The sequence below is a fragment of the Schistocerca cancellata genome, chromosome 8, assembly GCF_023864275.1.
Source record: "Schistocerca cancellata isolate TAMUIC-IGC-003103 chromosome 8, iqSchCanc2.1, whole genome shotgun sequence".
NCBI lineage: Eukaryota > Metazoa > Arthropoda > Insecta > Orthoptera > Acrididae > Schistocerca > Schistocerca cancellata.
In genome coordinates this window covers 331,016,029-331,134,448 of record NC_064633.1, presented here as the reverse complement: position 1 = coordinate 331,134,448, position 118,420 = coordinate 331,016,029, and the positions used below count along the sequence as shown (strand labels likewise).

At 41.9% G+C, this 118,420-nt stretch overlaps 1 protein-coding gene across 1 annotated transcript; it reads right to left on the bottom strand.

Moving 5' to 3' along the window:
* Positions 1–13,869: 13,869 nt before the first annotated feature.
* LOC126095550 (juvenile hormone esterase-like) lies at positions 13,870–113,434 on the bottom strand. Its single transcript, XM_049910329.1, has 10 exons — positions 113,351–113,434; positions 105,530–105,664; positions 76,261–76,525; positions 57,920–58,105; positions 54,384–54,604; positions 36,024–36,189; positions 32,210–32,376; positions 28,481–28,604; positions 26,423–26,555; positions 13,870–14,097 (listed from the first exon to the last, which is right to left on the bottom strand). Exons 1-10 carry the CDS (start codon positions 113,432–113,434, stop codon positions 13,950–13,952), a joined length of 1,629 nt encoding a protein of 542 aa, XP_049766286.1. The 3' UTR covers positions 13,870–13,949.
* Positions 113,435–118,420: the final 4,986 nt, after the last annotated feature.

The window sequence follows — 118,420 nt, the reverse complement described above, 5'->3', positions numbered from 1 at the left end:
GCTATAGGCTTACAGCCATTGAAGGAATTAATAAACAATAGAACCACAAAATCATTGCCGCGCGGGATTAGCCGAGCGGTCTAGGGCGCTGCAGTCATGGACCGTGCGGCTGGTCCCGGCGGAGGTTCGGGTCCTCCCTCGGGCATGATTGTGTGTGTTTGTCCTCAGGATAATTAAGGTTAAGTAGTGTGTAAGCTTAGGGACTAATGACCTTAGTAGTTAAGTCCCATAAGATTTCACACACATTTTTGAACAGAAAATCATTACATGTGTGAATCCTCCCAACCAGCTAAGCACAATCCAATTGAAGAATACAAAGAGGCGACGAAAATCATGGGATACCACTTAAAGTCGCGTCGAACCGCCTTTTACCTAACGTACTGCAGCAGGTTGACGTGATATGGACTCAACAACTCGTTGAAAGTCCCTTGCAGAAATACTGAGCCAAGCTGCCTCTGTAGTCGCCCAAAATTGCGAAAATGTTGCCGGTGTAGGATTTCATGCATGAAATCACCTCTTAATTATGTCCCATAATGTAGGGCGATCTGGGAGGCCAAACCATTCTCTCGAATTGCCCACAATATTCTTCAAACCAATCGCGAACAACCGTATCCCGGTGACACGGCTCAATGTCACCCATAAAAATTTCATCGTTGTTTGGGAACATGAAGTCCATGAATGGCTGCAAAAGGTCTCCAAATATCAGAACGTAACCATTTCCAGTTCATCTCGGTTGAGTTGGACCAGAGCACTCAGTCCATTTCATGTAAACACAAACCACACCATTATGGGAGTCACCACAATCTTGCACAGTATCTCTTTGACAACTTGGATCCATGGCTTCGTGTAGTCTGCGCAACACCCGAACACTACCGTCAGCTCTTACCAACTGAAATCGGGACTCATCTGACCAGGCCATGGTTCTCCAGTCGCCTAGTGGCCAACCGATACGGTCACGAGCCCACAAGAGGCACTGCAGGCGATGCCGTGCTGTTAACAAAGGCACTCGCATCAGTCGTCTGCTGCCATAGCCCATTAACGCCAAATTTCGCCGCACTGTCCTAACGGATACGTTCGTCGTACGTCTCACACTGATTTCACTCAGTGTAGCTTGTCTGTTAGCTCTGACTGTTTTACGCAAACGCCGCTGCTGTCGGTAGTTACGTGAAGGCCGTCGGTCACTGTGTTATCCGTGGTGAGAGCTAATGCCTGAAATTTGGTATTCTCGCCACAATGTTGACGATGTGGATCGCAGAATTTTGAATTCCCTGACTATTTTCGAAGTGAAAGATCCCATGGGTCTAGCTACAACTACCATTCCGCGTTTCAAAGTCTATTGCGGTCGTTCGGCCATAATCACCTCGGAAACCTTTCCACACGACTCACCTGAGAACAAATGACAGCTCCGCCAATGCACTGCCATTTTATACCTTCTGTACGTGATACTACCGCCATCTGCTTATGTGAAAATCGCTTTTGTCACCTCATTGTATTACTGACGTGTTCTAAATTCCATGAGAATAGTGTGAGCTAAAAAGTGAGTAGGAACGTTAGTATACACGATCAAAACTACGCTGTCGAGAAATGGGACGCCATTTACTCTTTATCCATGGTTTATGGTTAGTGCCGTTAGCCGTGGTACTCAATGCTCTCTGCGTTTGAAGTGAAACTTCAAGTTGTGCCCTCAGTGCGAGTTTGATTACAGCCACATTTTCCATGTTGCTGCGTGGTGGGGGTCGCGAAGAAAAGACTGCAGGTCCTTGAATGAATCTGTTTTAGAATACTAATGAATAATTCATACATAGACAAATGGACAACTTTTGAATAAGACTGCAGAATAAACTATTGCACGGCTTTAAGGCTGTGGACAGAATAAATTTATAAACATTCTTTTTTATAAAAAATATTATATAAAAGTAATTGATACTGAGTGTGAGAGGAACTCTAACACTTCAGTGTACATCTAAAATTGGTAAAACGTTCCGCATTGAAGAGATTTGTGGACTCCTGTGATAAATAGAGGACTGAAACTGTTATCGACCAATCTGGATTTTGAGAAATAAAGAAAACCCAAAAGAAAAAATCCTAGGCAGCCATGATATTTGGGAACTGTCTAAACTCCAAACGCACTTTCGCACACATTACGCAATATCCTATAAAAGTAATTAAGAAAGTGCATTTATAAACCAGTCTCAGTAGTTGCGTTTAATTTAGTTATTTGAAAATTCCATTAATCATATTTACATATAATGTATCGTAATGAGGTGGAACTTTTCAGTTAGCTTACAAATACACAATTTTTTTTTCATTAGGATCTGGTCACACATGATTGGGTTACATATTTCTCTCGAAGTACACTTAAATTGATTAACAGCGTCTTCCAGGAACAGATCTGTAGACTAGAAGGTGAGTCAAAGGAATATTTGAGCTTTTTGGCGTAATTTGCTACCTTCTCTTTAAAAGAGACAGAATGAGATAGCCTAATAGTGAGTGCATGGGAGACGACGCTTCAAATCCTGTTCAGCCATCAAGATTTAGGTTTCCTACAGTTTTCCTAAATTGCTCCAGCTCAATGTCAGGATGGTTCCGTTGAAAGGACACGACCGATCATCATCCTTACAAATTTTCCTTCCTTTCTTCTTTTCTTTAAGAGGCTGGTAACGGAGCGAATCTTCGTCGCAATTATTATGTTTGTAGCTGGTACTATTACTTTCAAATTATGGTCAATGATTTTCCTCACGACGTATATTTGTGCAAAGTGCTAATACAGAATTACTTGTTTCTGAGTTATGTACTGCCCCAAAATATTGTTCAATATGCCATTAATGATTTGTGGCACTTAATTTACAAGAACCTTTTGTTTTTTCTGTAGTAAAATCGACATCCACTCACATTTTAAATGTTATTGAACTACCGGAATTCTGTGTCATAACCGTAATATGGGACTTCTGATTCCGATTCTTATCTATTTAATTTCACGTTTTTTCTTTCTGTCATACTCTGTTATGATTCATGATGTTACGTCACGTTTTTCTTCAAAATTAAGGGGCATCTGGTCTCTACAATAAATTCAAACAACCGTTGCCCCAGCTTAAAAAAAGTCTCTATTACAGTCGAAACTTCTCCAATCAGCTCATAAAAGAAAGAGCTTTATTGTTTGAATTAACAATCTTCTGACTGGTTTGATGCAGCCCACCACCAATTCCTCTCCTGTGTCAACCTCTTCATCTCTCAGAATAACACTTGCAACATATGTATCCAATTATTTGCTGGATGTGTTCAAATCTCTGCCTTCCTCTACAGTTTTTACCCTCTTCAATCTGTTACTGCGGAGATTATTCCCTGATGTCTTCTCACATGTGCCATCAACCTCTCCTTTTCCTCCCTCGTTTTCCAAAACGAGGTGTAATCCAAAATTTTCGGGACTGGTGCTGCCATCTGGAATGTACGAATAGTAGATCTTTGCACTGCTAGGTGGCGAGAGATGCATATCTGATGAGTCAGTGTGCAGAGTGGCATTCAGCTGGGAGGACGTGTTGCGTGTCCACAATGATTTCCGTAATACTCTGTGTTTGATGTGTGGCGATTTTACGATGGACCCGTAAACAGAACAGTGCGTCTGTATCAAATTCTGTGCGAATCTCGGGAAAAGTGCTACAGAGATCCTTGCAATGATTCAAAAAGTGTTTGGGGGACAGGGCATGAGCGGTATGCATGTGTTTGAGTCGCGTGCTCGGTTCAGGGCCGGCTGCACAGACGTCGAAGACGATGCTCACACTGGAAGGCCCATTAGCCTCACAACGCCAGACATTGTTGCTAAACTTCAACAACTGGTTCGTGTGGATCGACGTCGAACCACTCAAGACCTTGCGGATGAAGTGGGTATTGGTTATGGAACAGGTCAACGAATGTTGACTGATGAATTGGGTATGCATCGCGTCGCCGCAAAATTTATGCCAAGGATCTTGACTGCCGATCAGAAGGCAAAGCGTGTTGAAGTGTGCACGGACCTTCGTCACACCGCATCTGATGATCCAACCTTCTTGTCACGGGTTATCACCGGCGACGAGAGCTGGATTTACGGTTATGACCCAGAGACAAAGTAACAATCATCCCAGTGGAAGAGTTCGGGGTCTCCAAGATGTAGACTCAAAAAAGCGAGTAGGTGAAGAGCAAAGTGAAGAGCATGATCATCGTTTTCTTTGATACCAAGGAAATGGTGCACAAAGAATTCGTCCCATCCAACCAAACAATGAATTCCGTGTACTACTGTGACGTTTTGCGGCTCCGCATTAACTTTGGCGTCAAGGAACTGGCTGCTGCATCACGACAACGCGCCATCGATTCGACACTCTAGAGAGGATTCGAGAAGCATCGCTGGCGGTGATAAACACCCTCAAATAACAGGACTTCCAGAAAACGTTTGACCAGTGGCAGAAGCGCTGGGACCGCTGTGTAAGTGCGGATGGGAACAACTTCGAGGGTGATGGTGACCATTAGTCCAAAGGTAAGGTTTTCAACAGATGGCAGCTCCAGTCCCGAAAATTTTGGATAGCACCTCGTATGCCTTTCCTCGCTGATTTTATGGAGGCCCTCCTCATTCCTTACCTTATTAGTCCACCTAACATTCAACATTCTTCCATAGCGCTGCATCTCAAATGTTTAGTTTCTTTTCTCTGCCAGTTTTACCACAATCCAATGCTGTGCTCCAAACATACAGCCTCAGAAATTTCTTCCTCAAATTAGATAGATTCTATCACAACAAAAAGACTTCTTGTTAGGCATCAGAATCAGAAAGAACTCACAATGGTAACAGCGCTGGATTCCATATATATATATATATATAACAATTCTGCATTAAAACATTCACTCAAGTCGCTGTACATGTGCAGAGATACAGAAATCCTTGCTCATAAATACAGTAAGCTACTATCGTAAGGCTTCATTAAAGGGTGGAGGGTTTATATATATCAGAAAAGGAACACAGGTTAAAACCAGGCGTGACCTTACAACACTTAGTGACGTGAGACAATTTGAAATATCAAGTATTGAAGTAAGAGATATTAGAATTCACAAATAATAATAATTTTAATAATCGTTATTGTGTGTACAGATAGTCGTGCTATAGACAAGTTTTTCAATAAATTAAATGAAGTGCTGTACAAAGTTTTAATGTACAAGAACTAGATAATTTATCTGGAGACATCAACACAAATACCACAGATGAAACTAGTAGCAATCTTATAAACATTCTTCACATTTCTGGCACGCTGTAGTTGGTTAACAGTGCAACAAGAGTAACAAAAGCATCCATATCAGTAATCTATTGTATTATTACAAATGTAGACAGAAAACACTGCGTTGTGCATGTAAGAGGTCTTGGGCTCTCTTATCAGATGTGACAATAACAGTAAAAGCTGTGGTGGATAAGGTCACCAGGTAGCAGGACTACAAAAGACCTATGCGAAACAAAAATTCAAGATTTGGGAGGGTGTAGTTAAACCAAAGCCGGGAGTGTATACAGAAACCAGTGTACATACAGAATTCTCTAAGTTGTGTAGGATATTTTAACTAAAGTTAAGTGTTCTTTCCCAAAATTATTCACGTCAGTAGCAATGCCAAGTGAAAACAAATAAATAACAGTATGTGTAAGAAAGTCCTCCCAGAACACTGAATATCTAGTTTCATAAGAAAATCGAGTAGATAGTGACACAGTTCCTAAGCTGTTATTAAAAATATAAAAAAATATTTACTGGAAGATGTTTGCCTCAAAAAAGTCAGCAAGTAACAAAACAATAATTAATGATGAAAATAAAAGCAAAGCCTTCCTGGTAAGTTGTAAAACAAGAAACATGTGACAGGAAAAGAATCACAAAAAATTACAGATAAAAGAAGGGGAAAGACGTTAAATGATGCATAGAATCTAGAAAATTTTGTGAATGATTGTTTTCAGGTATAACAGAGAAAGCACAACAAAAATTACCCGAATAAAATAGTGTTCCAGTAAAAAACTGTGCTGCAAGTATACTGTTGTCTTTCCCACCGCAGAGTACGAAGCCACGAAAAGTGTTCAAGAATGTTAGAAATAAGAAGGCAGCAGGCATAGACAAAGTGCCAGTGTACATAAAGAATGTGTGGACAGAATACAAGCTTCAGTAACTGACGTAACAAATGAAATTTTCAGCCCTGATAACTCTAGTATATGAAACCGGCTTGAGTAGTGACTCAACTAAAGGAAGATGATGTAGAATATATGGAAAAGAACATTCCAATTACTTTTTGTCACCGCTCTAAAAATAGCGGAATCCGTTGTGAAAGACGGTCTAGAACAGGGGCGGGCAGGAATTCTGCACGTGTGCGGTGCACATGCACGTGTGCAGTTAACAGGTGTTCTGCGTGCACACAGGGGCAAGCTGGCCACCCGCTTCTCACCCCTCCCCACCATATCGTCTCTCCGCTTCTTCCCCTGTAATGCGTTTTGTTTCCTGGCCTGTTTTATTAAATGAAGGAATAAGGTTAGTAGGAGTGTTTGAAAGTAATCATGGTTTGAAAGAGTACCTATTACCTACGATACGTTTTGTTTAATTATCACAGGTGGAGTTTACAATACGTTTAATGTCTGGAACAAAATTTCTACATACAAACGCAAACAGTTACGTAAATTTTCATTACTGATGTTTGCTCTTAACCGAAACTTATTAATTTTCATAACAGGAAAAAATCTCTCACAAAAGTATGTCGAGCCCAACATTGACTATCTGCATGGCTTCACGATGGAGACGAGGAAACTCTTGCTGTGGAAAGTCGTGATAAAGATCTATTATACGCCTTGCCAAAAGGAACTTGTCTCTCAGATGAGAATTACACTGTAGATCTATTAATTCCATTTGCAAACTGAGATGAATATCATCTACAGAAACCAGATTCTCTCGAGAACTATTCAAAACCTTGGGATACGTAAGATATATCCCCAAATCGCATGAGAAATTCCTTTTTTATTGCACTAAGAACGGTAACATACTGAAATTTATTATAATGGCGTTCAATATTAAACTACCGCTCACCAGCGAGAATACTGTCACATATTATACATTTCCAATTTTCACGTTTTTCCACAGAGAACAAATGATTCTCCCATTCCTTTTCAAAAGATAGCAAATCTCCAATTCTACGTTTCCTCGATTCACTCTGCATTTTCCGGTTATTGAAATACAACGTTCACTACGTAGTGGTCGCTTCGCTTCAACGTCCGCAGCTTAGCCTGGTACTACACTGCCGCAACCTGCAGGCTGTCGGCACTGTCCCGTTCGACGATTGCACGCGAGCAGCACACGTGCAGCGCTGTGTGCTCATGAGCCGCGTGCAACGTTTGCCAGCCCCTGGTCTAGAGGATTACTTGAATAAATTTAACATCCTCAGTGAAGCACAGTTCGGTTTCTAGAGCAGAAGAAGTACTGAATCAGTCATAGTACGATTTACAATGAGGTAGACAAAGATGAATGTGTTGCAGATATATTTTAAATCTTTGAAGAGCCCTTAATAATTTTGACCATAAAATTCTGCTATAAACTAGAATAAACTGGGAATAAGAGGAATTTCCAAGGACTGATTTCGATCACATGTGAAAAACAGTGTATAAATGGCGGAGGTAAAACTGCTTCAAATGAAACAAATTTTTTAGTGAAACATTTATCAGATCCCACCGATACTAATATACGAGTCCCTCGGAACAGTACCGTTACACCAACACTGTTTTTGATATATATCAATGACTTTCAAGACAGTGTTAGATAGGAGGGAAAATTCTCTTTGCTGCTGACAGTGACGTTGTAATCACAGATAAAACACCAAAACTGCAGATAGAGAAAGCATCGGAAACCACAATGGCTGTATATAATTGGTCATCAACCAATAACTGTATCTTAAGAAGAACAGCATTAATTTCAGCTTAAAAAGCTGGGGATTCTAATTACGCTAAGTGAGTAAGTGTATCAACTGGTTATGCTCACCAAAAAGCAGATAATTCTATTGTAAACAGCAACATTTACAATCATGGTGCAAGAAGCAGACTGTACTTATATTTAGCGAAAGTAAATAAACAGAAGACACAAAACAGCAGTTTTAATAGGGAATAAAGCTGTAGAATGAACTGCGTAACGACGTTAAGGAGACATGTAAATCTAAATATCTAAAGAATCATTTACAGCACAGAACGAAGTCCAAGCTTATTTATATAAGGCAGAGTAGAGAATGGTAAAAATTAACGTTGTTTAGTAGCAAAGAACTAACTGTCATTCCGCAGTATTCAGTCATAGTTAAATGGATCTCGCTGTGAGATCCTGTGCCCAAGATCTGTGATAGATAATTCTAACCTCTTTCCATTTTTTGAGCTTAGCATCTCGGTAGTTGTTGTGATGTACTTACTCACCTTTTTCGGATGCATTAAGGAAACACCCCGAAGAAATCGATAAAATGGCAGAGATATCGTAAAGATCTTATATATTTCTCCTCGTTGCAACATGGAATGTTTATATCTAGAAAGAATATATCTGACTTGAACAATAGAATTCGATGATTCAAACGTCTTACGATTAATTAAGTCACTGTGAAGGTTATTTACATGATGTGAGAGAAATATAGAAGATGATTCTTTACTTCTGTCGCTATGTAGCAAATTAATCTGGGAACATACATTTCTGAATGGATTAGTTCACACATATAAATAACGGAAGAAGAATTTCTTTACCTTTTTGGTTTACTATTGCTTCGAGCATATAAATTAACAAAGCTCCAAGCACACAATATATATTACAGTTTGAAATATATTTGACATTAGTAGCTTTTTCCCTAATAATATTAAAATGCTTCTGCCTCTTGCAATGACGGTTAATTTTATGTGGCGGAGGAGCTCATTACAAAATCAAGTAATTCAACTAGCTAATGAATGCAAACTGATCTTCTTTTCCGTAAGGAGGAAGGCAGTTGAATATCTAAACAACAAGATCAAACTGTTGCCTCACTGCAAGTCGTAGGGGATCATATCTCTACATTATACGGGAAAAGCTTGAAATTTACTATGCTGGAGGCTTAAAAATGAAACTGTGGTACCACATAGCTCCCAACATAGGTTGAAATTATATAGTTCGGATCATTTCAGCCTACTTTCAAATCATAGAGATAGAGCTATTCTCTTATCCTTTTTTCTCTGGCTCGATCGCAGTGCTCTCAGATATTGCCGAAATTTAATCTCTACATTTGATTGATATCGACAGTGTCGAGTTTGAAGTTATTTGCATTTATCTTCAACATCCTTTTTTAATTAGGCTTATTTGCCTTAGGGAGCTCCATCTTTGTTTTAAACCAAATAGCTGTTTCCTTGCGTCCGGATTAATCTGTCACTGCGTGCAAAAAAGAAGACAGTACGATGCCTGCCTTTAAGAACAATAACTTGAAATGAGGTAAACTCAAAATTAAATCATTTCGACTCACAAATGGCCGACTTCTTACACATCCATCACCGAATACGAAAACAGGCTAAAGTGCTGTGCCAGCGGAAGTACCCAGAGACAAGCGGTAACAAAACAGCCGAAGCAACCACAGTTTGCACTGTTCGGTATCAGGGAAAAAAAGAAAAACAATATATCTGGTGACAAGGCGACTTCTGAAATTAAGTGCGAGGGAATGAAGCAAATTTCGGGGTTAACATTTAGAAATTTTTAATATATTCACGTATTACAAACCTGAAGTGTCATATTGTATTGTATTTGGTTGTATAAATTTTATTTTTAAAGAGTCATAACTATTTTGGCAGTTGTAAGAGCTAAGGGAGAAATGTCATCTTGCGTTCGGACTGGGACAAGATGACTTGAACCACTGGGCATGATAACAGTACTGATAAAAGTAGAATAAACATTTATTCTTATAATATATAGGGCCGAACACTGATTAACTAAACACTGATGCGTTCCTTATTGAATAGAATTTAACGAAAAGATTACTGCGCTGAAAATTAACTCTGGATGAAAGTTTTTATCATCAAAAAACCGGACAATTGGGAGTAGGAATCGATCTATGATTTTACGTACAAACTTAATTATGTTTGTAGGTAATAATTATAGACATCATTTCTTGCGCCTCCATGAGCTGGTGCAAGTCTTTCTGTTGGACGCCACTTCACCGACTTGCGTGTTTCTAATCTAGCATAGTTATCCTACAGGGGATAGGGTACCTACAGTTTAACGTGGAATCCGTAACACGTATTGTTTTTGGCGACTCATCACATTGTTTAGAGACGAAGGCTACAGTAAAATGAAGACCGAAAAATCTGTGGTCCGACCCAGATTCGAAACAGCGACGTTTCGGTTTCCAGGTACGGGATTTATTGATATACTTCCCAGCCATCTATAAGTTTTTATAATGGGACTAAGTAGAATAAAATATTTATTGACTGTGAAACACATTGTCTGTTTAGCAATTTATAATAAAAAATGATCGAATGTCTGACCAGTTTTTCTACAAGAGTTTATTTGAAAGTCTTGAATATTAATAACGCATCAAGCAGTGAGCACATAAAGTGTATATGGCAGTTGTTTTACGCACACTGAAGATAGTGGTTTCACTGTGCAAGTTTTTAGTGTCTCGCCGTGTGACACGTTAGGGGCATCCAATTGAGTATGCTCCTTACATGTTAGACGTATGAACTTTCAATACGTGGTTAGTCATCTTACCCCGCTCGTTTACCTTACAACGCTCGTTACCTTCATTTGATCACGAGAGAAGCGAACTCTTTTTGTGTAAAACGATTTTTATTTCGTTTAGAAAGAAAAAATGCATCAGGTGTCCTAGTATTTTGTTGGATCGCGGTATTACAGTGTATTTCTTTCCAGATTAATATGTCAAATCTCCTCAACAAATAACAACTTCCATAAAACGAAAGAATTTGCTTTCCTGTGATTATTCTCACTGTTATGTATGACTGTATTTTACTGTTACATACACGTTGATGTCTTCAGATATACGAGGTTTTTTCGACACTTTATTGATACCATATTTGCAATTTTAAATGGGAAACCTCTGTCGGAGATAAAGAGAAACTTATTCGGAATGAACTACATTTAGACTTTCCGTCGCTTCCTTTGTATACTTCATTTCGGCTGATATTCTGAAGGTCTCTTCTGAAGCTGTTTATTGTGACATCATTGAATGTTTTGTGTTTCTATTGTAGACTGCACTTTTGAACTATCACATCGTCTATTGTGTGTAGCTGACCGTCAGTATCTGAGACTGCTTTTTAAACTGAACAAACGTAAACTTAGTATTCACATACAAAAGTGTGACGAAAAGGTTCAACCACCCTGAACACTTCTTCCCCAGGTATATTGCTGACGCTACATTGAAAATATTAAGTAGTTTTCCTGTATGTTATTTCTGTCCAGACTCCTTAAAAGTTGACAACGAAAACGCCACTCTATGTTGAACACTATCACATTAACTTCTAATCTCTCTAAAACTCCTGAAAATATTCCGTAGGGAGTGTGCGAAGTGTGATAACTGTAGGTGTGTTGCTAGCTACGGTCCCTTCTCAATCGGATCGTGTGTATAAATTTGAATATGGTTATTTTGTACATAAAAAGTAATGAATGATCTTTCTTCAGCCAAGATATTTTTATACAAATAGCCGATTTAGATATTTTTATGTTCCATTCTGAAATGTTTAGCTGATTATTTTATTTATTACCAAAAATTAACACAAGGTCTTGTGCTTGCATCTTTCGTGAAATGTCTGACTGACCCATTAAAACGGTTACTTTTTTTTCACAGACATAAAAATGGTTAATTTTTTTTTAGGTTCTGATAAAAGAGATTTTTATGTATACGGCGACAGCCTGCTAAAGTATTTATCGTGCTGCTACCTGTTTTGACCGTAAGTAATCATCTTGCAGACTTTAGTAATTTAAGTCTGCCGGAAGAGACGTATGGTCGAAACAGATAGCACCACAATACATATTTTAGCAGATTGTCGTCTTATACATATAAGTGTCTTTGAAAGCTGTTTATAACCCCATTGTGCTTTTGGAGTAGTAAGATGCTAATTTATAGTTTTTAATAGCCTACATCAGCCATAGAATGTTAACAGTATTCAATTTCCTAATTAATTTAAACAAACAATAAAACTGACTTCTTTCCGCACCATATATCTGGTGTACCTAGACTGGAGATCGAACTTCCATGTCTATGTAGGTACGAGAATTTAGAGACGATATGACATCATGAGTGTTTGCTCGAGTACCATAAAGTATGTGCTCTTATCGTCTAGCGATATTTGCATGCGTACAAAATGAAGGACCAAGTGTGGGAGTTTACAAATTAAAGCTATCGAGCTCTGATACTTGACAAGCGTGTTACGGAAAGAGAGGACAATTTATACAAATTGAATGTGATATGTACAATTTTACTTGTTGTCAAAGTTTCATCAGAGAATATACCTGGTAAACGTGACACTGAAAATCGAAGCTATTCTTTCATTTCACATATCAAAGACATTCAAGGTGTTTCTTAAAGATTTATCTGATTTCTAAGACTATATCCTATGCCATTTTCGCTGACCAATTGGAATATAAAGTTTTTGTTTTTCAATGGATTTCAGTTTTCATTTATATTTCACAGAAGTTTCATGTCTCATCCAAGTGACTTAAGGCACATATGTAGATGACAGTAAACTTCGTTGCATACTTTTCCAAGCATGTCCGTAGTTACTGCATTCACGTTTGCTGTCACACAGCGTTACAGTTGACATAAACTGAATTTCACGGGACTTTTTTCCCCCTCCCGTCCTGTCTGTCGTGACAGTAATGCTCTAGTGCTGTCAGTTACCGGATATTTTGTTATGGAGATTCGAGTTTAAGCTTTAATTAAAAACGAATGAATACGCCTGTTGCAAAATGACTTATACTTGTTGTAACAAGTGACAGTTGTACTGCACATGCTGGATTCTGCCGAAGTTTCAATATTACAGCGTATACGCATACATATCCTGTAAAAGAGAGTGATGTGATGCCAACTGTCAATCGCAATGGATGTAGACAGATGGATACAGTTGCAAGCCAGCACCCAGCATTATACTTTGAAATAGCTATGTAGCCTCCTGTACATCGTCTGAAGATGAGACTGAAAAAAATTCGAAAACAGCTTCATGGAAGAAATAACTGCTTCAGGAAATTGACTGGTTGCAGTTTTCTGTATTTGCTAATCTTGTTGTAATGCCAGGAGTGCTGAATATACTGTTGGTGTCTCACGACTTACTAAAGAAACAAACATAAGCGTGAAATAATGAGCAGTGAATGTCAACAAGAAAACTGCCTACAATACTGAGGACTGACCCTTCTCGACACAAATTTTAAAATGGTACATATCTCAACAACTATTTTCTTTCCGAACACGCGTTGTTACAGGACGTGTTTTTTACACGCGTCGCTCTGTTTGAGTGTTCCAGAATTTCTCGAAATTTGTTTCAATCACTTGCTCTGGAACTTAAAGGTGCATCCTTCTCTGAAGTCTTCGAGTAGATTCAGGTGACAAGTAACTGTGTAACTTCATATTTTTTGCAAGGAAACTATATTAATTACTACAAATAATTTTCATAAAAAATACTTGAATAGTTGGAGTGTGACCTTTCTATGAGAGAACGCAAATGTAGGACTGGGAATATGAAAAAAAACTGGGCACTTCATTTAGCACGGAAACATACTTACTATATCATGCTGGACTACAAACAACAAATCACCACTGGAACATGCACATCTAAAAACTTTAAATAAGAAACTGTGGGTCAGAACTTGAAATGAAACTCAGACTGGCATTGTGATTAAATGTTGTTTTCAAACTAAACGCATTAAAATGTATTTTGCAGTGAGCAGAACATAACAAAGAATATCACAGCATTCAGCTCTTTAAGAAGCTAGTATATCTCTCCAGAAATCCATCCGTTCCTTGAGGACGTCCTGACGTGTTGTAAACTCCAGTTGCATATCCAGATAGTTGGAAGCATTCGCCGTCAACGTTTCCCACACCACTGGACTTCCGGATGGCGCCGGATCACTGGAATACGAAAAACAGCAATGTGATAAATTGTACATACCTGTGGGAGGTAAGACGAACAATGACGCTGCTCTCCTTGAACTTCGACATATGCACTTAATTCTTACGTGTGCCGAAACGCAAACGAATTTTTTTAAGGTACGGCATAATGCAATGATTAACAGTATCATCCTTACCGCGAAAGAGGCAGAAACATTATCTGAGAGTACACTGGATGCTGTGGGATTAAAGGAAGACACCTCGCATTATGAAGTCGTATTCTTGCCACAAGCAGCAATGGAAGTTCAATATCAGTTGCATAGAGTAAGAATCGCTAGGTGTTCGTGGCAACAATTTTTGACCACAGGTTCAACGTTCAGGAGATTCAGGAAGGGACCGTTATTTTTTGTTATGATCTATGGTACTAAGAATGCGATACCATCAAATCACGATGAGCTCTTATGAATACATTGACATAATAGTGTTATTGACAACTATTCGCATAAGACTTCGGGAAGGCGGCATGCAATTTAGCAGTAACACTTTCATCCAGTCACAACAGAAATATTTTTCAAATGGCTCTTAACATGTACACGGGACAGAGGTCGATGACAAACGTTATCCTCTTGGGTGAGTCTGTTTCATTAGCAAGCGCTAACGTGTTTTTATTTAGTGAGAAGTTTGTCAAACATTGTGAAAAGAATGTGTCGACCAGACAGTGAACCTATGTTGCTGATTTGGTTCATGCTGAGAATGTAGAAGACGGCATCCTTGTACAAAAGACAGGCATCACGGAAACATCTCTCGCTTTAGACAACGTTTTATTTCCAGGGAACTAGTCATGGTTTAACAGTGCAGCAAGTATAAGGAAGGTTTCTAGGGGGCAAATGCATGATGCCTTTTACTTTCAGAATCTGTCATATACACATGTGCCCATTATACATTTTCCAGCGGTCATCTAGTGCAAAATCGAGAGCCTATTACAGTGTTAAGTGTACTGTCTATACGAAATCGTACGATTAACTTGGTAACTTTATTGTACAGACGTTTGCACTTGGTGGCTGCTGGATTGCGTGTAATACAATAGAAGAACGTATATGGAACAGACTTTGACACCAAAGAACCTCCCTTAAAGGCGATGTAGTATTAAGCCATGACTTGCAGGTTTCTGCTTACCAGAGATTAGTTATCTGGAAATAAGTATTCAGTACAGTAGCCCTTCTTTAAACAGACTCAAGCTGTGCAAAACTGTCTGCAGAAAACGTTTCTGTATGTCGACAAAACTTCGACAACACAGCGTTCGTCTAGCAGGTGAATAAATTCAGCAACAAACACTTCAGCGGTAGAAATTATCAGCATGATCCTCGACATTAATATCGTAGGGCACGTTTGGAATGATCCCATGGGACATGTTGTTCTCACAGTCTTTCTCCAAACGCCCTTGCGGAGAGTAGTTTTGTATGACGTTGCCCATTCACATCTTATGGAAGTTGCTGGTACCATCATTGCATCATTGCAGTATTGGTTCTCCCGTTAATCACACAACATATTAGAACTATTTGTGCTGTAGTAGACTGGGATGCTCTTTTTATACTTTTTAAAGCTTTTATGTACAAACACGTGGTCTTTGACTGAACTGGGCTTTGATACTGGATTCATAATGCGTCTTGACATAGTCCATCTATATCGAAATCGATAAATAAATCTTAAGTTTGTCATTGTTATTCAGAGTTGTTCCTTTTTTCATATAAAGCTGTACCGGTACACATTGTTTGAAAGAAATCAACAAATACAGTCTCACTATGCATCCACTGGACGTTTCTGGAGTTCCTATGATGAAATCATTCCACTCTTCAGAGTATACTTGTAGGTTTCACTCAATCACAACGCTCTCAAGTTTACACTTTTAATTTATGAATCAATTGATAATGACCACGTACTGAAATTAGCTAATAGTGTAGGATAAAATATTGGTAATAGGAGTCATTGATTTTCAACGTTCTGAGTAGTCCAATATGGTGAAAAGGCTATAACCATAAAAAAGGCAAAGCTTCAGGACTTGTAGAACAGCCTCCAGTTAAATGTCGACGCTTGACTTCCAAATCTTAATGCTTGTAATACATCCAGATTATAAACTTTCCATTTTTCAGATATAGTAAATCAGAATATAGATTATTCTACTGTGTGGACACGAGGCCATATCAACTCTTTCGATAATTTCTTTCTGTATCCATCGAGTGATTCGTTGTCTTCAGCTGCCCCAAGCAAAAAACATACAGCAACAGTAGTACAATTTCATTGTTCATCTGAAGCATTTTATTTTCCATGTTTTGGTCATAGATAATTTTCGTATTACTGTAATAGATTTTTAGGTCAACACTCATAGATGCCCTTCTAGTGTTTCACATTGGTTGTGGAATTTTATTTGCACGAAAAGCAAACACCAAAATGTTGTCACCTAAGCAAAGGTGGTATAAGTGTATTTCAGTAGCACAGTTTCCGCAGTTCAAAGACCTGAAAACTTCCACTTGGACTGGTAAGAATGATTTGGGTCATAAAATTATGTTATTCCCTATCCTGGTTCCTCATCTATTTCTGAGTTTTCCACTGCCATGACGATGTTAAATGGAAGCATTTTACTGACGTATATATTCTTCAGTGTACAAATGTTTCTCAAGGGCATTGTCCTTTTTGGAGAGTTGGTTGATAGGTACAAAAGTTTTTGCCTCGCGAAGTACCATAATTACACCATTTTTCCAGTTTTCTAGAACTGTATTCCTTAAGTAATTCAACAAGTTCTTCACGTAGTATTTAACTTTCTGCATTTCTATTGCACCACCAGCATCTAATTATCACATCGTAATTGCTCTTGTTGCAGATTCATCTCTTAGACAACACAATGTTGCTAGCTACGTCATCTTAAGAAATGGAATGTGACGTTTAGCCAGCACTAGGTTCTGCATGTTTTCTCCATACCATTTCACTATTTTCAATTGTTTCTTTTATGCAAATTGACGTTGTTTTCTCACATACTCTCGAATCTATTTACGCATAATTTAGATTAACCCAACACATTCTGTAACATTCCCTCTATCATTTGTTGGAAATCTTGTCTCTTTCACTGCTGCCTTGTTCCACTTGAGATTTTCGTTTCTTTAACTTTCTTCATATCTGAAATATCTTTCTTATTTGCATAATAATCTTTGTTAAATAATATCCTCTTTCATCTACGTATACCTAAATTTACTATGAAGCTTCATGTAATAAAATTCCCTTGTTATATAAATTATCATAGTATACATTTCTGATTTGCTGCTTGATGAGTGTTCGTTACAAGATTTTTTCATTTATTTTTGCTCCAGTTCCTACGTGACTAAGATCATTTAAAATTGTAAAATGGTTTAGGGTCATCACATACTATACAATTTCTTTGTTGTTTGCTACAATATAGTCACTTTTATTTTAATTCCATTTGATTCTTATCATGGACATTTACTACTTGTTTCCTTGTGGAAGAATGTATTAACGGGAAATACGCAAAATTTTGTAATACTTATCATCGTCATTTGTAACATATCCAGAGTTCCCCACTGAAGAGTCCTTATTTTGTGTCCTAATTTCTCATTAAAATCTCATTTTTATTCATAATGGAATTTACTGCTCTGTCTCCTACATCCTGATAAGAAATTGGTGAATTGCAACAGTAATGAACTATACCGTCTGAATGTGTCGAACATCCCCTTCGAGCAAATGTTATGCCACGTATACGATGTTATCTTGCGCAAATCCGGTAAGTATACTTCCAGAATGCGAGCATCTCGGTAAATGACTTGAATGATTTCCATAAAATCTCTATTGTTTACTTTTAAAAATATCTCGTTATTCTTTCCGAAATCCGTTCAATATCTGTAACTTTTTTATACTTTGTGTTGTAAATCTAGCCTGCACCGTAATTTCCTCCCTACTGTGTGTCTCTGTAATGAAACATGTTCTAATTTTAATATATTTGGTCTGTATTTTTACTAGGATTTTTTATCACTCCATTGCCATTCAATTTTAATTATTCCTCTTCCAACTCTATTAACACATGTTTGAATCTCGCAGCCCTGCAAATTATTGTCCCTAAATAAAATGTGATTGCAACACTATTATTTCTAAGGTACATGTTTTAATAGTGTTGGCTGCATACGTAACGGATTGTGCACCTCGGTCTAAATTCCTTCATCCACTGCTATCAATATCGCGTCACCCAGACTGACATGATGACGACCCAGGAACTTGCACATGTTACCATGGCCTCCGATGACCTAACCTAAACTCCACGAGCCTGCCAGGACGCGCAGTGTTTTGCACAGACTCATACTAGACGTCGGCGGAACTGTGCTCATTGCAGTTTCAACCCAGACGTGCGTGCTTCTAAATTACAAACCACTTTATCACAGTGCCGAATTCGCATCGCAATCACTTTTTATGCCATTAATGATATGTTTAGATCAGATATGAACATTTATCTGGAGTTTGATAAAGAATAAACTCTTATTCTTTTCCACCCCATTATTCAGCCGTCCTCACAGCTTCAATTCCAACCGTATCTCGTCTCGTACCTTCCAAACTTCACAGAAGCTCTACTGAGACCTTGAAGAACTAACGCTCCTAGAAGAAAGGATATTGCGGAGACATGGCTTAGCGACAGCCTGGGGGATGTTTCCACAGTCAAATTTTCGATCTGCAGTGGAATGCTTTGCCATTCATGGGCATGTGCTGTACCATCTGAGCTACTCAGGGACGGCTCACGACCCTTCTCACAGCTTTAATTCCGCCAGTACTTCGTCTTCTACCTTCCCAACTTCACAGAAGCCCTCCTGCAGACCTTTTAGAACTAGCCCTCCTCGAAAGAAGGATATTGCGGAGACATGGCATAGATGGTAGACCACTAGACCGCGAAAGACAAAGATCCTGAGTTCGAGTCTCGGTCCGGCACATAGTTTTAATCTGCCAGGAAGTTTCACATTAGCGTACACTCCGCTGCAGTGTGGAAATTTCATTTTGGATAGCAACTGTGGTCCCCAAGTTTCGGCCAGTTAGATTTGTTTGCAGATCGCAGTCTAATAGTCTGCAATCTCTCTCTTTCTGAAAAAGGGGAAATTTGAAAAACATATGATTAGCGGAAGCTTCCTGTCCACGTTCACAGATTGGTGTGTTACTACACTCCTGGAAATTGATATAAGAACACCGTGAATTCATTGTCCCAGGAAGGGGAAACTTTATTGACACATTCCTGGGGTCAGATACATCACATGATCACACTGACAGAACCACAGGCACATAGACACAGGCAACAGAGCATGCACAATGTCGGCACTAGTACAGTGTATATCCACCTTTCGCAGCAATGCAGGCTGCTATTCTCCCATGCAGACGATCGTAGAGATGCTGGATGTAGTCCTGTGGAACGGCTTGCCATGCCATTTCCACCTGGCGCCTCAGTTGGACCAGCGTTCGTGCTGGACGTGCAGACCGCGTGAGACGACGCTTCATCCAGTCCCAAACATGCTCAATGGGGGACAGATCCGGAGATCTTGCTGGCCAGGGTAGTTGACTTACACCTTCTAGAGCACGTTGGGTGGCACGGGATACATGCGGACGTGCATTGTCCTGTTGGAACAGCAAGTTCCGTTGCCGGTCTAGGAATGGTAGAACGATGGGTTCGATGACGGTTTGGATGTACCGTGCACTATTCAGTGTCCCCTCGACGATCACCAGTGGTGTACGGCCAGTGTAGGAGATCGCTCCCCACACCATGATGCCGGGAGTTGGCCCTGTGTGCCTCGGTCGTATGCAGTCCTGATTGTGGCGCTCACCTGCACGGCGCCAAACACGCATACGACCATCATTGGCACCAAGGCAGAAGCGACTCTCATCGCTGAAGACGACACGTCTCCATTCGTCCCTCCATTCACGCCTGTCGCGACACCACTGGAGGCGGGCTGCACGATGTTGGGGCGTGAGCGGAAGACGGCCTAACGGTGTGCGGGACCGTAGCCCAGCTTCATGGAGACGGTTGCGAATGGTCCTCGCCGATACCCCAGGAGCAACAGTGTCCCTAATTTGCTGGGAAGTGGCGGTGCGGTCCCCTACGGCACTGCGTAGGATCCTACGGTCTTGGCGTGCATCCGTGCGTCGCTGCGGTCCGGTCCCAGGTCGACGGGCACGTGCACCTTCCGCCGACCACTGGCGACAACATCGATGTACTGTGGAGACCTCACGCCCCACGTGTTGAGCAATTCGGCGGTACGTCCACCCGGCCTCCCGCATGCCCACTATACGCCCTCGCTCAAAGTCCGTCAACTGCACATACGGTTCACGTCCACGCTGTCGCGGCATGCTACCAGTGTTAAAGACTGCGATGGAGCTCCGTATGCCACGGCAAACTGGCTGACACTGACGGCGGCGGTGCACAAATGCTGCGCAGCTAGCGCCATTCGACGGCCAACACCGCGGTTCCTGGTGTGTCCGCTGTGCCGTGCGTGTGATCATTGCTTGTACAGCCCTCTCGCAGTGTCCGGAGCAAGTATGGTGGGTCTGACACACCGGTGTCAATGTGTTCTTTTTTTCCATTTCCAGGAGTATACATGCCACTCGATGCATATGTTTGGGATATGGATCGTGACCTGTCAATAGGTGCACCATACCTCGACTAAGAGCAGTGTTGCGCAGTTTGGAGCTGTTCTCGATAACTGGCAACATGCTGTGCTTCTAGTGTTCCAGTCAGACTGCCATTCATCTAACTTGCAGGCTTGTAAACGTCTTTTATCAGTAATATGAGTGATGTGATCTCGTACGCACGATCACATTGCCCACGCCCCAATGAATACACCACTGCCCTGTAACGTACAACGATATCCATCGGACATATCCCTTGAGTCACCAGCAAGTCCTCGGCCAGTACAGTGCGCAAGACGCCGGTGAGCCTCAGAAGTACGCTTCACTGAATTGGGCACAGTATTGTTTCGCAGCTTCCTTGTCGAAGGCGATGCCTCCAGACCCTGGTAGGGACGCCCGCAACGGTGTAGAACAGGCTGTTCCAGCTGGTCGGCTCCGGTGTGAGCCGCGGAGCGCTCCCTGCTCCAGGGAGCCGCGTCGCTCGCTGTGGCCACTCGAGTGGGCCGGCACGCCGGCGCGTGGCACGGCTGCCTGAGGCAGGCGGCAAGGCAAGCGTTTTGATGTGCCAGCTGCGTCTTACAAGATCGACAACCTCATACTCTTAGCTGATAAGACGTGATGACATGCTACACCAGGAAATACGATATTCGGGAAATAAATAAGAAACAACTGTTTTATAAGAAATTGCATACTAAATTTATTGGGCCTCTGTAGCTTGATACTTTCTTTTCATTACAAGATCGGAAATATCAGGCGTCAAAGTGTTCGCAGCGTTAATGCGGAGGATGAGCTTCATTCTTACATCCTGAAGAAACGATCGTTCCTTACTATTTACTATTTTCATTGCTGAGTAAAGCTGCTCACAACAATACGTGCCAACATGCACATGATCTGAGTGGCATTGTTGTGAAGCTTGGGAAATGTTTTTTGCTGTAATGAACGATACCATCGTGACAGATCCGACGTGTTGTAGCACCTCTCTTTCAACAAAGTTGAACTTTGCAAATCAGTAATCTCTAATTAAAGTGACAATGACAAGCATCGGGGGAAACTGAAAAACGAGTGCTGAACACCTTAAGTTCCATTTCCAAACTAGTGAGGTCTCGGAATCGTGTTTCAAACGACGTGGTGAGCTGCTTTAACTTTGCTTGGTAATCGCCGGAAGTAGTACCTTCTGGTATTTTTAAAGAAGCAAGACGATTGAAGAACGTTAAATGTTCATTACTCATCTGCCTCTCAAATAAACGTAACTTTTCCATGAACGCTTTGATCTCGTCGTGCATGTCAACGATTAGCTGCCCTTTGCCCTGCAATGACAGATTTAATTTATTCAGATGCATAGTTATGTCAGATAGGAACGCCAGGTCAGATATCCATTTTATATCTTTCAGACAACGCATTTCTTCCCCTTTCATTTCGAGAAAATGGGATATTTCCTCACGAATGGCAAAGAAAACATGAAGAACTTTTCCCCGACTTAGCCAACGAACTGCACTGTGGTAAGGTATATCCCCATACTCCGCTTCCATATCTTTCAGGAATCATTTGAATTGGTGATGATTCATACCGTGACGCCGCACAAAATTCACGCATTTCACGACATCTTTCATTACGCCACCTAGCTCTACTGTTGCAGCACACAGTGCCTCTTGGTGAATAAAACAATGAAGAGTCAAAATGTCTTTCCCGAATTCATCCCTGAGTTTATTTTTCAAACGAGAAGCAAATCCTTGGTGACGCCCAATCATTTGTGGTGCACCGTATGTCGCTACAGAATGGAGCTTATCCCACGGCAAATTCATATTGTCCACTGATTCACAAACAGCTTCAAAAATGTCACGTCCTGTTGCGGTGTCATCGAGTGGTACCACATCCAAGAGTTCTTCAGTTACTTTCAGCTCCATGTCGACACCACGCACAAAGACTGCAAGCTGAGTACAGTCCGATATGTCGGTGCTTTCGTCAAGCGCTAGCGAAAATTCAACAAAGCTCTCCGCCTTTTTCCTGATCTGTGTTTCATAATCCGCTGCCATGTCCAGGATTCGACGAGACATTGTCTGCTTCGACAGGCAAACCCCATCGATTGCCTGCACCTCCCTTGGAAACAAACATTCTGCAACTGCTACCATGCACGATTTTACGAGTTGTCCCACCGAAAACGGCTTGCCGCTCGTCGCAATGATATGAGCGACCCTGCATCTTGCTCGAACTGCAGATTCAGTAGTGTTTTCTCCGCTCTCATTCACCTGAAAATTATACACGCATTAAGAACAAGAACTATGTTGCATATTTTGATACTTTCTGTATTACGAAACCGTTTTTAAACTTACGTCTCCTGGTATGTCGTTATTAAGCCTGGCTACAAGTTCTCTGCGTGAAACGCCTTCTACCTGATCGTAGTGCGCTGCGTGAAGATGCGTATAATGTCGTATATTGTACCTCTTCGCAGAATTAAATACTTTATGACATACAAGACACTGCTGACGACCATCCCTCTCAATGAATAGAAAGGTATCCTCCAATAGAAGTACAGGGCTCCCGCGGCTAGTCATAGCTGTCATTGAACACGGATTATTGCGTCAGTTGCGGCTGTATGCGGCCAGGGGGCAGTGAGTTCGCTTTCCCCCTCCACGCGGGCTCCGAGCTGCCGCAGTGAGCGCTCCGGAGCGCTCCGGCTCCCTGGAGCTCGGTTGGAACAGCCTGGTGTAGAAGATAGCTTCGTGATATAACCGCACCACAAGCAACGGCAATTTATAATTAGCAGTGTCAGTACGGGCAGCCGTATTCATAATATTAGCCGATTTCTGAGTACCAGCTTTTATATTTTCTAGGAAGTTTCTTTTCTCGTCTAGAAGAACACTTAAATACCTACAAATAGTGCTGCGTTTTGCAGGGTTTCCGTGAAGCCTCAAAAAAGGATTTCTGGCAAGAGAAAGTCTTCCCTTCAGACGTATGTGTGTGGTTTTATGAATACCAATAATCAGTTTGTTGTACTTGCACCAATGCAGCAGCTGAGCGAGGCACATCATTCGTCATTGCCTCAAGTCTCGCCTGGAGTCTGCATACACAACTACGACAACGTCATCTGCTTGTGCAACAACACGTTCAGTAGCATCTGCTCGTCTAACAGATATAGGAGGGTTCAATTCTAAGATCCCAAAACAACGGACCACTTTGGAGCCTTGAGGACAGACCTTGCAAATCTTTTTGTTTATAGTGCTCTGCCCCGCAAGTCACTGGATGTGACGTCCGTTACAATAATCTACAAAGCTCTTTATAGACGTTAGAGGCACGGGTGAAGGGATTCCCATCGCCATTTTCTGCCGGATTGGGTGAAAAGTAATGGTGTATGTGTCTTCATCACCAAATTTCACGTCGATGTTCTGGGCTAAGTTCCAAAATTCACTGGAGTATCTTATGGAGAGAAGGCATAAGGGACTTGATGATGATCTGCTTTCGATAACTCCTCCAATGAAAGTGTTACTTTCGGCGACCCTCCAAGTGCTGTCTGAGACGATTAAGTTATGTGCCGACATGACTTTTCAATCTCTCCCGTCTTTTTCACGACAATCAACAACGCAAACTTCATACATACAGCCGACCGCTGTGGCCGAGTGATTCTAGGCGCTCCAGTCCGGAACTGCCCTGCTGCTGCGGTCGCAGGTTCGAATCCTGACTTCGGCATGGTTGTCCTTAGGTCAGTTAGGTTTAAGTAGTTCTAAGTTTAGGGGACTGATGATCTCGGATGTAAAGTCCATAGTGCTTAGAGCCATTTGAACCATACCATACACACACTCATACCAAACGCAAATCGGGACCATTACCTTCAAAATACCTTACACATAAGCCTTCCAAGTAGTCAAATGAGGAAAAACACAGGCTTGGACTAGGCCCTGAGATACAAGGGTAAATAAAATTCCTTTTTGTATGTCAGCTTATCTCTCTAGAATGTGTCATACACATAGCTGAGATCAACAGAGAGAACCAAAGATTTAAAATCAATAAAAGTTGTTAGTGAAGGCATTTGTTCAGAACATGGCTGCCAGAAAGTCTTCTAAACTATCTGATCATTTCACTTGTTACTACAACATACGTTCGTTTCCAGTGACTAAGCAACATTATTATTGATTATTATGTGGTTACTGGTATACAATTTATGATATATTCGGGATAATACACTATTGGCCATTAAAATTACTACACCAAGAAGTAATGCAGATGATAAACTGGTATTCATTGGACAAATATATTATATTAGAATTGACATGTGATTACATTTCCATTCAATTTGGGTGCATAGATCCTGATAAATCAGTACTCAGAACAACCACCCCTGGCCGTAATAACGACATCGATACGCCCAGGCATTGAGTCAAACAGAGCTTGGATGGCGTGTACAGGTACAGCTGCCCATGCAGCTTCAACACGATACCACAGTTCATCAAGAGTAGTGACTGGCGTATTGTGACGAGCCAGTTGCTCGGCCACCATTGACCAGACGTTTTCAATTGATGAGAGATCTGGAGAACGTGCTGGCCAGGGCAGCATTCGAACATTTTCTGTATCCAGAAAGGCCCGTACAGAAATCGCAACATGCGGTCGTGCATTATCCTGCTGAAATGTAGGGTTTCACAGGCATCGAATGAAGGGTAGAGCTACGGGTCGTAACACATCTGAAATGTAACGTCCACTGTTCAAAGTGCCTTCAATGCGAACAAGAGGTGACCGAGACGTGTAACCAATGGCACCCCATACCATCACGCCGGATGATACGCTAGTATGGCGATGACGAATACACGCTTCCAATGTGCGTTCACCGCGATGTCACCAAACACGGATGCGGCCATCATGATGCTGTAAACAGAACCTGGATTCATCCGAAAAATGACGTTTTGCCATTCGTGCATCCAGGTTCGTCGTTGAGTACACCATCGCAGGCGCTCCTGTCTGAGATGTAGCGTCAAGGGTAACCGCAGCCATGGTCTCCGAGCTGATAGTCCATGTTGCTGCAAACGTCGTTGAACTGTTCGTGCAGATGGTTGTTGTCTTGCAAACGTCCCCATCTGGTGACTCAGGGATCGAGACGTGGCTGCACGATCAGTTACAGCCATGCGGATAAAATGCCTGTCATCTCGACTGCTAGTGATTCGAGGCCGTTGGGATCCAGCACGGCGTTCCGTATTGCCCTCCTGAACCCACCGATTCCATATTCTGCTAACAGTCATTGGATCTCGACCAACGCGAGCAACAGTGTCGCGATACGATAAACCGCAATCGCGATAGGCTACAATCCAACCTTTATCAAAGTCGGAAACGCGATGGTACCCATTTCTCCTCATTACACGAGGCATCACAACGTTTCACCAGGCAACACCAGTCAACTGCTATTTGTGTATAAGAAATCGGTTGGAAACTTTCCTCGTGTCAGCACGTTGTAGGTGTCGCCACCGGCGCCAATCTTGTGTGAATACTCTGAAAAGGTAATCATTTGCATATCACAGCATCTTCTTCCTGTCGGCCAAATTTCGCGTCTGTAGCACGTCATCTTCGTGGTGTAGCAATTTTAATGGCCAGTAGTGAATTTGGAATACCACTAGTTAACAAACTTTTCAAGTCATTATTGATTTAGGAAGCTATTACTCGGTAAAATTAAATAAGTAGAATTCTTATTGTCATGCCTTACCCGTATTTGGGGAAATTGGTCCACAGAGTTGTCAACAGGTCTGCCACCTGCCCATCATTGGAATTGGGGTCCGTGTCTGGTCCCGATGAGTTGCTCGGAAACAGATACGGAGTTTCCCCTGCATGCTTCATACCTACAAAACATTTTTACAACAAACATAGTTGGGAATATAATAGGCATGTTTCCGTGGCCAGAGCCAGTTGACATGAAAGTTTTCTGGTGTTGCGGTAGGAAGCGTGTGCATGACAGTGTGGAACATGCTTGTGGTTTTACCGTACAAAATATCAATTCTTCATTTACTAATGAACATTACACTTCATTGTAAGAGGAATTTAACTACAGCTGGCCACAACACAGTTCAACCTCAAATTATGTTTAATCAAATCTGGCAATAAGAAAACAAATATTTCGTCTTACAACTGACAGTAGAAAATATTTTTCTGTTATCTTCCACGCACATTATAAAAAAAAAACCAAGACTCAACCCTATATATACTACTAGTTGACAAACACAGTATTGCCCAAGTATTCATTTTGCCAATTTTCTATTAGAAAAGAAAGCAAAAGATGAACTGTGTTAGTAGTGTTCATTTTAATTCCCTTTTTGTGTTACATGTAAGATTTTCATTGCGTTCTGGAAGGAATCGGAATCTTTATACACTCACATACAGACCCTGATAAAATATTAAACGAACAAACGGACCTAAAACATAAAAATTTTCTAGATAACTTAATTGAAATCTTACAGCTCGATTCGGGTTAGTTGTAATAAAACAAAAACAGAGATATATACACACTACAAAAACGCATCAAAGGTTATAATACCACGCCATAGATAATTCCAAATGAATAAACAAATTGTAACAATACAGCATCGCTGGATTAGTTGCAAATCACAATAGTATATAAAGGCGTAGCTTACATCTGCGAACAACGGAAATTAACAGACATTAAGACAGATATTTAAAAACTTGGCTGTAGTTGGAAACGACCTACGCAACAGTAAGATTATAAGACAACGACTGCGCCACATTGCAATGTAGAAGTAAGTACTAGCACACAGTAAAATAAAATTGTTATTAGTTATAATGTTACAATTTTAACAAAGCGTATTTAGTTGCAGATAACCTGAAGATGACGATTATGCCGAAACAGGCCTATTGCTAATCTAAAACGTCTAGCAACAATTATATCAGCATTATGGAACATTACCACATTTTATTTTATTTATATTGAAATGTTTCAGCGTCATATTCGTTGCTTCGGAGGTTTTGAAACGATAGAAAGAATCATCCTTTATATGCGTGTGTGTAGCATAGGCTAAAGTAACTGGCTGACAGTTGTTTAGGTTGAGTCTTTGTTACATTGCTTTATGAAATTCGAAGAAACAAAACTGACAACTACGTACTGAGCAATGCGTCACACTGAAAAGAAAATGCTATAGATTTAGACAACTAGCAGTTGTTGTTGTTGTTGTTGTTGTTGTGGTCTTCAGTCCAGAGACTGGTTTGATGAAGCTCTCCATGCTACTCTATCCTGTACAAGTTTCTTCATCTTCCAGTGCCTACTGTAACCTACATCCTTCTTAATCTGTTTAGTGTATTCATCTCTTGGTCTCCCTCTACGATTTTTACCCTCCACGCTGCCCTCCAATACTAAATTAGTGATCCCCTGATGCCTCAGAATATGTCCTACCAACCGATTCCTTCTTCTAGTCAAGTTGTTCCACAAATTTCTCTTCTCTCCAATTCTATTCAATACCTCCTCATTAGTTATGTGATCTACCCATCTAATCTTCAGCATTCTTCTATAGCACTACATTTCGAAAGCTTCTATTACCCAGTAATTAAAGTTATTCTGGATTAACATTATTGTCACACGTTGTAAAACTAAGACTGCATAAAAGGAAGTACACCTTGCAATAAGGGGTTTGTTAGAACTACGAAATTTTTGGTAATACTGTGGATGTCATTAATACTAGACTAAATGTAATCATTACGCTTCTCAAGAACATATTATATTTACATGCAACAGTAACGTCTCAAGATAAACACATACCGTAATCTGTAGAGCCAGTTCCATTGTACTCGAAGAAATAGAAGTGAACAGGTAGGCTGTTGGAGTTGGCCACGGTCCTAGCGAAGGAGTCCGCTGATTGTATGAAGTACAAGTCTGAAAACAGCTGGAAATAAACAGTTACATTGTAGAAATACTTGGGAGACGGCAGATAATTGCATCAACACATACAAAGTAGCACTTGAGATGTCTATCCTGATAGAGTTTCGCAACAAGCGTATAAAATTTTTTTCTATTTGAACCGTCTTACAGTACCACTATAGGGGAAACAAAGCTTATTCGGAGTGCTTAAGCCACTTAATTGGCATTAGGGAGAAGAAGCGCCTCCTTTGAAAAGAGCGCGATCGATTTCCTCACAGATCTCTACAGAATTCTTCCATATGTCCAGCTCCTGACGGACCGCAAAAGATTTATCTTCGTCTCTTCCAACGAGACGGTTATAGTAACCCCAGATGAATGAAATGCAGAGCTCTCAGAATCAGTCACTGGGAAAGCGATGGACAACATACTCTGACGTAAACATGAAAGACAAAAAAATAAGGGCATTTTCGACATATGAAACACAGTTTACCCTAACAGTCTTTATAGTATGTTTTCTTTACTAGGAATAGGAAACATAATGCTTTGTCTGTCTTTCGCGGTACCTCTCACTATTTTCAGATGGCAAATATGAGTCGAAATTGATTCTGTGGTCGTCCGTCGCCATCTGAGCTCGCTGAGAATGTTGCCCTCACTTTCCGGTTCCTAGATTTGTGCGTCAGCGTTGTTAATAAAACCCTTGATAGTTATAAACTCATGTTCTTCCAGTAAGAGAAATGAAAATTTTATTACTGTAAAAGAATACGTGATTGTAAGGTGGGTCGTATCGTGCTTTCTCCATGCCATTTTAACTTAATATTCTGTTTTGACGAAAAGAGTATTCGTACTAGCCTTACCGCATTTATTTGTAGCAAGTTGATCATTTCTCACTTTGTTAATGATTTGACAACTCTGCAGGCATCTATCGCAATATACATTTACTACTACTGTTCACAGCATATATCTCTCTACTACAAACTATCCCACTAATATACAGGCACAAAAACATACATAAAAATTTTTAATTTTGGTCTTTAGTATGTAGGTAATCTTTTGGATTGAACCCACTGTATTATCTTGACGCTCTCAGCAGTCTTTAAGTTTTATAGTAGCAAACCCAGGCATGGCCTACCGAGGACATAGTGACCGTTGTAAATAGTACTCAGATAAAACAGCCACTGGTGTTTGACTGTGTTACCGATCCGTACATTTAATCCCGTTGTGTCCAGGGTAATCTGACGGTGCTCGCGGCAGAGAATCGAAACCAGTTATGGCAAATGAAACAGTTTGCGACCTGTGGCTGTTTTATCTGTATGTTAGACGGTAGTATGAAAATCCTGACTTCCGCAGTAGATAAAATCAAATCCTTAAAGGAGAAAAGGTGATGAGAGGTGGAACACTGCTGAAGAATCTATTCAGGTACAGGAGGCAGTAAGGCAGTGAGGACACAAATGTAGGAAATATAAACTCGCCTTAATGTGTTAGTGATGTTAAAGCCCTGGTAAGGAGATAACTATATTTAAATGTCTTTATGTAATTTTATGGTTTCATGGCTTTTTAGTGGCACTGTTTCATTGCTCTCACTATCATATCTTCAACACATGCCGATGCTTAGGAAAGTATTATGCTATGATTCGTTTTGTTTTACTTTCTGTTGAGATGAGCAGCCTCTTCCTTTTCCATTACGGGGTCCTGATTTCTTTATCTGCATGATGTGGAAGCATGGGTGTGTGTTTTCGAATGTGCTGAGTACATCAGAGAAGTTTCCCTCCCACAATAGTGTCCATACCAACCTTCCGGTTTATGTTCCTTTCCGCTCAGTTTGAGCTCCAATAAACTAACGTGTAGCGAATCCTGAGCGTTACTCGTCTTTCTGTTTTTCCAGTAAACAAAAAAACAAAAACAAAAAAAGAACACACCGCGGATTGTTAGCTCTCTCGTTTTTCTACTTTACTTGATTGTCTATCCTTGGGGCCCCATATCCGTCCCTTGAGAAAAAAGCGACGCCGCTTTCTCAACGGACGAGAGGAACCTAGTTTTTTTGCGGACTCTCTTCCTGCAGACTCCGACGTGTAAGTGTGGTGATTCGTTTGGAAAATGGGCTTGGTATAAGCCGGATTCAGTTGTGTGAGTTAGATTTGAAAGTATATAGATTTGAAAGTATCAGCGCTTTCATTTTCAGTTTCTGATCAATAGTATTCTGCTGAATACCAATAGATTCGTGTGCAGATTAAGGCCTTGTGTTCATATTTTGTTCCTCGTCCTATCTGTCGATGTCTTCCATATCTTGCCTCAGTTAGCCATTGCTCTTAGTTTAGCGGAGTAATGATTGGACGAAATGCTTAACGGCAACGAAATTCTAGTAGTGGAGTGGACTTTGTATCTTTTATGAATGAGCGCTCCACGTACGTCCATCCTTTGTGTGGTGCTGGAGAACACTTTGGGACAAAGCTGTGTTTTACGGTTAATAATTCCTAAGTGTGTAATGACTCCCAATACAATCGTTCGTCATCGTATGTAATCACGTGCGTTTCTATTGTGTGCTTTTATCATGCAGATCAAACATATTAGGGATTAATCTCTTACCCTACTACGATTCAGTAGGACCCTTTTACGTACGATACTGGACGTTCCTACTTAAATGAGAATAGAGAGAAGCCAGAAAACTTGTTACTATTGTCAGGACTGTCGCGGCAATCGATCTCAAATCCATTTTCTGTGGTGAAAGAGGGGATTCGTTAGAAGATGACTGACGAACGCTACAGTAAAGCCTAACATTGAATGATTTCGTGGTTAATTATAAAAAGGCAATAGCAGATAAGGATAATTTTATTGCTTCACAACTGTTGATTGGGAGAACTTGGAATTTTAAACAAGACTGTACCATTTTTAACCTAATTCTATCAACGATTATTCGAGATTTTAACAGTATCAACGGTTAGCAATATGCTTTTCCAAGTTAAAAAGTGATATACGAGATTAAATATTATACAAGAAAGGTCATTCCTGTTTACAATCGTTTGTGTTGGATGTAGCAGTGAGTTTGATGGTTATTGTCTACAAATAACACGGGACCAATAAACTTCGATGGATTATTGTCATTGTAATGACAAATGATGGTTGCCCCTTTTTAAAATACTAACTCGGATAATGTTTTACTCATTCTGTAATAAGAACTCTTGAAACGTTTTAAAAGTTGTGGGTTACACAGCAATTTTTGTCGTGGTTTCCTTACGGAGAGTCAGAATGATGAGGGTCCGTCATGTATTACTCGTATTATTATATTACATACAAGATAGCAGAATTAAGGAAGCACAAGCTTTTTATTTTGTATTTTCTATGACACTATCAATAAACCCCATTTTATGATTATCGATTTAATGAGTACCTCTCATGTTAGAATCCAAACCATTCCAAATAAGTTGGTCCTCAGGTAGAGATACGCACGCAACTATTTTGAAACATTTCTTTTGTTTTCAGAAACCTAGAACCTCAACTTGTTGTTGAGGATGTGGTTCATCCAAGTGGGCAATCCAAGTTTGCCTCTCAAATCGACTCTGTGACTGACGTCACCTCAGCACTACCTTAGAAGATTTCTCTGCTACAGTAGAGTGGCGAATGGCATATACTTACATCAATAACGGCTTGCATGTCGTCCGTGGAGAAGCCCTCGTCCCCAAAGTAGAATTGCTCCAGCTGCTCCGCAGCACGAATCCGCTGTTCCTCCGTGGGCAGTGGCAGCTGGGAGCCGATCAGCATTGTGAAGTTCTCCTTCAAGTCCGCGATCTTTGCTTCGGTCACTAGAACAAACAAACAGTTCTGCAGAAGCAGCCGGATTCTGCGCGCTACAAGTCTATAAAATTTGAGTCCAGCAGCTTCTACAGGACTATGGGTGAACAGTTTCTGATTCCTGTGGCGTGCACTTACATGTTTCTTTAAATTCCCGAACCATCAATGTCAGATTGACACGTTAGTCTGGTGGTCTATTGGGAGTTTGTTGAGATCTAGTGTGGTCTATTGGGAGTTTGTTGAGATCTAGTCTGTACTGGCATCTAATTATTTTCGTTCATCTTTTTCCTTGCCTTGTCAATACTACACGAAGATTCATCACAGACAACGTAAACAAACATCAACAAGATAATAAATGAAAAGTACTATGATCTGCCCTACGAAGGTCATTAAAGGCTTTAGAACTTTCCATGCTCCACTCTCGATATTGGCAACTGAAGCAGCTGTGACGACCAATATCCACATGGCTCAGAGTATAGCTTTATTTAGGAGTGTGCAGCAATCGAACGTTATTGTGAACCGACTGCTTTATCAACTACAGTTAGATACATACTCCTCAAGCCACTGTGCGGTGCAGGGCGGAGGGTACCACGTACCATTACTAGCCATTTCCGTTCCTGTTCCACTCGCAAATAGAGCGAGGGAATAACGGCAGTCTATAAGCCTCGTTTTGACTCCTAATTTCTCTCGTCTTATCTTCGTGGTCCTTACGCGAAAAGCACGTTGATAGTGGTAGAATCGATCTGAAGTCGGCCTCAAATGCTGGTTCTCTTATTTACGCAGTAGTCCCTCACGAAAAGAGCGTTGTTTCCGAAGCACCTCCATGATTCTCGAGTGCTGATCGAACCTGCGTGTCAGAGATCTGACAGCACTCCTCTAAATTACTTCGATATCTTCTTTTAATCCGACCTTGTGGAGATCTCAAAAACTCGCTCAGTAGTCAAGGATGGGTTGCACTAGCATTCTACGCACCGTTTCCTTTATAGATGCGCTACACTTTCTCAAAATTCTCTCAATAAAACGAAGTCGAGCATTCGTCCTCCCTACTAGCAACATCATGTGCTCATTTCATTCCGCATCGCTTTGCAACGTTACACCTAGATATATAGTCGATATGATTGTTAAGCAGCACACTGCTAATGCTGTGTTAGAACATAATAGGATTTATTTTCGTACTCATCGGTATTAGCTTACATTTTTCTGTATTTAGGGCAAATTGACATTCATCACAGCAACTGGAAATTCTGTGTAAGTCAGCTTATGCTCCTACAGTCACTCAACAACAAACCCTTCCTGTAGACTGCCGTGCCATCAGCAAACAACTGTAAATTGCTGCTCACCCTGTCCGTCAGATCATTATGTATGTAGAGGTTAAGAGCAGTCCTGTTACACTTCCGTGGGGCACTGGTGAACACGCGTCATCGCGGACAACGCAGTGGGTTGTATTAGGGTAATCCCAAAAGTAAGGTCTCCTATTTTTTTATAAGTACAGAACTCTGTTTGTGTGGCGATTGGTCACACTGTTATGAAGAGTGCTTCACGCGCTGTGCGTAAACATGTGCACGCCGCACTGAGGCGCTCAGTCTTGTCTTGGCAGCCGTTGACACAGGGGCTCCCGTTGGATGTTACCGTCAAGTGCGAATTGCTCGCATTTCTTCGGTTTTTGAACGCAAAGGGCACTGCGCCAATTGATATCCATCGCCAATTGACGAACGTGTATGGTGAGTCGTGCATGGATGTCAAAAATGTTCGTAAGTGGTGGGGAGAGTTTGCAGCTGGTCGGACCGAAATTCACGACGAACAAAGGAGCGGGAGACCGTCAGTTTTTGAGAAGACAGTGTTGGTTGACCAAAACATGCTTGAAGATCGGCGGATCACCGTGGGTGATCTCTGCACGTTGGTTCCTGAGGTTTCCCGAAGCACAGCTCACAGAATTTCAACGAAAACATTTGAGCTACCGGAACGTGTGCGCAAAATGGGTACCACGCATGCTGACTGAGGACCACATGCGGCAACGAGCTGATGCTTCCCGCGCATTTCTTCACCGCCTTGCAGCCGAACAGGACAACTTTCTGAACTCAATTGTCACGGGTGACGAAACCTGGGCATACCACTTTACACCTGAGACCAAGCAACAATCACGCCAGTGGCGGCATCCTTCTTCGCCAAAGCCGCGGAAATTCAAACAAACACAGTATGTCGGTAAAGTCATGACAACCGTTTTTTGGGATCGGAAAGGGGTATTGTTGGTCGACTTTGTGCCCGCTGGGACCACAATTTACGCTGACAGGTACTGTGAGACTCTGAAAAAACTCAAACGGGCAATTCAGAACCGGAGAAGAGGAATGTTGAGCAAGGGCGTACATATTCTCCATGACAACACTCGGCGCCGCCCGGTGTGGCCGTGCGGTTCTAGGCGGTTCAGTCTGGCACGGCGTGAACGCTACGGTCGCAGGTTCGAATCCTGCCTCAGGCATGGATGTGTGTGATGTCCTTAGGTTACTTAGGTTTAATTAGTTCTGAGTTCTAGGCGACTAATGACCTCAGAAGTTAAGTCGCATAGTGCTCAGAGCCATTTGAACTATTTTGAACAACACTCGGCCACACATCGCTCGGCAAACCGTTGTTCTCCTGCAACAGTTTCAGTGGAACATAATCATTCACCCACCCTACAGTCCTGACTTGGCGCCCAGTGACTATCACCAGTTCCTTAGGTTAAAGGAACATTTGACCAGAAAGCGATTCAGCTCCGACGACGAGGTGAAAGAAGAGGCTCATAACTTTCTGAACAGCATAGCGGCGAGCTGGTATGACATGGGCATACAAAAATTGCCACAGCGTCTACAAAAATGCATCGACAGAAATGGTGATTATGTCGAAAAATAGCTACATGTTCAAGTTGTAAACTGATGTAAACCACTGTAGATATTCGCAGGTCTATGTACTTATAAAAAATATGAAACCTTACTTTTTTGGATTACCCTCGTATTACTTAAAGAGGCTTCGAGCCACTCACGTATCTAGGAACCTATTCCATATGCTCGGACCTTCGGCAGTGTCTACAGTGAGGCACCGCATCAAACGCTTTCCGGAAATCTGGGAACATGGAATCTGCCTGTTGCTCTCCATCCTCGGTTTGTAGGAAATCATGTGAGAAAACTGGCAAGCTGCATTTCACACGAGCGTTGCTTTCTGAATCAGTGCTCATTTGTGGACAGGAGCTTTTATGTCCCAAGGACATTTATTGTATTCTAGCTCACAAAGCGTTCAAGGATTCTGCAGCAAACCAAAGGACATTAGCCCGTGATTATGCGAGTGCGTTGTCTTACCTTTGTTATATACATACCTTTTTTGCCGTCGCTCGGGAGTTTTTGTGGGCGAGAGATTAACGATAAAGGCAAGCTAAGTAAGGAGCCAACGCCGCAGAATATTTTCTGTGAAATTGAATTGGGGTTCCATCAGGACCTGAATCAAAACATGGTGACTTTCGCAGAACTCGTAATCAGAATACTGAAGAGGACAATCGCACTCTTTTCCCCCACAGTATACTGTATAGATATAGATTCGTATTGTAACTATTACAAAAGTGGCATGTGAATCACATTTGATCCAAGTAGACGATGCATAGCAGGGAATGCGCACAGATCGTGTTACTTACAGGTGGGTACGACGGTGCCTTCTGCGGAAGTGACGCCCACAATTATGGGCACCTGGTTGTAACTGCCGGTCCTGAGAATGTCTGCTGGAGGCTCGACGATCACCGCCGAGTCCGATGGCGGTTCCACGGCGGGTACGAACGCCAGCGATAGTGGACAGCGGTTCTCCTGTAAATTTTAGTAGTACCAAAGTCATCAGCTACTCGTTGGTATAAACGAGAAACGTTCGTCATAACTGACACGAGATATCACCTGAAGTACAAACTTCCTAAAATAATGTGTATGGAAACAGTCTACCTAGGGTAGTGTGTAACTACAAGACACTAGGTTACAGCTATAAGAATATCTCGTTTCAGAATGACTAGTATTCTTTGGATAGTATTTCCATGATTCTGCTCTCCGATTTCAAAGGATTTTCCTCATTAGATCAAGAGGTCTGGACCACTTGCTTATATTTTGATTCGTTGTTGCTTGTGATGTACATCAGTGACCAAATGGTTCAAATGGCTCTGAGCACAATGGGTCTTAACATCTGAGGTCATCAGTCCCCTAGAACTTAGAACTACTTTAACCTTACTAACCTGAGGACATCACACACATCCATGCCCGAGGCAGGACATGAAACTGCGACCGTAGCGGTCGCAGAGTGAAGCGCCTAGAACCACTCGGCCACTCCGGCCAGCAGTGACTTTCCATTAGAATTGTTAAGAGATGATGATTTTATACTTTTTACAGACGATAGAAGTGTATTACTATTTTTACTTTATATTCAAAAACAACGAGAGTTAAGCAAGAAAAACAGTAAATATCTTTAGATTCTGAGAATACCTTTGACAATGTTGTAAGAAAAACTGTAAAAAGTTATAAAGTAGTAGTAGATAATAAATCAAATAATTGCATTTCAAGCATGGACGAAAAAATTATTTGTGTGAGATCTAGATGTGGAACTGTCAGTTTCATTCGTCGAACAAAGGAATGAGAATGTATGTGATTCACTTGAATGATGGTTGTTGTAATCCAGCGTCTTTTACTCAAAATGTGTTATCAGTTTCGACGCCGAAAAGTATCGAAACTGGTACCATGTTTTGAATAAATAATGTTGGATTACAATGCAAGTCTCGGTTTCAGTTATCATTGTACAAGTACTTCATGTCCGGCTGTTGTCCCACTGTCCTCGATGGATTACCGGTGAATGTGATATATCCCCTATCCTGTTTGATATTTACATCGATGACGCTGTTGGCAGATGAAGTTTTAAATTAAACACTGGGATACACCTAAACGACGCCATGTTAGAAGACCTTCTTTACACTGACTGCCTTACACTGCATTCAAGAAAAGAAAATGCCTTGAAGATAAATTTTCATGAATTGAACAAAATATATTACCAATATGATTGTTAAATTTCAGCACAGAAACCAAAACAATGGCTTTTATTGGAAAATCACTGTGAGGAACCTGCACCCTCACATAGGACATTATTTATAAATGCAGTGTTTGCTTCCTATTTCTTTCATGTCATGGCTAGTCGGTATCAGCCTGAAATCCAGAGGAAGAATAGATAACTATCTCTGACACACGATTATAGATACGTTATTGCAGCTTTTAAATTACGAGTAGTTTGCAGTTGGTGTGTAAGGGTTGTCATTGGCAGTCCTTTGTAGAGCGTGGAAGTGTTCTGTACACCATAGTCTTCGAGGATAGTGCTAATTAGCATTTTCCTGAGACTTATGGAGGCAAAAGTGCGTTAAAGATTAACTACGTTGATAGAATGGAAAGAAATGCATTTGTTTACCGTAATTAAATATAGGTTTGAGAGCAGGTACACCTCTCTCTCACTTTAACGAAACTGTCAGTCAGATTAAGATTCATATTTTAGGCCATGATCTCGATGTTCCCCAGTACTACGTTTGGTTTATGAGTTTTATACATGAGTAAATTGTGAGCATAAAGTTCTTATAACAGTACCTGCAACGTGTAGAGAACCTGTACCCGAGGGTCCATCATGGAGGTAACAGAGAACAGGGAGGGAGAGATGGAATGGGGCCTTAAATTCTGAGAGCAGCGACAAGGCTATGTGAGTGATTCTAGGAGGCAGCACTCAGTGGATCGTACCTTCAGAGGGACTTCCGGACACAGCACACTCGTCCATCTGCTTGGGGCTGGAGAGGAGGGTGTTGGTTTGCAAAACACTTTACTTGCGCCAGGCGGCAGTCCGTCGCGAAGGCGGCCAGTTGGTGGAAAGTGGATGAAAGAAGCCATTTAAGAGAGACTGCTACAAACTGAGCCTTTGTGCAAATGGTGCGAAAGTCATTCAACTATAGGGATTTTCATGTTAGATGCTGGGACGATACAGACAGAGTGCCTGGCGTACGTGTTTAGTGAAGGCAAGACTGCATCTCCTCTGGCGCCAGGAAGCGGAAAAAAAACATATATTTCATGGGCATGACTGTCTGGGAAGCTTAACAGCCTTTTTTCAGAAATCGGAAATGATCGCCTGGAAAGATTAGATCTCTCCATAAATTAGGGACTGTGAACCCATCTAGATAGTTTTCTTTTACCCAAACCTGGTCGTGCTTAATGTGAGAACGATGCCTTCCTAGCCCAAAATCTCCTTTTTTCAGACAAGAGAGATTTGGGGTGGCTGATTGGCTCCTCCCAGGATATGAAAAGTGAAGGTTTGCTCCACTAGCATGGGAATCCTGGTGCTGTGTCTGGATTGCCTACCAGGCCAACACAACAGTCAACAGGGGAGATTCGATGAGTCGAGGATACTTTGACTGGTTTGGACAATATGGTTCAAAAATGGCTCTGAGCACTATGGGACTTAACTTCTGAGGTCATCAGTCCCCTAGAACTTGTTGTTGTTGTGGTCTTCAGTCCTGAGACTGGTTTGATGCAGCTCTCCATGCTACTCTATCCTGTGCGAGCTTCTTCATCTTCCAGTACTTACTGCAATCCACATCCTCCTGAATCTGCTTAGTGTATTCATCTCTCAGTCTCCCTCCACGATTTTTACCCTCCATGCTGCCCTCCAAAGCTAAATTTGTGATCAATTGATGTCTCAGAACATGTCCTACCAACCGGTTCCTTCTTCTAGTCAAGTTGTGCCACAAACTCCTCTTCTCCCCAATTCTATTCAATACCTCCTCATTAGTTATGTGATCTACCCATCTTATCTTAAACATTCCTTTGCCGTCTGTTACAGAACTGCAATGTCATCGGCAAACCTCAAAGTTTTTATTTCTTCTCCATGGATTTTAATACCTACTCCGAATTTTTCTTTTGTTTCCTTTACTGCTTGCTCAATATACAGATTGAATAACATCGGGGATAGGCTACAACCCTGTCTCACTCCCTTCCCAACCACTGCTTCCCTTTCATGCCCCTCGACTCTTATAACTGCCATCTGGTTTCTGTACAAACTGTAAATAGCCTTTCTCTCCCTGTATTTTACTCCTGCCACCTTAAGAATTTGAAAGAGAGTACTCCTGATAACGATGTCCTCTTGAGTAGTCCCCGCCCGGAGATCCGAATGAGGGACTATTTTACCTCCGGAATATTTTACCCAAGAGGACGCCATCATCATTTAACCATACAGTAAAGCTGCATGCCCTCGGGAAAAATTACAGTTGTAGTTTCCCCTTGCTTTCAGCCGTTCGCAGTACCAGCACAGCAAGGCCGTTTTGGTTAGTGTTACAAGGCCAGATCAGTCAATCTTCAGGAACCACACGTTTGTCTGGCCTCTCAACAGATACCCCTCCGTTGTGGTTGCACCTACGGTACGGCCATCTGTATCGCTGAGGCACGCAAGCGTCCCCACCAACGGCAGGCCGGCCTGAGTGGCCGTGCGGTTCTAGGCGCTACAGTCTGGAACCGAGCGACCGCTACGGTCGCAGGTTCGAATCCTGCCTCGGGCATGGATGTGTGTGATGTCCTTAGGTTAGTTAGGTTTAATTAGTTCTATGTTCTAGGTGACTGATGACCTCAGAAGTTAAGTCGCATAGTGCTCAGAGCCATTTGAACCAACGGCAAGGTCCATGGTTCATGTCCTACCAACCGTTCCCTTCTTCTAGTCAAGTTGAACTTAGAACTACTTAAACCTAACTAACCTAAGGACATCACACACATCCATGCCCGAGCCAGGATTCGAACCTGCGACCAGACTGTGGCGCCTAGAACCGCTCGGCCACTTAGGCCGGCGGACATTCTGGGGACGGTCTCATTTTTGCTAATTAAGCCCCAGTACTGAGACTTGGTGGCCAGTGGTTGTGGTTCTTTGCATTTTTGGTCTTCTGGTCCTCCCCTGGTGGGGAACTCCAGGTCTTTCCCTAGAAGGTAAGACTTGCGGTTTGCATCTTGTGGTGCACTAAGGACCAGTGACAGTTTCCAACTGTGCTGACAGTGGAACTGTGTATCATCTTGGACATATCATGAGTCACGAGGGTGAACTTATTCCTCTTGAGTCAGCCATCTGACGTTTGACAATTCCAGCATGCACCATTGCGCTTGTGAGTCTAACTTATTTGTAAAATTTGTGGTAAGATCTTACGGGACCAAACTGCTTAGGTCATCGGTCCCTAAGCTTACACTCTACTTAATCTAACGTAAACTAACTTACGCTATGCACAACACACACATCCATTTCCGAGGGAGGGAGGACTCGAACCTCCGACGGGGGTGTGGGGGGGGAACCGCACGGACTGTGACAAGACGCTAACTGGTTTGGCCAGACCAGTGCACGGGTGCACCTCACACTCAAATCTGCCGGGATTTCAGGGCTCTGATAGGAAAGTTCCCCGCGTTCTGATAACCAGAACGGCAGACGGCGTGGTTTGCAAATTTTCGTGGACGCGTCGGAACAATGCAGCTGCCACAGTGGGCCGTTCCTCGCCCACAGTGCACCGTTTTCTGCTGCCGCCTGAATCAAGGTGAAAGAGTAAGGCTGTTAAATGATATTCACAGCTCTCTGTTCTCCAGTGAACCATAGTTTATGGTGTACTTGGTCGTACTTGATTCCATCTGAATAGAGTTGGGCCCCACAGTAGAGTCATGTAAACAAAGCCAGATTGCGTTGTAAAAGGAATTACTTCAGGAAAGAATTTGTAAAGCTTACACCCCAAAGTATGCTTTGTCAGTCACACACAATTCCTTTTATGATGTGTGTTTTTCATTTTTGTGTAAGAGATATCAACTAGTTGTAGTTACAAAAGGATTAGTGAAACTTGTCATTACTTTGTAAACTTAAACGCACCACTGTAATCACTCACACTCCCCCAACTACTCACGGTTTTTATTTTATTGTGGTGGTACGTGGGTACACCAGCAGCTTAAGGTCAATGTTATTAAATTAATTAATTTTATTATTAATTAGAGTTCTGAAAGTAACCTCAGGCATAGACAACAAAAGTGGTATGAATGAATTCACTAATTTCATATATAAAAATTATTGGTGTAGCTCACGATTTGAATGTTCCTGAGAAGATAATACCTTTCTTTACGTTAAGATGATAACATTTGGTATTACTCAGACGCGAATTTATGATTAAAGTAAGTGACGGCCTGCAAGATTCATTGTGAAAATACAGACAATACCTTTAGCGCTTAATAAAAAGTTGCATATGGTACTTTTAGTGTAACCTATCTTAGAGCAATAAACAATCACTATTTTTACTTTAAGTGTGGTCATCATTATCATTATCAAATAGAACCTTTTGTGAATCACTTTCCTGTTTAACCATCCAGAAGGAAACAAATGCGACTAAATCTGAATGCCAACTGTGCCTCATACTGTGTTATATTATTACTGTGTGAACTTCCAAAGATATAAATATTAACTCTTCTCAGAAAAATAACAAAGAGTCTGTAATCAATTAATACGATCTGCGAATGTAATTGCGATCTCTGTATTTTTGCAAAAAGATTCCTTCTCTCCCCTTTTCTTTATTTTTCGGAGTATAAGAAGCCATTTTGTGACGACGTACGAAAACGTGTAAGTTTCATGTAATATTTCGCCTAAATATAATCAAATATAACTTAAAAGTGTTGTCAATTTTTATATCCAACAGCTCCTACATTCATGAAGAGTTAAAATTAATTTCTTTACCCAAATGTTATAGGGTAACATTGGTGCAGAGGTCAGCGCCATTGTTTTAAGTGATAGCGGAGCAGAATCGTAATAAATATCTTAATATTCCCTAAGTTTGACAATTAAAAATAAATGTAAATGTAGGAGATTTCTCTTGATTAGTGGTTCTTCCTTTGCAACAATAAAAGTAATCGATATTTTCAATATTGAATCATATTTGAGTAAACTGAGTTCAGTAAATTTTTTCGATTCTCGCTTAACAAAATCGTGAGAACCTCCTTAGCCTTGCATTTTCACAAAAGTAAAAATAACAAAAATCAGTTTTAATAACAAATACAGTCATATATCTGGAATTTTGTTTTTCATATTGGATCAGAAGTTTAAAGCCATGAGATACAAAAAAAGTAGTGCTCTTAAGCCATCCGCATTATACAGATTTCCCTGCTGATACAGAGTTAGCAGCTCGTACGACTGTTGTTGTTGTAGTCTTCAGTCCTCAGACTGGTTTGATGCAGCTCTCCATGCTACTCTATCCTGTGCAAGCTTCTTCATCTCCCAGTACCTACTGCAACCTACATCCTTCTAAATCTGTTTAGTATATTCACCTCTTGGTCTCCCTCTACGATTTTTATCCTCCTATACAAAATTGATGATCCCTTGATGCCTCAGAACCAACCGATCCCTTCTTCTAGTCAAGTTGTGCTAAAAACCTCTCTTCTCCCCAATCCTATTCAATACCTCCTCTTTAGTTATGTGATCTACCCATCTAATCTTCAGCATTCTTCTGTAGCACCACATTTCAAAGGCTTCTATTCTCTTCTTGTCAAACTATTTATCGTCCATGTTTCACTTCCATACATGGCTACACTCCATACAAGTACTTTCAGAAACGACTTCCTGAAACTGAAATCTATATCGATGTCAACAAATTTCTCTTCTGCAGAAACGCTTTCCTTGCCATTGCCAGTCTACGTTTTATATTCTCTCTACTTCGACCATCATCAGTTATTTTGCTCGCCAAATAGCAAAACTCCTTTACTACTTTAAGTGTCTCATTTCCTAATCTAATTCCCTCTGCATCACCTGACTGAATTCGACTGCATTCCATTATCCTCATTTTTCTTTTGTTGATGTTCATCTTATATCCTCCTTTCAAGACACTATCCATTCCCTACGACTATACAAAGAGAAAGCCATGACTGACCTGATTTCACTATTTCTTTCGATTTGTTATTTAGTATTACAATGTACGCCTTAAGGTGAATAATGCACTAGCTTATATTTGAGATGGCGTCTTTTAAAATAAAAGTACCAAGTCGGGCAAATTAACTGCGAAAAGCACCACAACTGAGTCAGACAGTGTACCATGAGCGAGAGTGCTCTCTCTGCCTGCGCTCCTACCTAGCGCTTCGAGCGCAGCGGCGAGTGACGCTGAGGAACGAGGAGGGAAGGGAAAGTAAAGGCTGCAGCGGAGGCCGCTGGTGCAAAGTATTGGCCTTGTCAGACACCAAGCGGTCGCCTGACAATACAGAGTGCGATAAATTAGATTTTCGTTCTGCATTAGGAATACTGTGGCGTCTACACCGTTGTCAAAAAAAGAAAAAGTGGAGAAGCCACATCGTTCAATGCCGAAACGGAATTGCCTTACTTTTCATATCGTTTGAAGGCCATGTAAAGCGCTGAATAAGCCATCGCACTATTACCAGCTGGAAAAACACTCATTGGAACGTCATTATAAAACCAGCCAGAAAGACGGTACGATGGACTTATCTTCCAATGAGCGACAGTGAATGCTGAAGGTGGCCTTTAGGGAAAAACTCAGTTAATGGTAAGTGGAGTGGTGACAAGATCTTATACAGGCAACATTACCGATTATCTGAATTTTATTAAGTGTCTTAATGCGAGGAGAGAATCATCTGATAGGAGATGTGGCAAAAAAATTGATCCTGTGCAAAAATCAGCTTCGAGTTCATGACATGAGGCGTTTCCCGTAGCTCAAGGCAGTCAATTGTGGACGAGACATGACGGACTACGTTTTAGCAATTGAAACAGTTCATCATTAGTTCTCCAAGAGGTTCCAAGACATTGCACGAATGAAGAAAGATTTCGATTTATTTGTTAGATCATTCTCATTTTTGGCAGGTAATGTACCTCATTATCTCCAGCTTGAGCTAATAGATGTACTCATCTCAAAGAACTGTTTGTTCCATGCAAGAACTTACAAGACTTTTATAAAATGTTATCCAAAGAGCAATATCCTCGACCGCACAGGCAGTCCGCTAAACTTATATCAGAATTGTATTCGCCACATGGGCCGCGAATATTTCTTTTTATGTTATGAAATTGACAAAGTTCCACCAACGTTCAAGTTTAACAGATTTAAATCTGCGTAACTCCATGTTTTTGACTGTATCACGAACCTTAGACCCAGATATATTACATATTCTGAATTTTAAACGTGTGTAAAAGTATAAACATTACAACCTAATGTTAAATGCTTGTGTGGAAAGATTTTTGTAATTCTGCTCACAGTATTCGCACATTCTAAAATACTTCTTTACTAAAGCAATAAAAGCTATTACTTTCTCAAAAATTAAACGTTAAAACATTCTGCTTATACAAGTACGCTGCAATTATCGCCTCTTAGGTGTAGTTTCAGTAAGTTGCAAACACCTGTTCCTAAGTTTTCCGTGTGTGTAGCCTCTGACACATAACCGTTTCACTCACACACCCACTCGGAACACCGCAATTATAGGACAACTATGCTCGCGAAGTGCGAGCGCGCACGAGGGGCGCGGATCTTAGATTAGATTAGAGTAGTACTTGTTCCATAGATCATGAATACGACACTTCGTAATGATGTGGAACGTGTCAGCTTAATAAAAGGTCTCCAAACAAGATATTACATTATACAAAATATTACATGACACTTAATTTACTTTGGGTGGGGGAGTGCGGAAATTACCCACTTACTATATCCAAAAATTCATCTAATGAGTAGAAGGAGTTGCCATTCAGAAATTCTTTTAATTTCCTTTTAAATGCTATATGGCTATTAGGTAAGTGACCAAACACTTTTGTGGCAGCATAATTTACCCCCTTCTGAGCCAAAGTTAGATTTAATCTTGAGTAGTGAAGATCATCCTTTCTCCTAGTGTTGTAACCATGTACACTGCTATTATATTTGAATTCGTTCGGATTGTTAATAACAAATTTCATAAGTGAATATATGTATTGTGAGGCTACAGTGAAGATCTCTAGCTCTTTAAATAAGTGTCTGCAGGATGATCTTGGATGAGTTCCAGCAATTATTCTGATTACACCCTTTTGTGCAATGAACACTCTTTTACTCAGTGATGAGTTACCTCAGAATATGACGCCATACGAAAGCAGAGAATGAAAATAGGCGTGGTAAGCTAATTTACTGAGATGTATATCGCCTAAATTCGCAATGACCCTAATAGCATAAGTAGCTGAACTCAAACGTTTCAGCAGATCTGCAGTGTGTTTTTTCCAGTTCAATCTCTCATCAGTGCTTACACTTAGAAATTTTGAATATTCTACCTTAGCTACCGATTTCTGATCCAAGTCTATATTTATCAATGGTGTCATTCCATTTACTGTGTGGAAGTGTATAACCGTGTTTCGTCAAAGTTTAATGAGAGGGCATTTGCAGAGAACAACTTAATGATTTTCTGAAAAACATCGTTTACAAAATCATCAGGTAATTCTTGTCTGTTGGGTGTGATAGCTATACTTGTATCATCGGCAAAAAGTACCAGCTTTGCATCTTTGTGAAAATAGAATGGCAAGTCATTAATATATATTAAGAACAGCAGAGGACCCAAGACCGAACCTTGCGGCACTCCATTCTAGATTGTTCCCCAGTTTGAGAAATCACCAGTTTTTTTACATATTATGTGAACTGCTTATTTCAACTTTCTGCACGCTTCCAGATAGGTATGATTTAAACCATTTGTGCGCTGTCCCATTTATACCACAGTAGCTGAGCTTAGCCAGGCCCGACGTATGGTGAGAGAACTTCAAACTTTCAGCGGCACCTAGGTTTTTCAAGCAACGTTGAACAGGAAAAACTATAGATAGTGAACTTTTATTTCGGTTATGGAAATTGCATGTGCGGTGTGCGTGTTTCATTTACTATGGTTGGCAAAATTTAGAGGAGTGACGTAATTAATCAGGAGAAGCAAGGAAGGAAGATCTGTGTTTTACATGCCGTTGGTAGAGAGGTAATTAGAGACGGAGCACAAGCTCGTATTGGAAAACAGGGTGTTGGGAATGGGGAACGCCCTTGTAAAGGAATCATTCTGGCATTTGCATGAAGTCTAGGAAAATCACTGTAAACCTAAATCTCGATGGCCAGACGCAGGTATGATCAGGGTACTATTAACAGGAATGTCATTAATGAATCTGAGCTAGTTACCAGAAGTCAAACTGTGGAAGAAATCGAACGTGTAAATTTGAATTTGAACATAGACACCGAATCACGAGATGCGGGAACAGCCAACACTCGTATTCATAACCTAGCCAATGATAATGTGATAGTGCAATTGGTACAAGAAATAAGGATAGATATTCAAAAGTTAAATAATAATAATCAAGAGCTGAGACCAGATGTGAACAGAAATCAGATAATAATAATCAAGAAGTGAACGCAGAAATAACAGTTTTCAAGCACGACATTCATAAAATGTTGGACCAAAAAGTGATAGATAATCGTAATGATATGCAAATCAGTTCAACAAATTTAAAAAAAGAATGTAACAAATTGCACAGTGCACCACGATCTGAGTTCATGTGCAAGATAAAGATGCATTGTTACAGACAGAAGTGGATGTTACCAAAGATTAGGATCTCATAAATTTTGAAACAAACTCTAGTCGACAACGCAGGAATGAATAACGAAATAGCTAGTGCGCGAGATCTCTGTGAACAAAATTAAAATTCCGTTTTAATCTAACAAGAAGTACAAAACATAATGAAAGAAAACCATATTGCGAGCTGTTGCACGAACATTATCACTGATAACCTGAACAGTCAAAGATAGTTTAAGGAATTCGACCCGTATAAACGATCTCACCCACTCGATTTCATGAAAAAATTTAGAGTTACGCTCGCATGAATTCAGGATAAGGCAGAAAAAGTCGATCTTTGTGCTCGGACATGAGTGCAGGTGCTGGAACGTGGGCAGACTCTGTGGGTGATCAGTATACCACATACTCGAAAATGCATTCCACCATTGATACTGGTTGCGACAAAACAGCGAAAAATCAACGAAAATTATTATCAATCCATAATTACGATCGCTACGAAGGATTAATGTACAATTTAGTTAAAAAATATTGAGACCGAAATAGCTGTTCGTATGACCGCATCAGAGACGATGAGCTGATTATACTTTTGATAAAACGATTGTCATGGAAAGTATGAAGGGAGCAGTCTGATTTCAGTGAGCTCTTATGAGTTGCTGACAGAAGAGACTGACAGGACACGAGATATGCCGAAACAGTGCACAAATTCTCAATGATGCGAAACACTAAGGCAGGAAAACTTTGAATGCCGAGATACAACACCGTGTGGTGCAGTGCAAGACAGATTTTAGAATCGTTCTCCTCTCCAAGACACGGGAGAGTATCTGGATAAACTAAATATAGTTTCGAATGAGACTCGTTCCGACCATGCAATCAATTTAATGGATCATCTCAGAAGATACAATGTTGAAGTGTGATACGAAAGACATCAACGCTGAATTACTAAGAGGAAGAAGAACAAATTACATATGAAGCTCTAAATCCAGTCACTGAGCATAGTGTAAATGGTCGTAAGCTCCAGCCACTACATCCATGAATTTGTATAAAAAACTTCCTGAAACAAAAGAGATACCTTTACCTCTGGCAAACATTGTACATACAATCACAGCAACAGGTCAGTGAAGTCGCGCTCTTACTGAGCAAGTGCTCGTTGGGTGCAATGGACTGGATTTGTGGTAATGATTGGCTGACAGCAATAAAATTTAGAGCTGTTTTCAAAACAGGATGTTGAAACACTTGTAATAAGAGTGACGATTTTGGAAATTAATTTCGTCAAATTCACCAAAGCTGAATAAGAATTAGAAGTTTCTGCAGATTTACCAGATTGATAATGGGATGAAAAAATCTATGAAAAGATCCTGGAGAAGAGAATAAGAAGCAGTATTGAAAGTAGACTGCAAGAGGAGCAGTATGGTTTCAGACCGGGAAGATCAACAACGGACCTCATATTTGCGGTAAGGCAACTGCAGGAAAGGCACTATGAGTACGGGAAGGACTTAATCATGGCCTTTTTAGATATTGAGAAGGCGTATGACAGTATCTGTAGGGACAAGCTCTGGGATGTGCTGAACGCAAAAGGGATAGATGAAGAGCTAACACGAAAAGTCAGAAAAATGTATGAGGGAAGTGAGAGTTGTGTGAAAGTGGGGAGGGAATGTATTGCATGGTTCAAGCTGGAAAATGGGCTGCGACAGGGAAGTGCACTTTCGTCTTTATTGTTTATTATTGTTATGGATGAAATCCTACAGCAAGTGTCAGATGCAATTGGAAATCATAAAATGAAAGCAGTGCTTTTTGCCGATGACCTGATGTTATGGGGAAATTGCGAGAAGGAGGTGCAAGAGCAGTTAGATGCATGGGAGGCAACGGCAGCACAATATGGAATGCATTTCTCTGCAAAGAAAAGTGAAATAATTGTCACAACAAGGAAGACGAATAGGCCAAATGTGGATATAACTTGTGGAGGGGAAAAACTACAAGTGGTAGAGAACTTCAAGTACCTGGGAAGCGTGATTGAAAGTAAGGGGGGAAACGCAATGGAAATAAATGAAAGGTGCAGAAAAGCAGGGCAGTTCTACAAATGCATTAGGGGGCTTATTTGGAGCAAGGAGGTGCCACAGAAATCCAAGGGAATTATATACCGAACCTACTTTGTCCCCATATTGGCATACGGAAGTGAGACATGGGTAATGCACAAAAGCGACAAAAGTAGAATACAGGCTAGCGAAATGAAGTTCCAGAGGAGCAGGTTGGGTGTAACAAGACAAGACAGATTGCGAAATGTGTATGTGAGGGAAAGACTAAAGGAGGAACCAGTACAGGACAGGATAGAAAAATCAAGACTGCAGTGGTATGGACACATGAAGAGAATGGATGAGGGAAGAATTCCAAAGAGGATGTTTGATCTGCAACTGGAGGCGAAGAGGCCCAGAGGAAGACCAAGAGATAGATGGGTGAAGGGAGTGAAGGAATGTGTGACGAGAAGAGGAGAGAACTGGACGAAGGTGGAAGAGGGGGAATGGTGGAAAGACAGAACACGATGGAGAGGCTTGTGTTCCCGACAGACCCAGCCAGTGGCTGGAAACTGTCCAAGATGATGATGATGATGATAATGGGATGAAAGCGCCAATTTATAGATAATGTGTCCACCGCAAGAGAAGAAAAGAATCTCGAGGTTATACCGAAAATTCAGGAAATGATCGACGGTTTGAGTAACTTTCCCACATCCAACAGAGAAGAATCACCGAAAAGCAGGCGTAAGCATGCGGATATAATTTTCAACAAAAATGGATTGATAAAAGGACATCAATTTCAAGTTAAAGTAGGGCCACAAGAAACATTCAAGACGAAACTGTATTTAGTATTATTAGTTAGAAAATCTGTAGAATAGACAGTTAATTGTGTGATAGAGAATGATATAGTCGAGAGATATGGCAGTGAATATTACAATCCAATATAAATGCTGATCAAAAAGAATGGCGACTCAGATTAGTTTTAGATGCCCTAGCTATCAGTCATGTCATGCAACCTCAGCAAGATCAGTTAGAAAGCTTGGGAGAGCTGTTGAAACAATGTAATGGCACTTGTTATCTTACTGATTAGATATGCCAAGTAGTTATTGCCAGCTGGAGTTGGAGAACAAAAGCCATAAGTTCAGAAACGCTGATTACAGAAATGTAATAGCTTGTGCAGAAACCAGACGGTAGTTATGAGTCGAGGGGCAGGAAAAGGAAGCAATGGTTAAGAAGAGAGTGAGACAGAGTTGTAGCCTATTCCCGATGTTTTTCAAAATGGTTCAAATGGCTCTGAGCACTATGGGACTTAACTTCTGAGGTCATCAGTCCCCTAGAACTTAGAACTACTTAAACCTAACTAACCTAAGGACACCACACACATCCATGCCCGAGGCAGGATTGGAGCGCCTAGGACCGCTCGGCCACTCCGGTCGGCGATGTTTTTCAATCTGTACAATGAGCAAACAGTAAAACAAAACCAGGAGAAATTAGGAAAGGGAGCTGAAGTTTAAGGAGAAAGATAAAAATTTTGGGGTTTACCAATGACATTTTGTGTGTGTGGCTTACGGGCGCTCAACGTCGAGGTCATCAACACCCTGACACACGTTAAAAGAAACGAATGTCGACAAATTTAGTAAAACGGAAGCAGATACGCAAAGAAAGGGGGAAAAGATGAAAAATGCTGTATAAGGTAATGAAACGTAAGGAAAACGAGAAAACAGCGAAAGGACGCCACCGGAAACTGTCACTGGGTGGCCACTTACGTAAAATATGAGCGAGCCAGTCATCCTGTGAACAAATTAAGACTCTCCCCCTAAAATCTTGGTAAAAACATTGTACAAGTCACAGAACTTTAAAACTTTAACCACATGCGTTTGAGTATTTCCTAAAAGAGATGGCATATGCACCGGCAAGTCAGCCGCTTCCCGCTGGTCAAATAAAACGCAAGCCAATAAAACGTAGCGCACAGTGACCTGGACGCCACAAGTACCACACATTGGAGGGTCCTCTCGCCGGAGCAGGAGGCCATGCGTCATAGGACTGTAGCCTATCCAAAGACGAGTGAGGAGAACCTCGTCCCGTCTACGGGGCTGGAAAGAAGTACACCACACTCGCGTTGTGGGCTCGACTAAAAGCCATCGTCGCATGACTCGTGAGCTCAATAGCGAGGTGAGGGCGTGCAGGGGGATGGCACACTGAAAAACTTGCGGATTGAGACATGCCTCCTTGGCTGCGGGATCTGCCCTTTCGTTCCCAGAAATGCCGACGTGCCCTGGAACCCAGCAGAAAGCCCCCTTCTTCCCCAGTCGTTGCCGTTGGAGCAGGGCATCCTGGGTGTTCTGGACTATTTTATCGTCAGAGATGCAAAGGCCTTGCAAGAGCAGTTTTACGGAACGGATAGTCTCTTGAAAAGAGGTTTTAAGATTAATATCTGCAAAAGTAAAAGAAGGGTAAAGGAATTTTTCCGTATTGAATAAGAAATGCTGATAGGATAGGAAGAGAAAGTAATATCTGCTATTTGTTATTTGGGCAGCAAAATAACTGATGATAGCCAAAACTGAGAGGATACGAAATGGAGACTGGCAACACCAAGAAAAGCGTTCTGAAGAAGATTATTTGTTAATATAAATTTAAGTGTAAGGAGGTTTTTCCGAAGGTATTCTACTGCCGGAAAAAAATTAGTACACCTTCTTAGAGGTTTCTGATTCACTCAGGATTTATTGTTGCAACAGTGCATATGGAGTACATGAATTGATTACGTTTAAAGGTCAATAGCACAAGCGGTTCTGAGTACCAAGTATCAACCCATGCTGAAACAGCCACATCAGTAAATGTTGTAGCTTCCACGGGCGGAAATACAGGTACTGACTCTGGCATCCAATCGATAGTACAGATGACGATTACTCTCCTCGGACACATTTCACCACGTCTGCTCGACCTGTGCACGTAGTCCTGTAAGAGCTGTTGGTTGCTGAGTCGCACGAGTCACTTCTCGTCCCATCATGTCGGTTGGAGACAAGTCTGGAGATCGTGCTCACCATGGAAGTTGCTGCACGTCTTGCAGAGCACGTTGAATTTCACGGCCAGTGTATGGGTGAACATTTCCTGTTGGGACAGCATATTACCTTCTAGAATGAGATTTTCACTTTGCAGCGGAGTGAAAATCTCATTCTGGAAACATCCCCCAGGCTGTGGCTAAGCCATGTCTCCGCAATATCCCTTCTTTCAGGAGTGCTAGTTCTGCAAGGTTCGCAGGAGAGCTTCTGTAAAGTTTGGAAGGTAGGAGACGAGGTACTGGCAGAAGTAAAGCTGTGAGGACCGGGCGTGAGTCGTGCTTGGGTAGCTCAGTTGGTAGAGCACATGCCCGCGAAAGGCAAAGGTCCCGAGTTCGAGTCTCGGGCCGGCACACAGTTTTAATCTGCCAGGAAGTTTCATATCAGCGCACACTCCGCTGCAGAGTGAAAATCTCATTCTGGAAACGTCCCCAAGGCTGTGGCTAAGCCATGTCTCCGCAATATCCTTTCTTTCAGGAGTGCTAGTTCTGCAAGGTTCGCAGGAGAGCTTCTGTAAAGTTTGGAAGGTAGGAGACGAGGTACTGGCAGAAGTAAAGCTGTGAGGACGGGGCGTGAGTCGTGCTTGGGTAGCTCAGTTGGTAGAGCACATGTCCGCGAAAGGCAAAGGTCCTGAGTTCGAGTCTCGACCCGGCACACAGTTTTAATCTGCCAGGAAGTTTCATATTACCTTCTTGTTGCAAGAAAGGCGAAAGAACGGGTCTAACAACATCCCGCACTTACCGAGCGCTGGTTAGCATCCCCACCCCCAACAAACACCAAAGCTGAACGAGAGTTGTGGCTTATCTCACAAGGTCTGGGATGGGGCCGGTGTGTAATGGGCAATGAACTCTACGAGACAGCGCTTACTAGGTCTACGACGCACGCGCAGAGGACTATGGACTGCGTGCAGGCAGTATCTTCTTCTATCGCTGAAGACCACGGCACGCCATTCCATCTTCTAAGTTTATCTTCTGACGGCACGTCGATGCTGTGGCGTGAGTGGAAGACGGGCTACAAGTATGCGTGTCCGCAGTCTCACTGCTAATAACCGGTTCGCAAGAGTTCGTGTTGACACATCTGGGCTCACAAGCGCTGCGCTGTGGTAGCTGGACAGTCTGCCACTGGTGCCCTTACAATACGACAATCGGCGCTGCTTGGACGTCCAGAATCTCGTCTGCTTGCGTCACACTATTGCAACACACTGAGCCTTTTACCTGCGAGAATCCCCTTTTAAAGGGTAGACACATCTACATCTACACCTCTATCGGTTCGCCTTCTATTCCAGTCTCGTATAGTTCGTGGAAAGAAGGGTTGTCGGTATGCCTCTGTGTCGGCTCTAATCTCTCTGATTTTATCCTCATTGTCTCTTCGCGAGGTATACGTAGGAGGGAGCGATATACTGCTTGACTCCTCGGTGAAGGTATGTTCTCGAAACTTCAACAAAAGCCCGTAACGAGCAACTGAGCGTCCGTCCTGCAGATACTTCCACTGGAGTTTATCTATCATCTCCGTAACGCTTTCACGATTACTAAATGATCCTGTAACGAAGCGCGCTGCTCTCCGCCAGATGGCGCCCTGTTATTATCTGTTGGCGGACGACGTTGAAACCATTATCAGTACGTATACCATCCACCTTCGGGCTGCACTCAGCCTCGTGATGCCAATTGAGGAGCTAGTCGACCGAATAGTAGCGGCTTCGGTCAAGAATACCATCATAACGACCGGGAGAGTGGTGTGCTGACCCCACGCCCTTCTTTTCCGCATCCTCCACTGAGGATGACACGGCGGTCAGATGGTCCCGGTAGGCCACTGGTGGCCTGAAGACGGAGTGCTTTTTTTATACCATCCACCAGCTGGCATATACTGTCATGGGATCAAAATCGACGTCGTCTTTCCGGGTGTACCAATTTTTTCTGGCAGCGTGTGTGGACTGTATGTAATCTTGATAACAGAATCAAGCTTTTGAAAAGTAGTTCTACAGAAGAACGTTGAAAATTAGTTTGGTAGATTGAATACAGAATGAAGATGTACTGAATCGAACTGGGAAAGCACGAAATTTATGGCGCAACTTGACTCAAAGAGGGGATCGGTTGACAGGACGTGTCCTGAGGTATCAAGGAATTGTGAGTTTGGTAATCGAAGGAAGCAGGGGGGGGGGGGGGGTAAAACTGTAGAGGAAGGCCAAGGCTTGAGTACAGTACAATGTTCGAATGCATACAGGTTGCAGTAACTATATGGAGTTGCAGAGGCTTGCACAGGATGGACTGGCGTGGAGAGCTGCATGGAACCAGTCTTTGAACTGAAGACAACAACAACAATATGCTTTGAATATGTGGTTCGAGCGTAATTTGTTCATTAAAGTTCATGGTTCACTTACGAGATCCGAGAGTGCGATTGAGGTGTCGTTAATGAGGTCTGAATAGTTGGCAGCTCGAAAGAAGGCAGCCAACCGTACGTCGTCGTCGTCAGTGTGGTTGTCGCCCTGTGCCTGGAAACCGAGCGCCTCCGCCATACGGTATGCCTTCTCGCGAGGATTATCAGCCAGCGCCCAGGGGGTCGTCGCTACTCCACTCTGCATGATCACTTGGCTAAAGAGCCCTGTCGAGAAGTTCCAACGAAAATGGATGACTCACATATAATAATCACATGTAATAATCACAAATGAAATTTATACCCTACTGTCCTGCATTGATTGTATGTAATATTCGTAAAAAGATTAAATTTTGTATCATGCTATTATTTCAGGACAGCTACCTGTGTTTCGCGAGCAACAGGTTTTGAGATCGGAGATTCTCGAACAAAAACTTGATAAGAAACAGTAAAAACCAATAAGACTGTTGACTAACACACTTAAAACAGAGTCTGATACCTCACGACTAATGCCTCTGGGTGCGCATCCAATGATCGTTATACGTTTCTTCAAAGCAATTTTGAATTGGTATTTTGGTTGTTTTGGCGGGAGAGGATTTGACTCCGGTTTGTAAATACAGTTATTCGTATAAATACAATTACTTATATATTTGGAGACTGAGTGAAACGTAACATTTTTCAAATAACTAGACTCCGTTCAAATTACCTGTTGCTTTTTGCCGTCTCGCTAAGAATATACAGAAACCAAACTATAATGACGGACTCATGAAAGGCTGCCAGAAGAAAAGAAAAATTACCTAAGTATGATTATTGCAGTAGGCCTTTTAACTTAGTGGGAGACATATAGTGCAAGCCGTTTTCGCCAGTTCAGTAGGAGGTCATATGCATTGAGGAACTGATGATTTCACGCTCGCTGATTGCGAATTGAAGGAAAGGCGATGCAGACGTGTAACACATATAAGCAAAAAGTTCCAAAGGCCGGATATAGAGGCCCTCAAACATCAAGCAGGGTAGAGTTCCAGACAGAGAAGAGTTGCATCCAGCAGCCTCGTATGAACAACGGCGTGCAGCAGATACTGTGTGATTGAGCATTACATTCAAGTAAGCTTGCACAGTAACAAGGACTTGTAAAGCTTGCCTGTACGTACCTTTGGTCTATGGTCACTGATCTAATTCGTATATTTGTCTTCATGTACGTGCTTCTGTTTGTCCCTTCCATGGTGAAGTGTGCAACTGACCCTAAGGTTTCGATTAAGGAAACAGGATCTGGCTGTTCCATGACCTGTGGTCTGTATTACCATACGTTGCTACTCTGTATGCCCGAATCCTGAGAGAGTTATAGGCCGGTGTGGCTATTGTTCTTATTACTGATTGGCCGAATTTATAAAACTGTGTATGTGCTCTTCTCCATGTCCATGGTAAACACGTGAAGAAGCATTAAGGGCAGACCAGTAAGCCAACCCAGAGTCTCATTTCCTTATCGGTCCCATCTCTACCTCCTTAGCCTGATGTGGGACTCATTTTGTACTGTTCCCAATCACAGAGACCTGAAAAATCTCAGCCTGACCCAACTGTTATCTCACTCCTGTGCGCAGCCGCTCGCTTGTCAGAGATGGATGACCTCAAATCCCTCGTCGTCTCTCATCAGGGTGTCAGCTTCTAAGTAAGTACGTAGTGTTACGACAAAGTGAAGAAATACAGTCACATTTAAAAAAAATGGAAACTCGTACTTAAAAAACGTCGCTCTTGACGTATTGTATAGCCAGATGAGGATGCCACTGAATGGAAACATGAAGCAAGACGGTAAGAAAAAAATAAATTTTGTAAACTACATTCATTGATTTACACTACTCAGTCATGCAATTGTTATCCACGGGTATGTTACAGAGATATGTTGAGATACTGAAGTTGTACCAATACAATCTGGGGCTAATGATAATGCATTTCATCTTTTTAATTAGGAGTTATAGAAGTTCTCAGAAAACAAAAATTGGAACACTGTGGACTGCGACGAAGCTTTACTCCTAGAATGTTAACGAAGATAGAAATTTCTTTCTGCAAATTCTGCTTGGAGAGGGGTCTGGATAGATGATTTGTATTGTTAAGAGACGCCGTTGGAGTTATTTTGTAATTTTTGTAATCTTATTGCCCGAGTTTTGGATGAGATTCAGTATTAATGTAATAATCAGTAGTAGGGATAAGTTTTACCGAACTATGAGAATATAACTCACATGTGTAAAAGGGAATTTCGACGTGTTACTGTTCACATTAATGATTCTGGTTACAATCGTACTATCGGCGGTTTGTGGATCGAATGAATCACTGAACTTGTGGAACGAACTTGTGCTTCTGAATTAGCCCTGTCTGGCGAAGTTTTCAAATTAACTTTAAAATACAGTACGACAGCTACGATCCATTAGCCATTGACAGCACCACACTTGAACAACCTGTGAACTTCCTTCCATCTATAAACTATTAAAGAGATTCGAAGAGTAGCATGACTTAACTAAAGAAGTGACCTTTACTATAAGATATTGTTACACCTTGTGAGGAATGCACCTTTCGCATCCAGAGAGAACACATAAGACAGTAATCATAATAGTTAGCTCAATAAGTTACACTCAGATCTTATTATTAAGATTAAAAACTAATAATAATTAAGTCGTCATGTGCTTTGCTAGTTAACGAAATTCCAATACTAGAGTCAACACTACACGTTTCTCGCTGATTTGCCTATTCAGTGATTCTGTCTACTGATACGACATGATTATGTAGTGTGTGTACTGTCTTTATTGTATTCGTTGGTAACAATTGTACTACGTTTATGCTGCACGTTTTAAGATTGGTGGAGGATACAAATCCAGACGGTATCGAATCAAGGTCCATCATAAACGAGCTTCATAGTACAGTAGCAGAAAACAAAGTCAGTTGCACACACTAACTTTTGCTACCAGCTCTCACCTGTACCAAACTGTCAAAGAATAGTGATCCTTTTAGTTAATTTATTGGTGTTGGGCTGCTGCTGTGGACCGAAATCAAACTGGGCTCTCTAAATGGAAGATGAAAAACACCATATACTGTCTCAAGGGGGATATACTATTTGTCTCTTGCTCAATACTGATGTAGAGCCAAGGTACCAGATTTCTGTACGATCCAGGGTTCAATTAACATCTGAAACACTGAGATTAATTTAGAATATTTTTAATAGAAAACTTTAAAAATTTATAAAAAGAATTGAGAAAAATGGGTGGAACTCTAAAGAGAGTGACAGAGTGCATAACAATGGCTGTAAACAATAATGACAAGGAGACTAAACTTCCCAGTTAAGGATTTCACATAAACGCCAACAGTCTGATGCAGAAGGTTATGACACTCGTTTGGTAACTCAAAGGGAAACACAAGTGGAGTAGAGAAGCGCCGAAAAATTTTAATTCCATCTAATGACGTGATATATTTTTTTTCTGTATCTGGTTTAGAAGTCTTATAGTTCTTGAATGAATCCATTTGATTTATACCCTTTATAACTTAAGGGGTGCTCCTCACCTCTGGTCGCTGGTGAAAGGAACAGGTGTGATGTGGAGGCGCCGCCAGCGCTCTCACCAAAAATGGCGACCCTGCTAGGATCCCCACCGAAGCTGGCAATGTTGTTCTGTACCCACTGCAGTGCCAGCACCTGGTCCTTGAGGCCCGCATTGCCCGGGATGTCATCGTTCTGCAGGCTCATGAAACCTATGACATGCCAGCAACACATACATCTCTCAAATGTGTTTTTGTTTATCCAATATACAAGTTCCTTATCATCTAGTTTCTGAATTTTTTGTTCTGAAAAACAAAATAAAAAATTCAACATAGATACAACAGAAAAGTAGCGAGAGGAGCCCAGTTAGCCACAGCTGCCAGATGACTCTTTATGGTTTCTTTGTTTGCTGTACTCAGAGTCATATGTATCAATTTCCTATAGGTGCAGGTTAAAGTTGTTGGATAGGACATGTTAATCTTTAGAATGAAATGCATATGGTTTTTGTTTCATCCAAAACATTAAACTTTTAAATGTGTTTTCTGTTTTACATTAAACCACTTCATGTAATGGAATACTTCATCAGCACATCACCGGCTGTATGTTCCATTTGCTGACAGGTCATTCAAGGACAACACCATAATCAAATTTCACTGTGAGCTTGAAAATTTATTAGACATCTAAAACGTGTCAAATACTGCAGATAAACTGCACACTCACTATCACAATAAATGAATCCAGTTTGTTCTGGACCATACCTAGAGCAGTTTATTCGGATGATAGCAGACTCAAACTTACGAAACGGTCTTTCATGTCCACAGGGAAACAAATCTATGAACAGCCGGCCAGTGTGGCCGAGCGGTTCTAGGCGCTTCAGTCTGGAACCGCGCGATCGCTACGGTCGCAGGTTCGAATCCTACCTCGGGCATGGATGTGTGTGATGTCCTTAGGTTAGTTAGGTTTAAGTAGTTCTAAGTTCTAGGGGACTGATGACCTCAGATGTTAAGTCCTATAGTGCTCAGAGCCATTTGAACCATTTTGAAATCTATAAACGTCAGTGTCATTATACTGTGTCCTCAGAGTTTGATTTTCTTCTCTGCAGTTTTTTGAAAAGTCTCACATTTCGCGTTACGTCCCTACTGTGGAGGAAAGATTTATGTCAGAGTCTTTCACGGCAATGTACTTGATTAAGATCTTCTCAGTCTTGAAGAACATCGTTTGCGATAAAATACTCGAGCGTTCCATTACTGTCTCCACATCGTCGTCAGGCTGGTGTGGTTTCCGCTTATATAGGTATGATTGCAGCAGCCGGCACTAATCATACAGGGCCGAAACGCCGCGTCGCGGAAGGTGACTCGGTTAGCTCTTAGCAGTTCATTCCCGCCGTGGGGCTGACGCCACGTTTGAAACTCCTAAGAAGACGGATGCAACACTTAATTATTGTTTCATTATTTCATTATAGTATGTAAGGTGTGACAACAGTGAAAATTCATCTCCACAACATAAATATCAGGTACTGCTAAGATGTGCACGTCACACTGATGTAATTCCCTTTTCTTAGAGAACCTCTGATAACCTGCATATATTCTTCAATGCTAGATAATATTACCTTCACCAGCCGACTGAGGAGACCATTGTAACATTTTTTGTAGGCAAGATGTCTGGACAAAGCGAACTGCGGATATCGTTTTTCGGTAGAGAGAGATGTTGGCGACTGGGCATGATTGTTGGATTCTAAACGAAGGTAAAAATTGGATTTATTTTCCTTCGATTAAGAAAGTAATCTGGGACTGTGATCTTAAGTCTCTGAAGCTCAAATCTTGCTGTTGTTCAGAACATACCATGTACTGGGCTCTAGCCTGGAAAATGAGTCCTCTCGGCGCAAATATACCGTAATTAGTAGAAACTAAGAACAAAAAATAAACACAATTAAAAGAAAAAACAGGAATAGCCTAACTCTCACCCTTATCAAATATTAATATCCCATTATAGTCATCAGTCTCAAGACCTCTACGATGCAGCTCTTCACACTAGCGTATCTCGTGCAAGTCTTTTCATATTCTTACATTTTTCTTCGTCAATGGTCGAAGACGTATCGATGGCAGAGACCGTAAATTTCGTAGTTTAGCGGCCCCGTCAGAAGCGGAAGTAACTGCGGAACATAACCGCCAGACACGCATTTCAAACGCCTGGGGAACTACGAAAATGGCGATGTAACCGCCAGCGGTGTAGATGGAAATAAATTCTCTGCGGGCAGCCATTTCAAGAAGGTCCACGTCAGCTATGCTATGCCACCGTCTTCCTTCTACGACCACCACTGGACACAGTCAATCTCCTCTGCTGGACTTGCCCAGTGCCTTGCCTTGTCATGCTCTACTCCCACAGGAGTTCGCCAGCAGAGTTCGACTGTGGATGATAGGCCCGGAAACATTTTCACCCGATAGATACTCTACCGATGTCTGGGTCGTATGGTGCCCTCTGTACTTTCTTACGTTATTATCAAGTGCCACTAATTGAATCCTGTGATAGACACTGATCTTCTGTAACTTCGTCAGTTCCTTCCACTTTTTGATGAATAACAAATACTGTAATTGAAACAATGTTTACTCGTTACTGCAGGTTTCATAACATATGTATGTGCAGCACCCTACATCCAGTTGAACCTCTTTATTGTGTTCAAGCTTTGGCCCGTACATTATTTTTACATGCACAATTCCTTTACCAGTGTCTTGATGCCTGTTCATTAATATCTCTCAAATCCATAGAACCAACTCAATGTACCCATTGAATTTTCAGCGCTCTTCTGTACCACCGTATTTAAAATATTTTATTATCTCTCGTTGTTCGTTTATGTTCGACGTCAACGTGAAAATAACCACTCACAGCACTAGCAGTGGAGGGTAAATGAAGCGTGTCGCGGTTTGGGGGAGAGGACACGGAGAACAGTGCAGTCGTTGTCGTTACACATAAACGGAGCGATTTATCTGACATCCAAAAGGACATGATCACTGGCTTTCGGACCAATAGTTGGAAGCATTTTGGAAACAGTGAAGTTTGTAAACTGCCGTGGTTAAAGCATACCGTGCATGGTAAAATGGTCTATCCAAAACTGGAGTCAAAGCAACTGTGGCGCACCACGGGCCATAGATGAATGGAGTAAACGACGGCTGCGGAGATGCGTACAGGCGAGTAGACTTGCAACTGTTGAGCAACTAACCGCCCAGATGAACCAAGGGGCTACCAACAGTTTCCCCTCAACGACGATTCAGCGAACGTTGCTGCATATGGGTTCTCCGCAGCTGGTGCCTGAATTTGTGCACCAATACTACCTACTGGTGATCGGTCACGAAGGCTGGAACTTGCACGCCAATTCCGCAAATGGACATCCTTTTTAGAAGTTTCACGTTTTATGTAGCATCGGACAGATGGCCGTTGGCGTCTGTGGCAAGAAACGACTGAAAGCAAACATCCTTCAACAATCGTCGGATGCGTCCAGGAGGGAGGATGGAGCGTTACAGTCTTGGTAATGTGACTGGACAGTGTATATAAAAAATCTTTCAGGAAGGACTTCGTAATAAGACTGTCTAAATTAGGAACTACGATTATAAACTTCAATTTTTCGTGGCGCTCCAGAGGAATTATCCGAAATCGGAAAGAAAATTACCGTCCAACTGTACACTTCTTCTCACGAGCCAAAACATTATGACCGCTGGTCACAGCGAAACCGAATGAGTTCTGATGTGCTTGTAGGCGTGCGAGGCGATAAGGATGTATATAAACAAAGCAGACACGAATGGGGAATCATTCTACAGACACTGCTGGACGCACATTGCGAAGTCCAGTGATATATCGCGGTCGTTCACGTGCGTATATTGAAAGTACGAGTAGGCGACGAGATATTGGACATCCACACCAACAGAGAACTTTGGGGTTGGGCCATCCCCTCCCCTTACAAGTGGGATTTATTGTAGATCGGCGGCCGCTGTGACCGAGCTGTTCTAGGCGCTTCAGTCTGGAACCGCGCGACCGCTAAGGTCACAGGTTCGATTCCTCCCTCGGGCATGGATGTGTGTGATGACCTTAGGTTAGATTTAAGTAGTTCTAAGTTCTAGGCGACTGATGACCTCAGATGTTAAGTCCCACAGTGCTCAGAGCCATTTGAACCATTTTTGTGGTAGATCAGGCTACAGAGTACAATGCTGCTGCAGGCAATTAATTGGAGGGCAATTTTCTTTCCGATTTCGGATAATTCCTCTGGAATCCCCACGAGAAATTTATGATCAGAGTCTCTAATTTAGACAGTCTTTTTTGAAATGTTTTTTATGTACAGTGTCGAGTCACATTTCCCAGACCGTAACGCTCCAGCCTCCTTCCTGGACCCTTTCAACGATTGTTGCAGGATGTTTGCTTTCAGACGTTTCACGCCATACACGCCCCTTTCGCCAGACACCATTACGTGTTTCCATGTTGACTCAACGAAATTGTGCAGTGGCCACGGGATCAACGAGACTGGCCCGTGTATGAATACAAATATGTCACCTGGTCGAATAAACCACGTTTCTTTTTTATAGAAGTTCGGTAGTCCTGTCTGGATAGTCATCTTCCCGGCGAACAGCAGCTGGAAACGTAAACCGCGCCACGGACGCAGGCCTGTGAGAGTAGTATTATGGTGTGGGGAACATTCATGTAGGTTTCCATGGAAAGTGTGGTAATAATCGAAGGCTCCATGACAACTGTGGACTACGTGAACATTATTGTGCTCTACCTGCAGCCTTTCATACTTCATGTCTTCCCCGACAAGGATGGCCCCTTCTAATAGGATAGCTGTCCGTGTCACAAGGCCAAAATCATGCCACTGTGATTTGAGGAACGTCATAGTTAATTCACGGTCGTGTCTTGTCTACTAAATTCACCTGATCAGAAAACAAGAGAATTCATTTAGGACGCCATAGGTCGCCAACTCCGCCACACAAACAACCGATCCTATTTTACGGGAATTCCAAGCCCTGTGCATAGAAGTCAGCTGCCAGACACTTCCAAAAACTAGACACACCCAAAAACCTACCAAGGAGGTTTTAATGGCATGTCCTGCAGAATCATTGCGTTCCAAGAATTGACCAAGATGCTATTATGCAGGTGGTAAAAATGTACATCGGTGTATACAATGTGCGACTGGACCCTGGTGACCACTCACGTCTTGATAGTGTATGGTTTTGAGTTTACATGCAGCTCTAATTTTTTCTGCGAGTTCTATTACTTTCTTAAGTTAGTTTTACGCTTGTTTTCTTCTCTGTCTCAGTCTGACTGCACTTCCCATCTTCTTATATGTACTATTTCTATATAAAACGTCGGAGGAGTTTATCTGAACTTTATGTAGATCGTTTTTAGCGTGTTGAATACGGATTTTTTGCTTGTACGAGTATCTTAAAATTCCGTGGGTAATTCTTTTTGCTGGGAGTTTGTGGATGCTCCCCTAAGACTTTAATGCTGTTTTTCGAATCTCAGCGGCGATGTCGAATAATTTTTCTATTGTTTCATTGGATTTTAGTTTGTATCCATCTGTTCTCTCCCAGCATATCTCCCACATCACCTCCTTGTAGGAGCAACACGTTTCCGTTCGAAGGCTGTGCAGTCCAGAATCGGTATGCTGATCAGGCAAAACTGCCGTGAGGATTCTACATCTACATCTACATCTACATGGATATTCTGCAAATCACATTCAAGTGCCTGGCAGAGGGTTCATCGAACCACCTTCACAATTCTCTATTATTCCAATCTCGTATAGCGCGCGGAAATAATGAACATCTATATCTTTACGTACGAGCTCTGATTTCCCTTATTTTATCGTGGTGTTCGTTCCGCCCTATGTAGGTCGGTGTCAACAAAATATTTTCGCATTGGGAGGAGAAAGTTGGTGATTGGAATTTCGTGAGAAGATTCCGTCGCAACGGAAAACGCCTTTCTTTTAATGATTTCCAGCCCAAATCCTGTATCATTTCTGTAACAGTCTCTCCCATATTTCGCGATAATACAAAATGTGCAGCCTTTCTTTGAACTTTTTCGATGTACTCCGTCAGTCCTATTTGGTAAGGATCCCACACCGCTCAACAGTATTCTAAATGAGGACGGACAAGCGTAGTGTAGGCAGTCTCCTTAGTAGGTCTGTTACATTTTCTAAGTGTCCTGCCAATAAAACGCAGTCTTTGGTTACCATTCCCCACAACATTTTGTGTGTGTTCCTTCCAATTTAAGTTGTTCGTAATTGTAATACCTAGGTATTTAGTTAAATTTACGGCATTTAGATTAGACTGTTATCGTGTAACCGAAGTTTAACGAGTTCCTTTTAGCACTCATGTGGATGACTTCCTACTTTTCGTTATTTAGAGTCAACTGCACTTTTCGCACCATTCAGATAGCTTTTCTAAATCGTTTTGCAGTTTGTTTTCATCTTCTGATGACTTTATTAGTCGATAAACGACAGCGTCATCTGCAAACAACCGAAGACGGCTGATCAGATTGTCTCCAAAATCGTTTATATAGATAAGGAACAGCAAAGTGGCTATAACACTACCTTGGGGAACGCCAGAAATCACTTCTGTTTTACTCGACGACTTTCCGTCAATTACTACGAACTGTGACCTCTCTGACAGGAAATCACAGATCCAGTCACATAACTGAGACGATATTCCATAAGCACGCAATCCCATTACGAGGGGCTTGTGTGGTACAGTGTCAAAAGTCTTCCGGAAATCCAGAAATACGGAATTGATCTGAAATCCCTTACCAATAACACTCAACACTTCATGTGAATAAAGAGCTACTTGTGTTTCACAGGAAAGATGTTTTCTAAACCCATGTTGACTGTGTGTCAATAGACCGTTTTCTTCGAGGTAATTCATAAAGTTCGAACACAATATATGTTTAAAATCCTGCTGCATGTCGACGTTAACGATACGGGCCTGTAAATAAGTGGATTACTCATACTACCTTTCTTGAATATTGGTGTGACCTGTGCAACTATCCAGTCTTTGGGTACGGATCTTTTGTCGAGCGAACTGTTGTATATGATTGTTAAGTATGGAGCTAATGCATCAGCATACTCCGAAAGGGACCTAACTGGTATACAGTCTTTTGAGGCAATCATGCACCAAGTTGAAGATATCCGGTTGGTAAAATACCGTGTCCAGCTGAGTGAAGAGATCCGTAACTGCCTCCTGCACATACCTGTCCGACAGGAGTCGTCGACTCTACAAGGCCTTCATTTAGGGACTGAATGCGTGTTATTCACACTGGGAGATGCGGATGCTCGAGCGTCTCCCACTTGTCTTGGCGGAACTTCTGCTTCCCTCCCAGGCCTTGTGTCCAATCGCGACCAGCACGAAACTTGGCACACCATTCCACTACGGTGTTTTTCGGGAGACATCTCCCCTATACAAATTCTTCATTCTCCCATGGAGGTCTACCGGCGTTTGCCCTTCGGCAGCTAAGAAAAATAACAGCACATTGCTCCCGTTTGAATGCATTTGGTAATAACGTCGTCATAGTTCACATACTTGCATTTACCGCACGCACGTCGAAAAGACACAAATACCTACACGTCGGTTTTTATATACCCGCATCGGAACAACGCTCTCTAACGGAAACACACTACTGGCCATTAAAATTGCTACACCACGAAGATGACGTGCTACAGACGCGAAATTTAACCGACAGGAAAAAGATGCTGTGATATGCAAATGATTACCTTTTCAAAGCATTCACACAAAGTTGGCACCGGTGGTGACACCTACAACGTGCTGACAAGAGGAAAGTTTCCAACCGATTTCTCACACACAAACAGCAATTGACCGGCGTTGCCTGGTGAAACGTTGTTGTGATGCCTCGTGTAACGAGGAGAAATGCGTACCATCACGTTTCCGACTTTGATAAAGATCGGATTGTAACCTATCACGATTCCGGTTTATCGTATCGCAACATTGCTGCTCACGCTGGTCGAGATTCAATGACTGTTAGCAGAATATGGAATCGGTGGGTTCAGGAGGGTAATACGGAACGCCGTGCTGGATCCCAACGGCCTCGAATCACTAGCAGTCGAGATTACAGGCATCTTATCCGCATGGCTGTAACGGATCGTGCAGCCACGTCTCGATCCCTGAGTCAACAGATGGGGACGTTTGCAAGGCAACAACCATCTGCACGAACAGTTCGACGACGTTTGCAGCAGCATGGACTATCAGCTCGGAGACCATGGCTGCGGTTACCCTTGACGCTGTATCACAGACAGAAGCGCCTGCGACAGTGTACTCAATGCTAACCTGGGTGCACGAATGTCAAAACGTCTTTTTTTGGATGAATCCAGGTTCTGTTTACAGCATCATGATGGTCGCCTCCGTGTTTGGCACATCGCGGTGAACGCGCATTGGAAGCCTGTATTCGTCATCGCCATACTGGCGTATCACCCGGCGTGATGGTATGGGGTGCCATTGGTTACACGTCTCGGTCACCTCTTGTTCGCATTGACGGCACTTTGAACAGTGGACGTCACATTTCAGATGTGTTACGACCCGTGGCTCTACCCTTCATTCGATCCCAGCGAAATTCTACATTTCAGCAGGATAATGCACGATCGCATGTTGCAGGTCCTGTACAGGCCTTTCTGGATACAGAAAATGTTCGAATGCTGCCCTGGCCAGCACATTCTCCAGATCTCTCGCCAATTGAAAACGTCTCGTCAATGGTGACCGAGTAACTGGCTCGTCACAATACGCCAGTCACTACTCTTGATGAACTGTGGTATCGTGTTGATACTGCATTGGAAGCTGTACCTGTACACGCCATCCAAGCTCTGTTTGACTTGTAAGTAGGGTGTTTATGTTTTCTTATTGGCAACGTTACGTAGCGCTCTGTATGAAAATCACTGGCTGTGCTGTGTGCAGTCTGTGGCTAGTTTGCATTGTTGTCTGCCATTGTAGTGTTGGGCAGCGGCAGCTGGATGTGAACAGCGCGTAGCGTTGCGCAGTTGGAGATGAGCCGCCAGCAGTGGTGGATGTGGGGAGAGAGATGGCGGAGTTTGGAAATTTGTAAGACTGGATGTCATGAACATGTATATTATGGTTTTTCAACACTATTAAGGTAAATACACTGTTTGTTCTCCATTAAAATCTTTCATTTGCTAACTATGCCTATCAGTAGTTAGTGCCTTCCGTAGTTTGAATCTTTTATTTAGCTGGCAGTAGTGGCGCTCGCTGTTTTGCAGTAGTTCGAGTAACGAAGATATTTAGTGAGGTAAGTGATTTGTGAAAGGTATAGGTTAATGTTAGTCAGGGCTATTCTTTTGTAGAGATTTTTGAAAGTCAGATTGCGTTGCGCTAAAAATATTGTGTGTCAGGTTAAGTACAGTCTCGTATACAATTCTTCAAAAGGGGACGTTTCATATGTCGACCCTTAGCCGAGGATACCTCACTGGAATCTTCTGATTTTTTCTTGTAGTTTGTGTAATTAGTGTAGATTCTGTTTATTGCTATTGCGTAATTGTGGAGAGAATCTCCTTTGTAGTTGCAGTCTTTCATTGTTGTACAGTAAAACAGTTGTGGCATGCAAGTATATTTGCACCAAGTATTTCGCAGCTTCGCTTGCAATTAACTAGATATTATTTTCAGTGCTATGTTAATGTCTTCCCCTATTTTTGCTCTTCAAATTGTGTTTTTCTGTGTTGTCGTGTGAAATATTGTGACAATAATGGCGTGTGAAAAACGTAACACTAGGCTCCAAAGTAAACTGAGAAATGACAGTGAAGACGAAAGCAGTGTGTTAACGCCACCATGTAATGATTTAACTAATATTCAAAGTAGTAATTTGGTAACTGTGCATAGGGAAATGGAGCGGGCGTCAAATAATGGTGTAGGCAGTGAAATAGGTAGTAAACAGAGAAGCATTATCGATCGATCGGTCGGCAACAGCTCGCCTCAGGAATCGGGAATGACAGAACACAATATTTCAAATACTGTAGACTCAGGTTTTGGGTTCTCACCGTTTTCTCAAATGAGTCAAGACACATTTTCCGCTTGTCAAAATGTGAATGTTGCCAGTGCAAATTCACTGCCGAAAAGCACTGAGGAACATGTTTCAGACACCAGTGCATTGTTATTACAATTAATGCAACAAATGGGACAAAAGCTTCAAAAGTTAGACACAATGGAACAAAATCAGAGACAAACACAGCAACAGTTAGACACAATGGAACAAAATCTTCAAAAGTTAGACACAATGGAACAAAAGCTTCAAAAGTTAGACTCAGTGGAACATAAGCTTGAACAAACACGTGAAGATTTAACTACTGAGTTACATAATACTGAATCGAAATGTCAAAAAGTCTGTAATGATGTAAAAACACAAATTTGTGAGCATTTTCAACCTATTTTTTCGCGGCATGAAAATGCATTACAGAATCACGAAGCAGCCATAAAAGAACTCCAAACTATTGTTCATGAAAATCACGACACCTTGCAAGCTAAAATTGACTCAGTTGCATCTGCCGATTTGGTTACACAACTTGCAAAAACTCAAGAAAACTTAAAGGACACAGTAGATACGATTTCAACACAAATGGACACTCTGATACTTGGTTCAGAAAAACACACCGAGGAAATAAGTACACTATTGGAAAAAGTAGGCGAACTTTCGGATCAGTTCACTAACTTATCTGCAAAGGTAGATGATGATCTGAATGACACAAGACCTGTAGCCATCACTGACACAGAAGAGTGTGAACAAATTAGGAAATTCAAACAAAATCAGAATCAAATTAATACGCAACACCAAAGAGAAATCCGGGAAGTACAAGATCAGCTGACACAGGTAATACAAGAATTACGTATTTCAGAGGCCACTCGCGCTCCAATACGGGAAGAGGACATAGAAATACGGAACAGCCACAAAATAATAACTCAGGGCACTTCGGAAATTATGAAAGAAATTGGCAAGGTACACCGAATTTTGAGATGGAACCGCCGACACGACGTAACAATGACCGATATGCTACTCGCCGACTCGATGATTTTGACTATAAGCTGTTCATTACTATACGTAAATTCAAAACGTTTCAGAATTCTGCCAACGACATTCATCCACAAGCGTGGCTCCATCAATTCTCTCATTGTTTTCCTCCCAACTGGTCATTGGAGCACAGGTTAGAATTTATGTGTGGCTACTTGGAGAATGAACCAGCTGTAAGAATGCGATCGGTCATTCACGATTGTCACAGTGAAGGTGATTTTTATCATGCCTTCCTCTCAGCATATTGGTCTCAAGCTACACAAGACCGAGTAAAACATAGCATCATGATGATGAAATGCTTTGAACAATCTGAATTTTCCAGTCTTGTCACATATTTTGAAGACATGTTGCATAAGAATCAATATCTTTCAAACCCATACAGCCCTTCAGAACTCATCCACATTTGCTTAATCAAATTGCCTGCACATTTACGACATATTATTTTAGCAGGACGTAGCAAAGACTACATTGAAGCTTTTCAGGGACTGTTACAAGAACTGGAAATTGACATTGACAGTTGTGGAAATCGCGGAACGCGAAAACAGGAACACAACAATTACAGGTCACATCCGTCACAATTCCGTGACAAAAGAAATAATAACTGGACACGACAAGTCTATTCTTATAACGTAAATCGTGACCAAAACAGACACCATCCGTATGACAACCGTTGGCAGAATAATAGTTATAGAGAAAGATCGCTTTTTCATAGTAATGAATGTGACAGAGACAACCATAGAAACAGACAATATGGGATCCAAAATAATTATTATCAAGGGAGACAGAATAACTTCAGACGCAACGGTCCACCACGCAGTTACGATTCCGGGAGAAATTCTCCACCACATAACCGACAAACAAGAAACTATGTAAACTACCGACAAAACGACAGATCTGAATTCCATCAGAACTGGCGAGCTTCAAACAGGGCAGGGCCTTCTCGGCAAGGCGAATTTGTAGAAGTTAGGTCTCCTAATCCCAGTAACGACGCGCGCCAACAAAGGAACAGACAATGACTCGCACCGCAGGCTGCCGCGTGCGCCGGCTGGCTCAGAGAAAAATAACATAGACGCTAACCTTGAGAAAAATTCCAAGATTCCTTACCGACGTATACCACATGATAATTGCGTTAAAGTTGAAATTCTGCGCACTAGGAGCAAAGGGTTACACCACATTTCACATGTAAAACCATTTATTGAGAGATAATCTGTTTTTTATTTAGTCTTTGCTATAAAATTTTTCACTTCACGTTACTAGTACTCTTTGTCACACTTACAAACTGTTAATATGCAACTATGTTTTAAAGCTAACTAACTATCCAGTCAAGAGCATAGGTAACTTACAAAAGTAATTGCGAATGCATTGTTATAGTGAACAGACGACACAGTGGTTAGTTTATGTGACAGCTACACGATTTTATCACGACACTACTAATGAGTGACAATTTACATGTTGCTTTTGCGGTGTATCTGTTTTATATTTGCACAGTTTTCTGTATTATTCTGGAAAGTAAAACATGTTCTAGTAGTAACTTTTGTGGTATAGCTACAATGAGACAACCTTTTCCGTAGCACAACAATACGTTACAGCACAGTACTTTCTTCATCATGGCAATAAGCGTAATAACTAAGATATCTATATGCAAAGCATTTCACTTTTGTTTATCATGAGGTAAGTACATTGGCTTCTGCAGAACTTAGCTTTTGGAGGGAAATAACTACGACATTTCCACAGAGATTATCTTACAACAAGATGCACATTTAGCGCTACAGGACATGCATTTCAGTGATTAATTTTGTACTTAAACATTTATTTTTAAAGATTTTTGAATTACAAAGAAAGTTTTCCGTGATACATTTCATTCCATTGCTGTAATCTGTAACACCTGAGGGTATAATTACATTAATCCTCAGGGGGGTACACGCTTACTTTGTGTATCATGTGTTTGGCAAGCACAACGAGCCCTAGCTAATATGGTATTTGCTTACACAACTTTACACATCGGTACCATATTTCTCTAACACATAATTACACAGCTATCTTATCATTTAACTGAGAAAGAGAAACTTTTTTTACTACGTCAGTGACACATGTTTACGCAATTACACAGTTGGATAACTTCACACTTATGAAATAGTATTTTGTTTGTACTTTGTGAACTGTTCATATTTTTTCGGAACCATTGTGATATTATGAGAGCTTAGAATGATATATTTGGTATGGGATCATGATTTTTAAAGTACGTTTGAGGTAGATGACACTATTGAAATGAGCAGAGAATTTTCTTTAGGTTTTGAAATTATTGCAGAAAGCTACGACGTTTTTGAGATTTGACTGAGGTGTTATGATGTTATTATTACGACGACGATGTGTATTATGTTGCTGAGGTATGTTTATGATTAATAGGCTGATGCTATATGAGTTATTAGATTATGCTATGTATCTGTTATGATGAAATATTGAAGAAGTGTTGACAAATATGTATATGTGTAATAAGGTAAGGAATAATGAGTAGTGGTTAGGGACTCTGATTTGTGAAAAAGGTTGTTGGGAACCAAGAATCGTACTTATGAGTTATGAAATGTATGTAAATGCATGAATGTATCACAATGCCGATGAAAATTTTTTGGACACTGTTATATCAATAGGATTTTGTTTCTACAGATTTGTAACGCAAATTCTTGACCTGTGAAATATTTTTATATGAGACTGTCACTGTAGCGGAAACTGCTGTCGTAAATATTTCCGTAAGAAAGTTAAGTGACCACCTGCACGTAATGCGTCGTGGGCACCCAGCTGTGTCAGATGCCTGGAGAACAAGCCATTAGTGTGTGCCTTTTCAGAGACATAGGTAGAAAAAAAAGGGAGGCCATTATCCTCGCTATTGACATTCCTTTTTAGAAAGCATTGCAAATACGACACACTCAAACTTGAAAACATATGATTATACTGTGGAGCTCTTAATTTATGATATTTACTAAAATGCCTAATGAAACGATGAGAAACATTTCATGGCTATTGTCTTGCTAGTTGAGAGAAATGCCATATGGCTTGCTTTATGTATTTATTTACTCATTTTGTTTAATATCAAGTTTCTAGCTGCAGCACCATTGGTTAAAATAAAATTTAATAGATGTGCTAATATAAATATTTTATGCCTACAGATCCAGTAAATAATTTTATGATCTATTCAAAAAAACGAAGGAGCATAAAAAGAAATTTCCCTTCACAGGAATTGCATACGGAATTTTCTTTTCAACTACTTGGTAATTTTTTTGGTAGAATAACTTCTTGTGGTGCACCACTTTAATTACATAGACATTAAGATGTGAATATACATTTCCCTTGTCTGCATTATTGTCTTTAGTGTAATGTTTTTTTCTGCTTGAGCTATGTCATGTTTAGATATAAGTTATTTCATTCACTGCTGCTGTTTGCCAGGCATAATGTTACTGAATTTGACTTTGTATTACGCTGTTACGCCAGTTTTACTACGGATTTATTTTTCTTGTTTGCTGCACAGTGCCTTATATTAGTTGTAATATTGCAATTGCTTTGCCAATTTGAATTTTTTGTCATTGATGTTTGTGTTAATTGTTTTGTGCTGCTGCATTGCCTCGTCCCTTAGTTTAGCATCTCAGCTCAGTAGATTTAAGTTAGCTTAAGATGGGGTAGGCCATATAAGAGAACAAGTTGTGATGAATTGGAAGAAATACATTGAGAAGCTATAAGAAAATGATTTGGCCAAAACAGTATTTTGAAAGAGGATATGAACCAAAAAAGTAGGGTTTTGCGACAACAGGTTTAGGTAGGAATTTCTTGGAAATAAATGATGAAGTAAGATAATGGAAAATAAATAATGAGGTAAGAAATATGTGAACATATAAATACAGAAAGCATGCTTGAATAGGATTTTTTTGGTGGAAACAAATGTTGAAATAAGACGAAAGATCTATGGAATGAAGTTTTGGGTTGGACTGCAGTACCAAATGTTACACTGAAAACAAACCCTGTCCTTTCCTTTTGTGTTATCCCACTATATGTTTGTGTACCCTTGTGTATTTGTGTTTTTCCTGTCTTTATGTGTTTATCTGATGAGAGCTATGTTGTAGAATTTTTCTAATACTATGTTATTTACTTTGTAAAGATGTTTAGACATTATTTATTCTGTTTTGTTGCTCACATGTGAAGGTGATGTTTCAAAAGTTCTTCTGATTTTTATTTATGTACTTATGTCATAATTCCTGTAACACTGATGTATATGTGTATTTGTATTCTTTTGTAAAGTCTGTATTACTACAAATGATATCTGTATTGTTATGTTCTTTAATGATGTATTTTGTACCTTTGTTACTGTATTCTCATGTTATAATATTGTAATTGACACCAGTTCATCAAATTAAGTAACTTGTAAGCATTCATTTCATTACACACGTTTCTGTTGGTCACAGTATATGGACAACATGTGAGAAGTAGGGACTATTAGTGTTTGGACGTGTGTTAATAAGTCAGCAAGGGACTGATTAACAGCGTTGCTGGTTCTAAGGACAATTCCAAACTTTGTGAGTGCACAAGTGGTTGTTTATGGACTTGCGATATTGTCTGCAGGACTTCTAAAGACAATTCCAAAAACTTTGTGAGTGTACAAGTGGTGGTTTATGGATTTGCTATATTCTCCGCAAGACTCTTCGATGGTGAATGTGCACCTGCACAGTCGCAACAAATGGCTGCTGGCTGTCTCCACAAGGACTGCAGTGGGTCTGCACCTCTGGTGGCCCACCAATACTACACTCTCTACCAGGACTACAGTGGGTCTGCTCTGTGATGACCTACCTACCAATCTTCTTCAAAACGTCGAATGACTCTGCTGTGGGTTTGCTCTGTTGTGGCCCATTACCTGTCAGCATGTCAAGAGTCAGCACTGTCTTTCCGTTGGAAGGACAACACTACTTCTTCAAGACCGCATGGAAATCCACTACTTCTGTGTGCATTGACTTTTACTGATCAGACTGTGATGAATGATCAGGACTGTCTTTATGGACTGTGAGAAAATTTTAGCTTTTGACCAACATTGTATTAATAAGTGTGTGCATTGGATATCTTTGTTATTGTAATTATGAAAAATTTTATTAAATCATTATTGGCCACTGCCCAAAATAATTTGTAAAATTTTTTGTGGGGAGCATGGGGGCTATGTAAGTAGGCTGTTTATGTTTTCTTATTGGCAACGTTACGTAGCACTCTGTATGAAAATCACTGGCTGTGCTGTGTGCAGTCTGTGGTTAGTTTGCATTGTTGTCTGCCATTGTAGTGTTGGGCAGCGGCAGCTGGATGTGAACAGCGCGTAGCGTTGCGCAGTTGGAGGTGAGCCGCAAGCAGTGGTGGATGTGGGGAGAGAGATGGCGGAGTTTGGAAATTTGTAAGACTGGATGTCACGAACATGTATATTATGGTTTTTCAACACTATTAAGGTAAATACATTGTTTGTTCTCTATTAAAATCTTTCATTTGCTGCCGGCCGAAGTGGCCGTGCGGTTATAGGCGCTGCAGTCTGGAACCGCGAGGCCGCTACGGTCGCAGGTTCGAATCCTGCCTCGGGCATGGATGTGTGTGATGTCCTTAGGTTAGCTAGGCTTAACTAGTTCTAAGTTCTAGGGGACTAATAACCTCAGAAGTTGAGTCCCATAGTGCTCAGAGCCATTTTCTTTCATTTGCTAACTATGCCTATCAGTAGTTAGTGCCTTCCGTAGTTTGAATCTTTTATTTAGCTGGCAGTAGTGGCGCTCGCTGTTTTGCAGTAGTTCGAGTAACGAAGATTTTTGGTGAGGTAAGTGATTTGTGAAAGATATAGGTTAATGTTAGTCAGGGCTATTCTTTTGTAGGGATTTTTGAAAGTCAGATTGCGTTACGCTAAAAATATTGTGTGTCAGGTTAAGCACAGTCTCGTATACAATTCTTCAAAAGGGGACGTTTCAGACTCAATGCCCAGGCGTATCAAGGCTGTTATTACGGCTAGAGGTGGTTGTTCTGGGTACTGATTTCTCAGGATCTATGCACCCAAATTACGTGAAAATGTAATCACATGTCAGTTCTAGTATAATATATTTGTACAATGAATACCCGTTTATCATCTGCATTTGTTTTTGGTGTAGCAATTTTAATGGCCAATAGTGTATTTTATTCGCCCCTCATATATGAATATAAGATATGACTACAAGATTTTTACAGACGTAGAGGCCTTATGGTTTGATAATTATGTTTTAGAGTTTATTTTTGTATTGTGTGCGTGAATTTCTATAGAGAAATTCTCTGTTGCATTTTTTTATTTCTTTCACAGTACGTTCAAGGAACTCGCATAGTTATATTGAGTACGGATCTCCCTCGAATCAACCATACTTTGCGGACAATTTTTGTGTGTCGTGGTTACTGCACATGAACCGAGTTCGGTTTTAGGAGGATATATGTAAACCAAGCTTTTGAGCGTATTAACTATCCGAAAAATGTCATATTACAGCCTTATGCTACTGGTAAAATTATTTACACAACCTTTTCAGTCGTCTGACCGCCATCTACTTCGTAAAAGTACTCACAGCAACATGTGATATTGCTGAAAGACTTGGCATAAACGTAATCACTGTACATGCTTGCTGGCAGCGGTGGTGATAAATCCATTAACAATACACTGTAACCATATTTTAATAGAAATTGCGTCGAAAATCTATAAAAACTGTGCTACGAAGAGTACACATTCATAAGAGGATTGCAGTTTTAACGTGAGTGTGTATACTCCTTACCACGGTTCTTAAAGATCAACGACGTAATTTATATTGCGATATGATGACAGTGTATTGTCTATGTTTTTATGAACTGACAATAAGTAGTTTATATTTCGTCTAACATGAAGCTGTGAATAATTTATGAACTTGATGATGGTCAGACGACTGGAACTAGTTGTATAAATAAAGTATTTTACAAGCAGCTCAAGGCGATAATACGACATTTTTCACATATATAAAAGCTGTTTCGCACTTCCTCCTGAAAATATATTAATTACCTGTTTCATTGCAGTGGTCTCGACATTTGCTGATATTGCCAAACAGTGAATGCACAGCATGATATACCATCATAAACGCTTTTTTGAGTATCAATCGTAAGATTTAGATTTGCTCTTGCTGTGCTCATTTCGGCGTCGCACGATTGTATGTTGCTTTAATCACCCTAAGCGATTTCTCTTAGGACCAGAACCTTCTGGATTTCTCGGAAATATTCGTAGCTGACGCCTGTTCTGATATAAATAAAATTATTTACTTACCAAGTGCGCCGAGACGATAGGCGGTTGTGACCAACACAGTTCCCTTCTCCACGAAATAGTGTGGAGTACCATCGAAGGAAAAACCCCTTGAGAAGCCGCCACCGTGAATGTAGACCATGACGGGGAAAGGACCACCCCCCGTAGCCGGCACATACACGTTGAGGTAGAGGCAGTCTTCGGAACCGTCGTAGTCGGTCTGGGGGCAGCCTCGCGCGAGGGTAAGCGCGTCTCGAACCCCGGACCAGGAGGGAGCCGGCTGCGGGTCCTGCGCATGTCAGCACGTGCGTCAAGGATCGGCTAGCAAGACCAATCGCTACTGCCACACTTACATGCACGCGTCACGGTACGAAATATTGATCCACACATTTAAACATTAATACACTTAAACATCGTTCCTCTACACTGAAGGGAAAAAAATCAGAGCAGCAAAAAGTAATTAATGTAGACTAATGAAATTTCGGGAATACATTTGTCTAGGTATCATTTTTAAGTGATTAACATTACAAATCGCAGCTTAATACAAGTGTGAGATAAGCTATTGCAAATGTGAAATGCTGGTACATTAATAATCGGTGTAAATGCTAAAATGTTGAATGCGAGCATGCAAGCGCGCGTGCGTTGTGTTGCACAGGTGCCGAATGTCAGTTTGTGGGTTGGCGTTCCAAGCCTGTTGCACTTGGTCGGTCAATACAGGGACGGTTAATGCTGTTTGTGATGGACGACGCTGGAGATGTCGTCCGATGCTGTCTCATATGTGCTCGATTGGAGGCAGATCCGGTGATCGGGCAGGCCAAGATAACGTGTCGGCACTCTGTAGAGCTTGTTGGGCTACAAAAGCGGTAGGTGGGCGAGCGTTGTCCTGTGGAAAACGCGCCGGAGACAGCTGTTCGTGAATGGCATCACAACAGGTCGAAGCACCAGACTGGCTACAAATTTGCACTCAGGTTGCTTGGAACAACTACGAGAATGTTCCTGTTCTCGCAGTCCAGACCATAACTCCAAAGCAGCCATGGACGCGGATAGGGCAGCCTTTAAGGCCACCCTGACTGCAGAGACGGAGGAGGCATGCAGCCAACTGCGGCAATTGCGCTCGCAGATGGCGCACGACATCTGTGCGGACGCCGCAGGCGAAGAGAATACGCCAGCCGCCGCTCCCCTGACGGAGCAGCCGGCGGAAGGACACACCGCGGCGGACACACTGGGCACCGAAGAAGGCGGAACGCGCCGCAACAAAGCCAAAGCCTATCGGCTCCGAGCAGCTCTGCTCTGACGAGTGGGCTACCAAGGCGATCAGGACGCTCAATGGCATGGGCTACGTCGTCCGCCACACGGGAAAGACTCAGCCGCCGCGCTTGGCTTCGACGCACGCCCACCAGACACCGATGGACGACCTGGACCCTCCCCCGCGCGAAGTCACCACTGACAGCACGGCATTGGGCTCTCACAGCTCAAACTGTAGCACACAGTGCTGCAATACCGTCACGGACTGATCTCTTATGACGAACACTTGGCATGAGATGGAATCCGATTGCATGGTACCCGCTTCTAACTTAACTCATCCTTGCATGACCTATCGCAGTCCGCAAGACATCCACTACTGCTCTTACTACCCGACCTAACTATCGCAGAGGTTTTTTTCCCTTGGCGCTTGCCTTGACACTTTTTTCCCTCTGACCTTCAAACCGCTTTCCTTCGTTCGGCTTCCGACCCAATCTGTCTCCAGATGAGCGCGTATTAATGGTTAACCGTAACCAGACGTACGCAAACATCGCAGTACCCACATCCTGTCGCACCTCACTTGAGTGAACACTAACCCCTATGCACAGATGGCAGTAGACCTTTTGAGTTGGCCATCACGCCGGTGTGGGCGTGGAGGGGTTCCATTTCTTAGAAACAAAGTTCAGGTGTAGGTCGTGCGTGTAGCACGCAGAGAGGTTGGTTTCAGGACATTAACTGGCCTCCTTCTAACCAAACACGGCTGTCACTGGCATTGTAGAAGGACCAAATTTCATCTGAAAACAAAACAGATCTCTACCCTGCCCTCCAATGAGCTCTAGCTTGACAGCACTGAAATCGCAAATGGTGGTGGTTTCTGGTCAGTGGAATGCATGCTAGAGGGCATCTGCCTCGGAGTTGTCCTTGAAGTAACCGATTAGTCACCGTTCGTTGTGTCACTGTGATGCCAAATTCTGCTCAAATTGTTGTTGCAGTTGCTGAACGATGCGTCAGAGCCATACGCTGGACACGATGGTCTTCCCTCCCGGCACTGTCACGTGAGCGTCCGGAACCCAGTCTGCCTGTACCCTTACATCCTCGTGACTACCGCTCCCAGCGGTCATGTACAGTAGGTACATTTGGTTCAAATGGTTCAAATGGCTCTGAGCACTATGGGACTTAACAAACATCTGAGGTCATCAGTCCCCTAGAACGTAGAACTACTTAAACTTAACTAACCTAAGGTCATCACACACATCCATGCCCGAGGCAGGATTCGAACCTGCGACCGTAGCAGTCGCGCGGTTCCGGACTGAAGCACCTAGAACCGCTCGGCCACCACGGCCGGCAGCTACATTTCTGCCACGTCTTTCAGCAATATCTCAGGAGAAACATCCTTCTCGTAGCCCTATTATACGACCTAATTCAAACTGAATGAGATGTTGAGAATGGCATTTTTTGTCGCCTTAATGGCGTTCTTGATTAACATCTACTCAGCACGTCCAGGCTCAAAGGCAACTTATACCCACGACCGTTGTTGTGTGTATTTGAAGCAAACCTGATCCGCATCCTCATAGTGACGCTACTAGCGCGACTCTTATGAGACTGGCACGAAATATGAATAAACATCATCTTTCAGATGTAGAAAGATGCCCTCCAGCATTCCTTGATGTCGCACAACTCCTTCTTCAGGCAACGATAGGTTCAAAGTTTATTTATTCATTTATTCAGTGATTTGGTCTGGGCTTATTGAGATCTCCAGGTCCTCAGACCAGTTCAAACACCTCACGTAAGTTTGCAAAATTTTACACACCCGTATAAAGGACACTTGTCGCTTTGGAGCGCTACATACAGGGTTTTAGGGATATGAGAGCAGATATTTTTATTGATGACTGAAGACAGTGTACTGAACAACATTATATCGGTATGTACTTCATCTGCAGACTAACAGTTATAACTACTAGGAGTAATATGTTTCTAGATAGGTTAGTATCTTCAAGTAGTTGTGCCAAGAGATTTTATTAATGCTTACGAGGGCTGTTAAGGAAGTAAGCTCAGATCGGTCGCGAAATGGAAATGACAGTGAAAATCCGCAGCAGCTTTGCACTGATGTGTTGAGCAGTCCCTAGGAAGCCTGTCGATCGTTTCACGTATCTCTTTTTAGTTCTGACAAGGGAACCTCCCCATCGCACCCCCCTCAGGTTTTGTTATAAGTTGTCACAGTAGATAGGCCTTGAAAAACTGAACACAGATCAATCGAGAAAATAGGAAGTTGTGTGGAACTATTTATTTATTTATTTATTTATTTATTGGTCCCTGGGACCAAATTAAGGAGAAGTCTCCATGGTCATGGAACGAGTCAATACATGAAATTATAACACGATATTAGAAACAGATAAAATGAAATATAAAAAAACATATTCAGGTGACAAGTCGTAAATTTAAATAAAGAAAATCAACAATGTAACACTGGAATCTGCTTAATTTTTTAGCTCTTCCAGGAGCTCCTCGACAGAATAGAAGGAGTGAGCCATGAGGAAACTCTTCAGTTTAGACTTAAAAGAGTTTGGGGTACTGCTAAGATTTTTGAGTTCTTGTGGTAGCTTATTGAAAATGGATGCAGCAGAATACTGCACTCCTTTCTGCACAAGAGTCAAGGAAGTGCAATCCACATGCAGATTGGATTTCTGCCTAGTATTAACTGAGTGAAAGCTGCTAACTCTTGGGAATAGGCTAATATTGCTAACAACAAACGACATTAAAGAAAATATATACTGTGAGGGCAATGTCAGAATTCCCAGACTATTGAATAGGGGTCGACAAGAGGTTCTCGAACTTACACCACATATAGCTCGAACAGCCCGTTTTTGAGCCAAAGATACCCTTTTTGAATCAGAAGAATTACCGCAAAAAATAATACCATACGACATAAGCGTATGGAAATATGCGAAGTAGACTACTTTTCGTGTTGAAGTGTCACTTATTTCAGATACTGTTCTAATGGTAAATAAAGCAGCATTTAGTTTCTGAACAAGATCCTGAACATGGGCTTTCCACAACAGCTTACTATCTATCCGAACGCCTAAGAACTTGAACTGTTCCGTCTCGCTTATAATATGCCCATTCTGTCTGATCAAAATATCGGTTTTTGTTGAATGGTGAGTTAGAAACTGTAAAAACTGAGTCTTACTGTGATTTAGCATCAAATTATTTTCCACAAGCCACGAACTTATTTCATGAACTACGTTATTTGATACTGTTTCAATATTACACACAAGATCCTTCACTATCAAGCTGGTGTCATCAGCAAACAGAAATATTTTTGAATCACCTGTAATACTAGAAGGCATATCATTTATATAAATAAGAAACAGCAGTGGCCCAAGCACCGACCCTTGGGGAACGCCCCACTTAACAGTGCCCCATTGGGACTGAACATCACTACCACTCTCAATATTGCGGAGAATTACCTTTTGCTTTCTATTCTTAAGGTAAGAGGCGAACCAATTGTAAGCTACTCCCCTTACTCCATAATGGTCCAACTTCTGCAGTAACATTTTGTGGTCAACACAGTCAAAAGCCTTCGTTAAATCAAAGAAAACACCTAGCGTTCGCAACCTTTTATTTAATCCGTCCAGAACCTCACAGAGAAAAGAGAATATAGCATTTTCAGTTGTTAAACCATTTCTAAAACCAAACTGAACATTTGACAGCAAATTATGTGAATTTAAATGCTCCAGTAACCTTGCATATACAATCTTCTCGATAACTTTAGCAAACACCGATGGCATAGAAATAGGTCTATAATTGTCAACATTATCCCTGACTCCCTTTTTATAAAGTGGCTTCACTACCGAGTACTTTAAGCGGTCAGGAAACCGACCACTCCTAAAGGAAAAGTTACATGTATGGCTAAGTAATGGGCTAACATACATAGAACAATACTTCAGTATTCTGCTAGATACCCCGTCATATCCATGAGAGTTCTTGGTCTTTAGTGATTTAATTATTAACTCAATCTCCCTCTTGTCAGTATCATGGAGGAGCATTTCAGGTAACAGTCTCGGAACACTTTTTTCTAAGAGCGCTATATGATTCCCTGTTGGGACTAGGTTTCTATTTAGTTCACCTGCTATATTCAGAAAGTGATTATTAAATACTATATCCTCGACCTCTCTCTGCAGACCAGCCACTTCCTTTACGACTGACCATATGGTTTTAATTTTATCCTGAGACTTAGCTATTCTATGTGCATGCCACATACTTTTTGCCTTCCTAATAACTATGAAAAAAATAAGCAAAATTTACAAACTGAGTAGTCCATGTGCAACATAGGCAACATCAAGGACAGTGTGAGCTCAGGAGTGCCGTGGTCCCATGGTTAGCGTGAGCCGCTGTGGACTGAGGGGTCCTTGGTCCAAGGCTTCCCTTGAGTGAAAAGTTTACTTTCTTTATTTTGGCAAAGTTATGATCTGTCCGTCCGTTCATTAACGTCTCTGTTCACCGTAATAAGTTTAGTGTCTGTGTTTTGCGACCGCACCGCAAAACCGTGCGATTTGTAGACGAAAGGACGTGCCTCTCCAATGGGAACGGAAAACATTTGATCGCAAGGTCATAGGTCAACCGATTCCTCCACAGGAAAACACGTCTGATATATTCTATACGACACTGGTGACGGCATGTGCGTCACATGACAGGAATTTGTTTTCGACCCATCTAACTTGTAGACTTGGCGAATGGGTAAAAAGATTCTTCTACGTTGCCCGATTTAGGTTTTCTTGTGGATGTGATAATCACTCCCAAAAAAGTGATGATCTGAACATGTCCTGGAATTTTGGAGAGCGAAGTTGATTATGTGTGAGTGTCTGAACTTTGATAATTGACACACGATCACGTAAACAATACTGCTCTGTGTACCTGTGCAGCTTCGCAAAATCATAGACTCTTTTCACAAAGTATTTCACTTGCCGAAAACCAAACACATCTAACGGTTGCACAAGAGGTGTACAACCTGGACGAATGGTAATCACGTCTACTTCCACACTAAAATTGAACAATGCCTGATCCTTCTGTCCTGTATAGGCTGTATAAAAAATTAAACTTTTCACTCGAGGGAAGCCTTGAACCTTTCACAGCTGCACTCGCTAACTACGGGACCACGGCGCTCCTGAGCTCACACTGTCCTTGATATTGCATATCTTGCACATGGACTACTCAGTTTGTATATTTTGCTTACTTTTTTCATAGTTCCACACAACTTCTTCCTGTTTTTACGATTGATCTGTGTTCAGTTTTTCAAGGCCTATCCACTGTGCCAACTTATAACTAAATCTGAGGGGGGTGCGATGGGGAGGTTCCCTTGTGAGCACACAGTGAGCACGTTAAGATGCCTAGACCAACAGTGTCTCCCGCTAAAGTATGGGTCCGAGAGATTTCGCCTGATTTCATGCAACCCCACATAACATAACTGTCATGCATTTCTTCCTTCATGACAATTCTTGGCCGCACACTTCAGGGGCAATGAGGACGCCCCTGCAGCGTTTTAGATGGAACGTATTTGATCAACCACCATGCAGTCTGGACTTGGCTCTCTGCTCACGTGAACTGCTGGCTATGAAGACATTTTGGTGCAGACCAGCGTATAGCAACCACAGGCAGCTGTTTTTATGATAGCGTGTTGGAAAGATTGTACAATGTTACGAAAAAATGTCTAAGTCGGAGCGACGCCTATGTAAAGAAGTAACTGGAAGGTATAGCAAACTGTTGCAAATAAAACATTTTTGATTATCACTGCGGTTTCCATTTCGCGACCGATCGATCCTTACTTTCCGAACAGCTCTCAGTTACTTTCTCCTGGGCAGCAGATCAGATGTTGAAGGGTGGACGCATAGACACAAAACGTGTAGCCTATAGTGACGGTTGTAGTCCACTTAGCGGTGCAGTTAAGACTGTGCAGAAATAATCAGGTAGTAAATTATGTGACCTGTTTATGGGATGAGTGTTAGACGTAAAGAGAAACACACACACTGGAGTGGACAAATATTATGGTACCAACGATCACAGTATCTGCAGTTAGACCTCTAACACTCTGTATAATGCAGTATTGATACCAGGCAGTCATGCGAACGTCTACCTCTGACGTAAATCATGACAATGAAGTGGTGAGTATGTGCCAGTCAGCTATAAGGATCGAGCGCAGTAAGAAGGGACGATGTGGAGGAGTAACAGAATATCAGAGAGAAGCTGTCATGTTTGGAGGTGCCAATGATGGCACCGAGAATTAAGTTGCAGGATGTGTTGGTGAATCTACGAGATCTGCTCGACATGAGTACAACAAGTGGTGTGTCACTCGCAACCACGTAACACAGTGTAAGAATAGTCGTAAAAAGATGCTTACCGACAGACGCTAGAGACGAGTGTCACTCCTGTCAATGACAATCGATTTCAAACCCGAGACAGTAATTACTGTTCAGTGGAAGGAGGTCTATCTCAACCAGTTATATTGCGAAGGGAAATGTGAAGAATAGGCCTTTTGAGTCGAGGCATTGCTGTAACGGCACATGTCTACAATGGGCCAACACAGCTGGGTAGTTGCTGACTCCAGGCGTGGCGTTCAATTGGTGCAAGACGTCGAGTGAAGCGACAGTCCAATAAGACGTTCCACTCATAGTGCAGAGCGGATGTGACTCTGGCTGGAGGTGGTTCTGTGATTTTTCTGGGATGAATTTCGTTTCGAGACCCTGGCTCACTTATTCACCTTACCGTGAACATGGAACAGGAGGTTTATCTCAGCATTCTCAGTAATCATGTGTTGCTCTTTCTTCAGCATCTTCATGAAGCTTACGTAGTGGATAGTCTCGTATTCCGAAGTGACAAAAGCCAGGCACGCTATCGGACCTCGACTGCTCGAATGGCTCGTTCAACCACCCGACCTTAGGCAACACCGACTCAAAGGAAGGCCTCGGCGCTTGTTCGTGACGTCACGTCAGCTAGGTACGGCGGACGCCAGGTCTGTTGCAGGCATACTCCCTCACTGACACAGGAAAATGTGAAACTATTGGCGGTAGTTGACCAACACACTTTGTTCTGAGAGATTTCTGCAATCAATTAATTGTGCAATTCATTACACTTGTTAACAAATAGTGTACTCCTGAACATAAATTTTCACCTGTTTTAAGGATTGACATACAAAAACGACTTCATGGTCCAGCAGCAACAGAATTCATGCTTCTTTACCTTATTTGTAAATCTGAGGAAGTTATGTTTGTACTGGGTTGCTTTTACAAGAAACTGTGAACATATTGGTGCTCTTCTTTAGGTATCTTGGTTGACTATGGGGTGAGGAGCACTAAATGTTAATGAAATATCTTGCGATTGTACACGTTGGGGGAGGGGGTGGGGGACAGAAGAAGAGGCAAAAGAGAGATACTTGTTTTATCAAATAAAATTTTTTTATTTTTTTTAAGGTTCTCCTTTCAGTTGCAAGAGGGGAATATTTATCTTTTCTAATGTGCACGTTTAAAAAAGTTTAAGCTCAGCAGTATTTTCGATGTATGAAGCTATTTTGTTTCCTGTTTAGAATTCCCTTCGTTGAAAACGACTGTAATCTAATGACTGGCAACAGTTGGACATTTAGACATGTAAATTGATTCACATTTCCAGTGACGATATCAAACGAAAATAAATAAATAAATAAATAAAAGAAACGAGTTCATTGTAAGGGGGTTGGGGTAACTTTCGAAAACAAAATGGATCAAGGAAATATAGTTACTTGAATGTAAAATTTCCGAAGATTGCAATGGGGCAAAGCGTCTTCTCATATTGATCTACGTTTGTTTCGACAGGATTCAGTAATACAGAACTATGATCTTCATTTGTAGCTTTACGATAGTAAGAAAATCTTTCATCTAAATAAACCTGCAGAATCCAAAACAATACCAAACATTTTGTCCAAAAATAAGAGACTTATAGTGATAAGCACGCCCTGGCGTTTCTGCCTGCAACAAACCTGGCGTTCGCCGTGCCTAGCTGACGTGACGTCACCAACAAGCGCCGAGGCCTTCCTTTGAGTCGGTGTTGCCTTAGGCCGTCAGCACACGAGGCGAACTAGCTAACGTTAACGTGGCGCTCTACGAGTTTTGTGACGTCACTTCCTGCTATTTCTCGGAGAGGACCCGTTTCGTCACGTGAAACACAAGTTTTGTGATATTTCGGCAACGTGCCACGTAAATTAGAACCAATGGGAAGCAAGAACGCTCCCTACGTCACAATCAGAAAGCGAGACCCCATACTATATTTGTCGTGCTCAGTAGAAGCCCTTATTCGGTGGGTTTACATTATACGTTGCAGGCTATGAATATATGCGCATCTAAGAACCAGCACATTGAATGCCTCGAGAACGATTTATTGTAATAAAATGATGGTAAACATCGTATTGGTGATTAAAGAATCTCCATACTTACTATTTTCGCGTTGTAATTCGCGTGCTAAGGTGCTATGAGGCGACGACTCATTGAAGAGTTACGAAAACGTGTAGTTCTTGTTATTATTTGTTATCGTTAAATGACAATAAAATTTTGGTAATTAAAGCCTTTCGGAAATTGTAACATAAAATATGTGGCGGTTAGACCTTCAGCTTACTCAGTCGCGGCTGCACCGCCGTAGTGGTCGGTTATGTGTGCGCAGCGTTCCCGACAGTGCAAGTCACTGGCGTTTATATCGCGCGTGTTTTGATATTTACTCTCTGATTTGAATTGGAATCTCAAGTGCGAAAGTATACACTGAAGTTTAGTTCCAGTTTTGGTACTGAGTGTCCAAACATTTACGAATTTGAAGATTTGTTCTTTGGAACGTTTAAAGTACCGGAAAAAGACGTTTTTGGAATGGCATACGACTTCCTGAGTGACGTACACACGGTGAAATTGCGGAACGAGGAAATCTGCTGAAGAACTATGTACACGACGGATGGGGACGCCGAGTACGAAACCATGCTAGCAGACTCGTGTTAACATTACGTGCGCTTGGTTAGGTCTCAGAACCGTAAAAGTGCATCTGTTACCATTTGAACTTGATCTGGTGTACGTTAAACAGGCTGTGGAGGTAACATGCACTACAAAATGGACAATGGTGTGAGAACTGTTAAAATTGATTTACAATCCCGCATACTGTCCTTTCTCAAAGTGTGCGGATTTCAAGTTTCGTAGTTTTTACGAGGGGCAACAACGGACTTGTTCTGCCATCTTAGGGCGGAGTGTCCGCGAGGACGACCGTCACAGCTCCCTGCCAAGATAGATTCGGGAGGCCAGCCGGAGGCTCATTATGCCGCAGTCGCCAACCGTTTGTTTACGCTCAGCGACACCGTCGTGCGCCCTCCCGACGACGCAGCAATCGCTGCCGCTGCAGCGGTAACTGAAGTGTCGCAAATTAAAGCATTCCCTGTGAGAGCAGACTTGGAATGTCCGACGCTCAAGCAGAAATTTCAGCGAAACGCATTCTAATTTTGTTCCTGAACTTAGTTCCCCTTCACGTGGCTTCGTGGGTGATTCAGCTCTGAAAGAAGGTTCATCTTGTGCACCGCTGGACAACACCACTATCAAATCCACCGTTCCTGCCATCGACTCTTTAAATAAGCGTAACAGCACCAACGACAAGAAGTGACATGACAGCTTGGAAATAAACGTCACAGTTCACACAGAAGCCGGCCGCTGTGGCCGAGCGGTTCTAGGTGCTTCAGTCTGGAACCGCGCTGCTGCTACGGTCGTAGGTTCGAATCCTGCCTCGGGCATGGATGTGTGTGATGTCCTTAGGTTAGTTAGGTTTAAGTAGATCTAAGTCTAGGGGACTGATGACATCAGATATTAAGTCCCATATTGCTTATAGTCATTTGAACTATTTTTGAAGTTCACACTGAGGCGCTTGACGCACATTCGGGTGCCACTGAACAAGCGGTTCCTACCTAAAAAAAGTGTCCGTATCCGAGTGTTCCGGCGTAACACGAAGTTGAAGAACGCTAGAGCAGAGAAGGCTGTGAGACGACGTCAGCCAATAGCCCGCTGACTAGGCCCGCACCACAATAGGAGCGTCCTCCGTACGAAGAGGACGTAAGTGCCGCTCCTGACAGCCTTGGCCGGGCATAGAACACGGACACTAGCACAGAGGCCTAGATGAGCAATGCTATTAACGATAGCAGTGACTTAGGAGCGACTGTGAATGCTTACATGGACATTGTATATAATGAAGGACCACTGACTGTTTGCATGTCGCCCATCGCTTGCGACAACTTGTTGAACATACAAAGTTACGTAATGTGATTTGCTTGAATTGTTGTATAGCTATCCGAGAAAGCAGCATCACTTACGCACCCTATAAGAGACGAGTGGGCAGGACCCGACACCGAGTCCCAGAAAGTTTTCCAAGGCCGACCGTCGCCTGACAAAAAGAAACTTCGCATTGCTCACAGAGGAGTTGTTGAGGCAGAACAACAATTATGGCCGGTAACCCAACAAGTGGGTGCAAAACTGAAAAACAGCCAACCTGAAACAATGGCATTATTCACAACTGGCACCTTAGCACCCATGGGCTCCGACGACAATTGAAACTTACCACCGCCTGGTCCTTGGTGGATGGACAACGAAACCGTCAGAAATGAGAGCCAGCCGTAGTTTTATATTGAGATTTGTGTGTGAATGTGTATTAATCGACTGAGCAGCATCTCCTTCTCAATGAACGATAGTTTCAAATGCAACATAACAACAGTTAATATTAACAGAATTCAGATTGATGTAAAACTGAGCGCTCTGGCTTTGAGCTCCTACAGGAAGCCTGCGTAAAACTGAAAGTAGCGGGATTTGTAGCCATAACTAACATCAAGAGGTCTATACAGCAATCGCAATCCTGCTAATAGCTGGTATCCATCACTCGAATGTAATGTTCAAATATGTGTGAGTTCTTAAGGGACCAAACTGCAGAGGTCACCGGTCCCTAGACTCACACACTACTTAAACTAACTTATGCTAAGAGCACCACTCACACACGCATGCCCGAGGGAGAACTCGAACTTCCGGTGGGAGGGGCCGCGCAGTCAGTGACATGGCGCCTCTAACCGCGCGGCTCGAACATAATACGGCTAACGAATGGACAGGGCATGTTGTTGTTGTTGTTGTGGTCTTCAGTCTTGAGACTGGTTTGATGCAGCTACTCTATCCTGTGCAAGCTGCTTGATCTCTCAGTACGTACTGCAGCCTACATCCTTCTGAATCTGCTTAGTGTATTCATCTCTTGGTCTCCCTCTACGATTTTTACCCTCCACGCTGCCCTCCAGTACTAAATTGGTGATCCCTTGATGTCTCAGAACATGCCCTACCAACCGATCCCTCCTTATAGTTAAGTTATGCTACAAACTCCTCTTCTCCCCAATTCTATTCAATACCTCCTCATTAGTTATGTGATCTACCCATCTAATCTTAAGCATTCTTCTGTAGCTCCACATTTCGAAAGCTTCTATTCTCTTCTTGTCCGAACTATTTATCGTCCATGATTCACTTCCATACATGGCTACACTCCATACAAATACTCTCAGAAACGGCTTCCTGACACTTAAATCTATACTCGATGTTAACAAATTTCTCTTCTTCAGAAACGCTTTCCTTGTCATTGCCAGTCTACATTTTATATCCTCTCTACTTCGACCATCATCAGTTATTTTGCTCCCCAAATAGCAAAACTCCTTTACTGCATTAAGTGTCTCATTCCCTAATCTAATTCCCTCAGCATCACACGAGGTAACTCGACTACATTCCATTATCCTCATTTTGCTTTTGTTGATGTTCATGTTATATCCTCCTTTCAAGACACTGTCCATTCCGTTCAACTGCTCTTCCAAGTCCTTTGCTGTCTCTGACAGAATTACAATGTCATCTGCGAACCTTAAAGTTTTTATTTCTTCTCCATGGATTTTAATACCTACTCCGAATTTTTCTTTTGTTTCCTTTATTGCTTGCTCAATATACAGATTGAATAACATTGGGGAGAGGCTACAACCCTGTCTCGCTTCCTTCCCAACCAGTGCTTCCATTTCATCTCCCTCGTCTCTTATAACTGCCATCTGGTTTCTGGACAGGGCATATCCTGCAGAATCTATGGCATTCACATTGTCAACTTATACGAACCATCTTGCAGTAACCGCCGACAGGAACGTTCTTCCTTTTATAAAAATAATGTGCCTTTTTAAATTAATGAGTCTGCCGCGAATTGTATCGTAGAGGGAGATTTTAACTGTGTTGTATCACCAAAAGACCAAACAACGAACTTTAGCAAATGCACAGAACTCGACCACCTGGTCTCTTGGACTGAAACTACTTGACAATCGGGAAAAAATACACGGGGCCGCGCCTCATTCATATATTCGCATTCATACGGGTAGCCTCAGATTCCGCCAGCTGGATAGACTGCTTACGTCTCCGCCGCTCTCAGCCAAATTGGAGTGAATGGCTTTTCTGATCACAGTGCCCATCAATGCTACATAAATCTCCAGCGCCCAGAAGTGTTTCGTTGGAGAATGAAAGTCAGCCAGTTGCAAGACAAGCAGAGGCATGCAGACATCAAGCTGCCTGAGGAGCAAGTAAAGCGCTCTCAAACCCATTGCAGATCGATTATTGAATAGTGGCTACACAGCGCCAAACCGAAACTTAGATCAACAGTACATAGTTATGCTCATCAAGAGTCCTATTGGTACAAGCAAACAATAGAATTTTCCTTTCTTCTAGGAGTGCTAGTTCTGCAAGTTTCGCAGGAGAGCTTCTGCGAAGTTTGGAAGGTAGGAGACGAGGTCCTGCCGAAAGCAAAGCTGGTGAAGACGGGTCGCCAGTTATGCTTGGGAAGCTGAGCTGGTAGAGCACTTGCCCTCGAAATGCACGGTCCGGTACGCAATTTTAAACCGCCAGGAAATGTCATATCAGCGCACACTCCTCTGCAGAGAAAAAATTTCATTCTGGTAATAGAATTTTAACTTGTCATGTCTCCGTGAACGATACCATTCTACCGACAACACAGCTGATGACGTTTCTTGCCCTATAAAGAAGTACAAGGCGAAAACTACGAACCTGTATCGCAAACAAATTAAGGGCACCATAACACGATCCCAATCAAATGACATCGTGTCGGAAGAAACAACCTGACTGTTCCACACTTTATAAAACTTGCCGCGACAGAAAGCTAATTGAAGAGGTTGTTGATGAGACGGGGACTAGTTACAAGACACCGCGATATCTCGTCGCATGTATACTACAGAGAACTTTACGACAGGCACCAGATCAGTGACGCGCGCTGCTCCGAAGTACTACATGAAATAGTCTGCGTATAGTCACGTGACGACAGTGATACGCTTGAGGCCTCATTCAATGAAAACTATATACAGTACGCCGTGCTCAGGGCCACGAAACGAAAACCTCCTGTACCCTGTAACAGCCTACACACTAATGGAATATCTTGGCCCCAACATTAGCCCAGCATGTGAATGAATTGTGGCAGTTTGAATCTGTACCAGGAGAACTCAAATAAGTCTTCATTGCGTCTTCATAAAAAAAATGGGAACAGCAAAAAAATACATGAAATGCGACCAATCACCTTACACGACTCAGACTTTAAAATCATAACAAGGACTGTGAAACAGCGGAAGCAAACGGTGTTACATAAAATACTCGGAAAACCCCACTACCTGGAAGCAATGTGATATCAGCTGCCTGCGATCTACGGGATGTGGGGATGTAGTATGTACTCTGGCGGACAATGAAGACACGGGCACGCTATTGTTTATAGACTTTGAAAAAGCGTATGACCTCATAAATCATGAATATATCATTAAGACAATGACGAACATGGGTTCCGGTTAACGTTTTGTCAAACTACTGCAGCAATTCGTTTCAGTCATTGACATTGCAAGAAGGCTGTTTAAGTTTTTTTTATTGGTAACGCCACGTAGCGATCTATATGAAAATCACTGACTGTGCTGTGTGCAGTCTGAGGCTGGTCGGCATTGTTGCAATAATCGCTATTGTAGTGTTGGGCAGTTGGCTGTTAACAGCGCGTAGCGTTGCGCAGTTGGAGGTGAGCCGCCAGCAGCGGTGGATGTGGGGACAAAGATGGAGGAATTTTGAGAGCGGACGATCTGGACGTGTGTCCATCAGAAAGAATAAATTTGTAATATTGGATATCATGGACTGATATATATATACATTATGACTTTTGAACACTATTAAGGTAAATACATTGCTTGTTCTCTATCAAAATCTTTCATTTGCTAACTATGCCTGTCAGTAGTTAGTGCCTTCAGTAGCTTGAATCTTTTATTTAGCTGGCAGCAGTGGCGCTCGCTGTATTGTGTAGTTCGAGTAACGAAGATTTTTGTGAGGTAAGTGGTTTGTGAAACGTATAGATTAATTTAGTCAGGGCCATTCTCTTGTAGGGATTATTGAAAGTCAGATTGCGTTTGCGCTAAAAAATATTGTGTGTCAGTTTAAAAACAGACATGTATAATTTTTCTAAGGGGACGTTTCAACATATCTTGATTACTGGTCACCTGGATGACAAAATAACACACACATCAAACAAAGTTTTGCATCATCCCGGTTCCCAGAACTCCTGAAGGTAGACGTTGACTGTCGGTATTGTACACAGACACAGTCCCTTTGACTGTTCAGAGATGTCACTAAACCCGTACAAAGATGTAAACCACCATACATGAGCAGTGCCTATTAGACGGAGGTGGTCCGACAGCCGATCAGTTCCAGTCATACCATCAGGAAGGAGGTACAGAGTTCGTATTGCCTGTAGTTCAACCATGCCTAGACGGTCAATGTCGCGGCTCGATCGCGTCCGCATTGTTACTTTGTGGTAGGAAGGGCTCTCAACAAGGGAAGTGTCCAGGCGTCTCGGAGTGAACCAAAGCGATGTTGTTCGGACATGGAGGAGATATATAGAGACAGGGTCTGTCGATGACATGCCTCACTCAGGCCGCCCAAGGGCTACTACTGCAGTGGATGATCGCTACCTACGGATTATGGCTCGGAGAAACCCTGACAGCAACACTACCATGTTTAATAAAGCTTTTAGTGCAGCCACAGGACGTCGTGTTAAGACTCAAACTGTGCGCAATAATCTGCACTATGCGCAACTTCACTCCCGACGTCCAAGGCGAGGACCGTCCTTGCGATCACGACACCTTACAGCGCGGTACTGATGGACCCAACAAGATGCCGAATAGACCGCTCACGATTGGCATCATGTTCTCTTCACCGATGAGTGTCACATATGCCTTCAACCAGACAATCGTCGGAGACGTGTTTGGAGGCAACCCGGTCAGGCTGAATGCCTTAGACACACTGTCTAGCGAGAGCAGCAAGGTGGAGGTTGCCTGATGTTTTGGGGTGGCATTATGTGGGGCCGACGTACGCCTCTGGTGGTCATGGAAGGCGCAACCATATCGACAGAATATTGGCGAGGCATTCTTCTTTATGGACGACAATTCGGGCCTCCATCGCGCACATCTTGTGAATGACATCCTTCAGGATAACGACATCGTTCGACTAGAGTGGTTAGCATCTTCTGCAGACAAGAACCCTATCGAACATGCCTGGGCTAGATTGAAAAGGGCTGTTCATGGACGACGTAACCCTAACCACTCTGAGGGATCTGAGTGATCGCCGTTGAGGAATGGGACAGTCTGGACCAACAGTGGCTTGATGAGCTTGTGGATAGTATGCCGCGACTAATACAGGCATGCATCAATGCAAGAGGACGTGCTACTCGGTATTAGAGGTACCGGTTTGTACAGCAATCTGGACCAGTACCTCTGAAGGTCTCGCTGTATAGTGGTACAGCATGCAATGTGTGGTTTTCATTAGCAATAAAAACGGCGGAAATGATGTTTATGTTGATCTCTATTCCAGTTTTCTGTACAGGTTCCGGAACTCTCGGAACCGAGGTGATGCAAAACTGTTTTTTGTGTGTGTATTTACGATATCTAACAGGCAAGGTTGTCTCCTAGCAATGGCGTTCTACGCATCAGCTAGTGATCAATTGGAATCAACATCGGAACGGAGAAAGGGGCTTCCATTGCTTATGCTGACTACGTGTGCTTAGCAGTTAAATCCATAGCAAATCTGACGGAAGTGGGGAACCTGAACGTCTTTAACACCTTCGTCTGTGCGAAGCTAAACAAGAGAAAGCCGACGGTGCTCCATATAGGAGGAGGCATTGGTGATGCTACCCAACTCGACTAGCGTGCAACGAGAGCACAGCACGGAGTTTACTGGGGCGCGGTACCAGATGTAATGGCGACAAAAAACAGGACAGACATGTTGCACTAGATCAGAGTCACAACATGAATTTATCCTGACAGGGACTTGGATCTCCTGCAAAGAGTGCACACAATCAGACTATCTACAGCTATGGAACGCTGATGTTACGAACATCACGAGGAGTGCGTTGTCTCATTAATACCAGACATAAATGTCGGACATTACTGAACATTCACATGCGTAAAACTATCAGCAATGACACACCGAGATTAATTAAGAACTTAACGTCATAATGGAGGCCATGCAGTATAATGCTACCAATAAACGAAATTTTGTTACCAATAACCTTTCGCCATATTAGACTCTACTACAACGCGTTTAGTTACCTACACACGAAAAGCTGACAACGTCCGTCCACCTTAGACTAACACGAGAATCTATACCTTTCTCACAGCAGATGACAGAGAAAACAGTCACATTCAAAAATAGCAGGAAGCTAAATGGAATAACATCTGGAGAAATAACCATAATTCTGTATTACCACCACGCGTCCAGTCTACATGGTATCTAATCACTAACGACAAAGTTATCACCAATGAGATGTTCCACGTCATCCACCAGTTTTGCCACATGCTGTCACGTGGAAACCTCAATTCACATGCTGATCACGGCACAGGATCCGCACAACGTCCACATCAGTTAACCAGACCAAAAAAAACGATACCCCCGCAGGAACCACAATGCCGCTGGTTGGATTACACCGCTGATTATATCACCAATACTTGAAGAGTACTGTGCTTATATGGAATATGAACATGCAAAGATAATTGGACAAAGAGATTATGTTGACACATATGGTAAAATGTTGAAAATTATGGTGCAGAAGCGCATCACTTTCTTTTGAGTCAGTACCTAGTACTAAACAACATATCACAAGCACATGAAAAAAATCGCGGCTTGTCGTTCTCAGAACAGGGAGACACCACACTCAGAACACCAACATCTGGAAACTGAAATACTACTCAAGTTAAGATAAGATGTGGAAAAAATGCAACTCAAACATTCAAGAAAAAGAAATTTGAGACAGGCACTATGCTGAGATAGGAAAAAAAAGTTTCAGCACGAGGTACAAAAGAAACCTTAAGTTACTATGAGGGTCACTCCAAAAGAAATGCACACTATTTTTGTAAAAATACAGTTTTCATTCTGCTTGTGTGAAAGTTTTACAAAGTGTAGATACATCCTTGCCGCTTGTTTTCAAACTTAGTTCAACCTGTTCCCGTGAGTGGCGCCGACACAGCATATCTTCAAGATGGCTGCTACACTTGACGTTCGTCAGAAGCAATGTGCTGTCATAAAATTCCTGTGCTATGAAAACGAGACAGTGGGAAACATCCACAAGAGGTTGCAAAAGGTGTATGGAGATTCTGCTGTCGATCGCAGTACAGTTATTTGGTGGGCAAGCAGGTTACGTGATGAAACCGGGCACAGCAATATTGAGGATTGCCCTCGCAGCGACAGACACTCCACACACTCCAGACAACGTGCAGAGAGTTAACGAATTGGTGACTGCTGACAGACGCATCACAGTGAACGAATTGTCACGCTACGGTGGGATAGGGGAAGGAAGTGTTTGCAGAATACTGAAAGTGTTGGCATTAAAAAAGATTTGTGCCTGGTGGGTTCCCAGGATGTTGAAAGTGGCTCACAAAGAAACAAGAAAAATGGTATGCAGCGAACCTTTGGAACAGTATGAGAATGGTGGAGATGAATTTCTTAGAAGAATTGTGACAGGTGATGAAACATGGCTCCATAATTTTTCACCAGAGACGAAGAGGCAGTCAGTGGAGTGGCATCATGTAAATTCACCCAAGAAAAAAAATTCAAAACCACACCTTCTGCTGGAAAAGTTATGGCTACGGTGTTTTTCGATTCCGAAGGACTCTTGCTTGTGGACATCATGCCAAGTGGAACCACCACAAATTCTGATGCATATGTGACAACACAGAAGAAACTTCAACCTCGACTGAGTCGTGTTCGACTACATCCCCAAAAGCAGGATGTTTTGCTGTTGCACGACAATACACGGCCACATGTCAGTAAAAAAACATGGAAGCGATCACAAAACTCGTATGGACAACACTGAAACACCCGCCTTACAGTCCTGACCTGACTCCATGTGACTATCATCTCTTTGGGAAACTGAAAGACTCTTTATGGAACAAGATTTGAAGATGATGACTCCCTTGTGCACGCTGCCAAACAGTGGCTCCAACAGGTTAGTCCAGAATTTTACCGTGCGGTTATACAGGCGCTGGTTCCAAGATGGCGCAAGCAGTTGAGAGGGATGGAAATTATGTGGAGAAATGAAAATATTGTTCCTAAAGCATGTATATACACACTGTAAAACTTTCAAACATGTAGAATAAAAGATGGATTAAAAAAAAATAGTGTGCATTTCTCTTGGAGTGACCCTCGGATCAATATTATTCGTATCATTTTCCCTTATTTGGCCAATTATCGTTGTACAAGAAGACATTTTAAAACAGAAGCTCTCGGTTTACATTCCTTTATGTGAAGAACAGATATTACTCGCCGTACTAAGATGGCAGTTTTCTTTTTACTCATAAAGAAAAAAGTATAGTATAGTTGATTGAGGCATTAAGAGGTTGGAATGGAAGAGGATTCGTGTCCTGATGTATCCAAATTTCTTTCCACTTTCGCATTTTGTAAAATCGTATGGAATTTCCCATGAAATCTGTAGAGATAATTTCTGTAATATTTGATGTTATAAGTGCGCTCTCCATCATGAGGGAGTTTGTTCCATTAGGTGAACATTTGTAAGATGATGTCCTTCCGGGAGTAGACGTGTATATTTCCTTTTGCCTTACTACAAGTCCGCAGTTATTGAAGTTTTTATTTCTATACGCCACAGACATAACAACATGACTAACATATCGTCAAAAAAGGAAATCTGCATTTTATCAGGTTACCTTCAATTCAGAACGCTGTTGCACGCAGCGACTGTTATATTGACTTGTAAATAATAGATTTCAGCTATCAGTCGTCCTTTTGAAATTTTATCGGCAGATCTAGATTTCAGCTAGAAAATAGCCATTCTCAATGCACTATCATTTTTGATCAATGCATGTAATGCCTGTTGGTCGGGCTTCATCCACAGTTAATTGAATACTAGTATTTGCATTGATCAAAAATGATAGTGCACTGAGAATGGCTAGTTTCTAGCTGAAATCTAGATCTGCCAATAAAATTTCAAAAGGACGACTGATAGCTGAAACCTATTATTTACAAATGTGCCTTTTAGTAGGGCTAACGTATGAATTCCATGCGCATCCATTTGCGTGAACAAATTATATCGTTTGCGAGCCACATAAATCCGACATGTCCGGCTTGAGGGCGCTAAAAGCGCAAAAACACGTTAATCAGCTCCTGGCCTTTGCCGACGGCGCCCTGTGTCCCGTGACGGGTATCCGTCTACGTGCACGTCAGTGTTAGCTGCCTCGTCCCGTGTGGCGACGGCATTAATCCCACAGAAACGCAGAGAGATACTTGGAACAGGGGGTACAACATAATAAACAACCTTCTCGTTATTTGTTAGCTCAACAGGGTCTTATTAACAATTAATGTCAGTGAGATAGTTGAAGCAACATGTGGACTCTCTTCTTCGTCGAATTAGGGCCATTACAAAGACAAAGAGACTATGCTGACACATATGGTAATATGTTGAAAATTATGTTCTTTAGGCAGGGTGTTTATATAAATTCCTTCCATTGTAGTACTGTTTTACGTATTTTGTGATAACTGTAACATAATCAGGGCTTAAAGCATAACTTTATATACTTTTTTCCCATCTCTCCTCTGCCACCCTTTTCATCTCAGATTAGCACTTGCTACCTAAGTCCTCAATTATTTGCTGGATGTATTCCAATCTCTGTCTTTCTCTACAGTTTTTTCCCGCTACAGCTTCCTCTAGATCCACGGACGTCATTTCCTTATGTCTTAACACATGTCCTATCATCCTGTCCCTTCTTCTTGTCAGTGTTTTCCACATATTCCTTTCCTCTCCGAATTTGTGCGCATGTTTGACACTATTAGACTTCTCTTGACCAGGAATGCCCTTTTTGCCCGTCCTTGTCTGCTTTTGACGTCCTTCTTGCTTTGTGCATCACTGTTTATTTTGTTGCCGTGGTAGCAGAATTCCTTATATTCATCTGCTTCGTGACCGTCAATCCTTATGTTAAGTTTCACGCTGTTCTTGTTTCTGCTACTTCCTATTTCTTTCGTCTTTCTTCAATTTACTCTCAGTCCATATTCTGTACACATCAGAATGTTCATTCCATTCAGGAGATATTGAATTCCTCTGCACTTTCACTCAGGATAGCAATGTCATCAGCGAATCGTATCATTGATATTCTTTCACTCTTGATTTCAATTCCACTCTTGAGCCTTTCTCTTATTTCCATAATTGCTTCTTCGATGTACAGATTGAAGAGTAGGGGCGAAAGGCTACATTCTGGTCGTACACCCTCTTTAATTTGAGCGCTTCGTTCTTGGTCGTTGACTCTTATTATTTCCCTTCGGCTCTTGTGCATATTGTATCTTACCCGTCGCTCCTTGTAGCTTACCCCGATTTTTCTCAGAATTTTGAACATATTGCACCATTTTACACTGCCGAACTCTTTTCCCAGATCGACAAATTCTTTCAACGAAACTTGACTTTTCTTTAGTCTTGCTTCTATAATCAACCACAACGTCAGAATTGCCTTTCTGCTGCCTTTATCTTTCCTAAAGCCAAACTGATCGTCATCTAACACATCCTCAATTTTCTTTTCCATTATTTTGTATATTATTCTTGTAAGCAAGTTGAATGCATGAGCTGTTAAGCAGATTGTGCGGTAATTCTCGCACTTGTCAGTCCTTACAGTCTTCATGATTATGTTGATGATATTTTTCAGAAAGTCAGATGCTATGTCGCCAGACTCATACATTCTACACACCAACGTGAATAGTAGTTTTGTTGCCACTTCCCCCAATGACTTTAGAAATTCTGATGGAATGTTATCTATCCCTTCTGCCTTATTTGATCTTAAGTCCTCCTAAACTCTTTTAAATTCTGATTCTAATAGTGGATCTCCTGTTGTTGTTGTGGTCTTCAGTCCTGAGACTGGTTTGATGCAGCTCTCCATGCTACTCTATCCTGTGCAAGCTTCTTCATCTCCCAGTACCTACTGCAACCTACATCCTTCTGAATCTGCTTAGTGTCTTCATCTCTTGGTCTCCCCCTACGATTTTTACCCTCCACGCTGCCCTCCAATACTAAATTGGTGATTCCTTGATGCCTCAGAACATGTCCTACCAGCCGATCCCTTCTTCTGGTCAAGTTGTGCCACAAACTTCTCTTCTCCCCAATCCTATTCAATACTTCCTCATTAGTTATGTGATCTACCCATCTAATCTTCAGCATTCTTCTGTAGCACCACATTTCGAAAGTTTCTATTCTCTTCTTGTCCAAACTATTTACCGTCCATGTTTCACTTCCATACATGGCTACACTCCATACAAATGCTTTCAGAAATGACTTCCTGACACTTAAATCTATACTCGATGTTAACAAATTTCTCTTCTTCAGAAACGCTTTCCTTGCCATTGCCAGTCTACATTTTATATCCTCTCTACTTCGACCATCATCAGTTATTTTGCTCCCCAAATAGCAAAACTCCTTTACTACTTTAAGTGTCTCATTTCCTAATCTAATACCCTCAACATCACCCGACTTAATTCGACTACATTCCATTATCCTCGTTTTGCTTTTGTTGATGTTCATCTTATATCCTCCCTTCAAGACACCATCCATTCCGTTCAACTGCTCTTCCAAGTCCTTTGCTGTCTCTGACAGAATTACAATGTCATCGGCGAACCTCAAAGTTTTTATTTCTTCTCCATGGATTTTAATACCTACTCCGAATTTTTCTTTTGTTTCCTTTACTGCTTGCTCAATATACAGATTGAATAACATTGGGGAGAGGCTACAACCCTGTCTTACTCCCTTCCGAACCACTGCTTCCCTTTCATGTCCCTCGACTCTTATAACTGCCATCTGGTTTCTGTACAAATTGTAAATAGCCTTTCGCTCCCTGTATTTTACCCCTGCCACGTTTAGAATTTGAAAGAGAGTATTCCAGTCAACATTGTCAAAAGCTTTCTCTAAGCCTACAAATGCTAGAAACGTAGGTTTGCCTTTCCTTAATCTTTCTTCTAAGATAAGTCGTAAGGTCAGTATTGCCTCACGTGTTCCAGTATTTCTACGGGATCCAAACTGATCTTCCCCGAGGTCGGCTTCTACTAGTTTTTCCGCTCGTCTGTAAAGAATTCGTGTTAGTATTTTGCAGCTGTGGCTTATTAAACTGATTGTTCGGTAATTTTCACATCTGTCAACACCTGCTTTCTTTGGGATTGGAATTATTATATTCTTCTTGAAGTCTGACCGTATTTCGCCTGTTTCATACATTTTGCTCACCAGATAGTAGAGTTTTGTCAGGACTGGCTCTCCCAAGGCCGTCAGTAGTTCCAATGGAATGTTGTCTACTCCTGGGGCCTTGTTTCGGCTCAGGTCTCTCAGTGCTCTGTCAAACTCTTCACGCAGTATCGTATCTCCCATTTCATCTTCATCTACATCCTCTTTCATTTCCATAATATTGTCCGCAAGTACATCACCCTTGTATAGACCCTCTATATACTCCTTCCACCTTTCTGCTTTCCCTTCTTTGCTTAGAACTGGGTTTCCATCTGAGCTCTTGATGTTCATACAAGTGGTTCTCTTATCTCCAAAGGTCTCTTTAATTTTCCTGTAGGCAGTATCTATCTTACCCCTAGTGAGATAAGCCTCTACATCCTACATTTGTCCTCTAGCCATCCCTGCTTAGCCATTTTGCACTTCCTGTTGATCTCATTTTTGAGACGTTTGTATTCCTTTTTGCCTGCTTCATTTACTGCATTTTTATATTTTCTCCTTTCATCAATTAAATTCAATATTTCTTCTGTTACCCAAGGATTTCTACTAACCCTCGTCTTTTTACCTACTTGATCCTCTGCTGCCTTCACTACTTCATCCCTCAAAGCTACCCATTCTTCTTCTACTGTATTTCTTTCCCCCATTCCTGTCAATTGTTCCTTTATGCTCTCCCTGAAACTCTGTACAACCTCTGGTTCTTTCAGTTTATCCAGGTCCCATCTCCTTAAATTCCCACCTTTTTGCAGTTTCTTCAGTTTTAATCTACAAGTCATAACCAACAGATTGTGGTCAGAGTCCACATATGCCCCTGGAAATGTCTTACAATTTAAAACCTGGTTCCTAAATCTCTGTCTTACCATTATATAATCTATCTGATACCTTTTAGTATCTCCAGGGTTCTTCCACGTATACAACCTTCTATCATGATTCTTAAACCAAGTGTTAGCTATGATTAAGTTGTGCTCTGTGCAAAATTCTACCAGGCGGCTTCCTCTTTCATTTCTTACCCCCAATCCATATTCACCTACTACGTTTCCTTCTCTCCCTTTTCCTACACTCGAATTCCAGTCACCCATGACTATTAAATTTTCGTCTCCCTTCACTATCTGAATAATTTCTTTTATTTCATCATACATTTCTTCAATTTCTTCGTCGTCTGCAGAGCTAGTTGGCATATAAACTTGTACTACTGTAGTAGGTGTGGGCTTCGTATCTATCTTGGCCACAATAATGCGTTCACTATGCTGTTTGTAGTAGCTTACCCGCATTCCTATTTTCCTATTCATTATTAAACCTACTCCTGCATTACCTTTATTCGACTTTGTGTTTATAACCCTGTAGTCACCTGACCAGAAGTCTTGTTCCTCCTGCCACCGAACTTCACTAATTCCCACTATATCTAACTTTAACCTATCCATTTCCCTTTTTAAATTTTCTAACCTACCTGCCCGATTAAGGGATCTGACATTCCACGCTCCGATCCGTAGAACGCCAGTTTTCTTTCTCCTGATAACGACATCCTCTTGAGTAGTCCCCGCCCGGAGATCCGAATGGGGGACTATTTTACCTCCGGAATATTTTACCCAAGAGGATGCCATCATCATTTAATCATACAGTAAAGCTGCATGCCCTCGGGAAAAATTACGGCCGTAGTTTCCCCTTGCTTTCAGCCGTTCGCAGTACCAGCACAGCAAGGCCGTTTTGGTTATTGATACAAGGCTAGATCAGTCAATCATCCAGACTGTTGCCCTTGCACCTACTGAAAAGGCTGCTGCCCCTCTTCAGGAACCACACGTTTGTCTGGCCTCTCAACAGATACCCCTCCGTTGTGGTTGTACCTACGGTACGGTTATCTGTATCGCTGAGACACGCAAGCCTCCACACCAACGGCAAGGTCCATGGTTCATGGGGGGGAGTGGATCTCCTATCTCTTCTAAATCGACTCCTGTTTCTTCTTCTTCTATCACATCAGACCAATCTCCCCCTCATAGAGGCCTTCAATGTGCTCTTTCCATCTATCCGCTCTCTCCTCTGCATTGAACAGTGGAATTCCCGTTGCACAGTTAGTGTTACCACCCTTGCTTTTAATTTCACCGAAGGTTGTTTTGACTTTCCTATATGCTGAGTCAATCCTTCTGACTATCATTTCTTTTTCGATTTGTTCAAATTTTTCATGTAGCCATTTCGTCTTAGCTTCCCTGCACTTCCTGTTTATTTCATTCCTCAGCGCTTGTATTTCTGTATTCCAGAATTTCCCTGATCATTTTTGTACTTCCTTCTTTCATCGATCAACTGAAGTATTTCTTCTGTTACCCATGGTTTCTTTGCAGTTACCTCCGGTGTACCTACGTTTTTCGTTGCAACTTCTGTGATAGCCCTTTTTGAGACGTTCATTCCTTCTCAACTATTCTGCCTACTGAGCTATTTGTTATTGCTGTAACAATAACATTAGGGAACTTAAACATATCTCGTTATTCCTTAGTACTTCCGATTCCCACTTCTTTGTGTACTGGTTCTTCCTGACTAATCTCTTAATCTTCAGTCTACTCTTCATCACTACTACACTGTACTCTGAGTCTATATCTGTTCCTGGGTACGCGTTAGAAACAAATATCTGATTTCGGAACCTCTGTCTGACCATGATGTAATCTAACTAAACCCTTCGCGTATCACCCGGCCTTTTCCAGTATATCTCCTCCTCTTGTGATTCTTGAATAGAGTATTCGCTATGAATAGCTGAAATTTTTTACAGAACCTAATTAGTCTTTTCCTCTATCGTTCCTTGTTGCAACCCTATATTCTCCTGTATGCGTTCCTTCTACTCCTTCCGCTACAACTGCATTCCAGTTCCCAATGACTATTATATTTTCATCTTCCTTTACGTGCTGTATTACCCTTTTAATATCCTCGTATACTTTCTCCATCTCTTCATCTTTAGCTTGAGGCGTAGGCATGTATGCCCTCAAATGTTGTTGTCGGTGTTGGTTTGCTATTGGTTCTGATAAGAACAACCCAATCGCTGAGCAGTTCACAGTAATACACTCTGCCCCACCTTCTTATTCCTAACGAATCCTACTACCATTATACCATTTTCTGCCGCCGTTGACATTACCCTGTACTCATCAGACCGGAAATACCTGTCTTCTTTCCATTTCACTTCACTACGCCCACTATATTTAGATTAAGCCTCTGCATTCCCCTTTTCAGATTTTCTAGCTTCCCTACATTTTCAAGCTTCTGGCATTCCACGCCCGACTCGTAGGACGTTATCCTTTCGTTGTTTATTCAATACTTTTTTCATGGTGACCTTCACCTTGGCAGTCCCCTCCCGGAAATCCTAATGCGGGACTATTCCGTAGTCTTTTGCCAATGGAGGGATCATCCTGAGACTTTTTCATTTACGGGCCACATGCTCTGTGGGTACACGTTACGTGTCTTTATTGCAATTGCTTCCATGGCCTCCTGCACCCTCACGCCGTTGACCGTTGCTGATTCTTCCACCTTTAGGGACAGCTAGCCACCCCAAGGACAAGAGAGTGCCCTGAACCTATGTCCGCACCTCCGCCCTCTTTGGCAAGGCCGTTGGCAGAAAGAGGGCGACTTATTATGCCGGAATTATTCGCCGGCCAGTGCTGATTATTAATCAAAATTTAAGAGGTGGTGGGTTTTGAACCTTATTATTAATCATAGACGCTATTCCCCTTTTTTAAATTTTGTTCGGTACTGTTTGTTGAGTTTGGTCTGGGCGGACGCCATATGACATCCGTTCAAGTTGATCGTTGATTTCTTTACTCAGTTTTTGTTACAGAGGGCCGCACGCTGAGCTACCGTACCGATATAGTTACTCAGAACCCCTAAATCATAGGTGATATATATATACTCTTTATATTATACATTCTATACATTTCTGAAATGCTTTCTCAATATAGAGGATGAACTACACTGGTGACAAGTTACATCCCTGAGTTACTCCTGTCTGTACATAATCCACTTATACCTCACCAATTCCGTGTATACAATTAAAACCTCAGTTTACTGAAATGGCTGGTAGTAAGGAGAAAGGCGCTGATTTTGCACTAATGGTGTTAGGTTATAAGGTTATTTGAAATAATACTAACATAGCTCTTTTCTCCCCTGTAGTCCTTTGTTGTTGTTTGTCGACCCTACACAAGAGTCATCGTAAAACGGTACCAGCCTTCATGTAGTTCACATGAAATGAAGCAGATTACAGAAAGGATTGTTTGTATAATCAGTTATAAAAATTATCAACGTGCTTACACTGTGTCCAAAATCCATGAGAACTGGTCTTCTCCGGAAATGAGAAAACAAGTAAGATTACATGGGGCGTTCAATAAGCGATGAAACATATATTTTTCTCGACCAATTTCGGTTGTAAAAATTCAGAATTTGTTTTGGAATATCGTGGAATATTCCCTCTTCAGCCCCTATAGTTTCATGAAGTTCCGACAGGTGGAGGTGCTGTAGCTAGCCTTCGAAATGGTGTCTGTAACGGAGATGCGTTCCAAACAGGGCGCTGTCACTAAGTTCCTTTCGGCGGAAAATAACAGCAGTGCAGATATTCATAGGCGCTCGCTGCATGTTTACGATGACCTGGGAGTGAACAGTGGGTGAGGAGTCTGTCATCACTGCAAGAAGGTCGCACAAACCAGTCCGTTGTCCCGCGTGCCGGCCTGTGCACACAGTTGTGACTCTTGCAGCGAAGAAACGACTTTCAGCGTGTCCGTCGCCACAAAAATGCAAACGAACTTCTGCTTTCCATATCAACGCAAGGCCTCACACAATTCTGCGCACCCGAGAGGAGCTCACGAAACTTCATCGAACTGATGTTCTTCTTCTACCCTGCAGTCCGCATCTCGCACCTTTCGTCTTCCATCTGTTTGGACTAATGAAGGACGTACTCCGCAGAGAGGAGTACTTGGATTATGGGGAAGTTATTGATGCTGGGAGGTCTTTGACTTCTGCCAGTGGAGTGGTACCATGCAGGCATACAGGTTCTCTCCCCCTGTAAGGTGGGGTAAGGCAGTCGCAATGAACGGAAATTATGATGAAGAATAGGGATTTGTATCCACACGAGTGGGGAATAACATGTTGATTGGGTTCCTGAATAAAACCAATCTGCTTTCAGAAGAAAATGTGTTGAGTTGCTGATTGAACGCCTGTATACAGAGTTGCCACAGTGTTTAGAACTTCCACATCTAGTACTCACACGGAATCGGAGATCTCCCACAGGCGGCGTGGCGAACGGTATGCCGAGGAACTGGTTGTAGAGAGCGCCGTTCAGTGACGTGGCCACCACGCCCCTCAGGTCGCCGTTCTCAACAGTCACGACCACGTCGTCTCCCTGTAACAAGTTCTCTGCTCAACACTGCGATGACTGGTGACGCGTCGAACGCGCGTGCAAAACCTATCAACCAAACTTTAGAAATAAATACAATGAAACATCACTCTGTATGCGTCCCCCGAGGTCAGACCGACAACCATCAACCCATTAGAAGTCTTTTCTTCCCTCTCCACGGGGTCGGCGTGTTAATCTATATTTGGCAATGTTAGTTATAGAGTGTGGCTGAGTGTCCTTCCTGTTGTCACTATTTACCCCTCGAGCCGGAATTTGTATACCCCAACTGTCTGTGCCTAGTAATAGCAACGCTAAAGCATGACAACGTTTACCGTACGTTTGCGAACAGTGTAACTGAAGCAGTCATGAGTATCAGAGCGCGGTATTCACCTAGCCGGACGCAGGAAACCGCTTAAAAACTACATCCAGGGTGGCCAGAACAGCCGGCCGAAGTGGTCGAGCGGTTCTAGACGCTTCAGTCTGAAACCGCGCGACCGCTACGGTCGCAGGTTCGAATCCTACCTCGGGCATGGATGTGTGAGATGTCCTTAGGTTAGTTAGGTTTAAGTAGTTCTAAGTTCTAGGGGACTGATGACCTCAGAAGTTAAGTCCCATAGTGCTCAGAGCCACTTGAACGTTTTTTTTTTTTTTTTTTTCGAACCTCGTCGTGAAGGGTGCACACCGGGGCATAAACGAACCTCGTCGTGAAGGGTGCACACCGGGGCATAAATTTTTATATTTAAAATTTTTATATTTAAAATTAATTCATACCAAGTGCACCGTAAATTTTAAAATATGTTAAAACCACGATTTACTGCAAGGGTGTCTGGTGCATCCTAGGGCTCGAACGTAACCGATGTAATACTATAATAATTAGCTACGGAATAGTGGTCCTGTTAGTTTCGGCAAGTATCACAGACGACATTAATATCACGTAAAATAGTATTTTCAACGAAATTTCTCTTCGTAACACGGTTCGTTTATGGTGAACAGTATGAAAACACGGGCCTGTCTCTCGTCTGTCATTTCGCTTGTTCTTTTGTACGAAGTAAAACGTGAGTACTACAAAATGACAAACAAACGTATTTACACGTATAGAACAGGGTCGAAAAGCAATCCCAGTCGTGCAAAAACGCTTCGATCGGTAAGCGGAAGCCATTTAATCGACATAATTGCGTCAAAATGAGTCTTTCAACATCGACGAGAAAAAGGCCTTCTGAACGGTGCTACCACTGCGGATTAAACATTTGTTCACTTTCAATATTAAAAGACACAGGTTGAAACTTTAAACGTTTGTTTTTTCGAAACAACGTTTTCAAGTTGGTGAGAGTTGTACCTCATTAAATATACATTCAGTTGAATTATAACTTCTTGTAACTTGAGTCGGCGTTTTCTATGCTGTAGTACGTAGGATTTTTGTGATATATTTTAATTTCGATTTTTTGCACACATTCTTATAATGACTTTTGTGTCGAAAACACTGACTTTCATCAAATTGTGCAATAAATTGCAGAGAATGTTCCAAGTTGCAATATTAATTTTCCTTATTACTTGACGACTAATTTCGAGCATAAGCTCATCCACTAAGCTATGCAGTAACATTCATTACGACAGCCACATGCCTATTAATTGCACTTAAACACATTTTGTAAATTAGAGCATGGCTTAGTTAGGTGAATGAACTTCAGTCCTGCATTAATTAACAACACGTGATTAACTGGAATGAGTAGACATGTCGCTGTTATAACAGATGTTAGTGCACAGCTTAGTGGATGATTTGACAATGACCTTGGGCTTGAAAATAGTCATCAAGTAATAAATAAAATTAATATTGCAACTTCGACGGCTCCCCTAAACCACAGTTGCTGACGTCATGCCTTCCAGAATCTTGGAAATTACTAAACTGACTTTCATTTCAGAGTGCTGCCACTTTGTTCGAAACCATTTTTTTTTAAAAAAAGCACCTACGTACCTCGTTATACCTACATCAATAGTTTCAAAGCAGTCTTTAAAATTCAGTGCTAGGTTGAAAATTGTGGCGTTCAGATCTACCACCAATCGCCTTCGCGCTCCGTGAAGGCCCTTCGTTCATGTCGTGTAGTGTCCTTTGTGTGCAAACATTTTACTTGATAAAATACTTAATTCAATATTAAGCGTATACAACAAAGGTCTAAAGTCAGTTTTGTGATGTGTTTGTTGTTTTAGCGAAAAAAATCATTAATGTCGGTTCCAAAATAGAACCATTACCTGGTCTACACCCTTAATCCAAGGGCTGTGCATCTCCATGAAACCCGGAAGCGGTTTAAAGAGAAGAGCAGACGTCACATCCCAGTTGTGCTAATATGATTTAAGAAGTTTATTTAGTTGGTGTAAACCACTGCAGGGGACTCCGAGGACCGTTCATTAAAGCCTTCTTGTCATCCGCTAGTAGGGAGCCATTCCACATTTTCTACCAACAGCGCCAGTGAATACGCACTAACGGTCAGTGACAAGCACGCTCATAGTTCTTCAGTGATGCACTTCAAATGGCTCAAATGGCTCTGAGCACTATGGGACTTAACATCTGAGGTCATCAGTCCCCTAGACTTAGAACTTCTTAAACCTAACTAACCTAAGGACATCATACACATCCATGCCCGAGGCAGGATTCGAACCTGCGGCCTTAGCAGCAGCGCGGTTCCAGACTGAAGCGCCTATAACCGCTCGGCCACATCAGCCGGCAGTGACGCATTAATTGAAACTGTTAGAACTATGACGGTCCGTTTCGGACATTCCATACCTCAGCAAGCAGTCTACCTTCCTACTGGTATCGCTCCTCCAGAATTAACAGAGGAGAACATGACAGGAAGAAGCAGACGTCTCATCATAGGCATTACGATGCCCAAACATCCCACCATCGCTCCATGTCTCACATCGAGGAAGAGCTTCATCAAGAGAATCACACCTCTGGAGGCCACACATATACAACTTTGGAAGTAATCTACCCCAGAACATCAAAAATTTGATACAAAAAAAAAAAAGTCGTAAGTGAAGACCATTTACAATACGGAAATTAGGGAACACTCAATAGGCTGACTAAAGTGAAATGGGAATATAATGATGAAGGCGATTACGGAAAAGTCTAGACTCCAGAAAATTTTCCCTCCTGCTGAAATCTAGACGAAGCTGAGCTACAGCTTAGATTTATTACATGAATGTTGTGGAACATTGCAAAATTAAGAGTTATTTCTCTATGGACTCAAAAAATGAAGAAAGTATATGAGCTGCTGCTTTGCCTTTTATAAATTTGATGTCTAATAGGACTGGATAAGACCTCAATAAAAATCAACAACAGTGCGGCCGAACACTTCCGGTATAAGAAGTCATCCTCTTTTTGACGACGGTCTTACCAAGAGGGAGGAGGGGTGGACAGAGGTACAGAGCACTCTTTTGCCCTTGGGCTGGAAAATTGTCTCTAAATGGCGGATGAATCAGCAATCATCGACGGGATGAAGATGCGGAAGGCCGTGGGACCAATACATTAAATACAAATAATGTGTATTCATACAATGGCCTGTAACTGAAAAAGTGTCGTGAAGATATATCTAAGGCTAAAGGTTTCGTATTGGTCCTCCATTCGGATCTCTGGACGAGGACTACCAAAATGGAGGTGACCATGACAAAAAGGTGAACTAACAAAGGAAAGGCTAATATTCTACATATCGAAGCGTCTGAAGGTAAAGTTGGAGTACCTAAGGCTCATTCTAGATGTAGTTGGAGTCAGTGAAGTTAAATGAAAAGAAGACATATATACCTATTTCGACGAGCATGGGGTAATAGAGCATGGGCTAATATCAACAGCAACTGAAAATGTTAAAACGAGAGAACGATTCGCTATGAAGGGAAAGGTAGATTACTGAGTTAATTTGAACATTTCAGTGATAGGATTGTTCCCATCAGAATCGACAGCAAACTGACGCTGATAGGAATAGTCCATGTATACGTGCCGACGTCGTAAGCGGAAGAGACAGAGAATTTATTTCAGGCTATTGGAAAGGTATTTCAGTACGTAAAGGGCAATAATCATGGGGGATTGGAAAGCAGTTGTAAGATAAGTAGCAAAGAAAGCTTTACAGGAGAATTTGTCTTTGGGAGTAGGAACAAGAGAGGAGAAAGACTAATTGAGTTCAGCAATAAATTTAAGCTAACAACAGCGACTACATTCTTCGAGAATCACAAGATGAGGGGTTATACTTGGAAAAGGCCTGCAGACAGGGAAGATCCCATCTTAATTACATCATGGTCAAACAGAGTTTCCGAAATCCGATATTGGATTGTAAGGCCTATGCAGTAGCAGATATAGACTTGTAAGTTGGTGGTGATGAAGGGTAGACTGCTGTATATGAGAGTCTTACGGAACTATTAATGTGAAAGGACGTGGGATATCGAAATAATGAGGAATGATAAGATGCTTTTCAAATACGTTAGCGATCATGGTATTGTAATAATGAATACCACGGCAGGCACTACTGTTGAATAGGCGTTAGCGTTTGTAGAAAGAGCAATCACAGATGTTGGAGAGGAAAACATAGGTATTAGGAAGGTAACAATGAAGAAACCACGGGGATCAAAAGAAATACTTTGATTGGTCAACTAAAGGAGAAAGTACAAAAATATTTAGGGAAAGAGCGAAATACAACAATATAAATCACTTGGGAATGACATAAATAGAAAGTGTAGGGAAGCCAGGCCGAAATGACTGAAGGTGAAATGTGATCAAATCGAAAAACAAATTACTGCCGCAAGGTCTGATTTTCCACAAGGAAAATTTCAGTTCAACTTTCTGTGAGATTAAAAGGAAGAGCGCCAACACTCAGAGTGCAATCGGAATTTCCGAGCAGGGAGTGGAGAGTTGGAAGTTGTATTGAAGGTGTCTATGAGAACGAGGAATTCTCTGCTGATTTGATAGAAGAAGAAATTAAGGTCGATAGAAATGAGATAGGGGATTGAGTACTAGAGTCAGAATTTAAAAGAGCGCTGGGTGACTTGAGATTAAATAAGTCAGAAGGGATATACAAGGTAAGACAATAAAGTAATGAGACTGATGTGAAGAAAATGTTGCTTACTGTTTCAGTCAAGTTTAGTGTTGTCTCCTTCAAAGTAGTTCCCTTCTGATTGTACACACTTTTCCAGCGCTTCTGCCATTGATGGTAACATTTCTGGAACTCTTCTTCTGTAATATCCTCCAAGACCCTCATCACAGCTTTTTGGACATCTTGTGTTGTTTGAAAATGGTGTCCCATGACCGCCGTCTTGACTCTTGGAAATAGAAAACAGTCGCACGGAGCGATATCTGGTGAATAAGGTGGCTGTGGTAGTACTGAAATTGGTTTTGAGGTTAAAAATTGCTGTACTGACAGAGCAGTATGGGAAGGTGCATTATCGCAACGCAGAATCCAATTATCAGCAATGTTGGCACAGACACGAAGAACTTTTTTACGAAGTCTTTCTAAAATTTCTTTTGGTAATATTGGTTAATGGTTTGTCCAGGAGACACCCACCCACTCTTTATGAACAAGTTGGCCAAGTTGACATCCGTCCGTGAGGTTGATAGTCGTCCACTGCGGTCTTCATCTTCAACATTCGTTCTGCCTTCACTAAACATTTTATGCCAATGAAAAACTTGACCTCTTGTCATAACAACCTCTTCAAAAGCCTTCTGCAGTTTACCATAAGTTGTCGTTACGTTTTCACCCAATTTAACGCAAAAAGAAACGGCATACCATTGCACACTGTTATGCGATTCCATTTCCGTGATGAGAGACACAAACACAAGTTAACTTATTACAGCTCAACTCACGACTGAGCAGTTGCATCGATGTGCAGCTTGGACTAGAAGCAGCTTATAGACCAAGGTAAAAGATATTGTGCCTACGCAAGCCTGCAGGGTTGCCACATCTTGCAAAGAAAATCAGTCTCATTACTTTATTGTCACACCTCGTATAAGATCCAATCGAAATCTGTGAGTTTATTGGGGAAAGCACAACCAAACAACTATTTAAGAAGAATCTATGATACTGCCGACATACCACCAGACTTATGGAGAAAAACTTACCTGCACAATTCCGAAGATTTCAAGAGCTGATAAGTGCGACAACCATATCACAATCAGCGTAACACCTTGTGCATCGAAATTGCTGACAACAATAATATTAAGGAGGATGGAGGAAAAAGTTGAGGATGTGCTAGATGACGATCGTTTTGGCTTTAGGAAAGATAAAGGCACCAGGGTAGCAGCCCTGGCGTTGCACTTGGTAATGCAAGCAAGACTAAAGAAAAGCCAGGACGCATTCATAGTATTTTTCGACTTGGAGAAAGCATTCGGCAATGTAAAATGGTGCAAGATGTTTGAAATCCTGAGAAAAATAGGAGTAAGCATTGGGAAGGACGGATAATATACAGTACAAGTATGTACAACTGTCAAGAGGTAACACTAAGACTGGGAACGCAAGAGTAAAGTGCTCGGATTAAGAAGCGTGTAAGACATGCACGCTATCTTTCGGCCCTTCTGTTCTATCTAAACAGCGAAGAAGCAATGAAAGAAATAATAGGAAGGTTCGAGAGTGGGATAGAAACTCAGCATGAAAGGATATCAGTGATAAAATTCAGTGACGATGTTCCTATCGTCGGTAAAGCTGAAGAAGAATTATAGGACCTGTTGAATGGAAAGAATCCAGTGAGAACAGACAATAGTGTGAGAGCAAACAGAAGAAAGGCGAAAATAATGAGAAGTAACAGAAATGAGAGTAGCAAGAAACTTAACGTAAGAATTGGTGATCACAATGTAGGTGAAGTTAAGAAATTCTGCTACCTTGGAAGCAAAATAGCCTATGACGGAAAAACAGGGAGGTCATAAAAAGCAGACTATCACTGGCAGGAAGGGCATTCCTTGCCGAGATAAGTCTGCTAGTTTCAAACACAGACCTTCATCTGAGAAAGAAATGTTTGAGAACGTACATCTGAAGAACAGCGTTGTATGCTAGTGAATCATGGACTGTGAAAAAACCGAAAAAAAGAGAATCGAAGTATTCTAGATGTGGCGCTACTGTGAGATGAAGAGGTTGTGGCACAGGAGGGGAAATCATTGTGAGCCGCATCGAAACAGTCAAAAGACTGATGATTGTAAAAACCTGTAACAGGACCTTATATTTTAATCCTGCACTCATGATAACACATTGACGTATTGTTAAATGCAATCTCGTAAGCAAAACTATATTGCTCTGCCATCTATTGGCGACAGGCAGTATTACTTCGTCAGGTAATTTTAAGTGTAGGGATGTGTGTTGATTGTGATTTTTGTTATGAGATGTATGAGGAAATCAGGAACTACGAATGTGCATGTAGAAAGAAAAAAAGTATAATGTACTAAGTGAAAAGATTTAGAAGGCAGCTAAATCTTTCAGAGTGTGTTCATAACTTAATTGTTGGAAACTTACGGGAAGAGACTACGGCGTAGGAGTTCGTTTCGAAGATTGCTTCCAAGTATACCACACTGAAACTTCATGTTAAAGCGTTATGTACGTTTCAAACGTAAGAAATGTCTGCTCTGTGTCAGCACTAGAGCACTGTCAACCTGCTAGAAGATTAAGCGCGAAAACGAGAACTGCTGACTTCAAGGGTTAGCTTTACTAGATTCGTTGTCGATTAACGTACCTCCTGAACCATGGAACGGCGCGGAACAGCCGTTACCCTCGCGGAGAAAGCGGCAGCAATCAGCAGCAGCGTAATGGAGAACATGTTTACGTTTGGGAGAACACATTCGTGCTGTCGATATATACCTACATGTCTCAGAGGAATTATCTTTCGTCTGATTTAGGATAAGATAAACCCGGGAAGTACCTTAGTTTCAAGTATCTCATATCTAGTTCGAGGAAAAATATTATCTCTTTCCTAGTATAGTCAATATTTATTTATTTAATCTGATCTGATTAGGGTCATCAGGACGTCTCTTACATCGAACAAGGGTTTCAAAGATACAGTATGCCATCATTTTGTTTTCTTTAAGTCTATCCCACATGCAAAGCCGTTAGCAGTGGATTTATAGGTTACATTAGGCTGGCAATGTGTGCTTATTCGCTGTTTCATTGCTATTTTTTTCGGTCAGGCCCGGTTCACACTGTCTGGTACTGGTTGACTCGGAGAACTTGTTTATACCTCACTCTCACGGAATCTCGCATACCACTTGATAAACTTGCTGGATTTTTTACATGACTGGTACAACTTTCTCGTACGCAGCCAAGATGTAGCCTGATTTCACATATGTGTGGTGCCTATTGACGTTAATTAATTTCATGAAGAGTCGCTCTTAATTTTCCCTGTTTTTCGTAGCGCCTGAAGATGGGGTTGTGTTTACGATTTTACCCAAATAATGGGTTTGTCAGGTATAACTGGAGCAGATTTAGTCATCACGAAAAACTTTGGCAACGGTTGTGGAGGTCCCGCAAACACTAGATTACACAATACCTTTCTGCATCATAGTTACCTAACAAATAACAATTTTAATACGACAACTAGTATTAAAAATGCCGGGCATTGTGGCCGAGCGGTTCTAGGCGCTTCAGTCTGGAACCGCGAAACTGCTACGTTCCCAGGTTCGAATCTTGCCTCGGACATGGAGGTGTGTGATGTCCTTAGGTTATTTAGGTTTAAGTACACTACTGGCCATTAAAATTGCTACATCACGAAGATGACGTGCTACAAACGCGAAATTTAACCGACAGGGAGAAGATGATGTGGTATACAAATGATTAGCTTTTCAGAGCATTCATACAAGGTTGGCGCCGATGGCGACACCTACAACGTGCTGACGTGAGGAAAGTTTCCAACCGATTTCTCATACACAAACAGCAGCTGACCGGCGTTGCCTGGTGAAATGTTGTTGTGATGCCTCGTGTAAGGAGGAAAAATGCGTACGATCACGTTTTCGACTTTGATAAAGGTCGGATTGTAGCCTATCGCGATTGCGGTTTATGGTAACCCGACATTGCTGCTCGCGTTGGTCGAGACCCTATGACTGTTAGCAGAATATGGAATCGGTGGGTTCAGGAGGGTAATACGGAACGCCAAGCTGGATCCCAACGGCCTCGAATCACTAGCAGTCGAGATTACAGGCATCTTATCCGCATGGCTGTAACGGATCGTGCAGCCACGTCTCGATCCCTGAGTCAACAGATTGAGACGTTTGAAAGACAACAACCATGTGCACGAACAGTTCGACGACGTTTGCAGCAGCATGGACTATCAGCTCGGAGACCATGGCTGCGGTTACCTTTGACGCTGCATCACAGACAGGAGCGCCTACGATTGTATACTCAACGACGAAACTGGGTGCACGAATGGCAAAACGTCATTTTTTCGGATGAATCCAGGTTCTGTTTACAGCATCATGATGGTCGCATCCGTGTTTGGCGACATCGCGGTGAACGCACATTGGAAGCGTGTATTCGTCATCGTCATACTGGCGTATCACCCGGCGTGATGGTAAGGGGTGCCATTGGTTACACGTCTCGGTCACCTCTTGTTCGCATTGACGGCACTTTGAACAGAGGACGTTACATTTCAGATGTGTTACGACCCGTGGCTCTACCCATCATTCGATCCCTGCGAAACCCTACATTTCAGCAGAATAATGCACGAATGCATGTTCTGGATATAGAAAATGTTCGACTGCTGCCCTGGCCAGCACATACTCCAGATCTCTCACCAATTGAAAACGTCTGGTCAATGGTGGCCGAGCAACTGGCTCGTCACAATACACCAGTCACTATTCTTGATGAACTGTGGTATCGTGTTGAAGCTGCATGGGCAGCTGTACCTGTGCACGCCATCCAAGCTCTGTTTGACTCAATGCCCAGGAGTATCAAGGCCGTTATTACGGCGAGAGGTGGTTGTTCTGGGTACTGATTTCTCAGGATCTATGCACCCAAATTACGTGAAAATGTAATCACATGACAGATCTAGTTTAATATATTTGTCCAATGAATACCCGTTTATCATCTGCATTCTTCTTGGTCTAGCAATTTTAATGGTCAATAGTGTAGTTCTAAGTCCTAGAGGGCTGATGACCTCAGATGTTAAGTCCCATAGTGCTCAGAGCTCTTTGAACCATTAGTATTGAAATGATTTAGTGTTTGAAGTGGTACTCTGAAAGCTATGCAATAGCACTCACCGTCTTGTTTTCAAAAATAGTTTATTATTAATGTATCTACAAGCTCTGAACATAACACAGACATATTCGCACAAAACATGACACAATATGATCTTCTGTAATTGGCATGTTATATAAGCAATTAGCATTTCTTCTCTTAGAGGCTGCAGCTACACCGTCATCACCGCCAGCAGTTCGATCATCAATTCATCATCATCATCATCATATTCTTCTTCATCTTCTCTATGTCAGCACCTTCACTGCCATCACCTAGGCTGTTTCACTGCCCTGTTATGTTTGTGTCAATCCTTCTGATTTTTCTCTTTTCATCACCCGGTTTTTAAGATCATGGTTCCCTTACCCTTTTCCCCGTTTCAGTGAATGATTGCTAAAGACTATCAATGCCACAGGAGATTTTTGTTTTTATCATCAGTCTTCTAACTGCGTTAATGGGCCGCCACCAAGTCTAGTCCTGTTTCAATTTCTTCACCTCAAAGTAGCACTTGCACTCTACGTCCTCAAATATTTGTTGGATGTATTCCAATCTCTGTCTTCCTATATATATTTTTTATCCTCAACAGCTCCCACTGGTAGCCTGAAAGTTATTCCATGTGTCTTAAATGTCCTGACCCTTCTTCTTGTTAGTGCTTTCCATACGTTCTCTTTGCGCCAATTCTGCTGAGAACCTCCTCATCCTTACCTTATCTGTCCATCTAATTGTCAGCCTTCTTCTTTACCACCACATCTAAAACACTTCGATGATCTTCTGTTCCGGCTTCCCCTCAGCCCTTGATTCACCATATAATGTTGTGCTCCACATGAAGATTCTCAGAATTTTTTCCTCTAAAAAAGGCAAATGGCTGATACCTTGGCCAGGAATGCCCTTTTGGTGTGTGCCTGTCTGGTCTTTGTGTGCTCCTTGGTTTGTCCATGTTAATCTTGTTTCTTCTACTTCTCATTGCTTTCATGTCCGCCCCTGGTAGCTGAGTGGTTAGCGCGACAGAATGTCAATCCTAAGGGCCCGGGTTCGATTCCCGGATGGGTCGGAGATTTTCTACGCACAGGGATTGGGTGTTGTGTTGTCCTAATCATCATCACTACATCCCTAATCGACACTCAAGTCGCGGAAGTGGCGTCAACTCGAAAGACTTGCACCAGGCGAACGGTCTACCCGGCGGGAGTCCCTACTCACATGACATTTGCTTTACTTTCATCTTTCATCTGTTTATCCTCAGTCTATATCCTGTACTCATTAGACTGTTCATTCCATTCAGCAGAACTTGTAGTTCTTCTCCGCTATCACTGAAGATAACAATGTCACCATCGAATCTAATAACTGATATCCTTCGACCCAGAATTTCAATCCCGCTCTTGAAGGTTTTATTTCCGTAATCCCGTCTTAGAAGTACAGATTGAACAGAGAGCGCGAAAGACGGCATCCCGATCTCACACCCTTTTTAATCGGAACTCTTCAATCTACTATTTGAATAATTTACTTCACTGTTTAATCTGAATGTAGAAATTTGAAACAAATCTGCTAAAAATTTTGAAGTAAATCGGTCAAGTACTTTTCGAGATGTTGAGTACCAATGTTACTCTTTTATATATAAGTTTATATATTGTGTATATTTAAAAAAATATATACAGCCCACGTCTTCCCAAATGTTGATTAGTACTTCGAATTCAAATTTGAAGTATATCTACCATGTCGCCAGTCTCACAGATTTTTCATACCGACCGCCAGTGTGAGAACTCGTTCTGTTGCCACTTCCATCAATGACCTTAGAAATTCCGATGGAATGTCCTCTATCCCTTCTGCCGTATTTGATCTTCCAATGTTCTGTTAAATTCTAGTAGTGAACCCTTTCTCATTCCTATCGACACCAACTTCTTCTATCATATCAGCAGAGAATCCCTCGTCCTTATAGATGCCTTCAGTTTCATTCTTCCATCTGCTCCCTCCTCTTCGTTGAACAGTGAAATTCTCATTAGATTTTTAATGTTGCCGCTCTTCCATTTACTATCACAGAGAGCTGAATTGACTTTTCTTTGTGCTAAATCAGTCCTTCCGACAATCACTTGGTTTTTCGATTTTTCAGATTTTAGCCTCAGCCCTTTCGGTCTGGATTCCATGTGTTTCCTATTTATATTGATACTTACTGAGTTATGTTGCTGTATTCCTCTCTTCCTCTGAGCATTTTTGTACTTCTCTTTTTAGTCGACCAATTAAAGCATGACTTTTGTTCCCCAACGTTATTGTGAGTTACATTCCTTATATTTGCCTCTTCAACATCTGTGATTGTTTCTTTACAGACGCCCGCTCTTCTTCAACAGGTGTCTACCGTTGTATTCCTTATCACAGTATCCAAATCTTTAGCGGGCTTGAAGAGCATCCTATAGTTCTGGACAAGGGAAACTCCCTCAGATTTAGTTGTAAGATGGTCCAGAGGATAGCCCGTCAAAAGCTGAACACAGATCAAGCATGAAAATAGGAAGAAGGTGTACTGAACTGTGAAAACAGAAGCAAAATAGGAACAATGAACGGTCCAAACACAAGATGTGCAACATCTAGCGAA

What these genes read in the sequence shown, in the direction of transcription:
- LOC126095550 (XM_049910329.1), bottom strand. Translation starts at nt 113,434, where the DNA reads ATGTTCTCCATTACGCTGCTGCTGATTGCTGCCGCTTTCTCCGCGAGG. An exon ending in CCTTTCACCAGCGACCAGAG is followed by an intron (nt 54,605 to 57,919) that starts GTGAGGAGCACC and finishes ACTTCTCGACAG; the next exon opens with GGCTCTTTAGCCAAGTGATC. An exon ending in ACATGCAAGCCGTTATTGAT is followed by an intron (nt 28,605 to 32,209) that starts GTAAGTATATGC and finishes GTTTATTTCCAG; the next exon opens with CTGTTTTCAGACTTGTACTT.